Source organism: Oncorhynchus clarkii, chromosome 9, assembly GCF_045791955.1.
Source record: "Oncorhynchus clarkii lewisi isolate Uvic-CL-2024 chromosome 9, UVic_Ocla_1.0, whole genome shotgun sequence".
Classification (NCBI taxonomy): Eukaryota; Metazoa; Chordata; class Actinopteri; order Salmoniformes; family Salmonidae; genus Oncorhynchus; species Oncorhynchus clarkii.
The window spans coordinates 1747118-1891296 of NC_092155.1; the positions used below are offsets into that span (position 1 = coordinate 1747118).

At 43.3% G+C, this 144179-nt stretch overlaps 1 protein-coding gene across 1 annotated transcript; it reads left to right on the forward strand.

Annotated features, from left to right (window-relative positions):
• The first annotated feature begins 38944 nt into the window (after positions 1-38944).
• On the forward strand, positions 38945-96993 carry LOC139417002 (sialoadhesin-like). Its single transcript, XM_071166234.1, has 8 exons — positions 38945-39089; positions 41927-42202; positions 46105-46347; positions 47230-47508; positions 49512-49754; positions 63681-63683; positions 89683-89799; positions 96893-96993. Exons 1-8 carry the CDS (start codon positions 38945-38947, stop codon positions 96991-96993), a joined length of 1407 nt encoding a protein of 468 aa, XP_071022335.1.
• The last annotated feature ends 47186 nt before the right edge of the window (positions 96994-144179 follow it).

The following is a 144179-nucleotide window of genomic DNA, read 5'->3' on the forward strand; positions in this document are numbered from 1 at the left end:
TCTGCCCTTGACCAGCTCAAAAACATCCTGTGGCGTTCTGCATTAGCATTGAATAGACCCCGTGATATGCAACTTTTCAGGGAAGTTAGGAACAAATATACACAGGCAGTTAGGAAAGCTAAGGCGAGCTTTTCAAACAGAAATTTGCATCCTGTAGTGCTAACTCAAAAAAGTTCTGGGACACTGTAAAGTCCATGGAGAATAAGAGCACCTCCTCCCAGCTGCCCACTGCTCAAGGGTAGGAAACACTGTCACCACCGATAAATCCACTATAATTCAGAATTTCAATAAGCATTGCTCTACGGCTGGCCATGCTTTCCACTTGGCTACCCCTACCCCGGTCAACTGCCCGGCACCCTCCACAGTAACCCGCCAAAGCCCCCACCATTTCTCCTTTACCCAAATCCAGATAGCTGATGTTGTGAAAGAACTGCAAAATCTGGACCCCTACAAATCAGCCGGGCTAGACAATCTGGACCCTCTCTTTCTGAAAATGATCTGCCGAAATTGTTGCAACCCCTATTACTAGCCTGTTCAACCTCTCTTTCGTATCGTCTGAGATTCCCAAAGATTGGAAAGCTGCCGCGGTCATCCCCCTCTTCAAAGGGGGTGACACTCTAGACCCAAACTGCTACAGACCTATATCTATCCTACCCTGTCTTTCTAAGGTCTTCGAAAGCCAAGTTAACAAACAGATTTACTGACCATTTCGAATCCCACCATACCTTCTCCGCTATCCGCTATGCAATCTGGTTTCAGAGCTGGTCATGGGTGCACCTCAGCCACGCTCAAGGTTCTAAACGACATCATAACCACCATCGATGAGACATTACTGAGCAGCCGTATTCATCGACCTGGCCAAGCCTTTCGACTCTGTATATCACAACATTCTTATTGGCAGACTCGACAGCCTTGGTTTCTCAAATGATTGCCTCGCCTGGTTTACCAACTACTTCTCTGATAGAGTTCATTGTGTCAAATCGGAGGGCCTTTTGTCTGGACCTCTGACAGTCTCTATGGGGGTGCCCCATAGTTCAATCCTTGGGCCGACTCTTTTCTCTGTATACATCAATGACGTTGCTCTTGCTGCTGGTGATTCTCTGATCCACCTCTACACAGACGACACCATTCTGTATACTTCTGGCCCCTCCTTGGACACTGTGTTAACTAACCTCCAGACGAGCTTCAATGCCATACAACTCTCCTTCCGTTGCCTCCAACTGCTCTTAAACGCAAGTAAAACTAAATACAGGCTATTCAATCGATCATTGCCCGCACCTGCTCTCCCATCCAGCATCACTACTCTTGACGGCTCTGACTTAGAATACGTGGACAACTACAAATACCTGGGTGTTTGGTTAGACTGTAAACTCTCCTTCCAGACTCACATTAAGCATCTCCAATCCAAAATTAAATCTAGAATCGGCTTCCTATATCGCAACAAATCCTACCGATCTTCGACTTCGGTGATGTCATCTATAAAATAGCCTCCAACACTCTACTCAACAAACTGGATGCAGTCTATCACAGTGCCATCCGTTTTGTCACCAAAGCCCCATACACTATCCACCATTGCGACCTGTACGCTCTCGTTGGTTGGCCCTCGCTTCATACTCGTTGCCAAATCCACTGGCTACAGGTTATCTACAAGTCTCTGCTAGGTAAAGCCCCGCCTTATCTCAGCTAACTGGTCACCATAGCAGCACCCACTCGTAGCACTCACTCCAGCAGGTATATCTCACTGGTCACCCCCAAAGCCAATTTCCTTCCAGTTCTCTGCTGCCCATGACTGGAACGAATTGCAAAAATCTCTGAAGCTGGAGACTCAAATCTCCCTCACTAGCTTTAAGCACCAGCTGTCAGAGCAGCTTACAGATCACTGCACCTGTACATAGCCCATCTCTAAACAGCCAATCTATCTACCTACCTCATCCCCATACTGGTATTATTTTTTAGCTCCTTTGCACTCCAGTATCTCTACCTGCACATTCATCCTCTGCCGATCTACCATTCCAGTGTTTAATTGCTATATCGTAATTACTTCGCCACCATGGCCTATTTATTTCCTTAACTTACCTCATTTGCACTCACTGTATATAGACCTTTTGTTTTCTTTTGTTCTACTGTATTTTTGACTGTATGTTTTGTTTATTCTATGTGTAACTCTGTGTTGTTGTATGTGTCGAATTGCTAAGCTTTATCTTGGCCAGGTCACAGTTGCAAATGAGAACTTGTTCTCAACTAGCCTACCTGGTTAAATAAAGGTGAAATAAATAAACACATAAAATAGTGGACACATGGAGCACTGCCATCTAGTGGACAAATCAGGATACAACACATGGAACACTGCCATCTAGTGGACAGATCAGGATAAAACACAGAACCTCCAGGTCTCTGAAGCTTTATTTGGCAAGTTGGCACCCATAAACTGGTGCTGCTAAAGATAATTGGTTCCATAGAAAAATGGTTCCAGTCAGTGGTGTCTATGTTCTCATGATAAACTAACTTGAGGACTGCAGCGTCTAGAGAGAATGAAAAAATGCATGTTGTGGAAATTTCACACCTCTCAGTTGCTGATGCTGTTGATGGCGGCCGCAGAGCCTAAAGATAAGTCCGTTGGTGTGAAAAGGGAAGGAGGGAGAGAGAAGAGAAAGGAGAAGTACAGAGATGGACTGACAGGGTTGTGGTTCGTCTGATTCCAGTGTGGTTCAGTTGGTAGAGAATGGCCCTTGCAATGTAGGATTGTGGGTTTGATTCCCACGGGGGACCAGTACAGGACAAAGTACAATAATGTATAAACTCACTACTGTAAGTTGCTCTGGACAAGAGTTAAATGACCCAAAATGTATGTGAAATGTGTGACAGAGGAACAGAGGTGTTTAACAATGGGTGATGTTGTTCACAAACAGCTATAACCTCAAACAGACACAGATCTACTGCTCTGATACGTCTATGTGTGGGGTGGAGACAGCCTCTATTTTTAGTAATGCTATCAGTAAGGACATTTGGCATGATGGCTTTGGGTATTTTGAGCATCATGTTATACTGTTTAAATGTCAGCCACCAGAGCATCATGTTATACTGTTTAAATGTCAGCCACCAGATCAGAGCATCATGTTATACTGTTTAAATGTCAGCCACCATAACCACAGCCATACTCTGGACCTGGTTATTACCAAGGGGCTTTCTACTGGGCCCACCCATAACCACAGCCATACTCTGGACCTGGTTATTACCAAGGGGCTTTCTACTGGGCCCACCCATAACCACAGCCATACTCTGGACCTGGTTATTACCAAAGGGCTTTCTACTGGGCCCACCCATAACCACAGCCATACTCTGGACCTGGTTATTACCAAGGGGCTTTCTATTGACATATCCTCAATTGTTGATGTTGCTTTATCTGATCACCACTTTTTACTAACTTTTTGCCAGTACAAATGTTAATTAAATAAAAACATTGTAAATCAATGGCAAACATTGGTGCCATAGCTCCAGTAAAGTTGAACAAGGTCACATCCAAATGGAGAGTCCCTTAGATGAGTGAGGAAACTAATAAATTAAAGAAATTGCAGAAAGGCAGAGGGAAAGCGGAAGTCAAAGTTGCAGGTTCATTTTGATATTCTGAGAGAGCAACTTTGCATATATTACAAGGCCATTAGAAATGCCAGATGGGCTCATTTTACTAACATGATCACTAATAATCTGTCACTCCCTGACTGTAGAGAGCTTTTTATGTCTCTATTTTGGTTTGGTCAGGGTGTGATTTGGGTGGGCATTCTATGTTCTTTTCTATGTTTTGTATTTCTTTGTGTTTGGCCGGGCATGGTTCTCAATCAGAGGCAGCTGTCTATCGTTGTCTCTGATTGAGAACCATACTTAGGTAGCTTTTTCCCACCTGTGGTTTTGTGGGTAGTTGTTTTCTGTTTTGTGTTTGCACCAGACAGAACTGTTTTATTTTGTTCTACTTTGTTATTTTGTTTCAGTGTTTCAGGTTTAAAAAATTATTATGAACACGTACCACGCTGCACCTTGGACTCCTTCTTCATCAGACGAGCGTTACAGAACTACCCACCACAAATGGACCAAGCAGCGTGGTAACGAGGAGTAGAGGGTTCAGGACTCCTGGACTTGCGAGGAGATATTGGACGGACAGGGACCCTGGAGACAGGCTGGGGAATATTTCCGCTCGAAGGAAGAACTAGAGGCAGCGAAAGCTGAGGCGACGATAAGAGGTAAGGCAGCGCAGCAGGCACGAGAGGCAGCAGGGAGATTGGCGGAATCAGGCGATAGACCTGAGCCAACTCCCCGTGCTTACCGGTATCCAGTGTGCGCTCATAGCCCGGAGCGCTATATGCCAGCCCCCCGCAAGTGCCATGCGAGAGTGGGCATCCAGCCAGGGCGGAATGTGCCAGCTCAGCGTGTTTGGTCTCCGGTGCGCCGTTTCGGCCTAGGGTATCCTCCACCGGCTCTGCGTACTGTGTCTCCGGGGCATTGGGAGGGTTCAGTTTGTCCTATGCCTGCGCTCCGCCGGTGCTGGGCGAAAGTGGGCATTGAGCCTAATGGTGCGAGTGTTAAGCACCAGATCTCCAGTGCTCTCCCACAGCCCGGTTCGACCTGTGCCTGCACTCTGGAGGGGCCGGGCTAAAGTGGTCATTCAGCCTGGAGGAGTGGTGCCAAGGCTGCGCACCAGAGCTCCAGTGCTCCCCCACAGCCCTGTTCATCCGGTGCCTCCTCTACACACCAGGCCTCCTGTAGTTCTCCCCAGCCTGGTGGGCCCTGTGGCAGCCCCACGCTCCAGGCTGTCTCGACGTCTCCTCCCTCCAGAGTCTTCCTCCAGTTCGAACCCTCCAGAGTCGCCCTCCAGGAACCTCCAGCGGCGCCCTTCAGCCCGGAGCTTCCAGAGGCGCCCTTCAGTCCGGAGCTTCCAGAGGCGCCCTTCAGTCCGGAGCTTCCAGAGGCGCCCTTCAGTCCGGAGCTTCCAGAGGCGCCCTTCAGTCCGGAGCTTCCAGAGGCGCCCTTCAGCCCGGAGCTTCCAGAGGCGCCCTTCAGCCCGGAGCTTCCAGAGGCGCCCTTCAGCCCGGAGCTTCCAGAGGCGCCCTTCAGCCCGGAGCTTCCAGAGGCGCCCTTCAGCCCGGAGCTTCCAGAGGCGCCCTTCAGCCCGGAGCTTCCAGAGGCGCCCTTCAGCCCGGAGCTTCCAGAGGCGCCCTTCAGCCCGGAGCTTCCAGAGGCGCCCTTCAGCCCGGAGCTTCCAGAGGCGCCCTTCAGCCCGGAGCTTCCAGAGGCGCCCTTCAGCCCGGAGCTTCCAGAGGCGCCCTTCAGTCCGGAGCTTCCAGAGGCGCCCTTCAGTCCGGAGCTTCCAGAGGCGCCCTCCAGTCCGGGGCCCACTACAAGGGTCCCCAGTCCGGCTCCCGCAATGAGGGCCCCCAGTCCGATGCCCGCTACGAGGGTCCCAAGTCCGGGGTCGGCGGCGAGGATCCCTGCCACCTAAGTGGGCCGAGCCAGAGGTGGAGCGGGGTCTACGTACCTCACCAGAGCTGCCACCGCTGAGAAATGCCCTATGGGTTCTGGTTGTGCGGCCAGAATTTGACCATGCTGGTCATTTATAAACATTTGAACATCTTGGCCATGTTCTGTTATAATCTCCACCCGGCACAGCCAGAAGAGGACTGGCCACCCTACATAGCCTGGTTGCTCTCTAGGTTTCTTCCTAGGTTTTGGCCTTTCTAGGGAGTTTTTCCTAGCCACCGTGCTTCTACACCTGCATTGCTTGCTGTTTGGGGTTTAAGGCTGGATTTCTGTACTGATGTACGAAGGGCTATATAAATATATTTGATTTGATTTGAACATGCTACATCATTCACAACAAACACAACATGCTAAATAATTCATAACAACCTCAACATGCTATATCATTCATAAAACAACATGCTACGTCATTCACAACAAACACAACATGCTTCGTCATTCATAAAAAACACAACATGCTATCATTAATAACAAAATCTATGTGCTACATCATTCAAAACAAACATGCTACATAAATCATAACAAACACAACATTCTACATCATTCATAGAGTAACATGCTACTTCATTCATTACACAACATGTTACATCATTCATAACAAACATAACATGCTACATTGTTCATAACATGCTACATTATTCATAATATAACATACTACATTTCATAACATCTTACATCATAAAACAACATGCGTCATCATTCATAACAAACACAACATGTTACATCATTCATAACACAACATGTTACATCATTCATAACAAACACAACATGCTACATCATTCATAACACAACATGCTACATCATTCATAACACAACATGATACATCATTCATAACACAACATGTTACATCATTCATAACACAACAATCTACGTCATTCATAACACAACATGTTACATCATTCATAACAAACACAACTTGATACATCATTCATAACACAACATGCTACATCAATCATAACAATCACAACATGCTACATCATTCATAACAACATGCTACATATTTCATAACACAACATGCTACATCATTCATAACACATGCTACATCATTCATAACAAACACAACATGCAACATCATTCATAACACAACATGCTACATCATTCAAAACAAACACAAATTGCATGTTACATCATTCATAACAAACAAAACATGCTACATCATTCATAACAAACAAAACATGCTACATCATTCATAACAAACAAAACATGCTACATCATTCATAACACAACATGCTACATCATTCATAACACAACATGCTACATCATTCATAACACAACATGCTACATCATTCATAACACAACATGCTACATCATTCATAACAAACACAACATGCTACATCATTCATAACACACACAACATGCTACATCATTCATAACACAACATGCTACATCATTCATAACACAACATGCTACATCATTCATAACACAACATGCTACATCATTCATAACAACATGCTACATCATTCATAACAAACACAACATGCTACATCATTCATAACAAACAAAACATGCTACATCATTCATAACAAACAAAACATGCTACATCATTCATAACAAACAAAACACACTACATAATTCATAACACAACATGCCACATCACTCCTAATTAATTAACATTACAACATGCTATATCATTGATAACAATCTAAACATGCTACATCATTTATAACATACACAAAATTCTACATCAATTATAACAAACACAACATGCTACATCATTCATAGCAAACAGAACATGCCATATCATTCATAACAACAACAACTTGCTACATCATTAATGTTAAACATGTTACATCATGCATAACAAACACAACATGCTACATCAACATAACACCACATGCTACATCATTCATAGCATAATATGTTACATCGTTCATAACAAACACAACTTGCTACAATATTCTTAACCTAACTTGCTACATCATTAATATTACCACATGTTACATCATTCATAACGCAACATGCTACATCATTCATAACAAACACACCTTGCTACATCATTAATGTTAAAACATTTTACATCATGCATAATAAACACAACATGCTACATCATTGATAACACAACATGCTACATCAACATAACACCATATGCGACATCATTGATAACACAACATGCTACATCAACACAACATGGTACATCAATTCGTAACACAACATTCCACATCATTAATAACAACCACAACATGCTACATCATTCACAACACAACATAATACATCATTCATAAATAACATTGTACATCATTCACAACACAACATAATACATCATTCATAAATAACATTGTACATCATTCAAAACAAACAAAACACACTACACAATTCATAACAAGCACAACTTGCTACATCATTAATATTACAACACGCTACATCATTGATAACAAACGAAACATGCTAAATCATTCATAACATACACAAAATGCTACATCAATTGTAACAAACACACATGTTACATCCTTCATAACAAGCAACATGCTACATAATTCATAAAATAACATGTTAATTCATTCATAGCACAACATGCTACATCATTAAAACAAACACAACATGCTGCATCATTCTTAACACAACATGCTACATCATTCATAACACAACATGCTACATCATGCATAACAACCACAACATGCTACATCATGCATAACAACCACAACATGCTACATCATGCATAACAACCACAACATGCTACATCATGCATAACAACCACAACATGCTACATCATGCATAACAACCACAACATGCTACATCATGCATAACAACCACAACATGCTACGTCATTCATACCAAACACAGCATGCTATATTTCATAACAAACACAACGTTCTGTCATTCATAACATAACATGCTACATCATTCATAGCATAACTTGCAACATCGTTCACAGAAAAAAAAACATGTTACAATATTCTTAACCTAACTTGCTACATCATTAATATTACATCATTCATAACACAACATGCTACATCATTCATAGCATAACATGCTACGTCATTCACAACAAACACAACATGCTACATCATTCATAACAAACACATGCTACAATATTCTTAACCCAACTTGCTACATCATTAATTACCACATGTTACATCATTCATAACACAACATGCTACATCATGCATAACAAACACAACATGCGACGTCATTCATAACAAACACCAATGCTACATCATTCATAACACAGCATGCTACATCATCAATGTGTAAGCAGGTTGCTTAGGATTCAAACCTGCTCTGTTGCTGCTGATACCCACCAGACATGTCTAACCCAGAGGCACAATATCACAATGTGTAAGCAGGTTGCTTAGGATTCAAACCTGCTCTGTTGCTGCTGATACCCACCAGACATTTCTAAACCCAGAGGCACAATATCGCAAGACTTCGGGGAATGCTTGAGAAACAGACCAATCAGACCAGGCCGGGGTTTGGGATTAGAGAAGTCAAAAGAGAAGTGAAACATACTTCCTTAGTCGTTCATTTTCTAGAAATTTAAAGGCACAACCCAGATCTCCAGTAGTGGAACATGTTATTACTCCACTAGATTAGAGACAATGTCTTCAGTAGTGGAACATGTTATTTCTCCAAACTCATGAAAGTGACAAACTGACACATTTTCTAACACATTTTAGGAAGCTTTATTTGACAAGTTAGCAGCCATACAATGGTGTTGCTCAAGATAAACACCCACAACGACATTATAGAAAAATACACTTTCCAATTTCACATGAACAAACAGAATTTAACAGAGCAGCTCAATATAAAACACATTGAAGCCTTTACATCATTCATCATGGACAAAACACTACAACTGTCCTTCTGTTAGTAGTAATGAAGTCTTTACATCGTTCATCATGGACAAAACACTGCAACTGTCCTTTACAACTGATACTGTCAGCTGGTTCCAGTCATAAACCAACTCTTGTTGTTGATAGTTCCAGTCAGTGGTGTCTGTATTTCTCATGATAAACTGACTCTATCTCTGTTGATGGAGGTCAAGGCTGCAGTGTCTAAAGAGAAGTACATGGTAAACTGACTCTAACTCTGTTAGATAAGTGTGTTGGTCACGAAAAGGGAAGGATTGAGAGAGAAGAGAAGAGAAAGGAGAAGTACAGAGATGGACTGACAGGGTTGTGGTTATTCACCGCTGCTGAAGAGAGCATCTTTTTCCATCCACCATGATGTTCTGATGAACAGGGTCACTAGGTAAAGAGAGAGGAGAGAGAGATGAGTGAGGGACAGAGGAGCTGATCCTGTCTGCTACAGTGAAGACCTCCAACACCACAGGAACAGTTATAGACCCCAACATGTCTCAGTGTTTAATGTGTAGTTAGATACATTTATAGACCCCAACAGGTCTCAGTGTTTAATGTGTAGTTAGATACGTTTATACACCCCAACAGGTCTCAGTGTTTAATGTGTAGTTAGATACATTTATACACCCCAACAGGTCTCAGTGTTTAATGTGTAGTTAGATACATTTATACACCCCAACATACAGCCTAATTATAATGACTGATTCAACCAGGTGTTTGACTGGTGTTTTAAGTGTTTAGAACTCTGAATGTACATCAATCAGAATACGTAGGTTCCCATGGAGACTGAAATAGACCCTGTTGCTGCAGTAAACAAAGGGGGGGGAGGGGCAGACAGGAGGTACAGACTAAAATAGACTCTGCTGCAGCAGTAAACAAAGGGGGGGGGGGGGGGGGGGCAGACAGGAGGTACAGACTAAAATAGACCCTGTTGCAGCAGTAAACAAAGGGGGGGGGGGGGGGGGCAGACAGGAGGTACAGACTAAAATAGACCCTGTTGCAGCAGTAAACAAAGGGGGGGGGGGGGGGGGCAGACAGGAGGTACAGACTAAAATAGACTCTGCTGCAGCAGTAAACAAGGGGGGGGGGGGGGGGGGGGGCAGACAGGAGGTACAGACTAAAATAGACCCTGTTGCAGCAGTAAACAAAGGGGGGGGGGGGGGGGCAGACAGGAGGTACAGACTAAAATAGACCCTGTTGCAGCAGTAAACAAAGGGGGGGGGGGGGGGGCAGACAGGAGGTACAGACTAAAATAGACTCTGCTGCAGGAGTAAACAAAGGGGGGGGGGGGGGGGGCAGGAGGTACAGACTAAAATAGACTCTGTTGCAGCAGTAAACAAAGGGGGGGGGGGGGGGGGGGGGCAGACAGGAGGTACAGACTAAAATAGACTCTGCTGCAGCAGTAAACAAAGGGGGGGGGGGGGGGGCAGACAGAAGGAGGTACAGACTAAAATAGACCCTGCTGCAGGAGTCATCAGCAGACATCAAAGAGGAGGGGGAGGGGAGGCAGACAGAAGGAGGTACAGACTAAAATAGACCCTGCTGCAGGAGTCATCAAAGAGGAGGTGTGTCTGTGTCGCTGTCTGCATGTCTGGGTCTGTGTGTGTGTGTGTGTGTGTGTGTGTGTCTACCTGTGTGTCTGCCTGTGTGTTTGTGTCTGTTTGTTTGTTTCTCTGTCTGTGTATGTGTCTGTGTTTGTCTGTTTCCCATGTGGCTCAGTGGGTAGAGAATGACCCTTGCAGTGCCAGGGTTGTTGGTTTGATTCCTACGGGGGACCAGTACAGGAAAAAGTTCTATAATGTATCAACTCACTGCTGTAAGTTGCTCTGGACAAGAGTTAAATGACCAAAAAATATATGTGAAATGTGTGACAGAGGTGTTTAACAATGGGTGATGTTGTTCACATACAGCTACAACCTCAAACAGACACAGATCTACTGCTCTGATACGTCTATGTGTGGTGGAGACAACCTCTATTTTTACTAATGCTTTCAGTTGTAAGAATATTTGGCTTGGTGACTTTGGGTATTTTGAGCATGTTATACTGTTTAAATGTCAGCCACCAGTGCTGGCCATAACACTGTATAGCCCACGTTCTTTATTGATTTCTCTGAACTATTGTCTATTGTCCTTTAGATCTATGATAAAATCATTGTGTTGGGTGATTTTAATATTCATGTTGAAAAAGAGACTGACTGTTGAATTTATGAATCTTTTTAGCTATATGGACTTTATCCAACATGTTACTGGGCCCGCCCATAACCACAGCCATACTATGGACCTGGTTATTACCAAGGGGCTTTCTACAGGGCCCACCCATAACCACTGCCATACTATGGACCTGGTTATTACCAAGGGGCTTTCTACTGGTCCCACCCATAACCACAGCCATACTATGGACCTGGTTATTACCAAGGGGCTTTCTACTGGGCCCACCCATAACCACAGCCATTCCCTGGACCTGGTTATTACCTAGGGGCTTTCTACTGGGCCCACCCATAACCACAGCCATTCCCTGGACCTGGTTATTACCAAGGGGCATTCTACTGGGCCCACCCATAACCACAGCCATACTCTGGACCTGGTTATTACCAAGGGGCTTTCAACTGGGCCCACCCATAACCACAGCCATACTCTGGACCTGGTTATTACCAAGGGGCTTTCTACTGGGCCTGCGATAATTTATAGCCAATTCTGTCTGGCAAGGGGATATTCCTCTGAAGTCTTTCTTTGTGTAGTTTGTCGTGTCGACTAGGGGGGGTGGATCTTTTCTATAAAGGATCCCAGTTGCCATTATGTTGACCACTCTCAACTTTTCATTAGAGATACTGAACTGTTGAAAGTCAAAATGCTATTACAAAAGCTTAATTATTATTAAAGGTGAAGATTAAGCATAAGATTAAGCATAACTCTGACTGGTGTGTGATTTGCTCTCTCATCATTTGGTAATGAAGGAAATTTCCACGACACCACCCAGACCATTATGCAGTTCTGCTCTTCCAAGGATGTGTAACCGAAGAGAGATTCCACAAGTGGACACAGAATACCAACTGGGATGGATCCAGAGGAAAACGTGGCTTACCAGTGAACCTCTGGGTGTTCATCATTAATACTGTGTCACGGACTGAAGTTTCTGCCCATGACTTATGCAACCCAGAAAAATCAATGAAGACAGAGTTAATGAGTACTTGAGGTCACAGATAGAGTCTGGACATGGCCTGCTCTCCCTTATGTAAGGAATTAGCCAATTTATTATAAAGGCTATGTTTCCTACAGTATGTACTGTAGGCCACGTGTACTACAGTATGTACTGTAGGCCACGTGTACTACAGTATGTACTGTAGGCCATGTTTACTACAGTATGTCCTGTAGGCCATGTTTACTACAGTATGTACTGTAGGCCACGTGTACTACAGTATGTACTGTAGGCCATGTTTACCACAGTATGTACTGTAGGCCATGTTTACCACAGTATGTACTGTAGGCCATGTTTACTACAGTATGTACTGTAGGCCATGTTTACTATGTACTGTAGGCCATGTTTACTACAGTATGTACTGTAGGCCATGTTTACTACAGTATGTACTGTAGACTCTGTTTACTACAGTATGTACTGTAGGCCATGTTTACTATGTACTGTAGGCCATGTGTACTACAGTATGTACTGTAGGCCATGTGTACCACAGTATGTACTGTAGGCCATGTGTACCACAGTATGTACTGTAGGCCATGTGTACCACAGTATGTACTGTAGGCCATGTTTACCACAGTATGTACTGTAGGCCATGTGTACTACAGTATGTACTGTAGGCCATGTTTACTACAGTATGTACTGTAGGCCATGTTTACTATGTACTGCAGGCCATGTTTACTATGTACTGTAGGCCATGTTTACTACGTACTGTAGGCCATGTTTACTACAGTATGTACTGTAGGCCATGTTTACTACAGTATGTACTGTAGGCCATGTTTACTACAGTATGTCCTGTAGGCCATGTTTACTACAGCATGTCCTGTAGGCCATGTTTACTATAGTATGTCCTGTAGGCCATGTTTACTAGAGTATGTCCTGTAGGCCATGTTTACTACAGTATGTCCTGTGAGCCATGTTTACTACAGTATGTACTGTAGGCAATGTTTACTACAGTATGTACTGTAGGCCATGTTTACTAGAGTATGTCCTGTGGGCCATGTTTACTATGTACTGTAGGCCATGTTTACTATGTACTGTAGGCCATGTTTACTACAGTATCTACTGTAGGCCATGTTTACTACAGTATGTACAGTAGCCCATGTTTACTACAATATGTCCTGTAGGCCATGTTTACTACAGTATATACTGTAGGCCATGTTTACTACAGTATGTACTGTAGGCTATGTTTACTACAGTATGTACTGTAGGCTATGTTTACTACACTATGTACTGTAGGGCATGTTTACTATGTACTGTAGGCTATGTTTACTACAATATGTACTGTAGGCCATGTTTACTGTGTACTGTAGACTGTGTGTACTACAGTATGTACTGTAGGCCATGTTTACTACAGTATGTGCTGTAGGCTATGTTTTGAACCTCTGGGTGTTCATCATTAATACTGTGTCTCAGAAGTTTCTGTCCATGACTGATGGAGCCCAGAAAAATCAATGAAGACAGAGTTAATGAGTACTTGAGGTCAGAGATAAAGTCTGGACATGGCCTGCTCTCCCTTATGTAAGGAATTTAGCATGTCACCATGTTTACTACAGTATGTACTGTAGGCCATGTTTACTACAGTATGTACTGTAGGCCATGTTTACTACAGTATGTCCTGTAGGCCATGTTTACTACAGCATGTCCTGTAGGCCATGTTTACTATAGTATGTCCTGTAGGCCATGTTTACTAGAGTATGTCCTGTAGGCCATGTTTACTACAGTATGTCCTGTGAGCCATGTTTACTACAGTATGTACTGTAGGCAATGTTTACTACAGTATGTACTGTAGGCCATGTTTACTAGAGTATGTCCTGTGGGCCATGTTTACTACAGTATGTACTGTAGGCCATGTTTACTATGTACTGTAGGCCATGTTTACTATGTACTGTAGGCCATGTTTACTACAGTATCTACTGTAGGCCATGTTTACTACAGTATGTACAGTAGCCCATGTTTACTACAATATGTCCTGTAGGCCATGTTTACTACAGTATATACTGTAGGCCATGTTTACTACAGTATGTACTGTAGGCTATGTTTACTACAATATGTACTGTAGGCCATGTTTACTGTGTACTGTAGACTGTGTGTACTACAGTATGTACTGTAGGCCATGTTTACTACAGTATGTGCTGTAGGCTATGTTTTGAACCTCTGGGTGTTCATCATTAATACTGTGTCTCAGAAGTTTCTGTCCATGACTGATGGAGCCCAGAAAAATCAACGAAGACAGAGTTAATGAGTACTTGAGGTCAGAGAAAGTCTGGACATGGCCTGCTCTCCCTTATGTAAGGAATTAAGCACGTTACCATGTTTACTATGTACTGTAGGCTATGTTTACTATGTACTGTAGGCCATGTTTACTATGTACTGTTGGCTATGTTTACTATGTACTGTAGGCCATGTTTACTATGTACTGTAGGCCATGTTAACTTGTTTACATGTCAGACGGCACAGTAGCTCAATAAACATACTGCAGGCTTTATCTTCAATATGATTTAAATGCTTTATTATCACAATGTTTAAGGTGCGTGTGGGTGACCTCATGCAACCACTAAATGTTGGATAAAGCATATATACATACACAGTACAGTAAAGCAGTGTACAGTATTTCTTCAACAACATCTTTATGCCTTCATTAATAAAATAATTATAAAAATACTCTTTCAAAATACAGAATTATTATTTTGCTCTTAGTAACCAACCAGTCACGTACAGCGTCCATATTTTCCTAACAGAAACTCTGAGGGTTTTGTTTTAATTTTTCTTGGAATAGAAACACCATAATATGAATCAAATTAATTAAGCTAAATTTGGTGCAGTGGTCTATAACACTGCACCTCAGTGCTTGAGGCGTCACTACAGTTCATTTCCAGGCTGTATCACAACCGGCCGTGATTGGGAGCCCCATAGGGTGGCGCACAATTTTTAAAAATCGAATTCAATAATATAGTTGTCCTATTGTAAAGTGTAGCCTAACGGCCAAATGGGCCACGTATTTGATGCTTAATTAAGTACTCTAAAAGCAGATTTGCCCCAACAAAAAGATGCATCAACTAATATATTAATGTATTACTAACCCTTACTAACCCTGCATTATAATTGGGTATGAATTTAGAATCCTCTAAATGTAATTTGATCTAGCTGTCCATCACTACTGCAAATAAAAACACAGAATATCTAAGGGGATTTTATATAATTATAATTCAGGGTTAATAATAATAATAATAATAATAATAATAATAATAATAATAATAATAGTTGGGATAACAGATCACTATGACAATATTACAAACTTTAATAAAATCGCTTTAGTGCGGTTCATCTGATGGAGGAGCACATGGGCCTATTTATATAATAATATGAGATCGGAGGGCAGAAATTATTTAAATATTATTACATTTTAAACAGCCACCACTAACATTGAGTGGCTGCTGCCAACACACTGACTCAACTCCAGCCACTTTAATAATGGAAATTGATGTTTAAAAAAAGTATCACTACCTACTTTAAACAATGCCACTTAATATAATGTTTACATACCCTACATTACTCATCTCATATGTATATACTGTACTCGATACCATCTACTGTATCTTGCCTATGCCGTTCTGTACCATCACTCATTCATATATCTTTATGTACATATTCTTTATCCCTTTACACTTGTGTGTATAAGGTAGTAGTTTTGGAATTGTTAGCTAGATTACTCGTTGGTTAATACTGCATTGTCGGAACTAGAAGCACAAGCATTTCGCTACACTCGCATTAACATCTGCTAACCATGTGACCATTAACATCTGCTAACCATGTGACCATTAACATCTGCTAACCATGTGTATGTGACCAATACATTTGATATGATTTGATTTAAGTGTCAGCCATTGTTACTTTTAGTTAGTGCTAGTGTCACCACAAGAGGGCATCTTTGAGAAGCAGTAGATTTTTTTAAATATTGTCTGTACTAGAGAATTTAAAACCTTTTTTGTAAGACCATAGTATATGGGAATGATTTTAAGAAATGTAGCTTAATTCATTTGATTAATATTATGGTGATATTCTATTCCAAGAAAACAAAAATGAAACCTGCAGGGTTTCAAAACCCCTATGGCGCTGTACAACGTGACGGTCGGGAGTAGGCTACAGTACTAAGAGTAAAATAATCCTAACATTTCTACACCCTAATTGTGGACTAACCAATACCTAAACAGAGATTTAGTGACAAATAAAAATCTCATTTATTTATCAAGACCAGTCCCCATGCTTGTCTCAGAGCAGAGTGAAACGGTGGTGAAATAGTTGGCCACATGCCTTAAATGCCACAATGTCACTAATAATTGAACACAGACCATTCTTTAAACTCTGGGAAGGGTGGTGATCTGCATATTAAACTGCCATTCTTATTGCTACATTCCACACATTAGTGTGTGTTTTGATACTCTCTCAGCTCACATGCAGCTCTCTCTCTCTCTTTCACTCACTTGCTGTCTTGACCTCTGAATGCTCGGCTATGAAAAGCCAACTGACATTTACTCCTAAGGTGCTGACCGGTTGCAACCTCTACAACCACTGTTTATATTATTAGACCCTGCTGGTCATCTATAAATGTTTGAACAGCTTGAAAAATGAATCTGGCCTTTATGGCTATGTACTCTTATAATCTCCTTTATGGCCATGTACTCTTATAATCTCCAACCAGTTCGGATTTAAGTTTACCTTTTGTATGACTGAAGCCTTTAGTGTGAGGTCTAATGCTTTAATAGTCTGATGGCCTTGAGATAGAAGCTGTTTTTCAGTCTCTTGGTCCCTGCTTTGAAGCACCTGTACTGACCTCGCCTTCTGGATGATAGCGGGGTGAACAGGCAGTGGCTCGGGTGGTTGTTGTCCTTGATCTTTATGTCCTTCCTGTGACATCGGGTGCTGTAGGTGTCCTGGAGGGCAGGTAGTTTGCCCCCGGTGATACATTGTGCAGACCTCACTACCCTCTGGAGAGCCTTACGGTTGTGGGCGGAGCAGTTGCCGTGTAACGGCGTTCGTCTGTTGAAAGAGGAGCGGACCAAAATGCAGCGTGGTGGTTACTCATGTTCTTTAATGTAGAAGAACAAACAAACAAATACAAAACAACAACCGTACCGCGAAAACCTATACAGCCTATCTTGTGACACTAAGGACAATCACCCACGAAACACCCAAAGAATATGGCTGCCTAAATATGGTTCCCAATCAGAGACAACGATAAACACCTGCCTCTGATTGAGAACCACTTCAGAAAGCCATAGACTTCACTAGAATACCCCACTAAGCTACAATCCCAACACACCACATACAAAAACCCATGCCACACCCTGGCCTGACCAAAATAAATGAAGATAAACACAAAATACTTTGACCAGGGCGTGACATGCCATACCAGGCGGTGATACAGCCCGACAGGATGCTCTCGATTGTGCATCTGTAGAAGTTTGTGAGTGCTTTTGGTGACAAGCCAAATTTCTTCAGCCTCCTGAGGTTGAAGAGGCGCTGCTGCGCCTTCTTCACAATGCTGTCTGTGTGGGTGGACCAATTCAGTTTGTCTGTAATGTGTACGCAGAGGAACTTAAAACATACTAAATAATGAAATAACGTGCCATAGAATTCTGAGGCAGCCTGCAAGGTGTGCTGCAGTTCGACACAACGTTTACAGGAAGAACCACTGTAGCAAGCTTGGTAGCTGACCTAGCAAGCTTGGTAGCTGTCCTAGCAAGCTTGGTAGCTGACCTAGCAAGCTTGGTAGCTGACCTAGCAAGCTTGGTAGCCTTAACTTGGCACTCAGTCCTTATAAAGTAAAATATATCATTGTAATGTATTTTCTTTAAGATTTAATAGTAGCTTCAGACTAAACATGACTCACTCAGTTCCAGGTTGGACTTCAGACTAAACATGACTCACTCAGTTCCAGGTTGGACTTCAGACTAAACATGACTCACTCAGTTCCAGGTTGGACTTCAGACTAAACATGACTCACTCAGTTCCAGGTTGGACTTCAGACTAAACATGACTCACTCAGTTCCAGGTTGGACTTCAGACTAAACATGACTCACTCAGTTCCAGGTTGGACTTCAGACTAAACATGACTCACTCAGTTCCAGTATGGACTTCAGACTAAACATGACTCACTCAGTTCCAGGTTGGACTTCAGACTAAACATGACTCACTCAGTTCCAGGTTGGACTTCAGACTAAACATGACTCACTCAGTTCCAGGTTGGACTTCAGACTAAACATGACTCACTCAGTTCCAGGTTGGACTGCAGACTAAACATGACTCACTCAGTTCCAGGTTGGACTTCAGACTAAACATGACTCACTCAGTTCCAGGTTGGACTTCAGACTAAACATGACTCACTCAGTTCCAGGTTGGACTTCAGACTAAACATGACTCACTCAGTTCCAGGTTGGACTTCAGACTAAACATGACTCACTCAGTTCCAGGTTGGACTTCAGACTAAACATGACTCACTCAGTTCCAGGTTGGACTTCAGACTAAACATGACTCACTCAGTTCCAGGTTGGACTTCAGACTAAACATGACTCACTCAGTTCCAGGTTGGACTTCAGACTAAACATGACTCACTCAGTTCCAGGTTGGACTTCAGACTAAACATGACTCACTCAGTTCCAGGTTGGACTTCAGACTAAACATGACTCACTCAGTTCCAGGTTGGACTTCAGACTAAACATGACTCACTCAGTTCCAGGTTGGACTTCAGACTAAACATGACTCACTCAGTTCCAGGTTGGACTTCAGACTAAACATGACTCACTCAGTTCCAGGTTGGACTTCAGACTAAACATGACTCACTCAGTTCCAGGATGGACTTCAGACTAAACATGACTCACTCAGTTCCAGGTTGGACTTCAGACTAAACATGACTCACTCAGTTCCAGGTTGGACTTCAGACTAAACATGACTCACTCAGATCCAGGATGGACTTCAGACTAAACATGACTCACTCAGTTCCAGGATGGACTTCAGACTAAACATGACTCACTCAGTTCCAGGATGGACTTCAGACTAAACATGACTCACTCAGTTCCAGGATGGACTTCAGACTAAACATGACTCACTCAGTTCCAGGATGGACTTCAGACTAAACATGACTCACTCAGTTCCAGGATGGACTTCAGACTAAACATGACTCACTCAGTTCCAGGTTGGACTTCAGACTAAACATGACTCACTCAGTTCCAGGTTGGACTTCACACTAAAGATGACTCACTCAGTTCCAGGTTGGATGGTGTTTCAGGTTTCTGTTGGTTGTTTGCCAGACCATTTGCTTAAAACTTGGAAATAAGAATCTTTGGTTGTAGGAATACTTTCAGGTAGTTTTGTCCAAAATCAGGTTGTAGATTTGGAGTTTTGATTTGTAGTGAATGTTATATTATGGACGGTAGTATCCTATATATATCCTTGTGGAAAAATTAAAGTTTATCTAACTCTATTTTTTTGTTAAAAACATGCTGAAAATGTGTGAGCTCACATGCAGCTGTGTCTCTTTGTCTCCATCTCTTTCTCTATCTCTCTGTCGCGCTCTCTCTCTCTCTCTCTCTCTCTCTCTCTCTCTCTCTCTCTCTCTCTCTCTCTCTCTCTCTCTCCCTCCCCCCTCTCTCTGTATCTATCTATCAATTCAATGGGCTTTATTGGCATGGGAAAAACATGTTAACAAAGCAATTGAGGTAGATACAAAAGTGAAATAAACAATAAAGATGAACAGTAAACATTACACTCACAGAAGTTCCAAAATAATAAAGCCATCTCTCTCTCTCCTTCTCAAGAGGAAGTGTAGATGGGTAGAGAGGAGAGGTGGGTGGGGGGATGGACAGGCTACAAGTCACTAGAGTTTAGATACAGTTAGTGATCGACACATTGAGATGGAACGAGCCTGTCTTCAACTCTGTGAGTTGAATATTATCTAAATGGTTTGATATATATGGGGTTCAATGTCTAGATATAATTTTTATATCTGTGTGGTTTAATATCTATAATGTTTAACATCTGTATAGTTTAATATCTATATGGTTTAATATCTATATGGTTTAATATCTATATAGTTTAATATCTATATAGTTTAATATCTATATGGTTTAATATCTATATGGTTTAATATCTATATAGTTGAATATCTATATGGTTTAATATCTATATGGTTTAATATCTGTATAGTTTAATATCTATATGGTTTAATATCTATATAGTTTAATATCTATATGGTTTAATATCTATATGGTTTAATATCTATATAGTTTAATATCTAATATCTGTATGGTTTAATATATATATAGTTTAATATCTATATAGTTTAATATCTGTATGGTTTAATATCTATATAGTTTAATATCTACATAGTTTAATATCTATATGGTTTAATATCTATATAGTTTAATATCTGTATGGTTTAATATCTATATAGTTTAATATCTATATAGTTTAATATCTAATATCTGTATGGTTTAATATATATATATAGTTTAATTGTTACGGTGCGTGAATGAGGACCCAAAAGCGAATTAACGTAAACAGAGCTTCTTTAATAACAAAACAAAACGTAGGCTCAGATGGACCGGCAGGTTCCGACAGGACAGGACAAGGTTGCAGCAAACATGACGATAGTCTGGTTCAGGCATGAACAACACAAACAAGAATCCGACAAAGACAGGAGCAGAAACAGAGAGAGATATAGAGGACTAATCAGAGGGAAAAAGGGAACAGGTGGGAAAAGGGGTGACGAGGTAGTTAGGAGGAGACAAGGCACAGCTGGGGGAAAGAGGGGGAGAAAAGGTAACCTAACAACGACCAGCAGAGGGAGACAGGGTGAAGGGAAAGGACAGAAACAAGACACAACATGACAGTACATGACAGTACCCCCCCACTCACCGAGCGCCTCCTGGCGCACTCGAGGAGGAAACCTGGCGGCAACGGAGGAAATCATCGATCAGCGCACGGTCCAGCACGTCCCGAGAGGGAACCCAACTCCTCTCCTCAGGACCGTACCCCTCCCAATCTACTAGGTACTGATGACCACGGCCCCGAGGACGCATGTCCAAAATCCTACGGACCCTGTAGATGGGTGCGCCCTCGACAAGGATGGGGGGGGGGGGGGGGGGGGGGGAAGACGAGCGGGGGCGCGAAGAACGGGCTTGACACAGGAGACATGGAAGACCGGGTGGACGCGACGAAGATATCGCGGAAGAAGAAGTCGAACTGCGACATGATTAATGATCCGAGAAATACGGAACGGACCAATGAACCGCGGGGTCAACTTGCGAGAAGTGGTCTTAAGGGGAAGGTTCTGAGTGGAGAGCCAAACTCTCTGACCGCGACAATATCTAGGACTCTTAGTTCTACGCTTATTAGCAGCCCTCACAGTCTGCGCCCTATAACGGCAAAGTGCAGACCTGACCCTCTTCCAGGTGCGCTCGCAACGTTGGACAAAAGCCTGAGCGGAGGGGACGCTGGACTCGGCGAACTGAGATGAGAACAGCGGAGGCTGGTACCCGAGGCTACTCTGAAAAGGAGATAGCCCGGTCGCAGACGAAGGAAGCGAGTTGTGGGCGTATTCTGCCAAGGGGAGCTGTTCTGACCAAGACGCAGGGTTGCGAAAAGAAAGACTGCGTAAGATGCGACCAATAGTCTGATTGGCCCGTTCTGCTTGACCGTTAGACTGGGGGTGAAAGCCGGAAGAGAGACTGACGGAAGCCCCAATCAAACGGCAAAACTCCCTCCAAAATTGAGACGTGAATTGCGGACCTCTGTCCGAAACGACGTCTGACGGAAGGCCATGAATTCTGAAAACATTCTCGATGATGATTTGTGCCGTCTCTTTAGCAGAAGGAAGCTTAGCAAGAGGAATAAAATGAGCCGCCTTAGAGAACCTGTCGACAACCGTAAGAATAACAGTCTTCCCCGCTGACGAAGGCAGTCCGGTGACAAAATCTAAGGCGATGTGAGACCATGGTCGAGAGGGAATGGGAAGCGGCCTGAGACGGCCGGCAGGAGGAGAGTTACCGGACTTAGTCTGCGCGCAGACCGAACAAGCAGCCACGAAGCGACGCGTGTCATGCTCCCGGGTGGGCCACCAAAAGCGCTGGCGAATGGAAGCAAGCGTACCCCGAACGCCAGGGTGGCCGGCTAACTTGGCAGAGTGAGCCCACTGAAGAACGGCCAGACGAGTAGGAACGGGAACGAAAAGAAGGTTCCTGGGACAAGCGCGCGGCGACGGAGTTTGAGTGAGTGCTTGCTTTACCTGCCTCTCAATTCCCCAGACAGTCAACCCGACAACACGCCCCTCAGGGAGAATCCCCTCGGGGTCAGTGGAGGCTACTGAAGAACTGAAGAGACGAGATAAAGCATCAGGCTTGGTGTTCTTAGAGCCCGGACGATAAGAAATCACGAACTCGAAACGAGCGAAAAACAGCGCCCAGCGTGCCTGACGCGCATTAAGTCGTTTGGCAGAACGGATGTACTCAAGGTTCCTATGGTCAGTCCAAACGACAAAAGGAACGGTCGCCCCCTCCAACCACTGTCGCCATTCGCCTAGGGCTAAGCGGATGGCGAGCAGTTCGCGGTTTCCCACATCATAGTTACGTTCCGACGGCGACAGGCGATGAGAAAAATACGCGCAAGGGTGGACCTTGTCGTCAGAGAAGGAGCGCTGAGAAAGAATGGCTCCCACGCCCACCTCTGACGCGTCAACCTCGACAATGAACTGTCTAGAGACGTCAGGTGTAACAAGGATAGGTGCGGATGTAAAACGATTCTTGAGGAGATCAAAAGCTCCCTGGGCGGAAACGGACCACTTAAAGCACGTCTTGACAGAAGTAAGGGCTGTGAGAGGGGCTGCCACCTGACCGAAATTACGGATGAAACGACGATAGAAGTTCGCGAAGCCGAGAAAGCGCTGCAACTCGACGCGTGACTTAGGGACGGGCCAATCAATGACAGCTTGGACCTTAGCGGGATCCATCTTAATGCCTTCAGCGGAAATAACAGAACCGAGAAATGTGACGGAGGAGGCATGAAAAGAGCACTTCTCAGCCTTCACAAAAAGACAATTCTCTAAAAGGCGCTGGAGGACACGTCGAACGTGCTGAACATGAATCTGGAGTGACGGTGAAAAAATCAGGATATCGTCAAGGTAAACGAAAACAAAGATGTTCAGCATGTCTCTCAGGACATCATTGACTAATGCCTGAAAGACAGCTGGAGCGTTAGCGAGGCCGAAAGGAAGAACCCGGTATTCAAAGTGCCCTAACGGAGTGTTAAACGCCGTCTTCCACTCGTCCCCCTCCCTGATGCGCACGAGATGGTAAGCGTTACGAAGGTCCAACTTAGTGAAAAACCTGGCTCCCTGCAGGATCTCGAAGGCTGAAGACATAAGAGGAAGCGGATAACGATTCTTCACTGTTATGTCATTCAGCCCTCGATAATCTATGCAGGGGCGCAGGGACCCGTCCTTCTTCTTAACAAAAAAAAAACCCCGCTCCGGCGGGAGAGGAGGAGGGGACTATGGTACCGGCGGCAAGAGCTACAGACAAATAATCTTCGAGAGCCTTACGTTCGGGAGCCGACAGAGAGTATAGTCTACCCCGGGGGGGAGTGGTTCCCGGAAGGAGATCAATACTACAATCATACGACCGGTGTGGAGGAAGAGAGGTGGCCCTGGACCGACTGAACACCGTGCGCAGATCGTGATATTCCTCCGGCACCCCTGTCAAATCACCAGGCTCCTCCTGTGAAGAAGAGACAGAGGAAACAGGAGGGATAGCAGACATTAAACATTTCACATGACAAGAGACGTTCCAGGAGAGGATAGAATTACTAGACCAATTAATGGAAGGATTATGACAAACTAGCCAGAGATGGCCCAAAACAACAGGTGTAAAAGGTGAACGAAAAATTAAAAAAGAAATGGTTTCGCTATGATTACCAGAAACAGTGAGGGTTAAAGGTAGCGTCTCACGCTGAATCCTGGGGAGAGGACTACCATCCAGGGCGAACAAGGCCGTGGACTCCCTTAACTGTCTGAGAGGAATGTCATGTTCCCGAGCCCAGGTCTCGTCCATAAAACAGCCCTCCGCCCCAGAGTCTATTAAGGCACTGCAGGAAGCTGACGAACCGGTCCAGCGTAGATGGACCGACAAGGTAGTGCAGGATCTTGAAGGAGAGACAGGAGTAGTAGCGCTCACCAGTAGCCCTCCGCTTACTGATGAGCTCTGGCTTTTACTGGACATGAAGTGACAAAATGACCAGCAGAACCGCAATAGAGACAGAGGCGGTTGGTGATTCTCCGTTCCCTCTCCTTAGTCGAGATGCGGATACCTCCCAGCTGCATAGGCTCAGCACCCGAGCCGGCAGAGGAAGATGGTAGTGATGCGGAGAGGGGGGCAACGGAGAACGCGAGCTCCTTTCCACGAGCTCGGTGACGAAGATCAACCCGTCGCTCAATGCGAATAGCGAGTTCAATCAAGGAATCCACGCTGGAAGGAACCTCCCGGGAGAGAATCTCATCCTTTACCTCTGCGCGGAGACCCTCCAGAAAACGAGCGAGCAAAGCCGGCTCGTTCCAGCCACTGGAGGCAGCAAGAGTGCGAAACTCAATAGAGTAGTCTGTTATGGATCGATTACCCTGACATAGGGAAGACAGGGCCCTGGAAGCCTCCTCCCCAAAAACAGATCGATCAAAAACCCGTATCATCTCCTCCTTAAAGTCCTGATACTGGTTAGTACACTCAGCCCTTGCCTCCCAGATTGCCGTGCCCCACTCACGAGCCCGTCCAGTAAGGAGAGATATGACGTAGGCGACACGAGCAGTGCTCCTGGAGTAAGTGTTGGGCTGGAGAGAAAACACAATATCACACTGGGTGAGGGACGAGCGGCATTCAGTGGGCTCCCCAGAGTAACACGGCGGGTTATTGATTCTGGGCTCCGGAGATTCGAAAGCCCTGGAAGTGGCCGGTGGATCGAGGCGGAGATGGTGAACCTGTTCTGTGAGGTTGGAGACTTGGGTGGCCAGGGTCTCAACGGCATGTCGAGCAGCAGACAATTCCTGCTTGTGTCTGCCTAGCATCGCTCCCTGGATCTCGACGGCTGAGTGGAGAGGATCCGAAGTCGCTGGGTCCATTCTTGGTCGGATTCTTCTGTTACGGTGCGTGAATGAGGACCCAAAAGCGAATTAACGTAAACAGAGCTTCTTTAATAACAAAACAAAACGTAGGCTCAGATGGACCGGCAGGTTCCGACAGGACAGGACAAGGTTGCAGCAAACATGACGATAGTCTGGTTCAGGCATGAACAACACAAACAAGAATCCGACAAAGACAGGAGCAGAAACAGAGAGAGATATAGAGGACTAATCAGAGGGAAAAAGGGAACAGGTGGGAAAAGGGGTGACGAGGTAGTTAGGAGGAGACAAGGCACAGCTGGGGGAAAGAGGGGGAGAAAAGGTAACCTAACAACGACCAGCAGAGGGAGACAGGGTGAAGGGAAAGGACAGAAACAAGACACAACATGACAGTACATGACATTAATATCTATATAGTTTAATATCTATATGGTTTAATATCTATATAGTTTAATATCTAATATCTGTATGGTTTAATATCTATATAGTTTAATATCTACATAGTTTAATATCTATATGGTTTAATATCTATATAGTTTAATATCTATATAGTTTAATATCTACATAGTTTAATATCTATATGGTTTAATATCTATATGGTTTAATATCTATATGGTTTAATATCTATATGGTTTAATATCTATATAGTTTAATATCTATATAGTTTAATATCTATATAGTTTAATATCTACATAGTTTAATATCTATATGGTTTAATATCTACATAGTTTAATATCTACATAGTTTAATATCTACATAGTTTAATATCTATATGGTTTAATATCTATATAGTTTAATATCTACATAGTTTAATATCTATATGGTTTAATATCTATATGGTTTAATATCTATATGGTTTAATATCTATATGGTTTAATATCTATATAGTTTAATATCTAATATCTGTATGGTTTAATATCTATATAGTTTAATATCTACATAGTTTAATATCTATATGGTTTAATATCTATATAGTTTAATATCTATATAGTTTAATATCTACATAGTTTAATATCTATATGGTTTAATATCTATATGGTTTAATATCTATATGGTTTAATATCTATATGGTTTAATATCTATATGGTTTAATATCTATATAGTTTAATATCTATATAGTTTAATATCTACATAGTTTAATATCTATATGGTTTAATATCTATATGGTTTAATATCTATATGGTTTAATATCTATATAGTTTAATATCTATATAGTTTAATATCTATATAGTTTAATATCTATATAGTTTAATATCTATAACGTTCATTATCTATATGGTTTAATATCTACATAGTTTAATATCTATATAGTTTAATATCTACATAGTTTAATATCTATATAGTTTAATATCTATAACGTTCATTATCTATATGGTTTAATATCTACATAGTTTAATATCTATATAGTTTAATATCTACATAGTTTAATATCTATATAGTTTAATATCTATATAGTTTAATATCTATATAGTTTAATATCTATATGGTTTAATATCTATATAGTTTAATATCTATAACGTTCATTATCTATATGGTTTAATATCTGTATAGTTTAACATCTATATGGTTTAATATCTATATGGTTTAATATCTATATAGTTTAATATCTGTATGGTTTGATATCTATATAGTTTAATATCTATGTGATTTAATATCTACATGGTTTTGGAGAGTCTATCCTCTCCGAGTTATAAGAAAGCTAAGGAAATATAATAATTTACCTTCAGACGAGTCCCTTGACACTTGTAGTGGTCGCAGAGTCTCCTCTTTCCATAGTGTGGTCATATTAGTATGTATCTGAGGCTCCTCTTTCCATAGTGGGGTTATATTAGTTTGTATCTGGGAGTCTCCTCTTTCCATAGTGGGGTCATTGTAGTTTGTAGCTGAGTCTCCTCTTTCCATAGTGGGGTCATATTAGTTTGTAATGAGAGTCTCCTCTTTCCATAGTGAGGTCATATTAGTTTGTATCTGGGAGTCTCCTCTTTCCATAGTGGGGTCATTGTAGTTTGTAGCTGAGTCTCCTCTTTCCATAGTGGGGTCATATTAGTTTGTATCTGAGAGTCTCTCCTTTCCATACTGGGGTCATATTAGTTTGTAGCTGAGAGTCTCCTCTTTCCATAGTGGGGTCATTGTAGTTTGTAGCTGAGAGTCTCTCCTTTCCATAGTGGGGTAATATTAGTTTGTAGCTGAGTCTCCCCTTTCCATAGTGGGGTCATATTAGTTTGTAGCTGAGAGTCTCTCCTTTCCATAGTGGGGTCATATTAGTTTGTAGCTGAGAGTCTCCCCTTTCCATAGTGGGGTCATTGTAGTTTGTAGCTGAGTCTCCTCTTTCCATAGTGGGTCATATTAGTTTGTAGCTGAGTCTCCTCTTTCCATAGTGGGTCATATTAGTTTGTAGCTGAGAGTCTCTCCTTTCCATACTGGGGTCATATTAGTTTGTAGTTGAGAGTCTCTCCTTTCCATACTGGGGTCATATTAGTTTGTAGCTGAGAGTCTCCTCTTTCCATAGTGGGGTCATATTAGTTTGTAGCCCAATCAGTTCTGACTGAAGAGCTGACTGACTTCAGATGAATCCCTTGACACTTTGGGGGTCGTAGAGCAAAATGCACTTTCCACTGCAGATGGAGTCCAACAGATTCTTACTAACTCTGACTACTAAGGAAATTGATATCTGTGGTCCAGCCCTGTGTTTCAGTGTTTCCATCATGTACCATAGTGATAGTTCTCTCTGTGTGTTTCAGTGTTTACATCATGTACCATAGTGATAGTTCTCTCTGTGTTTCAGTGTTTCCATCATGTACCATAGTGATAGTTCTCTCTGTGTGTTTCAGTGTTAACATCATGTACCATAGTGATAGTTCTCTCTGTGTGTTTCAGTGTTTCCATCATGTACCATAGTGATAGTTCTCTTTGTGTGTTTCAGTGTTTCCATCATGTACCATAGTGATAGTTCTCTCTGTGTGTTTCAGTGTTTCCATCATGTACCATAGTGATAGTTCTCTCTGTGTGTTTCAGTTTTTACATCGTGTACCATAGTAATAGTTCTCTCTGTGTGTTTCAGTGCTGTTGAGTTCACTGGTATACTGTAGCCTCGGACAAGGTGGAGGTGAGTACATTTCTCTATATTCATCACCTGTTCTATAATAGTAACATTTCTCTATATTCATCACCTGTTCTATAATAGTAACATTTCTCTATATTCATCACCTGTTCTATAATAGTAACATTTCTCTATATTCATCACCTGTTCTATAATAGTAACATTTCTCTATATTCATCACCTGTTCTATAATAGTAACATTTCTCTATATTCATCACCTGTTCTATAATAGTAACATTTCTCTATATTCATCACCTGTTCTATAATAGTAACATTTCTCTATATTCATCACCTGTTCTATAATAGTAACATTTCTCTATATTCATCACCTGTTCTATAATAGTAACATTTCTCTATATTCATCACCTGTTCTATAATAGTAACATTTCTCTATATTCATCACCTGTTCTATAATAGTAACATTTCTCTATATTCATCACCTGTTCTATAATAGTAACATTTCTCTATATTCATCACCTGTTCTATAATAGTAACATTTCTCTATATTCATCACCTGTTCTATAATAGTAACATTTCTCTATATTCATCACCTGTTCTATAATAGTAACATTTCTCTATATTCATCACCTGTTCTATAATAGTAACATTTCTCTATATTCATCACCTGTTCTATAATAGTAACATTTCTCTATATTCATCACCTGTTCTATAATAGTTACATTTCTCTATACTCATCACCTGTTCTATAATAGTTACATTTCTCTATATTCATCACCTGTTCTATAATAGTAACATTTCTCTATATTCATCACCTGTTCTATAATAGTAACATTTCTCTATATTCATCACCTGTTCTATAATAGTAACATTTATCTATATTCATCACCTGTTCTATAATAGTAACATTTCTCTATATTCATCACCTGTTCTATAATAGTAACGTTTCTCTATATTCATCACCTGTTCTATAATAGTAACATTGATCTATATGACTTTATTCATAACCCTACCTACCCCACATTACCCTACCTACACCTACACTAACCCTACCTACCATACACTAACCCTACCTACCCCATACACTAACCCTACCTACCCCATACACTAAACCTACCTACCCCAACCTACCCTACACTAACCCTACCTACACCTACACTAACCCTACCTACCATACACTAACCCTACCTACCCCATACACTAACCCTACCTACCCCATACACTAACCCTACCTACCCCTACCTACCACATACTACCCCCACACTAACCCTACCTACCCCACAGTACCTCTACAGTAACCCTACCTACCCCTACCTACCCCACACTACCCCCACACTAACCCTACCTACCCCACAGTACCTCTACAGTAACCCTACCTACCCCACACTAAACCTACCTACCCCAACCTACCCCCACACTAACCCTTCCTACCCCATACACTAACACCACCTACCCCTACCTACCCCATAATACCACCACACTAACCCTACCTCCCCCACAGTACCTCTACAGTAACCCTACCTACCCCTACCTACCCCACACTACCCCCACACTAACCCTACCTACCCCACAGTACCTCTACAGTAACCCTACCTACCCCACACTAAACCCACCTACCCCACACTACCCCCACACTAACCCTACCTACCCCACAGTACCTCTACAGTAACCCTACCTACCCCACACTAACCCTACCTACCCCACACTACCCCCACACTAACCCTACCTACCCCACACTACCCCACACTAATCCACACTAACCCTACCTACCCCACACTACCCCTACACTAACCCTACCTATCCTACACTAACCCACACTAACCCTACCTATCCCACACTACCCCACACTACCCCCACACTACCCCACCTACTCCATGCACTAACCCTACCAACCCCTACCTACCCCATACTACCCCAAAACTAATCCTACCTACCCCACAGTACCTCTACAGTAACCCTACCTACCCCACACTAAACCTACCTACCCCACACTACCCCCACACAAACCCAACCTACCCAACAATAACCCTACCTACCCTACCTACCCCACACTACCCCCACACTAACCCTACATACCCCACACTACCCCACACTAACCCTACCTACCCCACACTACCCCCACACTAACCCTACCTACCCCACACTACCCCCACACTAACCCTACCTACCCCACACTACCCCACACTAATCCACACTAACCCTACCTATCCCACACTAACCCACACTAACCCTACCTATCCCACACTACCCCACACTAACCCACACTAACCCTACCTACCCCACTCTACCCCTACACTAACCCTACCTACCCCACACTACCCCAACACAAACCCTACCTACCCCACACTACCCCCACACTAACCCTACCTACCCCACACTAATCCTACCTACCCAATACACTAACCCTACCTACCCCATACACTAACCCTACCTACCCCTACCTACCCCATACTACCCCCACACTAACCCTACCTACCCCACAGTACCTCTACAGTAACCCTACCTACCCCTACCTACCCCACACTACCCCCACACTAACCCTACCTACCCCACAGTACCTCTACAGTAACCCTACCTACCCCACACTAAACCTACCTACCCCAACCTACCCCCACACTAACCCTTCCTACCCCATACACTAACACCACCTACCCCTACCTACCCCATAATACCACCACACTAACCCTACCTCCCCCACAGTACCTCTACAGTAACCCTACCTACCCCTACCTACCCCACACTACCCCCACACTAACCCTACCTACCCCACAGTACCTCTACAGTAACCCTACCTACCCCACACTAAACCCACCTACCCCACACTACCCCCACACTAACCCTACCTACCCCACAGTACCTCTACAGTAACCCTACCTACCCCACACTAACCCTACCTACCCCACACTACCCCCACACTAACCCTACCTACCCCACACTACCCCCACACTAACCCTACCTACCCCACACTACCCCACACTAATCCACACTAACCCTACCTACCCCACACTACCCCTACACTAACCCTACCTATCCTACACTAACCCACACTAACCCTACCTATCCCACACTACCCCACACTACCCCCACACTACCCCACCTACTCCATGCACTAACCCTACCAACCCCTACCTACCCCATACTACCCCAAAACTAATCCTACCTACCCCACAGTACCTCTACAGTAACCCTACCTACCCCACACTAAACCTACCTACCCCACACTACCCCCACACTAACCCTACCTACCCTACAATAACCCTACCTACCCTACCTACCCCACACTACCCCCACACTAACCCTACCTACCCCACACTACCCCACACTAACCCTACCTACCCCACACTACCCCCACACTAACCCTACCTACCCCACACTACCCCCACACTAACCCTACCTACCCCACACTACCCCACACTAATCCACAATAACCCTACCTATCCCACACTAACCCACACTAACCCTACCTATCCCACACTACCCCACACTAACCCACACTAACCCTACCTACCCCACTCTACCCCTACACTAACCCTACCTACCCCACACTACCCCAACACTAACCCTACCTACCCCACACTACCCCCACACTAACCCTACCTACCCCACACTAATCCTACCTACCCAATACACTAACCCTACCTACCCCATACACTAACCCTACCTACCCCTACCTACCCCATACTACCCCCACACTAACCCTACCTCCCCCAAAGTACCTCTACAGTAACCCTACCTACCCCACACTACCCCCACACTAACCCTACCTACCCCACATTACCTTTACAGTAACCCTACCTACCCCACACTAAACCTACCTACCCCACACTACCCCCACACTAACCCTATCTAGCCTACACTAACCCTACCTATCCTACCTACCCAAAAGTACCCCCACACTAACCCTACCTACCCCACACTACCCCACACTAATCCACACTAACCCTACCTCTCCCACACTACCCCACACTAACCCACACTAACACTACCTACCCCACACTACCCCCACAATAAACCTACCTACCCCACACAACCCCACACTAATCCACACTAACCCTACCTATCCCACACTAACCCACACTAACCCTACCTATCCCACACTATCCCACACTAACCCACACTAACCCACACTAACCCTACCTACCCCACACTACTCCCACACTAACCCTACCTACCCCACACTACCCCCACACTAACCCTACCTACGCCTATACTAACCCTACCTACCATACACTAACCCTACCTACCCAATACACTAACCCTACCTACCCCATACACTAACACTACCGACCCCTACCTACCCCATACTACCCCAACACTAACCCTACCTACCCCACAGTACCTCTACAGTAACCCTACCTACCCCTACCTACCCCACACTACCCCCACACTAACCCTAACTACCACACAGTACCTCTACAGTAACCCTACCTACCCCACACTAAACCAACCTACCCCACACAACCCCCACACTAACCCTACCTACCCCACACTACCCCACACTAACCCACACTAACCCTACCTACCCCACACTACCCCTACACTAACGCTACCTACCCTACACTAACCCTACCTACCCTACCTACCCGACACTACCCCCACACTAACCCCCTACCTACCCCACACTACCACACTAACCCTACCTAATCCACACTAACCCTACCTACCCCACACTAACCCTACCTACCCCACACTACCCCACACTAATCCACACTAACCCTACCTATCCCACACTAACCCACACTAACCCTACCTATCCCACACTACCCCACACTAACCCACACTAACCCTACCTACCCCACTCTACCCCTACACTAACCCTACCTACCCCACACTACCCCAACACTAAACCTACCTACCCCACACAACCCCCACACTAACCCTACTTACCCCACACTAACCCTACCTACCCCTACACTAACCCTACCTACCCCACACTAACCCTACCTACCCCACACTAACCCTACCTACCCCACACTACACCCACACTAACCCTACCTACCCCACACTACCCCCACACTAACCCTACCTACCCCACACTAACCCTACCTACCCTACACTAACCCTACCTACCCCACACTACCCCTACACTAACCCTACCTACCCAACACTAGCCCTACCTACCCGACACTAACCCTACCAAACACTACCTACCCCACACTAACCCTACCTACCCCACACTACACCCACACTAACCCTACCTACCCCACACTACCCCTACACTAACCCTACCTACCCAACACTAGCCCTACCTACCCGACACTAACCCTACCAAACACTACCTACCCCACACTAACCCTACCTACCCCACACTACACCCACACTAACCCTACCTACCCCACACTACCCCCACACTAACCCTACCTACCCCACACTAACCCTACCTACCCTACACTAACCCTACCTACCCCACACTACCCCCACACTAACCCTACCTACCCCACACTAATCCTACCTACCCAATACACTAACCCTACCTACCCCATACACTAACCCTACCTACCCCTACCTACCCCATACTACCCCCACACTAACCCTACCTCCCCCAAAGTACCTCTACAGTAACCCTACCTACCCCACACTACCCCCACACTAACCCTACCTACCCCACATTACCTTTACAGTAACCCTACCTACCCCACACTAAACCTACCTACCCCACACTACCCCCACACTAACCCTATCTAGCCTACACTAACCCTACCTATCCTACCTACCCAAAAGTACCCCCACACTAACCCTACCTACCCCACACTACCCCACACTAATCCACACTAACCCTACCTCTCCCACACTACCCCACACTAACACACACTAACACTACCTACCCCACACTACCCCCACAATAAACCTACCTACCCCACACAACCCCACACTAATCCACACTAACCCTACCTATCCCACACTAACCCACACTAACCCTACCTATCCCACACTATCCCACACTAACCCACACTAACCCACACTAACCCTACCTACCCCACACTACTCCCACACTAACCCTACCTACCCCACACTACCCCCACACTAACCCTACCTACGCCTATACTAACCCTACCTACCATACACTAACCCTACCTACCCAATACACTAACCCTACCTACCCCATACACTAACACTACCGACCCCTACCTACCCCATACTACCCCAACACTAACCCTACCTACCCCACAGTACCTCTACAGTAACCCTACCTACCCCTACCTACCCCACACTACCCCCACACTAACCCTAACTACCACACAGTACCTCTACAGTAACCCTACCTACCCCACACTAAACCTACCTACCCCACACTACCCCCACACTAACCCTACCTACCCCACACTACCCCACACTAATCCACACTAACCCTACCTACCCCACACTACCCCTACACTAACGCTACCTACCCTACACTAACCCTACCTACCCTACCTACCCGACACTACCCCCACACTAACCCTACCTACCCCACACTACCCCACACTAATCCACACTAACCCTACCTACCCCACACTACCCCCACACTAACCCTACCTACCCCACACTAACCCTACCTACCCCACACTACCCCACACTAATCCACACTAACCCTACCTATCCCACACTAACCCACACTAACCCTACCTATCCCACACTACCCCACACTAACCCACACTAACCCTACCTACCCCACTCTACCCCTACACTAACCCTACCTACCCCACACTACCCCAACACTAACCCTACCTACCCCACACTACCCCCACACTAACCCTACTTACCCCACACTAACCCTACCTACCCCTACACTAACCCTACCTACCCCACACTAACCCTACCTACCCCACACTAACCCTACCTACCCCACACTACACCCACACTAACCCTACCTACCCCACACTACCCCCACACTAACCCTACCTACCCCACACTAACCCTACCTACCCTACACTAACCCTACCTACCCCACACTACCCCTACACTAACCCTACCTACCCAACACTAGCCCTACCTACCCGACACTAACCCTACCAAACACTACCTACCCCACACTACCCCCACACTAACCCTACCTACCCCACACTACCCCCACACTAACCCTACCTACCCCACACTAACCCTACCTACCCCACACTACCCCTACACTAACCCTACCTACCCAACACTAACCCTACCTACGCCACACTAACCCTACCTAACCCACACTACCCCCACACTAAACCTACCTACCCCTACACTAACCCTACCTACCCAACACTAACCCTACCTACGCCACACTAACCCTACCTACCCCACACTACCCCCACACTAACTCTACCTAACCCACACTAACCCTACCTAACCCACACTACCCCCACACTAACTCACACCCACACTAACACTACACCCACACCTACCCCTACATCGTCCCAGTAATTACAGAGGGGCGGCTGGTAGCCTAGTGTTTAGGAGAGTAACCTACCCTCATCACTAGGTTAAACAGCTAGAGAATAGCCTCTCTGCTGTGTTTCAGCATCTCTTTTAGAATTTAAAGCCTTGTCTCTAGATCTCAGGATAGTATCCTCCCCTCATCACCAGGTTGAACAGCTAGAGAATAGCCTCTCTGCTGTGTTTCAGCATCTATGTTAGAATATAAAGCCTTGTCTCCAGATCTCAGGATAGTATCCTACCCTCATCACCAGGTTAAACAGCTAGAGAATAGCCTTGTCTCAGGATAGTATCCTCCCCTCATCACCAGGTTAAACAGTCTGTCTCTCTCTCTCTCTCTCTCTCTCGTCGGAGTGCATGCTGGGAGTGAGTCGTCAAGCAGAGTGTTTGCGAGAGCGAATGGAATTTCTTTTCACTCTATTGGGTTTTGGTATGTACATATATATATATATATTGATTAGTTTAGTTGTTTTAAGGGTATATTGTTTAACTATCACTAAGCACGTATAGGGGTGGTGGGATCTTTGAGGTTGGTTTTTCGCGAGGGCACAACCAGCGGGTGGGGCTGGTTGCAATGGCCACTCGCGGAAATGTAGAGTTTGAAAAACTTAGTCGGAGGCATGGAGTAAAAATTCCTGCTGCGGCTGGGTGTTCAGTGGAAGAATGTAGCTTGGCTGTGGGTGCTATCATTGGGTATGATAGCATCAAATCAGCCTCAAGGGTGAATAGCGCTGTAGTGATATTCTTAGATTCAATTGAAAAGGTGAATAAGATAGTTGAGAGGGGTGTTGTGTTGCGGGAGACACAGACGCCGGTATTTCCGCTTATGAATCCTGCGAAGAAAGTTATGCTTTCTAACGTGCCACCATTTGTTAGAGATGAAGTGTTAGAGCGAGAGTTATCTCGCCATGGTCAAATCGTATCTACAATAAAGAAGGTTCTTTTTGGATGCAAATCTCCGTTGTTGAAACATGTCGTGTCTCATAGGAGACAAGTGCATATGATTTTAAAGAAGGAAGGAGATGAACTGAATTTAGCGTTTAGTTTTAAGATTGATGGATTTGATTATGTCTTCTATGCATCTACTGAATCAATGAAATGTTTTGGATGTGGAAGAGAGGGGCATTTGGTGCGTAATTGTCCCGAGAATGAACGCGCTGAGCCTGGTAGTAGCTTTAGTGCGGATGCAACTAACGTACCACAGCGAAGGGATGAAAATACTACAGGTGTAGGGGAAGAGAGAAGGTGGGCAGATGTGGTTGGAAAAGTAGGAGAGGAAGGCATTGTGGATACGGGGGCAATTGTGGTAGATTGCGACTGCCGTCGCTGAGGTGGTGCTGGAAAATGAAATTGAAGGTCAAGAGGAGATTGAAATAACGGAAAAGGAAGCGGATGTTTTCAAAATACCGAGGAGTAAAAGGAATAATTTAAGGGGTGGTGAAGGGTCTAATTCTAAGAGAAAGGTAGAGATGGATAAATCAGGTGAAGATGACCAGGTTGTAGAGATGGGGTTTTCTTCTGGGGAGGATAGCGAGAGTGAGTCATCTGACACGTCACAACAATATAGTGAGATAGATGGGGTGGAAGGGAGGTATGGGATCGAGAAGATACGTCAATTTCTGAAGTTGACAAAAGGGAAGAAATATATGCAGGATTACAATGTAACTGATTTTTTTCCCTGAACGTGAATTGTTTATTGAATCAGCAAAGTTTCTGATGTCAAAAATTACAGGGGGAGGTTTGAAAAGCCCTGAAATTGCTAGACTCAAAAAAGTGGTCACGAGTGATGTAAATTCTAAAGAAAATGAAAGAGTTCAGTTGCAGTTTTAACTCTGTAAAGAGATGTGGTGGCTGTATCTTCCTCTGTTTTTTTTTCTTATCCATGAGCAGTTTTAAGATCTCTTCTTTAAACGTAAATGGGGCAAGAGATGTTAAAAAAAGAGCCATGGTGTATGAGTTAATGAGGGGAAAGGGAAGTGACATAATGTTTCTGCAAGAAACGCATAGTAATTTGGAAAATGAAGTTATGTGGCAACAGGAGTGGGGGGGGACAGTGGTGTGTAGTCATAAAAAATCAAAAAGTGGGGGTGTGGTTATCTTGTTCTCAAAAGGGTTTTTGCCTTTGTCATACGAGGTTGAAGAGGTAGTTGAGGGGAGGTTATTAAAAGTTAGAGCAAGGTATGAAAATATCAATATGTGTCTGATAAATGTATATGCCCCAGTGGTGACAGTTGAGAGGGTATGTTTTTTTAGAGACATTATCAAATACCATTGAGAAATGTAACAAAGAAGATTATTTGTTTATTGCTGGGGATTTTAACTGCACAGTTAGCGATTTAGATAGAAATCACCAAGAACCTCATATAGCCTCAAGGACGTTTTTAAAACGCCTTATTGTAACAAATGAACTGTGTGATATTTGGCGGAGTCAACATGAAGGAACAAGGCAGTACACCTGGGCGCATGTGAGAGAGAACATCATCTCTATGGCCAGGTTAGATAGGTTTTATGTTTTTGAGCATCAATCTCAGGTCTGTAAATCAAGTGTGATAACTCCAGTGGGATTTTCTGATCATTGTTTAATAACAGAGGTGGTGTTCATTAACGATGTAAAACCTAAAAGCGCATATTGGCATTTTAATATAACTTTATTGAGTGATGCTCACTTCAGGAACTGTTTCAGTTTTTTTTGGGAGAGGTGGAGGTCTCAAAAGGCCAGTTTTGTATCCCTTCAACAATGGTGGGATATAGGGAAAATCCAGATTCAACAATTTTGTAATCAATACACGAGGAATGTCACCAAGGATATCACCAGATCAATGAAAGCCCTAGAGATTGAAATAGTGGAACTCATGACGTTGGTTGAGACCACAGGAGATCGAGGCCATACTCAGGCCCTCAAGAGGAGAAAAGCTGCATTGGCAGATCTGCTGGGTATCAGAGCACAGGGGGCACTGGTGAGAAGTAAATTTCAGGGCATATCTGAAATGGATGCCTCATCCAAATTTTTCTTTGGTTTAGAGAAAAAGAATGGACAAAGAAAAATTATTCATTGTCTCAAATCAGCTGTTGGACAAGAGCTCACTAGCCCTAGTGAAATTAGAAAGAGGGCAGTAGAGTTCTATGCTGAGCTCTACAAGTGTGAGTACAAAGAGGACAAAACAGTGACACAGCAGTTCTTTGATGGGCTCCCAAAGGTGCCTGCAGAAGCTCAGGTTGAGCTTGAGCAACCATTGTCTTTGCAGGATTTATACACTGCATTAAAAGGCATGGAAAATGGAAGGGCACCAGGCATTGATGGGCTTCCCGTTGACTTTTTTAAGTCTTTTTGGGCTATGTTGGGAGAGGATTGGTTAGAAGTAGCTAATGATAATTTAACCGGAGGGTTACTACCAATAAGCTGCAGAAGGGCTGTCCTCACCCTACTGCCTAAAAAGGGTGACCTGAGGGAGGTGAAGAACTGGAGGCCGGTGGCTTTATTGTGTACTGATTATAAGATATTGTCAAAGGCTTTGTCCAACAGGCTGAGGGAGGTGATGGGGCAAATCATACATACGGATCAGTCCTACTGTGTTCCTGGCAGGCAGATAGGGGATAACATTTCTCTGATTTGTGATTTTTTGGACGTCTCTAGGGCTATTGGGTTGGATGCTGGTCTAATTTCAATTGATCAGGAAAAGGCATTTGACCGAGTTGAACATCAATATTTATGGCACACGTTTGAGGCGTTTGGGTTCAGCTCTGGTTTTATTGCCATGATAAAGGTGATATATGGTGACATTGAAAGTGTATTGAAAGTTAACGGTGGTTTGAGTGCTCCTTTTAAAGTGTGTAGAGGTATTAGGCTGGGATGTTATATGCTATTGCTATAGAGCCACTACTAAATAGCATTAGAAGTCGCATTGCAGGGGTGTGCCTTTCAGAGGATATTCCTCCTATTCGTCTTTCAGCCTATGCTGATGATGTAGTTGTGCTAGTGAAAAATCAAGCGGAGGTGGATAGCTTGAGTCTAATGGTTGATCGTTTTAGGGGAATATCCTCTGCAAAGGTAAATTGGGAAAAGAGTTGTGCTTTACAGATTGGAGAATGGTCTGGAGGGATCATGGCTTTGCCAGGGGGGCTAGAATGGTGTAAGGGAGGTTTTAAGTATCTTGGAGTGTATCTAGGAGATGAGGGGACTATGGAAAAAAATTGGAGTGGGGTGGTTGAAATGGTGGAAGGGAGGATGAGGAGATGGCGTTGGTTACTATCTCGTATGTCATATAGAGGGCGCACTATTATAGTTAACAATGTGATTGCCTCTGCACTGTGGCATCGGTTGTCAGTTTTAGAACCACCATCTGGCCTTCTGGCTAAGATACAGGCAATTATTGTGGATTTCTTTTGGGATAAATATCACTGGGTTCCACAAAGTGTTTTGTATTTGTCAAAAGAGGAGGGGGGACAAGGTCTTGTACATCTTGCTAGTAGGGCTGCTGCTTTCCGGTTTCAGTTTATTCAAAGGCTGCTTTATGGACCGGAAAATGTGGTGTGGAGAGGGGTGGCAGGTCTTATATTACAGCGGGTTGGAGGATTAGGTTTAAAGAAGGCTTTATTTCTGGTTGATAGTAGCCAGATTTCTAGGGAGGTAGTACCTCCGTTTTATAGAGGCCTTCTCAGAGTGTGGAGCATAATGAAGGTGTCCAGAAGAACTTCAGCGGAGTCAGTGCATTGGCTGTTGGAGGAACCTCTGGTGTATGGGGCAAGACTGGACTGTACAACTGCAGCTGTTCCACATTTCTCCAAGATTCTGGTGAAGGGGAAAATCATCACCTTAAGACAGTTAATGGCCATGGCTGGGCCCGCCTTAATGGATGGAAGAAGGGTGGCAGAACATTTGGGGATGAGGTCGGAAACGATTGTCGGACAAATGCTGGGGAGCTGTAGGAAGGCTCTGTCAGCGGAGGAGGAGGTGGGTTTGGATGAGGTGAATGGGAAGGAATTGTATAGGGGGTGTGTCAAGGTGTTGAATAAAGATAAATTGAAAAATAGAAAAGATACTCCATGGAGGGTAAAATTGGGCATTGATGACAAGGTAAAGCCAGCATGGAGAGCACTGTACAAACCACCGTTACAAAAGGGTACTGGTGATATGCAATGGAGGGTTTTACATGGCATCCTTGCAGTTAATGCTTTTGTATCTGTTATTAACTCAGATGTTAGAGATGGATGTCCTTTTTGTAATATAAGAGAAACCATTGTTCACTGTTTTATGGAGTGTGAGAGGATAAAACCGCTATTGGAAATGCTGGAATCTTTGTTTAAAGCTGTAGGGGAGTTTTTCAATAACACTGTTTTTATTTTGGGGTTTCATTATAGTAAACAACAGAAAAGAAAATGTCAAATGTTAAATTTTGTTTTGGGACAAGCTAAGATGTCAATTTTTCTGAGTAGGAAACATAAGATAGAAACGGGATATGGGCAGGATGTAAGATGTGTTTTTAAAGGTTTAGTGAAAGCAAGAATAAAAGTAGATTTTGAGTTCTTTTCAGCTGTAAAAGATCTCCTATTATTTGAGGAGAAGTGGGCCTACGAAGGAGCGCTTTGTTTTGTAGAGGAGGGGAAATTATTTTTTGCTGATGAAATAAGTTGAATGTATATGTTATGTATTTATTTTTGTTTAGGAATTACATTTGTTATTTCATTTCTGAAAAGGCAGTGTGTCATTATTTATGTTAACACTTGAGTAAAAAATAAAGGTTTTATAAAAACTCAAACTCTCTCTCCAGTTCTCTCTAATCCAGCCTCTCTATTTCTCTCAGATCTCTCTCTTCCTGCCTCTCTGAGAGTCAGTCCTGACAGATCTCAGTTCTTTAAATATGAGTCTGTCTCTCTGAGCTGTGAGGTTCAGGGGAACTCTGCTGGATGGAGAGTGGTGAGGAACACAGAGAGAGGAATCCTTTCAGAGTGTAATACTGACTGGGGAAAACAACAAGGGTCTTCATGCATCGCGTCACTAAAACCATCAGACAGTGGAGTGTACTGGTGTGAGTCTGGGTCTGGAGAACACAGCAATGCTGTCAACATCACAGTACATGGTATGTCCACAAACACCATCTACTGACATTATAGTGTTTAGTGGTTCATCTGGTTTCAGATAGCTGATGTTATGTTTATATATGATGTTTATATATTATATACAGCTGGAGCTGTGATCCTGGAGAGACCTGTTTATATATTATATACAGCTGGTGCTGTGATCCTGGAGAGACCTGTTTATATATGATGTTTATATATTATATACAGCTGGAGCTGTGATCCTGGAGAGACCTGTTTATATATTATATACAGCTGGATCTGTGATCCTGTAGAGACCTGTTTATATATGATGTTTATATATTATATACAGCTGGAGCTGTGATCCTGGAGAGACCTGTTTATATATTATATACAGCTGGATCTGTGATCCTGGAGAGACCTGTTTATATATGATGTTTATATATTATATAAAGCTGGAGCCGTGATCCTGGGGGGTCCTGTTAATATATTATATACAGCTGGAGCTGTGATCCTGGAGAGACCTGTTTATATTTGATGTTTATATATTATATACAGCTGGAGCTGTGATCCTGGAGAGCCCTGTTTATATATAATATACAGCTGGAGCTGTGATCCTGGAGAGACCTGTTTATATATTATATACAGCTGGAGCTGTGATCCTGGAGAGACCTGTTTATATATTATAATCAGCTGGAGCTGTGATCCTGGAGAGACCTGTTTATATATTATAATCAGCTGGAGCTGTGATCCTGGAGAGACCTGTTTATATATTATATACAGCTGGTGCTGTGATCCTGGAGAGACCTGGTTATATTTGATGTTTATATATTATATACAGCTGGAGCTGTGATCCTGGAGAGACCTGTTTATATATTATATACAGCTGGTGCTGTGATCCTGGAGAGACCTGTTTATATTTGATGTTTATATATTATATACAGCTGGAGCTGTGATCCTGGAGAGACCTGTTAATATATAATATACAGCTGGTGCTGTGATCCTGGAGAGACCTGTTTATATATGATGTTTATATATTATATACAGCTGGAGCTGTGATCCTGGAGAGACCTGTTTATATATGATGTTTACATATTATATACAGCTGGTGCTGTGATCCTGGAGAGACCTGTTTATATATTATATACAGCTGGTGCTGTGATCCTGGAGAGACCTGTTTATATATTATATACAGCTGGAGCTGTGATCCTGGAGAGACCTGTTTATATATTATATACAGCTGGAGCTGTGATCCTGGAGAGACCTGTTTATATATGATGTTTATATATTATATAAAGCTGGAGCCGTGATCCTGGGGGGTCCTGTTAATATATTATATACAGCTGGAGCTGTGATCCTGGAGAGACCTGTTTATATATTATAATCAGCTGGAGCTGTGATCCTGGAGATACCTGTTTATATATTATATACAGCTGGTGCTGTGATCCTGGAGAGACCTGGTTATATTTGATGTTTATATATTATATACAGCTGGAGTTGTGATCCTGGAGAGACCTGTTTATATATGATGTTTATATATTATATACAGCTGGAGCTGTGATCCTGGAGAGACCTGTTTATATATTATATACAGCTGGTGCTGTGATCCTGGAGAGACCTGGTTATATTTGATGTTTATATATTATATACAGCTGGAGCTGTGATCCTGGAGAGACCTGTTTATATATTATATACAGCTGGTGCTGTGATCCTGGAGAGACCTGTTTATATTTGATGTTTATATATTATATACAGCTGGAGCTGTGATCCTGGAGAGACCTGTTAATATATAATATACAGCTGGTGCTGTGATCCTGGAGAGACCTGTTTATATATGATGTTTATATATTATATACAGCTGGAGCTGTGATCCTGGAGAGACCTGTTTATATATGATGTTTACATATTATATACAGCTGGTGCTGTGATCCTGGAGAGACCTGTTTATATATTATATACAGCTGGTGCTGTGATCCTGGAGAGACCTGTTTATATATTATATACAGCTGGTGCTGTGATCCTGGAGAGACCTGTTTATATATGATGTTTATATATTATATACAGCTGGAGCTGTGATCCTGGAGAGACCTGTTTATATATGATGTTTACATATTATATACAGCTGGAGCTGTGATCCTGGAGAGACCTGTTTATATATTATATACAGCTGAATCTGTGATCCTTGAGAGACCTGTTTATATATTATATACAGCTGGTGCTGTGATCCTGGAGAGACCTGTTTATATATTATATACAGCTGGTGCTGTGATCCTGGAGAGTCCTGTTTATATATTATATACAGCTGGTGCTGTGATCCTGGAGAGACCTGTTTATATATTATATACAGCTGGTGCTGTGATCCTGGAGAGACCTGTTTATATATTATATACAGCTGGTGCTGTGATCCTGGAGAGTCCTGTTTATATATTATATACAGCTGGTGCTGTGATCCTGGAGAGACCTGTTTATATATTATATACAGCTGGTGCTGTGATCCTGGAGAGACCTGTTTATATATGATGTTTATATATTATATACAGCTGGAGCTGTGATCCTGGAGAGACCTGTTTATATATTATATACAGCTGGAGCTGTGATCCTGTAGAGACCTGTTTATATATTATAATCAGCTGGAGCTGTGATCCTGGAGAGACCTGTTTATATATTATATACAGCTGGAGCTGTGATCCTGTAGAGACCTGTTTATATATTATATACAGCTGGTGCTGTGATCCTGGAGAGACCTGGTTATATTTGATGTTTATATATTATATACAGCTGGAGCTGTGATCCTGGAGAGACCTGTTTATATATTATATACAGCTGGTGCTGTGATCCTGGAGAGACCTGTTTATATTTGATGTTTATATATTATATACAGCTGGAGCTGTGATCCTGGAGAGACCTGTTAATATATAATATACAGCTGGTGCTGTGATCCTGGAGAGACCTGTTTATATATGATGTTTATATATTATATACAGCTGGAGCTGTGATCCTGGAGAGACCTGTTTATATATGATGTTTACATATTATATACAGCTGGTGCTGTGATCCTGGAGAGACCTGTTTATATATTATATACAGCTGGTGCTGTGATCCTGGAGAGACCTGTTTATATATTATATACAGCTGGTGCTGTGATCCTGGAGAGACCTGTTTATATATGATGTTTATATATTATATACAGCTGGAGCTGTGATCCTGGAGAGACCTGTTTATATATGATGTTTACATATTATATACAGCTGGAGCTGTGATCCTGGAGAGACCTGTTTATATATTATATACAGCTGAATCTGTGATCCTTGAGAGACCTGTTTATATATTATATACAGCTGGTGCTGTGATCCTGGAGAGTCCTGTTTATATATTATATACAGCTGGTGCTGTGATCCTGGAGAGACCTGTTTATATATTATATACAGCTGGTGCTGTGATCCTGGAGAGACCTGTTTATATATGATGTTTATATATTATATACAGCTGGAGCTGTGATACTGGAGAGACCTGTTTATATATGATGTTTACATATTATATACAGCTGGAGCTGTGATACTGGAGAGACCTGTTTATATATGATGTTTATATATGATATACAGCTGGTGCTGTGATCCTGGAGAGAACTGTTAATATATAATATACAGCTGGAGCTGTGATCCTGGAGACACCTGTTTATATATTATATACAGCTGGTGCTGTGATCCTGGAGAGACCTGTTTATATATTATATACAGCTGGTGCTGTGATCCTGGAGAGACCTGTTTATATATTATATACAGCTGGAGCTGTGATCCTGGAGAGACCTGTTTATATATTATATACAGCTGGAGCTGTGATCCTGGAGAGACCTGTTTATATATGATGTTTATATATTATATACAGCTGGAGCTGTGATCCTGGAGAGACCTGTTTATATATGATGTTTATATATTATATACAGCTGGAGCTGTGATCCTGGAGAGCCCTGCCCTTCCTGTGACTGAGGGAGATTCTGTGACTCTGCGCTGCAGATATCTGGGAACTCTCTCTAACCTCACAGCTGATTTCTACAAAGATGGATCCCCCATCAGGACTGAGTCTACAGGAGAGATGACCATCCCTGCAGTATCCGAGTCAGATGAAGGACTCTACAAGTGTACCAACTCTGAAAGAGAATCACCAGAGAGCTGGATGACTGTGACAGGTGAGAAGATGAGAAACCTTGACATTCAGATGATCTGGTTCTTCTTGACACTGTTAAGAGATGCTGAAACCTGCATTATAAACTGGGTGGTTCTTCTTTACACTGTTAAGAGGTGCTGAAACCTGCATTATAAACTGGGTGGTTCTTCTTTACACTGTTAAGAGGTGCTGAAACCTGCATTATAAACTGAGTGGTTCTTCTTTACACTGTTAAGAGATGCTGAAACCTGCATTATAAACTGGGTGGTTCTTCTTTACACTGTTAAGATGTGCTGAAACCTGCATTATAAACTGGGTGGTTCTTCTTTACACTGTTAAGAGGTGCTGAAACCTGCATTATAAACTGGGTGGTTCTTCTTTACACTGTTAAGAGGTGCTGAAACCTGCATTATAAACTGGGTGGTTCTTCTTTACACTGTTAAGAGGTGCTGAAACCTGCATTATAAACTGGGTGGTTCTTCTTTACACTGTTAAGAGGTGCTGAAACCTGCATTATAAACTGGGTGGTTCTTCTTTACACTGTTAAGAGGTGCTGAAACCTGCATTATAAACTGGGTGGTTCTTCTTTACACTGTTAAGAGGTGCTGAAACCTGCATTATAAACTGGGTGGTTCCAGCCCTGAATGCTGATTGGCTGGAAGCAATGGTATATGAGAAACTTATACCACGGGTATGACAAAGCATTTATTTTTATGCTAAACGGAGCTCTTCTTCTCATGATCTCTCTCTCTCTCTCCTCCTTCCAACTTCCCCTCTCTTTCTTCCTCTCTACCTTCCTCTCTCTCTCTCTCTCTCTCTCTCTCTCTCTCTCGCTCCCTCTCTCCTCCAGCCTCTCTCTCTCCTCCAGCTTCTCTCTCTCCTCCAGCCTCTCTCTCTCCTCCAGCCTCTCTCTCTCCTCCAGTATCTCTGAGTGTCAGTCCTGACAGATCTCAGTTCTTTGAATTTGAGCGTGTCTCTCTGAGCTGTGAGGTTCAGGGGAACTCTGCTGGATGGAGAGTGGTGAGGAACACATTGAGAGGAAACCTTTCAGAGTGTAATATTGACTGGGGAAATCCACAAGGGTCTTCATGCATCATGTCACTAATACCATCAGACAGTGGAGTGTACTGGTGTGAGTCTGGGTCTGGAGAACACAGCAATGCTGTCAACATCACAGTACATGGTATGTCCACAAACACCATCTACTGACATTATAGTGTTTAGTGGTTCATCTGGTTTCAGATAGCTGATGTTATGTTTATATATTATATACAGCTGGAGCTGTGATCCTGGAGAGCCCTGTTTATATATTATATACAGATGGAGCTGTGATCCTGGAGAGACCTGTTTATATATTATATACAGCTGGAGCTGTGATCCTGGAGAGACCTGTTTATATATTATATACAGCTGGTGCTGTGATCCTGGAGAGACCTGTTTATATATTATATACAGCTGGTGCTGTGATCCTGGAGAGACCTGTTTATATATTATATACAGTTGGAGCTGTGATCCTGGAGAGACCTGTTTATATATGATGTTTATATATTATATACAGCTGGAGCTGTGATCCTGGAGAGACCTGTTTATATATGATGTTTATATATTATATACAGCTGGAGCTGTGATCCTGGAGAGACCTGTTTATATATTATATACAGCTGGAGCTGTGATCCTGGAGAGACCTGTTTATATATGATGTTTATATATTATATACAGCTGGAGCTGTGATCCTTGAGATACCTGTTTATATATTATATACAGCTGGTGCTGTGATCCTGGAGAGACCTGTTTATATATGATGTTTATATATTATATACAGCTGGAGCTGTGATCCTGGAGAGACCTGTTTATATATGATGTTTATATATTATATACAGCTGGAGCTGTGATCCTGGAGAGACCTGTTTATATATGATGTTTATATATTATATACAGCTGGAGCTGTGATCCTGGAGAGACCTGTTTATATATTATATACAGCTGGAGCTGTGATCCTGGAGAGACCTGTTTATATATTATATACAGCTGGAGCTGTGATCCTGGAGAGACCCGTTTATATATTATATACAGCTGGAGCTGTGATCCTGGAGAGACCTGTTTATATATTATATACAGCTGGAGCTGTGATCCTGGAGAGACCTGTTTATATATTATATACAGCTGGTGCTGTGATCCTGGAGAGACCTGTTTATATATGATGTTTATATATTATATACAGCTGGAGCTGTGATCCTGGAGAGACCTGTTTATATATTATGTACAGCTGGTGCTGTGATCCTGGAGAGACCTGTTTATATATTATATACAGCTGGTGCTGTGATCCTGGAGAGACCTGTTTATATATTATATACAGCTGGTGCTGTGATCCTGGAGAGACCTGTTTATATATTATATACAGCTGGTGCTGTGATCCTGGAGAGACCTGTTTATATATTATATACAGCTGGTGCTGTGATCCTGGAGAGTCCTGTTTATATATTATATACAGCTGGTGCTGTGATCCTGGAGAGACCTGTTTATATATTATATACAGCTGGTGCTGTGATCCTGGAGAGACCTGTTTATATATTATATACAGCTGGTGCTGTGATCCTGGAGAGACCTGTTTATATATGATGTTTATATATTATATACAGCTGGAGCTGTGATCCTGGAGAGACCTGTTTATATATTATATACAGCTGGAGCTGTGATCCTGGAGAGACCTGTTTATATATTATATACAGCTGGAGCTGTGATCCTGGAGAGTCCTGTTTATATATTATATACAGCTGGAGCTGTGATCCTGGAGAGACCTGTTTATATATTATATACAGCTGGAGCTGTGATCCTGGAGAGACCTGTTTATATATGATGTTTATATATTATATACAGCTGGAGCTGTGATCCTGGAGAGACCTGTTTATATATGATGTTTATATATTATATACAGCTGGAGCTGTGATCCTGGAGAGACCTGTTTATATATTATATACAGCTGGAGCTGTGATCCTGGAGAGACCTGTTTATATATTATATACAGCTGGAGCTGTGATCCTGGAGAGACCTGTTTATATATGATGTTTACATATTATATACAGCTGGAGCTGTGATCCTTGAGATACCTGTTTATATATTATATACAGCTGGAGCTGTGATCCTGGAGAGACCTGTTTATATATGATGTTTATATATTATATACAGTTGGAGCTGTGATCCTGGAGAGCCCTGCCCTTCCTGTGACTGAGGGAGATTCTGTGACTCTGCGCTGCAGATATCAGGGAACTCCCTCTGACCTCACAGCTGATTTCTACAAAGATGGATCCCTCATCAGGACTGAGACTACAGGAGAGATGACCATCCCTGCAGTATCCGAGTCAGATGAAGGACTCTACAAGTGTACCAACTCTGAAAGAGAATCACCAGAGAGCTGGATGACTGTGACAGGTGAGAAGATGAGAAACCTTGACATTCAGATTATCTGGTTCTTCTTGACACTGTTAAGAGATGCTGAAACCTGCATTATAAACTGGGTGGTTCTTCTTTACACTGTTAAGAGGTGCTGAAACCTGCATTATAAACTGGGTGGTTCTTCTTTACACTGTTAAGAGGTGCTGAAACCTGCATTATAAACTGGGTGGTTCTTCTTGACACTGTTAAGAGGTGCTGAAACCTGCATTATAAACTGGGTGGTTCTTCTTTACACTGTTAAGAGGTGCTGAAACCTGCATTATAAACTGGGTGGTTCTTCTTTACACTGTTAAGAGGTGCTGAAACCTGCATTATAAACTGGGTGGTTCTTCTTTACACTGTTAAGAGGTGCTGAAACCTGCATTATAAACTGGGGGGGTTCCAGTCCTGAAAGCTGATTGGCTGGAAGCCGTGGTAGACCTCACAGTGAAATGCTGAATAAAACAGGTGTAGACCTCACAGTGAAATGCTGACTGACCAGCCCTTAACCAACAGGTGTAGACCTCACAGTGAAATGCTGAATGACCAGCCCTTAACCAGCAATGCATTTAAATAAATTACTAAAAATAATAAGAAATAAAAGGAACAATTAAAGAGCAGCAGTAAAATAACAATAACGGACTATATACAGGGTATTACGGTACAAAGTCAATGTGGAGGCTATATACAGGGTATTACGGTACAAAGTCAATGTGGAGGCTATATACAGAGTATTACGGTACAAAGTCAATGTGGAGGCTATATACAGAGTATTACGGTACAAAGTCAATGTGGAGGCTATATACAGGTTATTACGGTATAGAGTCAATGTGGAGGCTGTATACAGGGGGTACCGGTACAGAGTCAATGTGGAGGCTATATACAGGGTATTACGGTACAGAGTCAATGTGGAGGCTATATACAGGGGGTACCTGTACAGAGTCAATGTGGAGGCTATATACAGGGGGTACCGGTACAGAGTCAATGTGGAGGCTATATACAGGGGGTACCAGTACAGAGTCAATGTGGAGGCTATATACAGGGGGTACCAGTACAGAGTCAATGTGGAGGCTATATACAGGTTATTACGGTACAGAGTCAATGTTAAGGCTATATACAGGGGGTACCAGTACAGAGTCAATGTGGAGGCTATATACAGGGGGTACCAGTACAGAGTCAATGTGGAGGATATATACAGGGGGTACCAGTACAGAGTCAATGTGGAGGCTATATACAGGTTATTATGGTACAGAGTCAATGTGGAGGCTATATACAGAGGGTACCGGTACAGAGTCAATGTGGAGGCTATATACAGGGGGTACCGGTACAGAGTCAATGTGGAGGCTAAATACAGGGGGTACCGGTACAGAGTCAATGTGGAGGCTATATACAGGGGGTATCGGTACAGAGTCAATAAGGAGGCTATATACAGGGGGTACCGGTACAGAGTCAATGTGGAGGCTATATACAGGGGGTACCTGTACAGAGTCAATGTGGAGGCTATATACAGGGGGTACCGGTACAGAGTCAATGTGGAGGCTATATACAGGGGGTACCAGTACAGAGTCAATGTGGAGGCTATATACAGGGGGTACCGGTACAGAGTCAATGTGGAGGCTATATACAGGGGGTACCGGTACAGAGTCAATGTGGAGGCTATATACAGGGGGTACCGGTTCAGAGTCAATGTGGAGGCTATATACAGAGGGTACTGGTACAGAGTCAATTTGGAGGCTATATACAGGTTATTACGGTACAGAGTCAATGTGGAGGCTATATACAGGGGGTACCAGTACAGAGTCAATGTGGAGGCTATATACAGGGGGTACCAGTACAGAGTCAATGTGGAGGATATATACAGGGGGTACCAGTACAGAGTCAATGTGGAGGCTATATACAGGTTATTATGGTACAGAGTCAATGTGGAGGCTATATACAGAGGGTACCGGTACAGAGTCAATGTGGAGGCTATATACAGGGGGTACCGGTACAGAGTCAATGTGGAGGCTAAATACAGGGGGTACCGGTACAGAGTCAATGTGGAGGCTATATACAGGGGGTATCGGTACAGAGTCAATGTGGAGGCTATATACAGGGGGTACCGGTACAGAGTCAATGTGGAGGCTATATACAGGGGGTACCGGTACAGAGTCAATGTGGAGGCTATATACAGGTTATTATGGTACAGAGTCAATGTGGAGGCTATATACAGGGGGTACCGGTACAGAGTCAATGTGGAGGCTATATACAGGGGGGTACCAGTACAGAGTCAATGTGGAGGCTATATACAGGGGGAACCGGTACAGAGTCATTGTGGAGGCTATATACAGGGACTACCAGTACAGAGTCAATGTGGAGACTATATACAGGGGGTACCGGTACAGAGTCAATGTGGAGGCTATATACAGGTTATTATGGTACAGAGTCAATGTGGAGGCTATATACAGGGGTTACCGGTACAGAGTCATTGTGGAGGCTATATACAGGGGCGTACCAGTACAGAGTCAATGTGGATACTATAAACAGGGGGAACCAGTATAGAGTCAATGTGGAGGCTATATACAGGGGGCACCGGTACAGAGTCAATGTGGAGGCTATATACAGGGGGTACCGGTACAGAGTCAATGTCAAGGCTATATACAGGGGGTACCGGTACAGAGTCAATGTGAAGGCTATATACAGGTTAATATGGTACAGAGTCAATGTGTAGGCTATATACAGGGGGTACCGGTACAGAGTCAATGTGGAGGCTATATACAGGTTATTATGTTACAGAGTCAATGTGGAGGCTATATACAAGGGTTACCGGTACAGAGTCAATGTGGAGACTATATACAGGGGGTACCGGTACAGAGTCAATGTGGAGGCTATATACAGGGGGTACCGGTACAGAGTCAATGTGGAGGCTATATACAGGGGTTACCGGTACAGAGTCATTGTGGAGGCTATATACAGGGGCGTACCAGTACAGAGTCAATGTGGAGGCTATATACAGGGGGTACCAGTACAGAGTCAATGTGGAGGCTATATACAGGGAGGACCAGTACAGAGTCAATGTGGAGACTATATACAGGGGGTACCGGTACAGAGTCAATGTGGAGGCTATATACAGGGTATTACGGTACAGAGTCAATGTGGAGGCTATATACAGAGGGTACCGGTACAGAGTCAATGTGGAGGCTATATACAGGGGGTACCGGTACAGAGTCAATGTGGAGGCTAAATACAGGGGGTACCGGTACAGAGTCAATGTGGAGGCTATATACAGGGGGTATCGGTACAGAGTCAATGTGGAGGCTATATACAGGGGGTACCGGTACAGAGTCAATGTGGAGGCTATATACAGGGGGTACCGGTACAGAGTCAATGTGGAGGCTATATACAGGGGGTACCGGTACAGAGTCAATGTGGAGGCTATATACAGGGGGTACCAGTACAGAGTCAATGTGGAGGCTATATACAGGGGGTACCGGTACAGAGTCAATGTGGAGGCTATATACAGGGGGTACCGGTACAGAGTCAATGTGGAGGCTATATACAGGGGGTACCGGTACAGAGTCAATGTGGAGGCTATATACAGGGACTACCAGTACAGAGTCAATGTGGAGGCTATATACAGGGGGTACCGGTACAGAGTCAATGTGGAGGCTATATACAGGTTATTATGGTACAGAGTCAATGTGGAGGCTATATACAGGGGGTACCGGTACAGAGTCAATGTGGAGGCTATATACAGGGGGGTACCAGTACAGAGTCAATGTGGAGGCTATATACAGGGGGAACCGGTACAGAGTCATTGTGGAGGCTATATACAGGGGGTACCAGTACAGAGTCAATGTGGAGGCTATATACAGGGACTACCAGTACAGAGTCAATGTGGAGACTATATACAGGGGGTACCGGTACAGAGTCAATGTGGAGGCTATATACAGGTTATTATGGTACAGAGTCAATGTGGAGGCTATATACAGGGGTTACCGGTACAGAGTCATTGTGGAGGCTATATACAGGGGCGTACCAGTACAGAGTCAATGTGGATACTATAAACAGGGGGAACCAGTATAGAGTCAATGTGGAGGCTATATACAGGGGGCACCGGTACAGAGTCAATGTGGAGGCTTTATACAGGGGGTACCGGTACAGAGTCAATGTCAAGGCTATATACAGGGGGTACCGGTACAGAGTCAATGTGAAGGCTATATACAGGTTAATATGGTACAGAGTCAATGTGTAGGCTATATACAGGGGGTACCGGTACAGAGTCAATGTGGAGGCTATATACAGGTTATTATGTTACAGAGTCAATGTGGAGGCTATATACAAGGGTTACCGGTACAGAGTCAATGTGGAGACTATATACAGGGGGTACCGGTACAGAGTCAATGTGGAGGCTATATACAGGGGGTACCGGTACAGAGTCAATGTGGAGGCTATATACAGGGGTTACCGGTACAGAGTCATTGTGGAGGCTATATACAGGGGCGTACCAGTACAGAGTCAATGTGGAGGCTATATACAGGGGGTACCAGTACAGAGTCAATGTGGAGGCTATATACAGGGAGTACCAGTACAGAGTCAATGTGGAGACTATATACAGGGGGTACCGGTACAGAGTCAATGTGGAGGCTATATACAGGGTATTACGGTACAGAGTCAATGTGGAGGCTATATACAGAGGGTACCGGTACAGAGTCAATGTGGAGGCTATATACAGGGGGTACCGGTACAGAGTCAATGTGGAGGCTAAATACAGGGGGTACCGGTACAGAGTCAATGTGGAGGCTATATACAGGGGGTATCGGTACAGAGTCAATGTGGAGGCTATATACAGGGGGTACCGGTACAGAGTCAATGTGGAGGCTATATACAGGGGGTACCGGTACAGAGTCAATGTGGAGGCTATATACAGGGGGTACCGGTACAGAGTCAATGTGGAGGCTATATACAGGGGGTACCAGTACAGAGTCAATGTGGAGGCTATATACAGGGGGTACCGGTACAGAGTCAATGTGGAGGCTATATACAGGGGGTACCGGTACAGAGTCAATGTGGAGGCTATATAGAGGGGGTACCGGTTCAGAGTCAATGTGGAGGCTATATACAGAGGGTACTGGTACAGAGTCAATTTGGAGGCTATATACAGGTTATTACGGTACAGAGTCAATGTGGAGGCTATATACAGGGGGTACCAGTACAGAGTCAATGTGGAGGCTATATACAGGGGGTACCAGTACAGAGTCAATGTGGAGGATATATACAGGGGGTACCAGTACAGAGTCAATGTGGAGGCTATATACAGGTTATTATGGTACAGATTCAATGTGGAGGCTATATACAGAGGGTACCGGTACAGAGTCAATGTGGAGGCTATATACAGGGGGTACCGGTACAGAGTCAATGTGGAGGCTATATACAGGTTATTATGGTACAGAGTCAATGTGGAGGCTATATACAGGGGGTACCGGTACAGAGTCAATGTGGAGGCTATATACAGGGGGTATCGGTACAGAGTCAATGTGGAGGCTATATACAGGGGGTACCGGTACAGAGTCAATGTGGAGGCTATATACAGGGGGTACCGGTACAGAGTCAATGTGGAGGCTATATACAGGTTATTATGGTACAGAGTCAATGTGGAGGCTATATACAGGGGGTACCGGTACAGAGTCAATGTGGAGGCTATATACAGGGGGGTACCAGTACAGAGTCAATGTGGAGGCTATATACAGGGGGAACCGGTACAGAGTCATTGTGGAGGCTATATACAGGGGGTACCAGTACAGAGTCAATGTGGAGGCTATATACAGGGACTACCAGTACAGAGTCAATGTGGAGACTATATACAGGGGGTACCGGTACAGAGTCAATGTGGAGGCTATATACAGGTTATTATGGTACAGAGTCAATGTGGAGGCTATATACAGGGGTTACCGGTACAGAGTCATTGTGGAGGCTATATACAGGGGCGTACCAGTACAGAGTCAATGTGGATACTATAAACAGGGGGAACCAGTATAGAGTCAATGTGGAGGCTATATACAGGGGGCACCGGTACAGAGTCAATGTGGAGGCTATATACAGGGGGTACCGGTACAGAGTCAATGTGGAGGCTATATACAGGGGGTACCGGTACAGAGTCAATGTGGAGGCTATATACAGGGGGTACCGGTTCAGAGTCAATGTGGAGGCTATATACAGAGGGTACTGGTACAGAGTCAATTTGGAGGCTATATACAGGTTATTACGGTACAGAGTCAATGTGTAGGCTATATACAGGGGGTACCAGTACAGAGTCAATGTGGAGGCTATATACAAGGGGTACCGGTACAGAGTCAATGTGGAGGCTATATACAGGGGGTACCGGTACAGAGTCAATGTGGAGGCTATATACAGGGGTTACCGGTACAGAGTCATTGTGGAGGCTATATACAGGGGCGTACCAGTACAGAGTCAATGTGGAGGCTATATACAGGGGGTACCAGTACAGAGTCAATGTGGAGGCTATATACAGGGAGTACCAGTACAGAGTCAATGTGGAGACTATATACAGGGGGTACCGGTACAGAGTCAATGTGGAGGCTATATACAGGGTATTACGGTACAGAGTCAATGTGGAGGCTATATACAGAGGGTACCGGTACAGAGTCAATGTGGAGGCTATATACAGGGGGTACCAGTACAGAGTCAATGTGGAGGCTATATACAGGGGGAACCGGTACAGAGTCATTGTGGAGGCTATATACAGGGGGTACCAGTACAGAGTCAATGTGGAGGCTATATACAGGGACTACCAGTACAGAGTCAATGTGGAGACTATATACAGGAGGTACCGTTACAGAGTCAATGTGGAGGCTATATACAGGTTATTATGGTACAGAGTCAATGTGGAGGCTATATACAGGGGGTACCAGTACAGAGTCAATGTGGAGGCTATATACAGGTTATTATGGTACAGAGTCAATGTGGAGGCTATATACAGAGGGTACCGGTACAGAGTCAATGTGGAGGCTATATACAGGGGGTACCGGTACAGAGTCAATGTGGAGGCTAAATACAGGGGGTACCGGTACAGAGTCAATGTGGAGGCTATATACAGGGGGTATCGGTACAGAGTCAATAAGGAGGCTATATACAGGGGGTACCGGTACAGAGTCAATGTGGAGGCTATATACAGGGGGTACCGGTACAGAGTCAATGTGGAGGCTATATACAGGGGGTATCGGTACAGAGTCAATAAGGAGGCTATATACAGGGGGTACCGGTACAGAGTCAATGTGGAGGCTATATACAGGGGGTACCGGTTCAGAGTCAATGTGGAGGCTATATACAGAGGGTACTGGTACAGAGTCAATTTGGAGGCTATATACAGGTTATTACGGTACAGAGTCAATGTGGAGGCTATATACAGGGGGTACCAGTACAGAGTCAATGTGGAGGCTATATACAGGGGGTACCAGTACAGAGTCAATGTGGAGGATATATACAGGGGGTACCAGTACAGAGTCAATGTGGAGTCTATATACAGGTTATTATGGTACAGAGTCAATGTGGAGGCTATATACAGGGGTTACCGGTACAGAGTCAATGTGGAGGCTATATACAGGGGGAACCGGTACAGAGTCATTGTGGAGGCTATATTCAGGGGGTACCAGTACAGAGTCAATGTGGAGGCTATATACAGGGACTACCAGTACAGAGTCAATGTGGAGACTATATACAGGAGGTACCGTTACAGAGTCAATGTGGAGGCTATATACAGGTTATTATGGTACAGAGTCAATGTGGAGGCTATATACAGGGGGTACCAGTACAGAGTCAATGTGGAGGCTATATACAGGTTATTATGGTACAGAGTCAATGTGGAGGCTATATACAGAGGTTACCGGTACAGAGTCAATGTGGAGGCTATATACAGGGGGTACCGGTACAGAGTCAATGTGGAGGCTAAATACAGGGGGTACCGGTACAGAGTCAATGTGGAGGCTATATACAGGGGGTATCGGTACAGAGTCAATAAGGAGGCTATATACAGGGGGTACCGGTACAGAGTCAATGTGGAGGCTATATACAGGGGGTACCGGTACAGAGTCAATGTGGAGGCTATATACAGGGGGTATCGGTACAGAGTCAATAAGGAGGCTATATACAGGGGGTACCGGTACAGAGTCAATGTGGAGGCTATATACAGGGGGTACCGGTTCAGAGTCAATGTGGAGGCTATATACAGAGGGTACTGGTACAGAGTCAATTTGGAGGCTATATACAGGTTATTACGGTACAGAGTCAATGTGGAGGCTATATACAGGGGGTACCAGTACAGAGTCAATGTGGAGGCTATATACAGGGGGTACCAGTACAGAGTCAATGTGGAGGATATATACAGGGGGTACCAGTACAGAGTCAATGTGGAGGCTATATACAGGTTATTATGGTACAGAGTCAATGTGGAGGCTATATACAGGGGTTACCGGTACAGAGTCAATGTGGAGGCTATATACAGGGGGAACCGGTACAGAGTCATTGTGGAGGCTATATACAGGGGGTACCAGTACAGAGTCAATGTGGAGGCTATATACAGGGACTACCAGTACAGAGTCAATGTGGAGACTATATACAGGAGGTACCGTTACAGAGTCAATGTGGAGGCTATATACAGGTTATTATGGTACAGAGTCAATGTGGAGGCTATATACAGGGGGTACCAGTACAGAGTCAATGTGGAGGCTATATACAGGTTATTATGGTACAGAGTCAATGTGGAGGCTATATACAGAGGGTACCGGTACAGAGTCAATGTGGAGGCTATATACAGGGGGTACCGGTACAGAGTCAATGTGGAGGCTAAATACAGGGGGTACCGGTACAATGTGGAGGCTATATACAGGGGGTATCGGTACAGAGTCAATAAGGAGGCTATATACAGGGGGTACCGGTACAGAGTCAATGTGGAGGCTATATACAGGGGGTACCGGTACAGAGTCAATGTGGAGGCTATATACAGGGGGTATCGGTACAGAGTCAATAAGGAGGCTATATACAGGGGGTACCGGTACAGAGTCAATGTGGAGGCTATATACAGGGGGTACCGGTTCAGAGTCAATGTGGAGGCTATATACAGAGGGTACTGGTACAGAGTCAATTTGGAGGCTATATACAGGTTATTACGGTACAGAGTCAATGTGGAGGCTATATACAGGGGGTACCAGTACAGAGTCAATGTGGAGGCTATATACAGGGGGTACCAGTACAGAGTCAATGTGGAGGATATATACAGGGGGTACCAGTACAGAGTCAATGTGGAGGCTATATACAGGTTATTATGGTACAGAGTCAATGTGGAGGCTATATACAAAGGGTACCGGTACAGAGTCAATGTGGAGGCTATATACAGGGGGTACCGGTACAGAGTCAATGTGGAGGCTAAATACAGTGGGTACCGGTACAGAGTCAATGTGGAGGCTATATACAAGGGGTATCGGTACAGAGTCAATGTGGAGGCTATATACAGGGGGTACCGGTACAGAGTCAATGTGGAGGCTATATACAGGGGGTACCGGTACAGAGTCAATGTGGAGGCTATATACAGGTTATTATGGTACAGAGTCAATGTGGAGGCTATATACAGGGGGTACCGGTACAGAGTCAATGTGGAGGCTATATACAGGGGGGTACCAGTACAGAGTCAATGTGGAGGCTATATACAGGGGGAACCGGTACAGAGTCATTGTGGAGGCTATATACAGGGGGTACCAGTACAGAGTCAATGTGGAGGCTATATACAGGGACTACCAGTACAGAGTCAATGTGGAGACTATATACAGGGGGTACCGGTACAGAGTCAATGTGGAGGCTATATACAGGTTATTATGGTACAGAGTCAATGTGGAGGCTATATACAGGGGTTACCGGTACAGAGTCATTGTGGAGGCTATATACAGGGGCGTACCAGTACAGAGTCAATGTGGATACTATAAACAGGGGGAACCAGTATAGAGTCAATGTGGAGGCTATATACAGGGGGCACCGGTACAGAGTCAATGTGGAGGCTATATACAGGGGGTACCGGTACAGAGTCAATGTGGAGGCTATATACAGGTTATTATGGTACAGAGTCAATGTGGAGGCTATATACAGGGGTTACCGGTACAGAGTCATTGTGGAGGCTATATACAGGGGCGTACCAGTACAGAGTCAATGTGGATACTATAAACAGGGGAAACCAGTATAGAGTCAATGTGGAGGCTATATACAGGGGGTACCGGTACAGAGTCAATGTGGAGGCTATATACAGGGGGTACCTGTACAGAGTCAATGTGGAGGCTATATACAGGGGGCACCGGTACAGAGTCAATGTGGAGGCTATATACAGGGGGTACCGGTACAGAGTCAATGTCAAGGCTATATACAGGGGGTACCGGTACAGAGTCAATGTGAAGGCTATATACAGGTTAATATGGTACAGAGTCAATGTGTAGGCTATATACAGGGGGTACCGGTACAGAGTCAATGTGGAGGCTATATACAGGTTAATATGTTACAGAGTCAATGTGGAGGCTATATACAGGGGTTACCGGTACAGAGTCAATGTGGAGACTATATACAGGGGGTACCGGTACAGAGTCAATGTGGAGGCTATATACAGGGGGTACCGGTACAGAGTCAATGTGGAGGCTATATACAGGGGTTACCGGTACAGAGTCATTGTGGAGGCTATATACAGGGGCGTACCAGTACAGAGTCAATGTGTAGGCTATATACAGGGGGTACCAGTACAGAGTCAATGTGGAGGCTATATACAGGGAGTACCAGAACAGAGTCAATGTGGAGACTATATACAGGGGGTACCGGTACAGAGTCAATGTGGAGGCTATATACAGGGTATTACGGTACAGAGTCAATGTGGAGGCTATATACAGAGGGTACCGGTACAGAGTCAATGTGGAGGCTATATACAGGGGGTACCGGTACAGAGTCAATGTGGAGGCTAAATACAGGGGGTACCGGTACAGAGTCAATGTGGAGGCTATATACAGGGGGTATCGGTACAGAGTCAATGTGGAGGCTATATACAGGGGGTACCGGTACAGAGTCAATGTGGAGGCTATATACAGGGGGTACCGGTACAGAGTCAATGTGGAGGCTATATACAGGTTATTATGGTACAGAGTCAATGTGGAGGCTATATACAGGGGGTACCGGTACAGAGTCAATGTGGAGGCTATATACAGGGGGGTACCAGTACAGAGTCAATGTGGAGGCTATATACAGGGGGAACCGGTACAGAGTCATTGTGGAGGCTATATACAGGGGGTACCAGTACAGAGTCAATGTGGAGGCTATATACAGGGACTACCAGTACAGAGTCAATGTGGAGACTATATACAGGGGGTTCCGGTACAGAGTCAATGTGGAGGCTATATACAGGTTATTATGGTACAGAGTCAATGTGGAGGCTATATACAGGGGTTACCGGTACAGAGTCATTGTGGAGGCTATATACAGGGGCGTACCAGTACAGAGTCAATGTGGATACTATAAACAGGGGGAACCAGTATAGAGTCAATGTGGAGGCTATATACAGGGGGTACCGGTACAGAGTCAATGTGGAGGCTATATACAGGGGGTACCTGTACAGAGTCAATGTGGAGGCTATATACAGGGGGCACCGGTACAGAGTCAATGTGGAGGCTATATACAGGGGGTACCGGTACAGAGTCAATGTGGAGGCTATATACAGGTTATTATGGTACAGAGTCAATGTGGAGGCTATATACAGGGGTTACCGGTACAGAGTCATTGTGGAGGCTATATACAGGGGCGTACCAGTACAGAGTCAATGTGGATACTATAAACAGGGGGAACCAGTATAGAGTCAATGTGGAGGCTATATACAGGGGGTACCGGTACAGAGTCAATGTGGAGGCTATATACAGGGGGTACCTGTACAGAGTCAATGTGGAGGCTATATACAGGGGGCACCGGTACAGAGTCAATGTGGAGGCTATATACAGGGGTACCGGTACAGAGTCAATGTCAAGGCTATATACAGGGGGTACCGGTACAGAGTCAATGTGAAGGCTATATACAGGTTAATATGGTACAGAGTCAATGTGTAGGCTATATACAGGGGGTACCGGTACAGAGTCAATGTGGAGGCTATATACAGGTTATTATGTTACAGAGTCAATGTGGAGGCTATATACAGGGGTTACCGGTACAGAGGCAATGTGGAGACTATATACAGGGGGTACCGGTACAGAGTCAATGTGGAGGCTATATACAGGGGGTACCGGTACAGAGTCAATGTGGAGGCTATATACAGGGGTTACCGGTACAGAGTCATTGTGGAGGCTATATACAGGGGCGTACCAGTACAGAGTCAATGTGGAGGCTATATACAGGGGGTACCAGTACAGAGTCAATGTGGAGGCTATATACAGGGAGTACCAGTACAGAGTCAATGTGGAGACTATATACAGGGGGTACCGGTACAGAGTCAATGTGGAGGCTATATACAGGATATTACGGTACAGAGTCAATGTGGAGGCTATATACAGAGGGTACCGGTACAGAGTCAATGTGGAGGCTATATACAGGGTATTACGGTACAGAGTCAATGTGGAGGCTATATACAGGGTATTACGGTACAGAGTCAATGTGGAGGCTATATACAGGGGGTACCAGTACAGAGTCAATGTGGAGGCTATATACAGAGGGTACCGGTACAGACTCAATGTGGAGGCTATATACAGGGGGTACCGGTACAGAGTCAATGTGGAGGCTATATACAGGGAGTACCAGTACAGAGTCAATGTGGAGACTATATACAGGGGGTACCAGTACAGAGTCAATGAGGAGGCTATATACAGGGTATTACGGTACAGAGTCAATGTGGAGGCTATATACAGGGGGTACCGGTACAGAGTCTATGTGGAGGCTATATACAGGGGGTATTGGTACAGAGTCAATAAGGAGGCTATATACAGGGGGTACCGGTACAGAGTCAATGTGGAGGCTATATACAGGGTGTACCGGTACAGAGTCATTGTGGAGGCTATATACAGGTTATTATGGTACAGAGTCAATGTGGAGGCTATATACAGGGGTTACCGGTACAGAGTCATTGTGGAGGCTATATACAGGGGCATACAAGTACAGAGTCAATGTGGATACTATAAACAGGGGGAACCAGTATAGAGTCAATGTGGAGGCTATATACAGGGGGTACCGGTACAGAGTCAATGTGAAGGCTATATACAGGTTAATATGGTACAGAGTCAATGTGGAGGCTATATACAGGGGGTACCTGTACAGAGTCAATGTGGAGGCTATATACAGGGGGCACCGGTACAGAGTCAATGTGGAGGCTATATACAGGGGGTACCGGTACAGAGTCAATGTCAAGGCTATATACAGGGGGTACCGGTACAGAGTCAATGTGGAGGCTATATACAGGGAGTACCAGTACAGAGTCAATGTGGAGGCTATATACAGGGAGTACCAGTACAGAGTCAATGTGGAGACTATATACAGGGGGTACCGGTACAGAGTCAATGTGGAGGCTATATACAGGGTATTACGGTACAGAGTCAATGTGGAGGCTATATACAGGGGGTACCGGTACAGAGTCTATGTGGAGGCTATATACAGGGTATTACGGTACAGAGTCAATGTGGAGGCTATATACAGGGGGTACCGGTACAGAGTCAATGTGGAGGCTATATACAGGGGGTACCGGTACAGAGTCAATGTGGAGGCTATATACAGGGGGTACCGGTACAGAGTCAATGTGGAGGCTATATACAGGGGGTACCGGTACAGAGTCAATGTGGAGGCAAAATACAGAGGGTATCGGTACAGAGTCAATAAGGAGGCTATATACAGGGGGTATCGGTACAGAGTCAATAAGGAGGCTATATACAGGGCGTACCGGTACAGAGTCAATGTGGAGGCTATATACAGGGGGTATCGGTACAGAGTCAATAAGGAGGCTATATACAGGGGGTACCGGTACAGAGTCAATGTGGAGGCTATATACAGGGGGTACCGGTACAGAGTCAATGTGGAGGCTATATACAGAGGGTACCGGTACAGAGTCAATGTGGAGGCTATATACAGGGGGTACCGGTACAGAGTCAATGTGGAGGCTATATACAGGGGGTACCGGTACAGAGTCAATGTGGAGGCTATATACAGAGGGTATCGGTACAGAGTCAATAAGGAGGCTATATACAGGGGGTATCGGTACAGAGTCAATAAGGAGGCTATATACAGGGGGTACCGGTACAGAGTCAATGTGGAGGCTATATACAGGGGGTATCGGTACAGAGTCAATAAGGAGGCTATATACAGGGGGTACCGGTACAGAGTCAGTGTGGAGGCTATATACAGGGGGTACCGGTACAGAGTCAATGTGGAGGCTATATACATGGGGTACCGGTACAGAGTCAATGTGGAGGCTATATACAGGGGTTACCGGTACAGAGTCATTGTGGAGGCTATATACAGGGGCGTACCAGTACAGAGTCAATGTGGAGGCTATATACAGGGGGTACCAGTACAGAGTCAATGTGGAGGCTATATACAGGGAGTACCAGTACAGAGTCAATGTGGAGACTATATACAGGGGGTACCGGTACAGAGTCAATGTGGAGGCTATATACAGGGTATTACGGTACAGAGTCAATGTGGAGGCTATATACAGGGGGTACCGGTACAGAGTCTATGTGGAGGCTATATACAGGGGGTATCGGTACAGAGTCAATAAGGAGGCTATATACAGGGGGTATCGGTACAGAGTCAATAAGGAGGCTATATACAGGGGGTACCGGTACAGAGTCAATGTGGAGGCTATATACAGGGTGTACCGGTACAGAGTCAATGTGGAGGCTATATACAGGGGCTACCGGTACAGAGTCATTGTGGAGGCTATATACAGGGGCGTACCAGTACAGAGTCAATGTAGATACTATAAACAGGGGGAACCAGTATAGAGTCAATGTGGAGGCTATATACAGGGGGTACCGGTATAGAGTCAATGTGAAGGCTATATACAGGTTAATATGGTACAGAGTCAATGTGGAGGCTATATACAGGGGGTACCGGTACAGAGTCAATGTGGAGGCTATATACAGGGGGTACCTGTACAGAGTCAATGTGGAGGCTATATACAGGGGGCACCGGTACAGAGTCAATGTGGAGGCTATATACAAGGGGTACCGGTACAGAGTCAATGTGTAGGCTATATACAGGGGGTACCGGTACAGAGTCAATGTGGAGGCTATATACAGGTTATTATGGTACAGAGTCAATGTGGAGGCTATACACAGGGGGTACCGGTACAGAGTCAATGTCAAGGCTATATACAGGGGGTACCGGTACAGAGTCAATGTGAAGGCTATATACAGGTTTATATGGTACAGAGTCAATGTGTAGGCTATATACAGGGGTTACCGGTACAGATTCATTGTGGAGGCTATATACAGGGGGTACCAGTACAGAGTCAATGTGGAGGCTATATACAGGGGGGTACCAGTACAGAGTCAATGTGGAGGCTATATACAGGGGGGTACCAGTACAGAGTCAATGTGGAGGCTATATACAGGAGGTATCGGTACAGAGTCAATGTGGAGTCTATATACAGGGTATTACGGTACAGAGTCAATGTGGAGGCTATATACAGGTTATTATGGTACAGAGTCAATGTGGAGGCTATATACAGAGGGTACCGGTACAGAGTCAATGTGGAGGCTATATACAGGGGGTACCGGTACAGAGTCAATGTGGAGGCTAAATACAGGGGGTACCGGTACAGAGTCAATGTGGAGGCTATATACAGGGGGTATCGGTACAGAGTCAATAAGGAGGCTATATACAGGGGGTACCGGTACAGAGTCAATGTGGAGGCTATATACCGGGGGTTACCGGTACAGAGTCAATGTGGAGGCTATATACAGGGGGTACCGGTACAGATTCATTGTGGAGGCTATATACAGGGGCGTACCAGTACAGAGTCAATGTGGAGGCTATATACAGGGGGTACCAGTACAGAGTCAATGTGGAGGTAATATACAGGGAGTACCAGTACAGAGTCAATGTGGAGACTATATACAGGGGGTACCGGTACAGAGTCAATGTGGAGGCTATATACAGGGTATTACGGTACAGAGTCAATGTGGAGGCTATATACAGGGGGTACCGGTACAGAGTCAATGTGGAGGCTATATACAGGGGGTACCAGTACAGAGTCAATGTGGAGGCTATATACAGGGGGGTACCAGTACAGAGTCAATGTGGAGGCTATATACAGGGGGGTACCAGTACAGAGTCAATGTGGAGGCTATATACAGGAGGTATCGGTACAGAGTCAATGTGGAGTCTATATACAGGGTATTACGGTACAGAGTCAATGTGGAGGCTATATACAGGTTATTATGGTACAGAGTCAATGTGGAGGCTATATACAGAGGGTACCGGTACAGAGTCAATGTGGAGGCTATATACAGGGGGTACCGGTACAGAGTCAATGTGGAGGCTAAATACAGGGGGTACCGGTACAGAGTCAATGTGGAGGCTATATACAGGGGGTATCGGTACAGAGTCAATAAGAAGGCTATATACAGGGGGTACCGGTACAGAGTCAATGTGGAGGCTATATACAGGGGGTACCGGTACAGAGTCAATGTGGAGGCTATATACAGGGGGTACCGGTACAGATTCATTGTGGAGGCTATATACAGGGGCGTACCAGTACAGAGTCAATGTGGAGGCTATATACAGGGGGTACCAGTACAGAGTCAATGTGGAGGTAATATACAGGGAGTACCAGTACAGAGTCAATGTGGAGACTATATACAGGGGGTACCGGTACAGAGTCAATGTGGAGGCTATATACAGGGTATTACGGTACAGAGTCAATGTGGAGGCTATATACAGGGGGTACCGGTACAGAGTCAATGTGGAGGCTATATACAGGGGGTACCAGTACAGAGTCAATGTGGAGGCTATATACAGGGGGGTACCAGTACAGAGTCAATGTGGAGGCTATATACAGGGGGGTACCAGTACAGAGTCAATGAGGAGGCTATATACAGGGTATTACGGTACAGAGTCAATGTGGAGGCTATATACAGGGGGTACCGGTACAGAGTCTATGTGGAGGCTATATACAGGGGGTATTGGTACAGAGTCAATAAGGAGGCTATATACAGGGGGTACCGGTACAGAGTCAATGTGGAGGCTATATACAGGGTGTACCGGTACAGAGTCAATGTGGAGGCTATATACAGGTTATTATGATACAGAGTCAATGTGGAGGCTATATACAGGGGTTACCGGTACAGAGTCATTGTGGAGGCTATATACAGGGGCATACAAGTACAGAGTCAATGTGGATACTATAAACAGGGGGAACCAGTATAGAGTCAATGTGGAGGCTATATACAGGGGGTACCGGTACAGAGTCAATGTGAAGGCTATATACAGGTTAATATGGTACAGAGTCAATGTGGAGGCTATATACAGGGGGTACCGGTACAGAGTCAATGTGGAGGCTATATACAGGGGGTACCTGTACAGAGTCAATGTGGAGGCTATATACAGGGGGCACCGGTACAGAGTCAATGTGGAGGCTATATACAGGGGGTACCGGTACAGAGTCAATGTCAAGGCTATATACAGGGGGTACCGGTACAGAGTCAATGTGGAGGCTATATACAGGGGGTACCGGTACAGAGTCTATGTGGAGGCTATATACAGGGGGTATTGGTACAGAGTCAATAAGGAGGCTATATACAGGGGGTACCGGTACAGAGTCATTGTGGAGGCTATATACAGGGGCATACAAGTACAGAGTCAATGTGGATACTATAAACAGGGGGAACCAGTATAGAGTCAATGTGGAGGCTATATACAGGGGGTACCGGTACAGAGTCAATGTGAAGGCTATATACAGGTTAATATGGTACAGAGTCAATGTGGAGGCTATATACAGGGGGTACCGGTACAGAGTCAATGTGGAGGCTATATACAGGGGGTACCTGTACAGAGTCAATGTGGAGGCTATATACAGGGGGCACCGGTACAGAGTCAATGTGGAGGCTATATACAGGGGGTACCGGTACAGAGTCAATGTCAAGGCTATATACAGGGGGTACCGGTACAGAGTCAATGTGGAGGCTATATACAGGGAGTACCAGTACAGAGTCAATGTGGAGGCTATATACAGGGAGTACCAGTACAGAGTCAATGTGGAGACTATATACAGGGGGTACCGGTACAGAGTCAATGTGGAGGCTATATACAGGGTATTACGGTACAGAGTCAATGTGGAGGCTATATACAGGGGGTACCGGTACAGAGTCTATGTGGAGGCTATATACAGGGTATTACGGTACAGAGTCAATGTGGAGGCTATATACAGGGGTACCGGTACAGAGTCAATGTGGAGGCTATATACAGGGGGTACCGGTACAGAGTCAATGTGGAGGCTATATACAGGGGGTACCGGTACAGAGTCAATGTGGAGGCTATATACAGGGGGTACCGGTACAGAGTCAATGTGGAGGCTATATACAGAGGGTATCGGTACAGAGTCAATAAGGAGGCTATATACAGGGGGTATCGGTACAGAGTCAATAAGGAGGCTATATACAGGGCGTACCGGTACAGAGTCAATGTGGAGGCTATATACAGGGGGTATCGGTACAGAGTCAATAAGGAGGCTATATACAGGGGGTACCGGTACAGAGTCAATGTGGAGGCTATATACAGGGGGTACCGGTACAGAGTCAATGTGGAGGCTATATACAGAGGGTACCGGTACAGAGTCAATGTGGAGGCTATATACAGGGGGTACCGGTACAGAGTCAATGTGGAGGCTATATACAGGGGGTACCGGTACAGAGTCAATGTGGAGGCTATATACAGAGGGTATCGGTACAGAGTCAATAAGGAGGCTATATACAGGGGGTATCGGTACAGAGTCAATGTGGAGGCTAAATACAGGGGGCATCGGTACAGAGTCAATGTGGAGGCTATATACAGGGGGTACCGGTACAGAGTCAATGTGGAGGCTATATACAGGGGGTACCGGTACAGAGTCAATGTGGAGGCTATATACAGAGGGTATCGGTACAGAGTCAATAAGGAGGCTATATACAGGGGGTACCGGTACAGAGTCAATGTGGAGGCTATATACAGGGGGCATCGGTACAGAGTCAATAAGGAGGCTATATACAGGGGGTACCGGTACAGAGTCAGTGTGGAGGCTATATACAGGGGGTACCGGTACAGAGTCAATGTGGAGGCTATATACAGGGGGTACCGGTACAGAGTCAATGTGGAGGCTATATACAGGGGTTACCGGTACAGAGTCATTGTGGAGGCTATATACAGGGGCGTACCAGTACAGAGTCAATGTGGAGGCTATATACAGGGGGTACCAGTACAGAGTCAATGTGGAGGCTATATACAGGGAGTACCAGTACAGAGTCAATGTGGAGACTATATACAGGGGGTACCGGTACAGAGTCAATGTGGAGGCTATATACAGGGTATTACGGTACAGAGTCAATGTGGAGGCTATATACAGGGGGTACCGGTACAGAGTCTATGTGGAGGCTATATACAGGGGGTATCGGTACAGAGTCAATAAGGAGGCTATATACAGGGGGTATCGGTACAGAGTCAATAAGGAGGCTATATACATGGGGTACCGGTACAGAGTCAATGTGGAGGCTATATACAGGGTGTACCGGTACAGAGTCAATGTGGAGGCTATATACAGGGGTTACCGGTACAGAGTCATTGTGGAGGCTATATACAGGGGCGTACCAGTACAGAGTCAATGTAGATACTATAAACAGGGGGAACCAGTATAGAGTCAATGTGGAGGCTATATACAGGGGGTACCGGTATAGAGTCAATGTGAAGGCTATATACAGGTTAATATGGTACAGAGTCAATGTGGAGGCTATATACAGGGGGTACCGGTACAGAGTCAATGTGGAGGCTATATACAGGGGGTACCTGTACAGAGTCAATGTGGAGGCTATATACAGGGGGCACCGGTACAGAGTCAATGTGGAGGCTATATACAGGGGGTACCGGTACAGAGTCAATGTGTAGGCTATATAAAGGGGGTACCGGTACAGAGTCAATGTGGAGGCTATATACAGGTTATTATGGTACAGAGTCAATGTGGAGGCTATACACAGGGGGTACCGGTACAGAGTCAATGTCAAGGCTATATACAGGGGGTACCGGTACAGAGTCAATGTGAAGGCTATATACAGGTTAATATGGTACAGAGTCAATGTGTAGGCTATATACAGGGGTTACCGGTACAGATTCATTGTGGAGGCTATATACAGGGGCGTACCAGTACAGAGTCAATGTGGAGGCTATATACAGGGGGTACCAGTACAGAGTCAATGTGGAGGTAATATACAGGGAGTACCAGTACAGAGTCAATGTGGAGACTATATACAGGGGGTACCGGTACAGAGTCAATGTGGAGGCTATATACAGGGTATTACGGTACAGAGTCAATGTGGAGGCTATATACAGGGGGTACCGGTACAGAGTCAATGTGGAGGCTATATACAGGGGGTACCGGTACGGAGTCAATGTGGAGGCTATATACAGGTTATTATGGTACAGAGTCAATGTGGAGGCTATATACAGGGGGTACCGGTACAGAGTCAATGTGGAGGCTATATACAGGGGGTACCAGTACAGAGTCAATGTGGAGGCTATATACAGGGGGGTACCAGTACAGAGTCAATGTGGAGGCTATATACAGGGGGGTACCAGTACAGAGTCAATGTGGAGGCTATATACAGGAGGTATCGGTACAGAGTCAATGTGGAGTCTATATACAGGGTATTACGGTACAGAGTCAATGTGGAGGCTATATACAGGTTATTATGGTACAGAGTCAATGTGGAGGCTATATACAGAGGGTACCGGTACAGAGTCAATGTGGAGGCTATATACAGGGGGTACCGGTACAGAGTCAATGTGGAGGCTATATACAGGGGGTACCGGTACAGAGTCAATGTGGAGGCTATATACAGGGGGTACCGGTACAGAGTCAATGTGGAGGCTATATACAGGGGGTACCGGTACAGATTCATTGTGGAGGCTATATACAGGGGCGTACCAGTACAGAGTCAATGTGGAGGCTATATACAGGGGGTACCAGTACAGAGTCAATGTGGAGGTAATATACAGGGAGTACCAGTACAGAGTCAATGTGGAGACTATATACAGGGGGTACCGGTACAGAGTCAATGTGGAGGCTATATACAGGGTATTACGGTACAGAGTCAATGTGGAGGCTATATACAGGGGGTACCGGTACAGAGTCAATGTGGAGGCTATATACAGGGGGTACCAGTACAGAGTCAATGTGGAGGCTATATACAGGGGGGTACCAGTACAGAGTCAATGTGGAGGCTATATACAGGGGGGTACCAGTACAGAGTCAATGTGGAGGCTATATACAGGGTATTACGGTACAGAGTCAATGTGGAGGCTATATACAGGGGGTACCGGTACAGAGTCAATGTGGAGGCTATATACAGGGGGTACCGGTACGGAGTCAATGTGGAGGCTATATACAGGTTATTATGGTACAGAGTCAATGTGGAGGCTATATACAGGGGGTACCGGTACAGAGTCAATGTGGAGGCTATATACAGGGGGTACCAGTACAGAGTCAATGTGGAGGCTATATACAGGGGGGTACCAGTACAGAGTCAATGTGGAGGCTATATACAGGGGGGTACCAGTACAGAGTCAATGTGGAGGCTATATACAGGAGGTATCGGTACAGAGTCAATGTGGAGTCTATATACAGGGTATTACGGTACAGAGTCAATGTGGAGGCTATATACAGAGGGTACCGGTACAGAGTCAATGTGGAGGCTATATACAGGGGGTACCGGTACAGAGTCAATGTGGAGGCTAAATACAGGGGGTACCGGTACAGAGTCAATGTGGAGGCTATATACAGGGGGTATCGGTACAGAGTCAATAAGGAGGCTATATACAGGGGGTACCGGTACAGAGTCAATGTGGAGGCTATATACAGGGGGTACCGGTACAGAGTCAATGTGGAGGCTATATACAGGGGGTACCGGTACAGATTCATTGTGGAGGCTATATACAGGGGCGTACCAGAACAGAGTCAATGTGGAGGCTATATACAGGGGGTACCAGTACAGAGTCAATGTGGAGGTAATATACAGGGAGTACCAGTACAGAGTCAATGTGGAGACTATATACAGGGGGTACCGGTACAGAGTCAATGTGGAGGCTATATACAGGGTATTACGGTACAGAGTCAATGTGGAGGCTATATACAGGGGGTACCGGTACAGAGTCAATGTGGAGGCTATATACAGGGGGTACCAGTACAGAGTCAATGTGGAGGCTATATACAGGGGGGTACCAGTACAGAGTCAATGTGGAGGCTATATACAGGGGGGTACCAGTACAGAGTCAATGTGGAGGCTATATACAGGAGGTATCGGTACAGAGTCAATGTGGAGTCTATATACAGGGTATTACGGTACAGAGTCAATGTGGAGGCTATATACAGGTTATTATGGTACAGAGTCAATGTGGAGGCTATATACAGAGGGTACCGGTACAGAGTCAATGTGGAGGCTAAATACAGGGGGTACCGGTACAGAGTCAATGTGGAGGCTATATACAGGGGGTATCGGTACAGAGTCAATAAGGAGGCTATATACAGGGGGTACCGGTACAGAGTCAATGTGGAGGCTATATACAGGGGTTACCGGTACAGAGTCATTGTGGAGGCTATATACAGGGGCGTACCAGTACAGAGTCAATGTGGAGGCTATATACAGGGGGTACCAGTAAAGAGTCAATGTGGAGGCTATATACAGGGAGTACCGGTACAGAGTCAATGTGGAGGCTATATACAGGGTATTACGGTACAGAGTCAATGTGGAGGCTATATACAGGGGGTACCGGTACAGAGTCTATGTGGAGGCTATATACAGGTTATTATGGTACAGAGTCAATGTGTAGACTATATACAGGGGGTACCGGTACAGAGTCAATGTGGAGGCTATATACAGGGGGTACCGGTACAGAGTCAATGTGGAGGCTATATACAGGGGGTACCGATACAGAGTCAATGTGGAGGCTATATACAGGGGGTACCGGTACGGAGTCAATGTGGAGGCTATATACAGGTTATTATGGTACAGAGTCAATGTGAAGGCTATATACAGGTTAATATGGTACAGAGTCAATGTGTAGGCTATATACAGGGGTTACCGGTACAGATTCATTGTGGAGGCTATATACAGGGGCGTACCAGTACAGAGTCAATGTGGAGGCTATATACAGGGGGTACCAGTACAGAGTCAATGTGGAGGTAATATACAGGGAGTACCAGTACAGAGTCAATGTGGAGACTATATACAGGGGGTACCGGTACAGAGTCAATGTGGAGGCTATATACAGGGGGTACCGGTACGGAGTCAATGTGGAGGCTATATACAGGGGGTACCGGTACAGAGTCAATGTGGAGGCTATATACAGGGGGTACCGGTACGGAGTCAATGTGGAGGCTATATACAGGTTATTATGGTACAGAGTCAATGTGAAGGCTATATACAGGTTAATATGGTACAGAGTCAATGTGTAGGCTATATACAGGGGTTACCGGTACAGATTCATTGTGGAGGCTATATACAGGGGCGTACCAGTACAGAGTCAATGTGGAGGCTATATACAGGGGGTACCAGTACAGAGTCAATGTGGAGGTAATATACAGGGAGTACCAGTACAGAGTCAATGTGGAGACTATATACAGGGGGTACCGGTACAGAGTCAATGTGGAGGCTATATACAGGGGGTACCGGTACGGAGTCAATGTGGAGGCTATATACAGGGGGTACCGGTACAGAGTCAATGTGGAGGCTATATACAGGGGGTACCGGTACGGAGTCAATGTGGAGGCTATATACAGGGGGTACCAGTACAGAGTCAATGTGGAGGCTATATACAGGGGGGTACCAGTACAGAGTCAATGTGGAGGCTATATACAGGGGGGTACCAGTACAGAGTCAATGTGGAGGTAATATACAGGGAGTACCAGTACAGAGTCAATGTGGAGACTATATACAGGGGGTACCGGTACAGAGTCAATGTGGAGGCTATATACAGGGGGTACCGGTACGGAGTCAATGTGGAGGCTATATACAGGGGGTACCGGTACAGAGTCAATGTGGAGGCTATATACAGGGGGTACCGGTACGGAGTCAATGTGGAGGCTATATACAGGTTATTATGGTACAGAGTCAATGTGGAGGCTATATACAGGGGGTACCGGTACAGAGTCAATGTGGAGGCTATATACAGGGGGTACCAGTACAGAGTCAATGTGGAGGCTATATACAGGGGGGTACCAGTACAGAGTCAATGTGGAGGCTATATACAGGGGGGTACCAGTACAGAGTCAATGTGGAGGCTATATACAGGAGGTATCGGTACAGAGTCAATGTGGAGTCTATATACAGGGTATTACGGTACAGAGTCAATGTGGAGGCTATATACAGGTTATTATGGTACAGAGTCAATGTGGAGGCTATATACAGAGGGTACCGGTACAGAGTCAATGTGGAGGCTATATACAGGGGGTACCGGTACAGAGTCAATGTGGAGGCTAAATACAGGGGGTACCGGTACAGAGTGAATGTGGAGGCTATATACAGGGGGTATCGGTACAGAGTCAATAAGGAGGCTATATACAGGGGGTACCGGTACAGAGTCAATGTGGAGGCTATATACAGGGGGTACCGGTACAGAGTCAATGTGGAGGCTATATACAGGGGGTACCGGTACAGAGTCAATGTGGAGGCTATATACAGGGGGTACCGGTACGGAGTCAATGTGGAGGCTATATACAGGTTATTATGGTACAGAGTCAATGTGGAGGCTATATACAGGGGGTACCGGTACAGAGTCAATGTGGAGGCTATATACAGGGGGTACCAGTACAGAGTCAATGTGGAGGCTATATACAGGGGGTACCAGTACAGAGTCAATGTGGAGGTAATATACAGGGAGTACCAGTACAGAGTCAATGTGGAGACTATATACAGGGGGTACCGGTACAGAGTCAATTTGGAGGCTATATACAGGGTATTACGGTACAGAGTCAATGTGGAGGCTATATACAGGGGGTACCGGTACAGAGTCAATGTGGAGGCTATATACAGGGGGTACCAGTACAGAGTCAATGTGGAGGCTATATACAGAGGGGTACCAGTACAGAGTCAATGTGGAGGCTATATACAGGGGGGTACCAGTACAGAGTCAATGTGGAGGCTATATACAGGAGGTATCGGTACAGAGTCAATGTGGAGTCTATATACAGGGTATTACGGTACAGAGTCAATGTGGAGGCTATATACAGGTTATTATGGTACAGAGTCAATGTGGAGGCTATATACAGAGGGTACCGGTACAGAGTCAATGTGGAGGCTATATACAGGGGGTACCGGTACAGAGTCAATGTGGAGGCTAAATACAGGGGGTACCGGTACAGAGTCAATGTGGAGGCTATATACAGGGGGTACCGGTACAGATTCATTGTGGAGGCTATATACAGGGGCGTACCAGTACAGAGTCAATGTGGAGGCTATATACAGGGGGTACCAGTACAGAGTCAATGTGGAGGTAATATACAGGGAGTACCAGTACAGAGTCAATGTGGAGACTATATACAGGGGGTACCGGTACAGAGTCAATTTGGAGGCTATATACAGGGTATTACGGTACAGAGTCAATGTGGAGGCTATATACAGGGGGTACCGGTACAGAGTCAATGTGGAGGCTATATACAGGGGGTACCAGTACAGAGTCAATGTGGAGGCTATATACAGGGGGGTACCAGTACAGAGTCAATGTGGAGGCTATATACAGGGGGGTACCAGTACAGAGTCAATGTGGAGGCTATATACAGGAGGTATCGGTACAGAGTCAATGTGGAGTCTATATACAGGGTATTACGGTACAGAGTCAATGTGGAGGCTATATACAGGTTATTATGGTACAGAGTCAATGTGGAGGCTATATACAGAGGGTACCGGTACAGAGTCAATGTGGAGGCTATATACAGGGGGTACCGGTACAGAGTCAATGTGGAGGCTAAATACAGGGGGTACCGGTACAGAGTCAATGTGGAGGCTATATACAGGGGGTATCGGTACAGAGTCAATAAGGAGGCTATATACAGGGGGTACCGGTACAGAGTCAATGTGGAGGCTATATACAGGGGGTACCGGTACAGAGTCAATGTGGAGGCTATATACAGGGGGTACCGGTACAGATTCATTGTGGAGGCTATATACAGGGGCGTACCAGTACAGAGTCAATGTGGAGGCTATATACAGGGGGTACCAGTACAGAGTCAATGTGGAGGTAATATACAGGGAGTACCAGTACAGAGTCAATGTGGAGACTATATACAGGGGGTACCGGTACAGAGTCAATGTGGAGGCTATATACAGGGTATTACGGTACAGAGTCAATGTGGAGGCTATATACAGGGGGTACCGGTACAGAGTCAATGTGGAGGCTATATACAGGGGGTACCAGTACAGAGTCAATGTGGAGGCTATATACAGGGGGGTACCAGTACAGAGTCAATGTGGAGGCTATATACAGGGGGGTACCAGTACAGAGTCAATGTGGAGGCTATATACAGGAGGTATCGGTACAGAGTCAATGTGGAGTCTATATACAGGGTATTACGGTACAGAGTCAATGTGGAGGCTATATACAGGTTATTATGGTACAGAGTCAATGTGGAGGCTATATACAGAGGGTACCGGTACAGAGTCAATGTGGAGGCTATATACAGGGGGTACCGGTACAGAGTCAATGTGGAGGCTAAATACAGGGGGTACCGGTACAGAGTCAATGTGGAGGCTATATACAGGGGGTATCGGTACAGAGTCAATAAGGAGGCTATATACAGGGGGTACCGGTACAGAGTCAATGTGGAGGCTATATACAGGGGGTACCGGTACAGAGTCAATGTGGAGGCTATATACAGGGGGTACCGTTACAGAGTCAATGTGGAGGCGATATACAAGTTATTATGGTACAGAGTCAATGTGGAGGCTATATACAGGGGTTACCGGTACAGAGTCATTGTGGAGGCTATATACAGGGGCGTACCAGTACAGAGTCAATGTGGAGGCTATATACAGGGGGTACCAGTAAAGAGTCAATGTGGAGGCTATATACAGGGAGTACCGGTACAGAGTCAATGTGGAGGCTATATACAGGGTATTACGGTACAGAGTCAATGTGGAGGCTATATACAGGTTATTATGGTACAGAGTCAATGTGGAGGCTATATACAGAGGGTACCGGTACAGAGTCAATGTGGAGGCTATATACAGGGGGTACCGGTACAGAGTCAATGTGGAGGCTAAATACAGGGGGTACCGGTACAGAGTCAATGTGGAGGCTATATACAGGGGGTATCGGTACAGAGTCAATAAGGAGGCTATATACAGGGGGTACCGGTACAGAGTCAATGTGGAGGCTATATACAGGGGGTACCGGTACAGAGTCAATGTGGAGGCTATATACAGGGGGTACCGTTACAGAGTCAATGTGGAGGCGATATACAAGTTATTATGGTACAGAGTCAATGTGGAGGCTATATACAGGGGTTACCGGTACAGAGTCATTGTGGAGGCTATATACAGGGGCGTACCAGTACAGAGTCAATGTGGAGGCTATATACAGGGGGTACCAGTAAAGAGTCAATGTGGAGGCTATATACAGGGAGTACCGGTACAGAGTCAATGTGGAGGCTATATACAGGGTATTACGGTACAGAGTCAATGTGGAGGCTATATACAGGGGGTACCGGTACAGAGTCTATGTGGAGGCTATATACAGGTTATTATGGTACAGAGTCAATGTGTAGACTATATACAGGGGGTACCGGTACAGAGTCAATGTGGAGGCTATATACAGGGGGTACCGGTACAGAGTCAATGTGGAGGCTATATACAGGGGGTACCGGTACAGAGTCAATGTGGAGGCTATATACAGGGGGTACCGGTACAGAGTCAATGTGGAGGCTATATACAGGTTATTATGGTACAGAGTCAATGTGGAGGCTATATACAGGGGGTACCGGTACAGAGTCAATGTGGAGGCTATATACAGGGGGTACCAGTACAGAGTCAATGTGGAGGCTATATACAGGGGGGTACCAGTACAGAGTCAATGTGGAGGCTATATACAGGGGGGTACCAGTAAAGAGTCAATGTGGAGGCTATATACAGGGAGTACCGGTACAGAGTCAATGTGGAGGCTATATACAGGGTATTACGGTACAGAGTCAATGTGGAGGCTATATACAGGTTATTATGGTACAGAGTCAATGTGGAGGCTATATACAGAGGGTACCGGTACAGAGTCAATGTGGAGGCTATATACAGGGGGTACCGGTACAGAGTCAATGTGGAGGCTAAATACAGGGGGTACCGGTACAGAGTCAATGTGGAGGCTATATACAGGGGGTATCGGTACAGAGTCAATAAGGAGGCTATATACAGGGGGTACCGGTACAGAGTCAATGTGGAGGCTATATACAGGGGGTACCGGTACAGAGTCAATGTGGAGGCTATATACAGGGGGTACCGTTACAGAGTCAATGTGGAGGCGATATACAAGTTATTATGGTACAGAGTCAATGTGGAGGCTATATACAGGGGTTACCGGTACAGAGTCATTGTGGAGGCTATATACAGGGGCGTACCAGTACAGAGTCAATGTGGAGGCTATATACAGGGGGTACCAGTAAAGAGTCAATGTGGAGGCTATATACAGGGAGTACCGGTACAGAGTCAATGTGGAGGCTATATACAGGGTATTACGGTACAGAGTCAATGTGGAGGCTATATACAGGGGGTACCGGTACAGAGTCTATGTGGAGGCTATATACAGGTTATTATGGTACAGAGTCAATGTGTAGACTATATACAGGGGGTACCGGTACAGAGTCAATGTGGAGGCTATATACAGGGGGTACCGGTACAGAGTCAATGTGGAGGCTATATACAGGGGGTACCGGTACAGAGTCAATGTGGAGGCTATATACAGGGGGTACCGGTACGGAGTCAATGTGGAGGCTATATACAGGTTATTATGGTACAGAGTCAATGTGGAGGCTATATACAGGGGGTACCGGTACAGAGTCAATGTGGAGGCTATATACAGGGGGTACCAGTACAGAGTCAATGTGGAGGCTATATACAGGGGGGTACCAGTACAGAGTCAATGTGGAGGCTATATACAGGGGGGTACCAGTACAGAGTCAATGTGGAGGTTATATACAGGAGGTATCGGTACAGAGTCAATGTGGAGTCTATATACAGGGTATTACGGTACAGAGTCAATGTGGAGGCTATATACAGGTTATTATGGTACAGAGTCAATGTGGAGGCTATATACAGAGGGTACCGGTACAGAGTCAATGTGGAGGCTATATACAGGGGGTACCGGTACAGAGTCAATGTGGAGGCTAAATACAGGGGGTACCGGTACAGAGTCAATGTGGAGGCTATATACAGGGGGTATCGGTACAGAGTCAATAAGGAGGCTATATACAGGGGGTACCGGTACAGAGTCAATGTGGAGGCTATATACAGGGGGTACCGGTACAGAGTCAATGTGGAGGCTATATACAGGGGGTACCGGTACAGATTCATTGTGGAGGCTATATACAGGGGCGTACCAGTACAGAGTCAATGTGGAGGCTATATACAGGGGGTACCAGTACAGAGTCAATGTGGAGGTAATATACAGGGAGTACCAGTACAGAGTCAATGTGGAGACTATATACAGGGGGTACCGGTACAGAGTCAATGTGGAGGCTATATACAGGGTATTACGGTACAGAGTCAATGTGGAGGCTATATACAGGGGGTACCGGTACAGAGTCAATGTGGAGGCTATATACAGGGGGTACCAGTACAGAGTCAATGTGGAGGCTATATACAGGGGGGTACCAGTACAGAGTCAATGTGGAGGCTATATACAGGAGGTATCGGTACAGAGTCAATGTGGAGTCTATATACAGGGTATTACGGTACAGAGTCAATGTGGAGGCTATATACAGGTTATTATGGTACAGAGTCAATGTGGAGGCTATATACAGAGGGTACCGGTACAGAGTCAATGTGGAGGCTATATACAGGGGGTACCGGTACAGAGTCAATGTGGAGGCTAAATACAGGGGGTACCGGTACAGAGTCAATGTGGAGGCTATATACAGGGGGTATCGGTACAGAGTCAATAAGGAGGCTATATACAGGGGGTACCGGTACAGAGTCAATGTGGAGGCTATATACAGGGGGTACCGGTACAGAGTCAATGTGGAGGCTATATACAGGGGGTACCGGTACAGATTCATTGTGGAGGCTATATACAGGGGCGTACCAGTACAGAGTCAATGTGGAGGCTATATACAGGGGGTACCAGTACAGAGTCAATGTGGAGGTAATATACAGGGAGTACCAGTACAGAGTCAATGTGGAGACTATATACAGGGGGTACCGGTACAGAGTCAATGTGGAGGCTATATACAGGGTATTACGGTACAGAGTCAATGTGGAGGCTATATACAGGGGGTACCGGTACAGAGTCAATGTGGAGGCTATATACAGGGGGTACCAGTACAGAGTCAATGTGGAGGCTATATACAGGGGGGTACCAGTACAGAGTCAATGTGGAGGCTATATACAGGGGGGTACCAGTACAGAGTCAATGTGGAGGCTATATACAGGAGGTATCGGTACAGAGTCAATGTGGAGTCTATATACAGGGTATTACGGTACAGAGTCAATGTGGAGGCTATATACAGGTTATTATGGTACAGAGTCAATGTGGAGGCTATATACAGAGGGTACCGGTACAGAGTCAATGTGGAGGCTATATACAGGGGGTACCGGTACAGAGTCAATGTGGAGGCTAAATACAGGGGGTACCGGTACAGAGTCAATGTGGAGGCTATATACAGGGGGTATCGGTACAGAGTCAATAAGGAGGCTATATACAGGGGGTACCGGTACAGAGTCAATGTGGAGGCTATATACAGGGGGTACCGGTACAGAGTCAATGTGGAGGCTATATACAGGGGGTACCGTTACAGAGTCAATGTGGAGGCGATATACAAGTTATTATGGTACAGAGTCAATGTGGAGGCTATATACAGAGGTTACCGGTACAGAGTCATTGTGGAGGCTATATACAGGGGCGTACCAGTACAGAGTCAATGTGGAGGCTATATACAGGGGGTATCAGTAAAGAGTCAATGTGGAGGCTATATACAGGGAGTACCGGTACAGAGTCAATGTGGAGGCTATATACAGGGTATTACGGTACAGAGTCAATGTGGAGGCTATATACAGGGGGTACCGGTACAGAGTCTATGTGGAGGCTATATACAGGTTATTATGGTACAGAGTCAATGTGGAGACTATATACAGGGGGTACCGGTACAGAGTCAATGTGGAGGCTATATACAGGGGGTACCGGTACAGAGTCAATGTGGAGGCTATATACAGGGGGTATCGGTACAGAGTCAATAAGGAGGCTATATACAGGGTGTTACGGTACAGAGTCAATAAGGAGGCTATATACAGGGGGTACCGGTACAGAGTCAATGTGGAGGCTATATACAGGTTATTATGGTACAGAGTCAATGTGGAGGCTATATACAGGGGTTACTGGTACAGAGTCATTGTGGAGGCTATATACAGGGGCTTACCAGTACAGAGTCAATGTGGATAATATAAACAGGGGGAACCAGTATAGAGTCAATGTGGAGGCTATATACAGGGCGTACCGGTACAGAGTCAATGTGAAGGCTATATACAGGTTAATATGGTACAGAGTCAATGTGGAGGCTATATACAGGGGGTACCGGTACAGAGTCAATGTGGAGGCTATATACAGGGGGTATCGGTACAGAGTCAATAAGGAGGCTATATACAGGGGGTACCGGTACAGAGTCAATGTGGAGGCTATATACAGGGGGTACCGGTACAGAGTCAATGTGGAGGCTATATACAGGGTGTACCGGTACAGAGTCAATGTGGAGGCTATATACAGGGGGTACCGGTACAGAGTCAATGTTGAGGCTATATACAGGGGGTACCGGTACGGAGTCAATGTGGAGGCTATATACAGGTTATTATGGTACAGAGTCAATGTGGAGGCTATATACAGGGGGTACTGGTACAGAGTCAATGTGGAGGCTATATACAGAGGGTACCGGTACAGAGTCAATGTGGAGGCTATATACAAGGGGTACCGGTACAGAGTCAATGTGGAGGCTATATACAGAGGGTACCGGTACAGAGTCAATGTGGAGGCCATATACACAAGGGTACCGGTACAGAGTCAATATGGAGGCTATCTACAGGGGGTACCGGTACAGAGACAAAGTGCAGGGGCACCGGTTAGTCGAGGTAATTGAGGTAATATGTACATGTAGGTAGAGTTATTCAAGTATCTATGCATAGATAATAACAGAGACTAGCAGCAGCGTAGAAGATGGGTGGGGGGTGCAATGCAAATAGTCTGGGTAGCCATTTTATTAGATGTCCAGTAGTCTTATGGCTTGGGGGTATAAGCTGTTTTTAAGCGTCTTGGACCTAGTCTTGGCATTCCGGTACCACTTGCGGTAGCAGAGAGAACGCTCTATGCCTAGGGTGGCTGGAGTCTTTGATTATTTTTAGGGCCTCCCTCTGACACCGCCTGGTACAGAGGTCCTGGATGGCAGGAAGCTTGGCCCTGGGCCGTACCCACTACCCTCTGTAGTGCCTTACGGTCAGATGCCGAGCAGATGTCGTACCAGGCAGTGATGCAACCAGTCAGGATGCTCTCGATGGTGAAGCTGTAGAACCTTTTTAGGATCTTAGGACCCATGCCAAATCTTTTCAGTCACCTGAGGGGGAATAGGTTTTGTCGGGCACTCTTCATGACTGTCTTGGTGTGCTTGGACCATGTTATTTTGTTGAAGTCCTTAGCTTATTGATGAGCTTTGAGGACACTATGGTGTTGAACGCGGAGCTGTAGTTAATGAATAGCATTCTGGCATAGGTGTTCCTTTTGTTCAGGTGGGAAAGGGCAGTGTGGAGTGCAAAAGAGATTACGTCATCTGTTGATCTGTTTGGGTGGTATGCAAATTGGAGTGGGTCTAGAGTTTCTGGGATAATGGTGTTGATGTGAGCCACTAGCCTTTCAAAGCACTCCATGGCTACAGACGTGAGTGCTACAGGTCTGTAGTCATTTAGGCAGGTTACATTAGTGATCTTGGGCACAGGGACTACGGTGGTCTGCTTAAAACATGTTGGTATTACAGACTCGGACAGGGAGAGTGTCACGTTCTGACCTCTATTTCTGTTGTTTTGTATTTATTTAGTATGGTCAGGGCGTGAGTTGGGTGGGCAGTCTATGTTTGTTTTTCTATGTTTTGGGGCATTTCTATGTTTTCGGCCTAGTATGGTTCTCAATCAGAGGCAGGTGTCATTAGTTGTCTCTGATTGAGAATCATACTTAGGTAGCCTGGGTTTCACTGTGTGTTTGGGGGTGATTGTTCCTGTCACTGTGTTTGTCGTCACAGGATAGGACTGGTTTGCGTTCTCACTTTTCTTGTTTTCGTTAGTTTGTTCATGTGTAGTGATTTATTAAAATATGAATAACCACCACGCTGCGCTTTGGTCCGCTTCTCTTCCTCCTACAGACGAACGCCCTTACAGAATCACCCACCGCAACAGGACCAAGCGGCGTGGTAACGGGCAACAGCGGCACAAGGAGGAATGGACTTGGGATGATGTGTTGGACGGCAAGGGTTGCTACACATGGGAGGAGATCCTGGCGGGAAAGGATCGCCTTCCATGGGAACAGGTGGAGGCAGCGAGGAGAGCAGAGGCAGCCGGAGAGAGGAGCCGGCGATATGAGGGAACACGGTTGGCAAGGAAGCCCGGGAGTCAGCCCCAAAAATTTCTTGGGGGGGGGCTAACAGGGAGTATGGCTACGCCAGGTAGGAGACCTGAGCCAACTTCCTGTGGTTACCGGGGGGCTAGAGAGACCGGGCAGGCACCGTGTTATGCTGTGGAGCGCACGGTGTCCCCAGTGCGGGTGCACAGCCCGGTGCGGTACATTCCAGCTCCGCGTATCGGCCGGGCTAGAGTGGGCATCGAGCCAAGTGCCATGAAGCCGGCTCTACGCATCTGGTCTCCAGTGCGTCTCCTTGGGCCGGCTTACATGGCACCTGCCTTGCGCACGGTGTCCCCGGTTCGCCTGCATAGCCCAGTGCGGGCTATTCCACCTCGCCGCACTGGCAGGGCGACCGGGACCATTCAACCGGGTAAGGTTGGGCAGGCTCGGTGCTCAAGAGCTCCAGTGCGCCTGTACGGCCCGGTCTATCCGTCACCACCTCCACGCACCAGCCCTCCGGTGGCAGCTCCCCGTACCAGGCTGTCTCTCCGGCCCATCCTTGCAGGGGCTCTCTCCTCTCCAGCGCTGCCGGAGTCTCCCGCCTCTCCGGCGCTACCAGAGCCTTCCTCCTCTCCAGCGCTGCCGGAGTCTCCCGCCTGTTCGGCGCTACGAGAGCTACTCAGTCCGGCGCTTCCAGAGCCTTCCTCCTCTCCAGCGCCGCCAGTGCCGCTCGTCAGCCCAGCGCCGCCAACGCCGCCCGTCTGCCCAGCGCCGCCAGTGCCGCCCGTCAGTCCGGCGGTTCCAGAGCCTTCCTCCTCTCCAGCACCGCCAGTGCCGCCCGTCTGCCCAGCGCCGCCAGTGCCGCCCGTCTGCCCAGCGCCGCCCGTCTGCCAGGGGCCGCCAGTGCCGCCCGTCAGCCAGGGGCCGCCAGTGCCGCCCGTCAGCCAGGGGCCGCCAGTGCCGCCCGTCAGCCAGGGGCCGCCAGTGCCGCCCGTCAGCCAGGGGCCGCCAGTGCCGCCCGTCAGCCAGGGGCCGCCAGTAAGCCAGGGGCCGCCAGTAAGCCAGGGGCCGCCAGTGCCGCCAGTCAGCCAGGGGCCGCCAGTAAGTGCCGCTGTCCAGAGCAGCTGTCGCCCCTCTGTCCCAAGCTGCTGCCGCCCCTCTGTCCCGAGCAGCTGTCCCTCTGTCCCGAGCAGCTGTCCCTCTGTCCCGAGCAGCTGTCCCTCTGTCCCGAGCAGCTGTCCCTCTGTCCCGAGCAGCTGCCGCCCCTCTGTCCCAAGCTGCTGCCGCCCCTCTGTCCCGAGCAGCTGTCCCTCTGTCCCGAGCAGCTGTCCCTCTGTCCCGAGCAGCTGTCCCTCTGTCCCGAGCAGCTGTCCCTCTGTCCCGAGCAGCTGCCGCCCCTCTGTCCCGAGCAGCTGCCGCCCCTCTGTCCCGAGCAGCTGCCGCCCCTCTGTCCCGAGCAGCTGCCGCCCCTCTGTCCCGAGCAGCTGCCGCCCCTCTGTCCCGAGCTGCTATCGCCCCTCTGTCCCGAGCTGCTGTCGCCCCTCTGTCCCGAGCAGTTGCCCCTCTGTCCCGAGCAGCTGCTTCACCTCTGTCCCGAGCTGCCCCTCTGTCCCGAGCAGCCCCTCTGTCCAGTGGGGTCATTGAGAGGGGTGGCCATGGTGAGTAAGCCAGGGAGGCGGACAATAAGGCGGACTAAGACAATGGTGAAGTGGGGTCCGCGTCCCGCGCCAGAGCCGCCACCGCGGACAGACGCCCACCCAGACCCTCCCCTATAGGTCAAGGTTTTGCGGCCGGAGTCCGCACCTTTGGGGGGGGGTACTGTCACGTTCTGACCTCTATTTCTGTTGTTTTGTATTTATTTAGTATGGTCAGGGCGTGAGTTGGGTGGGCAGTCTATGTTTGTTTTTCTATGTTTTGGGGCATTTCTATGTTTTCGGCCTAGTATGGTTCTCAATCAGAGGCAGGTGTCATTAGTTGTCTCTGATTGAGAATCATACTTAGGTAGCCTGGGTTTCACTGTGTGTTTGGGGGTGATTGTTCCTGTCACTGTGTTTGTCGTCACAGGATAGGACTGGTTTGCGTTCTCACTTTTCTTGTTTTCGTTAGTTTGTTCATGTGTAGTGATTTATTAAAATATGAATAACCACCACGCTGCGCTTTGGTCCGCTTCTCTTCCTCCTACAGACGAACGCCCTTACAGAGAGGTTGAAAATGTCAGTGAAGACACTTGCCAGTTGGTCAGCGCGGCTTTGTGAATGTTGACCTGTTTGAAGGTCTTACTCACATCGGCTAAGGAGAGTGTGATCACACAGTCATCCGGAACGGCTGGTGCTCTCATGTGTGTTTCAGTGCTATTTGCCTTGAAGTGAGCATAGAAGTGATTTAGCTCGTCTGGTTGGCTCGTGTCACTGGGCAGCTCTCGGCAGTGCTGCCCTTTGTAGTCTGTAATGGTTATCAAGCCCTGCCACATCCTACGAGCGTAGAAGATGGTGTAGTACAGATTCGATCTTTGTCCTGTATTGATGCTTTGCCTGTTTGATGGTTTGTCGGAGGGCATAGCGGGAGTTCTTATAAGCTTCCGGGTTAGAGTCCCGCTCCTTGAAAGCGGCAGCTCTACCCTTTAGCTGAGTGCGAATGTTGCCTGTAATATATGGCTTCTGGTTGGGTTAGGTATGTACAGTCACTGTGACGACGACGTCCTCGATGCACTTATTGATGAAGCCAATGAGTGATGTGGTGTACTCCTCAATGCCATCGGAAGAATCCCGGGAACACATTCCAGTCTGTGCTAGCAAAAGGGTCCTGTGGCTTAGCATCTGCTTCATCTGACCACTTTTGTATTGAGCGTGTCACTGGTGCTTCCTGCTTTAATTTTTGCTTGTAAGCAGGAGTCAGGAGGATAGAATTATGGTCAGATTTGCCAAATGGAGGGCGAGGGAGAGCTTTATACGCGTCTCTGTGTGTGGAATAAAGGTGGTCTAGAGTTTTTTCCCCTCTGGTTGCACATTTAACATGCTGATAGAAATTAGGTAAAACAGATTTAAGTTTCCCTGCATTAAAGTCCCCGGCCACTAGGAGTGCCGCCTCTGGATGAGCATATTCTTTGCTTATGTTGTAATACAAGTCATTGAGTGTGGTCTTAGTGCATCGGTCTGTGCTGGTATGTAGACAGATACAGATGTAAACTCTCTAGGTAGATAGTGTGGGCTACAGATTATCATGAGATACTCTACCTCAGGCGAGCAAAACCTCGAGATTTCCTTAGATATCGTACACCAGCTGTTGTTTACAAATATACATAGTCCGACCCCTCCCCCCTTGTCTTACCAGACTCTGCTGTTCTATCCAGCTGATATAGCGTATAACCATCCCGCTGTATGTTGGTAATGTCGTCGTTCAGCCACGACTCAATGAAGGATGAGATATTACAGTTTTAATGTCCCGTTGGTAGTTTCATCTTCCTCGTAGGTCGTCAATTTTATTTTCCATTGATTGCATGTTAGCTGATTGCACTGGGGGTTTATTCAATCTTCCTCCAACTGCAGTTCCAACTCCCATTCCATCTCCAGCAGTCCCAGTGTTGTCCATGTCTCTACCCAGCACCATCCCAGTGTTGTCCATCTCTCTGCCCAGCACCATCCCAGTGTTGTCCATCTCTCTGCCCAGCACCATCCCAGTGTTGTCCATCTCTCTGCCCAGCACCATCCCAGTGTTGTCCATCTCTCTGCCCAGCACCATCCCAGTGTTGACCATCTCTCTGCCCAGCACCATCTCCAGTTTTGTCCATGTCTCTGCCCAGCACCATCCCAGTGTTGTCCATGTCTCTACCCAGCACCTTCCCAGTGTTGTCCATGTCTCTACCCAGCACCATCTCCAGTGTTGTCCATCTCTCTGCCCAGCACCATCCCAGTGTTGTCCATGTCTCCCCCCAGCACCTTCTCCAGTGTTTTCCATCTCTCAGCCCAGCACCATCCCAGTGTTGTCCATCTCTCTGCCCAGCACCATCCCAGTGTTGTCCATGTCTCTGCCCAGCACCATCCCAGTGTTGTCCATGTCTCTGCCCAGCACCATCCCAGTATTGTCCATCTCTCTGCCCAGCACCATCCCAGTGTTGTCCATCTCTCTGCCAAGCACCATCTCCAGTGTTGTCCATGTCTCTGCCCAGCACCATCCCAGTGTTGTCCATGCCTCTGCCCAGCACCATCCCAGTGTTGTCCATGTCTCTGCCCAGCACCATCCCAGTGTTGTCCATGTCTCTGCCCAGCACCATCCCAGTGTTGTCCATGTCTCTGCCCAGCACCATCTCCAGTTTTGTCCATGTCTCTACCCAGCACCATCTCCAGTGTTGTCCATGTCTCTACCAGCACCATCCCAGTGTTGTCCATGTGTTTGCCCATGACCATCTCCAGTGTTGTCCATGTCTCTCTCCAGCACCATCTCCAGTGTTGTCCATCTCTCTCTCCAGCACCATCCCAGTGTTGTCCATGTCTCTCTCCAGCACCATCTCCAGTGTTGTCCATGTCTCTACCAGCACCATCTCCAGTGTTGTCCATGTCTCTCTCCAGCACCATCTCCAGTGTTGTCCATGTCTCTCTCCAGCACCATCTCCAGTGTTGTCCATGTCTCTCTCCAGCACCATCTCCAGTGTTGTCCATGTCTCTCTCCAGCACCATCTCCAGTGTTGTCCATGTCTCTCTCCAGCACCATCTCCAGTGTTGTCCATGTCTCTCTCCAGCACCATCTCCAGTGTTGTCCATGTCTCTCTCCAGCACCATCTCCAGTGTTGTCCATCTCTCTCTCCAGCACCATCCCAGTGTTGTCCATGTCTCTCTCCAGCACCATCTCCAGTGTTGTCCATGTCTCTACCAGCACCATCTCCAGTGTTGTCCATGTCTCTCTCCAGCACCATCCCAGTGTTGTCCATGTCTCTACCAGCACCATCTCCAGTGTTGTCCATGTCTCTCTCCAGCACCATCTCCAGTGTTGTCCATGTCTCTACCAGCACCATCTCCAGTGTTGTCCATGTCTCTACCAGCACCATCTCCAGTGTTGTCCATGTCTCTACCCAGCACCATCCCAGTGTTGTCCATCTCTCTCTCCAGCACCATCTCCAGTGTTGTCCATGTCTCTCTCCAGCACCATCTCCAGTGTTGTCCATATCTCTCTCCAGCACCATCTCCAGTGTTGTCCATGTCTCTACCCAGCACCATCCCAGTGTTGTCCATGTCTCTCCCAGCACCATCTCCAGTGTTGTCCATGTCTCTCCCAGCACCATCTCCAGTGATGTCCATGTCTCTCTCCAGCACCATCTCCAGTGTTGTCCATGTCTCTACCCAGCACCATCCCAGTGTTGTCCATGTCTCTCTCCAGCACCATCTCCAGTGTTGTCCATGTCTCTACCAGCACCATCTCCAGTGTTGTCCATGTCTCTCTCCAGCACCATCCCAGTGTTGTCCATGTCTCTCTCCAGCACCATCTCCAGTGTTGTCCATGTCTCTCTCCAGCACCATCTCCAGTGTTGTCCATGTCTCTCTCCAGCACCATCTCCAGTGTTGTCCATGTCTCTCTCCAGCACCATCTCCAGTGTTGTCCATGTCTCTCTCCAGCACCATCTCCAGTGTTGTCCATGTCTCTCTCCAGCACCATCCCAGTGTTGTCCATGTCTCTCTCCAGCACCATCTCCAGTGTTGTCCATGTCTATGCCCAGCACCATCTCCAGTGTTGTCCATGTCTCTGCCCAGCACCATCTCCAGTGTTGTCCATGTCTCTCTCCAGCACCATCTCCAGTGTTGTCCATGTCTCTCTCCAGCACCATCTCCAGTGTTGTCCATGTCTCTCTCCAGCACCATCTCAAGTGTTTTTTAACATTGTTTTCTTTCTCCAGCTGCAGTTCCATCTCCAGCAGTCCCAGTGTTGTCCATGTCTCTACCCAGGCTGCTGTGTAGTTTACTGGTGGGGTCTCCCTACCTGCTGGTGACCATCATACTGCTGGTGAAATGCTGCAGGAGCAAGGCTCAAGGTGAGAACCTGAGTTCATACAGGATCGCCTCATATCCTTTTGTGACTAGGGGGCAGTATTTTCATTTATGGAAAAATAACGTTCCCGTAGCAAACGGGATATTTTGTCAGGACAAGATGCTAGAATATGCATATAATTGACAGCTTAGGATTGAAAACACTCTAAAGTTTCAAAACTGTAAAAATATTGTCTGTGAGTATAACATCACTGGCGAAAGCCTGAGAAAAATCCAATCCGGAAGTGACTCATCTTTTGGAAGCTCTGCGTTCCAATGCGTCCCTATTGAGCAGTGAATGGGCTATCACCCAGATTACTTTTTCTCCGTATTCCCCAAGGTGTCTACAGTATTGTGACGGAGTTTTACGCATTTATGTTGAAGAATACCCGTAAGCGGCTACATTGCGCAACTGGTCACCTGATGGCTCCAAGAGTGATTCTCGCGTAAAATACAAAGGTAGTCATTATTCCAATGGGTCCTACTGAAAAACCAATTGTCCCGGTGGATATATTATCGAATAGATATTTGAAAAACACCTTGAGGGTTGATTGTAAACAACGTTTGCCATGTTTCTGTCGATATTATAGAGCTAATTTGGAATATTTTTCGGAGTTTTTGTGACTGCAATTTCCGGGCGAATTCTAAGCCAAACGTGAAGAACAAACGGAGCTATTTCGCCTACAAAAATAATATTTTTGGAAAAAAGGAACATTGGCTATCTAACTGGGAGTCTAGTTAGTGAAAACATCCGAAGCTCATCAAAGGTAAACGATTTAATTTGATTGCTTTTCTGATTTCCGTGACCAAGTTACCTGCTGCTAACTGGACAAAATGCTATACTAGGCTATCGATTAAACTTACACAAATGCTTGTCTAGCTTTGGCTGTAAAGCATATTTTGAAAATCTGAGATGACAGGGTGATTAACAAAAGGCTAAGCTGCGTCTCAATATATTTCACTTGTGATTTTCATGAATAGGAATATTTTCTAGGAATATGTATGTCCGTTGCGTTATGCTAATTCGTGTCAGTCGATGATTACACTCCCGCACGCGGGATGGGGAGACACTAGAGGATATCAGAATTATATTATTATGGCCATTGAAATGCTGGCTATTAAAATTAGATCCAACAAGAACATCAAGGGAAATCCAGGGGAAAAAAACAAAAGTGGCAATGTATGACGATGACTCTTGTCCGCAATCTGGATCCCTGCACAGTCTCAATGTATGTTAATGAGTCTAGTCTGGATCCCTGCACAGTCTCAATTTATGTTGATGAGTCTAGTCTGCAATCTGGATCCCTGCACAGTCTCAATTTATGTTGATGAGTCTAGTCTGGATCCCTGCACAGTCTCAATGTATGTTGATGAGTCTAGTCTGCAATCTGGATCCCTGCACAGTCTCAATGTATGTTGATGAGTCTAGTCTGCAATCTGGATCCCTGCACAGTCTCAATTTATGTTGATGAGTCTAGTCTGGATCCCTGCACAGTCTCAATGTATGTTGATGAGTCTAGTCCCCAATCTGGATCCCTACACAGTCTCAATGTATGACGATGACTCTTGTCCGCAATCTGGATCCCTGTACAGACTCAATGTATGTTGATGACTCTAGTCTGGATCCCTGTACAGACTCAATGTATGTTGATGACTCTAGTCTGGATCCCTGTACAGACTCAATGTATGTTGATGACTCTTGTCCGCAATCTGAATCCCTGCACAGACTCATTGAAGATCTTGGTCACTTTTCTAGCCTCTCTGGACTAAAACCTACGTATTGTATTGTATGTATTGGATCGTATTACGTATTGGATCATTAAAATACAGTGTTTACACCACCTTGTAGTTTACCATTAAAATGGGCGGAGGGTGAAGTAGACATCCTTTTGTATTCACATCTACAAAAATATAAATGAACTGACCACAATTCATTTCAATCGATAGTTAACAAAAATAAATAGAATTCTGCAACCATGGAGAGGTAAATACTTGTCTATTTATGGAAAAATCACATTGATTAACTCTTTGGTCCCATCAATGTTGACTTACTCATGGTCCTATCACAGTTGACTTGACGTGTTCAGACTAATCCGTTAAGGTGGGTTTTGGAGCTCTGCGAGATTTCGTTGATTTTCTGAAATAACACACACTCATTCAACCCTCTGTAAATAAGTCAATTCTTAACGTAAAGACTTAAAACTAAATATTCTATAAGAGTCTATCCCAAGGAGGATGTGTTAACTTTCAGCTTCCTGTGTCAACCGGAAGTGCCTTAAATGGCGTCATAGGGCTGTTTTGAAGGGTTAAAAGGTCAGATCATTCTAAAATTTCATATGTGCAAGCCTCATGAACTGTAAATCAGTCATTTCTCCCAACAGATGTCAAAGAAAAAACTCTCTCACACACACACACACACAGCAAGGATGGAGTGAAACGGTGCGGTGCTTAAAGACACACAGAGCCTGCAATGGCATTACCATAATCTCTAGGCTGTGCCGAGTTCAACGAGATGCCCCGCTTGACCGTAGCTCGCTCAGTCTGAGCGCAGCAACCGTGATAAAAAGTAGGCCAATAATGAAGCCTGGCCCTAAATTTCAAGTGCTTTTGGGTGACAGCGAGATAACCGTTAGGGTTAAAAGCACAATTCCTGAGGTCCTCTCGATCTGTGCAAACCTAACCTTGACTGAGTGGCATTAACCCTTAACCCAGTGAAAAGAAGTTTACTTCAAACAGTTTGCATTGACTTCTCTCCCCGTAGGAATACATTGCCTTCTCCAATAAATTCAACCTGAAGCCGATGTGGGTTATTTATGCCTTATGAACCTGTCTTCAATGACAATTCATCAGACCACTATGAGGTCTACCTGTGTTGATTCTAAGCTTCTGGAGCAACCGGAAGTGATTAAAACCAGCCTAAAGGTGTTTTGATATACCAAACCTGAAGTTTGTGAAAATCACTGCATTCAACCCTGTGTAGATCAGTTAATTCTTAACGTAAAGACTTAAAGTCAGGATTCTCTAAGTGTCACGGCTTTCTTCCTGCGAAGGAGAGGCGGACCAAGTTCATGGTTCTTTAATAAGAAAACTCAAACATGAACAAACTACAAAACAATAAATGTGAAAACCGTAACAGTCCTAACTGGTGCATAAAACACAAAGACAGGAAACAATCACCCACAAAATACCCAAAGAGTATGGCTGCCTAAATATGGTTCCCAATCAGAGACAACGATAAACACCTGCCTCTGATTGAGAACCACTCTAGGCAACCATAGACTGACCTAGACAACTAAACTGAACACCAACCCATAAATCTAATAAACCCCTAGACAAGACAAACACAATAAATCACCCATGTCACACCCTGACCTAACCAAAATAATAAAGAAAACAAAGATAATTAAGGCCAGGGCGTGACACTAAGACCATACCCCAATCAGGATATGTGTGATTAGGCAACCCTCATGAACTGTTAATCAGTAATTTCTCCCATCAGATTTCCAAGAAAAACTCACCCACACACAGGGTTGAGTGACAAAGTGTGGGGCATATGTTATAATCTCCACCCGGCACAGCCAGAAGAGGACTGGCTACCCCCATAGCCTAGTTCCTCTCTAGGTTTCTTCCTAGGTTTTGGCCTTTCTAGAGAGTTTTTCCTTGCCAAATTGCTTCAATACCTGCATTGCTTGCTGTTTGGGGTTTTATGCTGGGTTTCTGTACAGCATTTTGAGATATCAGCTGATGTTCGAAGGGCTATATAAATAAATTTGATTTGATTTGCATACAGCAACACAGAGCCTGCAATAATTACCTTCGTTCGAACTATCAAAGAACTGTCAGACCTAGAGCTCTGAAACTTTGGAAACCTGTTCTAGAGCTCAATTTGATAGTGTGTGGTGTGTTATGTGGCTCTAGAAGGTTCTCAGACTGAGAAATAGCCTTGTACATTTGCAATAACTTCAATTCATTTTGACCATCACGAAAATGATGACATTTAGAAAAGTCCCAGAGTCACAAGACTAAGTGCATTGAAACCTCCTTGGCCCATAGAGACATTTCTGTCCGATAGCTCATTCAAGGACCCCGTAGTAACACCATGAAAATGTAGATTTTTAGCACCAATTAAGGTCGCTGCTTGGGCTCCAAATGACCTATTGAGCCGAAACTTGGGATTCGGGGTCGTTTCAGCTAGGCCTACACATAATGTCAGAACTGGACCCGCAGCTAGAATGTAACTACGTGATTTATGTTTTTATTATGGTTTAAACAGAAGGTGCTGTGAATTTTGGGCCTGCTCTGAAATATGTGATAGCTTGCTTCTAAACGAGTTGGAAAAAGTGGGTTTTGTGTCAGTTTATATCAATTTGGTGTCAGAATGATATCTAATTGACTGATTGAAGATGACTTGCTGGCTGACTTTTGTCCATTTGCAATACGTTTAAACAGTGATAGACCATCACTAAATTGACATTCTGAAATCAACACCAACGAGCGATGGAGAGGAATCAAAATCACTGCCCGGCCATCCCGAGTTCATCGGGCCAGTCAATTTGGCATTTGTTCAGTTTTTTTGAGCATGTCAAATTCGTAATGGTAAATGCCAATTGAAACATATTGCAAATGGACATCAGGGCGCCTGGTGATTGGAACGGGTTACCAGTAGCACATTTTTAAAATGTTTTTTAATGCCTTTAGGGGGGTGCAAGGGGTCCACGGTTGGGTAATGGAGCACCCCCCCCCCACCCGTGCCCCTGGTCATTTTGGACATTTAAAAAAAAAATCACTTCTCTCATGTCAACGGGCAAGTCAATTTTGCATTTCTGCAAGTTGACTTACTAATGGTCTGTAACGCTCTGGGTGTAGTGGGTGCAAAGTCAGGCGCAGGAAGCAGAGAGTACAGGGTAGTTGCTATTTATTGCACACACGGCGAACAAAAGCCACACCACGAAATACAGGGTACAAAAAACAAATGCCTCAAACACGGGGACTCAAACAGTCCGGAGAAAAACCCAAGAACGAAACACATCGAACTCTGAGCAACACAAAACAATCCCGCACAAAGAGCAGGCGGGCCGACTGGCTAACATAGCCCGACTAATCAGCCTACACACAAAACAGGTGAAACCAATAAATAGAAAGGGGGAAAGGGATCAGTGGCAGCTAGTAGGCCGGTGACGATGACCGCCGAGCGCCACCCGAACAGGAAGGGGAGCCACCTTCGGTAGGAGTTGTGACATCCTATCACAGTTAACTGACTTAATAATGTCACTGCCTACTCCAGATGACTCATTTTTTAAATGACATGAGCGAAAAATATTTCATATTATTTGGAATGCAAAGCCAGACAAAATTAAACGTGCCTATTTATATAATGATTAAGAGTTTATACAGATTACAACTTCTCATTTCCGACTAATTGAAAATGAAATGTTGCTTAATAAAGTATCGCCCTTCCTTAAACAAGCTATACAAAGCTGGTTACAATTTCAGTTTTATCCTCCAGAAAAGATAGAACAAATATTACATCAAATGTAATGGTTAAACTCAAATATATTGATGAATAAAAAAAACATTCTTTACGGAAAAAATGAGAAAAAAAACATATAATATTTATTAATGATATGAGTTATGTCACATATGCAGTTATTGAAAATATATGCGCAAATCTGCTCCATCCAAACTTACAACCGACTGATTGCAGCCCTACCACAGAAATGGAGGAGACAAGAGGAAAAGGGAGTAGGTAGGGAACTTGTTTGCCTGGTTTATCAACTGGTACAAAAAGGGAGGAGACAAGAGGAAGAGGGAGTAGGTAGGGAACTTGTTTGCCTGGTTTATCAACTGGTACAAAAAGGGAGGAGACAAGAGGAAGAGGGAGTAGGTAGGGAACTTGTCTGCTTGGTTTATCAACTGGTACAAAAAGGGAGGAGACAAGAGGAAGAGGGAGTAGGTAGGGAACTTGTTTACCTGGTTTATCAACTGGTACAAAAAGGGAGGAGACAAGAGGAAGAGGGAGTAGGTAGGGAACTTGTTTACCTGGTTTATCAACTGGTACAAAAAGGGAGGAGGCAAGAGGAAGAGGGAGTAGGTAGGGAACTTGTTTGCTTGGTTTATCAACTGGTACAAAAAACTACACTTGATTCAACACTTAGAGCCACCAACAGAATGTTATATAATATTATATTATATATGTAGTTGAAAAGGGGTGGTGGAGGGGTTAAAATATAAAATCAGAGTTATATTACAAGGACTGACAAAACTGCAGTAGCTCTGACCGAGTCATGTCTTAAAGTGTTGATAAACACCTCTGACCAAGAGTGTTGATAACTAGCCCTGAACGAGTCATGTCCTTAAAGTGTTGATAACTAGCTCTGACCAAGAGTGTTGATAACTAGCTCTGACCAAGTCATGTCTTAAAGTGTTGATAACTAGCTCCGAACGAGTCATGTCTTAAAGTGTTGATAACTAGCTCTGAACGAGTCATGTCTTAAAGTGTTGATAACTAGCTCTGACCAAGAGTGTTGATAACTATCTCTGAACGAGTCATGTCTTATAGTGTTGATAACTAGCTCTGACCAATGATGTTGATAACTAGCTCTGACTGAGTCGTGTCTTACTGGTATTGATAAAAGGTTAATAGCCCTGGTATTGATAAATAGTTAATAGCCCTGGTATTGATAAATAGTAAATAGTCCTGGTATTCATCAATAGTAAATGGCCATGGTATTGATAAATGGTAAATAGCCCTGGTATTGATAATTAGTAAATTGCCCTGGTATTGATGAGTAAATAACCCAGGTATTGATAAATGGTAAAAAGCCCTGGTATTGATAATTACTAATTTACCTTGGTATTGATAAGGAGTAAATAACCCAGGTATTGATAAGTAGTACATTTCCCTGGTATTGATAAATAGTATATAGCTCCGGTATTGATAAATGGTAAATTGCCCTGGTATTGATCATTTGTAAATTGCCCTGGTATTGATAAGGCAGAACTGTACATAAGCAGGAGCCCCATTGGAAGTAATATGAAAGGATTCTAAGTAGCACAGTATTGACTCGTAAATCATCTGATATGATTTACATTTCTTAGTGGTTCTGTATTGGATAAGTAAATACATGGCCACACTGATGAACTACTTCTGTGTTGAACAGGTGATCGTGTTGAAGAAGAGTGAGGCTGAGATCACCTGATCACCATAACAACCATCAGAATGGAACTCATGGAATTCTAATATAGAACTGTGAGTCACAATGCTGTATGTTGTTACATTGTAGCTCCACCTGCTGGAACAATAGTGGCATTTGATCAAATGTGATCTATTAACTGATACATGTATTATTCTGATTGGAATGTGTTTTAATATAATGTGTGTTGTATTATTCATTCAGCAGCTGTCCTTTAACATCAGTCATATACTGGTCATATATTGTATAGCATTATGGTTGATACATTGTTTTGTGCAAAACCATTATTCTAGTAACCATCCTGGTAAGATATTGATTTAGTCTTTGTAGCATATAGAATGAAATAAATGATTTTCCTCAATCATGTAGCCTGTTTTTTAATCAGTTCTGAATGACATCACAACCACTTTATTTTTCATTTCATTCACTTCCTTTATTTATCTTCTAAATGCTCCATTCCAGGTTTCCCCTACAGCCCCCAGGGCCTTGAGTATCTTCTAAATGCTCCATTCCAGGTTTCCCCTACAGCCCCCAGGGCCTTGAGTATCTTCTAAATGCTCCATTCCAGGTTTCCCCTACAGCCCCCAGGGTCTTGAGTATCTTCTAAATGCTCCATTCCAGGTTTCCCTACAGCCCCCAGGGCCATGAGTATCTTCTAAATACTCCATTCCAGGTTTCCCCTACAGCCCCCAGGGCCTTGAGTATCTTCTAAATGCTCCATTCCAGGTTCCCCTACAGCCCCCAGGGTCTTGAGTATCTTCTAAATGCTCCATTCCAGGTTCCCACTACAGCCCCCAGTCATTTCTGCTCACAACTCTTTGGAGCAATTGCGTGCCCATAGTAAACTGAAAAGAAATCTGTCAAAAATGTCTAATATATGCATATAATAATTATTATTGGATAGAAAACACTCTGACGTTTCTAAAACCGTTTGAATTATGTCTGTGAGTATAACAGAACTCACAGGGCAGACAATCTTGCAAACTAGTTTTGAAATCCTGAAAGTTGGGGCAACTTTGACGTCATCGCCCCCACCCTTCCCAACCAGCTATGGATCTGGGGACACTTTCTATGTCTTCCACTAGATGTCCTCATTCAGTAGAGCGTTTAATCGTTCAAATCCCGCGAGAATTGGCCCTATGGAGTGAATTGAGTGAGTGCCGCGAGAAAATACCTTGTGCGTTGGGGCGCGAATTGGTCCCGGCCAATCCTTAGTTCCAGTACTTCGGGGAAGAGCTAACGATGACCGGTTGAATAGAAATTTGTTTCGTATGTTTAAAACATCATAAAGCTTGATTCTGCACTTAGTTTGACCTGTTTAATCGACATATAATATGTAATTTTGAAGTTTTGATGTGCAACTTTTCCGGACCAGAGGACATTTTGGGTGCATTTCAGCTGATGTTATTAGCAGTAGCTAATACAAAGACGCAAGAATTGAAACCAAACGATTCTTTGGGTAAGTATGAACCCTTCCAGAACATTCTGAACGAAGACCATCAAAGGTAAGGGAATATTTATGCTGAAATCTGTGTTTCTGTTGACTCCAACATAGCGGAGAAATATAGCTTATATCTGAGCGCCGTCTCAGAATATTGAATAGTGGGCGATTTCTGTAACGTTAAAAATAAATGTAACAAAGCGATTGCATAAAGAAGCAGTGTATCTTTCTAACTATATGTAGAACATGTATATTTAGTCAAAGTTTATGATGTCTATTTACGTTATCTTGCCGCGCTACATAGATTTCCTGCGGACATTTTTGAGTATTTTCTGTACATGAATTCAATGTAAATGGACATTTATGGATATAAATTGCATATTATTGAGAAAAAAAAATGTACTGTGTAACATGTCCTATTACTGTCATCTGATGAAGATTTTCAAAAGGTTAGTGAATGATTTATTTTTTAATCCTGCGTTTGTTGATTGCATGTTTTGGCTATTCAAATGAGCTGTGTCTGGTGGTGGTTTGACATATATATGTGCTATGTTTTCGCCGTAAAACATTTTAGAAATCTGACTTGCTGGCTAGATGAACAAGGTGTTTATCTTTCATTTGAGCTATTGGACTTGTTAATGTGTGGAGGTTAAATATTTCTAAGAATATTTTTGCGTTCCATGCGCCACCAGTCCAGCTGAACGGGGGAGGGGATGTTCCCAAAGGGGATCCCCACCCGTCATCAGGCTAACCTGTACCACTGTTTATTATCTATACCATAGTCACTTTATCCCTACCTACATGTACAAATTACCTGGTCTAACCTGTTCTACTGTTTATTATCTATATATCATAGTCTCTTTATCCCTACCTACAGTATAAATTACCTGGTCTAACCTGTATCCCCACATATTGACTTGGTACCGGCACCCCCATACCTTAAGGGCACATTTTTACGCTTGCCATATGGTTAGTGAGAAAGTCCATATTGCAAATGTACGGTCCCTTACTAGACGTCCGAAAACGTTTCTAAAATTCGTGGACGGTGTTGGGCCGTGCGGCAGGGCCGGATCTTCCAGGAAGTCATCAAACGAACTCTCTCGGACATTCGGTTTCCGTTTTATAAAATATTCAAATTTTGGTTAGGGTTAGGGTTAGGGTTAACCCTAACCCTAACCCTAACCCATTTTTCCGCTGTCCCGGTAAATCCCACAAGAGGGCGAATGGAATCATATTGCAAATGTACAAATCATCACCAATCACGACGTGGCCTTATCTCCTAAACTAAAAATATTTTGAAGACAAAACTTGGTGAGCATAGGTTTGGCATAATGGGCAGTTGGCCCCAAAACAGATGGCGTCTAGGCCTCAACGGTTTTTGAGTTAAGGCAATTTTTCTGGGATTAAAGGTCAAAAATGAAAATTGAAAAATAATTTGACTGCTTCACGTCAAAGTAAGTGAACCTACGGTGTCAATAAAAAAAGAACCAGCCATTTATCTATCGTAATTTAAGAGAAATCGTACAATGTCAAATTGGTGATGTTCAAAAATTGTTTATTTTTGTTTTTTGGAAAAGTTACAGATCCAGTTGCAGTGTGTTCATACGAATCTTTTTAAAGTGTGCTTCGGAGCTCTGCGAGATTTCTGTGATTTTCTGTGGTTTTCTGAAATAACACACACTCATTCAACCCTATGTAAATAAGTCAGTTAGAGACTTAAAGACTTAAAACTCAATATTCTACAAGTGCCTACCCCAAGGAGGATATGTGTTCACTTTCAGCTCCCTGTGTAAACCGGAAGTAACTTAAAATGGTGTCATAGTTGCTGTTTCGAAGGGTTAAAAAGGTCAGATCGTATTCTTTCGCAGAAAATCATTTTTTAAATTTGAAAACGTAGTTGGATTAGCAAGATTCTAGGCTTTCGATACATGTGAGACACTTGTATTTTCATGAATGTTTAATATGACTATTTATGTAGCGATCACCGTATGTTGTGGAATTTCAGCCCGCTAGCGGGTTCTGTGCACAGAGAGGTTAACATAAAGACTTAAAACCCAGGATCCTGTAAGAGCATACCCCAATCAAGATATGTGTTTACTTATAGCTTCCTGTGCCAACCGGAAGTGCCTTAAAATGGTGTCATAGGTGCTGTTTCGAAGGGTTAAAAAGGTCAGATCTTTCCAAAACTTCATATGTGCGATTAGGCAACCCTCATGAACTGTAAATCAGTCATTTCTCCCATAAAATTTAGAAGAAAAAATAAATCACACACACACACAGCTTGGAAGGAGGGACACATTGGGGTGCGTAGAGACAGACAGTGCCTGCAATAGTTACCTTTGTTCGAGCTAAAAAAACGTAAGACCTAGAGTTCTGCAAGTTTAGAAACCTGTTCTAGAGCTCAGGTCGATAGCTCAGGTCGATAGTGTCGATAGTGCGTGGTGAGTTATGTGGCTCTTTGCAATGACTTCAATTCATTTTTACACCACGAAAATTACGACATTTAGAAATGTCCCAGAGTTGCAAGACTAGGTGCATTGCAACCATCTCGGTACACCCCAACAGGTCTCAGTGTTTAATGTATAGACGGACCCCAACGTTTCTGTCCGATAGCTCATTCAAGGACCCCGTAGCAAGTCATGGAAAAAAGTGGATTTTCAGCACCAATTAGGATCTTGCTCGGGCACCAAATGTCCTATCGAGCCGAAACTTGGGATTCAGGGCCTACACACAATGTCAGAACTGAACCCGCAGCTGGAACATAACTACGTGTTTTACGTTTTTAATATGGTGTGAACAGAAGGCGCTGTGAATTTTGGGCCTGCTCTGAGGTATGTGATAGTTGGCTTCTAAACGAGTGGGAAAAAGGGGTTGTGGTGTCAGTTTGTATCAGTTTGGTGTCAGAATGATATCTAATTGACTGATGGACGGTGACTTGCTGGTGACTTTTGTTTATTTGCAATATGTTTAAAGAGTGAGGTACCATCACCAAAGTGACATTCTGAAATCAACCCCAATGAGCGATGGAGAAGAACCAGAAACACTGCCCAGCCATCCCGAGTTCATCTGGCCAGTTAATTTTGCATTCCTGCAGTATTTTTGAGCATGCCAAATTCGTGATGGTAAATGCCCATTGAAACATATTGCAAATGCACGTGCATTTGCAATATGATTCAACAGTGAAAAAACATCACCAAATGGACATGTTTTAAACAACACAACGAGCGATGGCGAGGAACCACTATCACTGCCCGGCCATCCCGAGTTCATCAGGCCAGTCAATTTAGCATTTTTGAGCATGCCAAATTCGTGATGGTAAATGACCATTGAAACATATTGCAAATGCACGTGCATTTGCAACAGTGAAAAAACCTCACCAAATGGACATTATGAAATCAACACAACGAGTGATAGAGAGGAACCACTATCACTGCCCAGCCATCCCGTGTTCATCAGGCCAGTCAATTTTGCATTTCTGCAGGATATTTGAGCATGACAGATTCGTGATGGTAAATGCACATTGAAACAGACTGCAAATGCACAGCCATGCACCTGGTGATTGGAACGGGTTACCAGGAGCACATTTTTCAAATGGTTTTTTGACTTTTGACTTCCTATGAAATCATATTGCAAATGGACAAAACATATGCCTTATGCACCAGTAAAAAAAATACGATAATACATTTTGACAAAAGTATATTCATACAGTTCTTACACATGTGTAATTGACAAAAATATCGAAAGAATTTTGAAAAACAGGCCAGAAAGCTTTTTCAAAATGTTTGCTATTTTTGACTTTTGACTTCCTATGAAATCATATTGCAAATGGAGAAAACATATGACACAAAAATCTAAAGAATTTCAAAAAAACGGTCCAGAGAGCACTTTTTTAAGGGGGTGAGAAGTTTTTGAATTTAAAAAAAAATTAATGAAATTTTACTCTTGGGTCTTGACTTGTGTATGAAAAATCACATGGAGCGCTGACCATCGGTTGGATTTTTAAAGTGTCACACCTGAATTGGGTGTAACGACGCCGAATTGGGTGGTATTGGACACCGTGTATTTGGTTCGTACGGTGCCAATGACTTCCCATTCATTTTTGTATATTTGAGGGGGGAGTTCCGTTACACCATTACAACACATGTAACACTGTCATCTAGTGGACACACGGAACACTGCCATCTAGCGGACAGATCAGGATACAACACATGGAGCACTGCCATCTAGTGGACAAGTCAGGATACAACACATGGAGCACTGCCATCTAGTGGACAAGTCAGGATACAACACATGGAGCACTGCCATCTAGTGGACACATGGAGCACTGCCATCTAGCGGACAGATCAGGATACAACACATGGAGCACTGTCATCTAGTGGACATATCAGGATAAAACACATGGAGCACTGCCATCTAGTGGACAGATCAGGATACAACACATGGAGCACTGCCATCTAGTGGACAGATCAGGATACAACACATGGAGCACTGCCATCTAGTGGACAGATCAGGAAACAACACATGGAGCACTGCCATCTAGGGGACATATGGAGCACTGCCATCTACTGGACAGATCAGGATACAACACATGGAGCACTGCCATCTAGTGGACATATGGAGCACTGCCATCTACTGGACAGATCAGGATGCAACACATGGAGCACTGCCATCTAGTGGACAGATCAGGATGCAACACATGGAGCACTGCCATCTAGTGGACAAGTCAGGATACAACACATGGAGCACTGCCATCCTAGTGGACATATGGAGCACTGCCATCTACTGGACAGATCAGGATACACATGGAATACTGCCATCTAGTGGACACATGGAGCACTGCCATCTAGTGGACACATGGAACACTGCCATCTAGTGGTTAAATCAGGATAAAACAAATGGAGCACTGCCATCTAGTGGACATATCAGGAAACAACACATGGAGCACTGCCATCTAGTGGACAAATCAGGAAACAACAAATGGAGCACTGCCATCTAGTGGGCATATGGAGCACTGCCATCCAGTGGACACAAGAAAGACTGCCATCTAGTGTACACATGGAGCACTGCCATCTAGTGGACACATGGAGCACTGCCATCTAGTGGACACATGGAGCACTGCCATCTAGTGGACAAATCAGGAAACAACACATGGAGCACTGCCATCTAGTGGACAAATCAGGACACAACACATGGAGCACTGCCATCTAGTGGACAGATCAGGATACAACACATGGAGCACTGCCATCTAGTGGACAAATCAGGAAACAACACATGGAGCACTGCAATCTAGTGGACATATCAGGATACAACACATGGAACCTCCAGGTCTTGGAAGCTTTATTTGGCAAGTTGGCACCATAACCTGGTGATGCACAAGATCAACACACAATGACATTATAGTAAAATGCAATTTAGAATTTTACATTAACAATTAGAATATCAAACACATTGAAGCCTTTACAACATTCATCATGGACAAAACACTACAACGTTCCTTCTGTTAGTAGTAATGAAGTCTTTACAACATTCATCATGGACAAAACACTACAACGTTCCTTCTGTTAGTAGTAATGAAGTCTTTACATCATTCATCATGGACAAAACACTACAACTTTCCTTCTGTTAGTAGTAATGAAGACTTTTCAACTGATACTGTCAGCTGGTTCCAGTCAGTGGTGTCTGTATGTTCTCATGATAAACTAACTATTGTTGTTGATAGTTCCAGTTAGTGGTTTATGTATGTTCTCATGATAAACTAACTCCAACTCTGTTGATGGAGGTCAAGGCTGCAGCGTCTAAAGAGAAGTACATGGTAAACTGACTCTCTCTGTTGTGGAAACTTCACACCTCTCTGTTGCTGAAGCTGTTGGAGGTCAAGCCCGCAGTTGGTTACGAAAAGGGAAGGAGGGAGAGAGAATTTAAGAGAAAAGAGAAGAGAGAGATGGACTGACAGGGTTGTGGTTATTCACCGCTGCTGAAGAGAGCATCTTTTTCCATCCACCATGACGTTCTGATGAACAGGGTCACTAGGTAAAGAGAGAGGAGAGAGAGATGAGTGAGGGACAGAGGAGCTGATCCAGCCAACTACAATAAAAACTTCCAACACCACAGGAACAGTTATAGACCCCAACAGGTCTCAGTGTTTAATGTGTAGTTAGATATATTTATACACCCCAACAGGTCTCAGTGTTTAATGTGTAGTTAGATACATTTATAGACCCCAACATGTCTCAGTGTTTAATGTGTAGTTAGATACAGTTATACACCCCAACAGGTCTCAGTGTTTAATGTGTAGTTAGATATATTTATACACCCCAACATACAGCCCAATTATAATGACTGATTCAACCAGGTGTTTGACTGGTGTTTTAAGTGTTTAGAACTCTGAATGTACATCACACAGAATACGTCGGTTCCCATGGAGACTAAAATAGACCCTGTTGCTGCAGTAAACAAAGAGGGGGGGGGGGGGGGGCAGACAGGAAGGTACATGTGCATCTTTTTGTGTTTGTGTGTGTCTCTGTGGGTCTGTGTGGGTCTCTGTGTCTGTGGGTCTGTGTGGGTCTCTGTGGGTGTGTCCGCTCTCTACTGTAAGTAGAAAAGCGTCTGCTACATGACTCACTACTACTGTAAGTCGCTAAATGACTAAAACATATAAAAATACATGTAAAATGTGTGACAGAGGTCTGGGTGATGTTGTTCACATAGAGACGTATCAGAGCAGAAGATCTATGGCTGATTGAGGTTGTAGCTATATGTATATATGTGCAGAGGGGATGTGGGTGATGTTGTTCACAAATAGCTCTAACCTCAAACAGCCACAGATCTCCTGCTCTGAACAGCCTCTATTTTTACTAATGCTGTCAGTTGTAAAGAAGTTTCATATGGTGACTTTGGGTCTTTTGAGTATCATGCTATGCTGTTTAAATGTCAGCCACCAGACCAGAGCATCATGTTATACTGTTTAAATGTCAGTCATTAGAGCATCATGTTATACTGTTTAAATGTCAGTCATTAGAGCATCATGTTATACTGTTTAAATGTCAGCCACCAGACCAGAGCATCATGTTATACTGTTTAAATGTCAGTCATTAGAGCATCATGTTATACTGTTTAAATGTCAGCCACCAGACCAGAGCATCATGTTATACTGTTTAAATGTCAGGCACCAGTGCTGGCCATAATCTTGTATAGCCCACCCATAACCACAGCCATACTCTGGACCTGGTTATTACCAAGGGGCTTTCTACTGGGCCCACCCATAACCACAGCCATACTCTAGACCTGGTTATTACCAAGGGGCTTTCTACTGGGCCCACCCATAACCACAGCCATACTCTAGACCTGGTTATTACCAAGGGGCTTTCTACTGGGCCCTCCCATAACCACAGCCATACTCTGGACCTGGTTATTACCAAGGGGCTTTCTACTGGGCCCACCCATAACCACAGCCATACTCTGGACCTGGTTATTACCAAGGGGCTTTCTACTGGGCCCACCCATAACCACAGCCATACTCTGGACCTGGTTTTTACCAAGGGGCTTTCTACTGGGCCCACCCATAACCACAGCCATACTCTGGACCTGGTTATTACCAATAGGCTTTCTACTGGGCCCACCCATAACCACAGCCATACTCTGGACCTGGTTATTACCAAGGGGCTTTCTACTGGGCCCACCCATAACCACAGCCATACTCTGGACCTGGTTATTACCAATAGGCTTTCTACTGGGCCCACCCATAACCACAGCCATACTCTGGACCTGGTTATTACCAAGGGGCTTTCTACTGGGCCCACCCATAACCACAGACATACTCTGGACCTGGTTATTACCAAGGGGCTTTCTACTGGGCCCACCCATAACCACAGCCATACTCTGGACCTGGTTTTTACCAAGGGGCTTTCTACTGGGCCCACCCATAACCACAGCCATACTCTGGACCTGGTTATTACCAATAGGCTTTCTACTGGGCCCACCCATAACCACAGCCATACTCTGGACCTGGTTATTACCAAGGGGCTTTCTACTGGGCCCACCCATAACCACAGACATACTCTGGACCTGGTTATTACCAAGGGGCTTTCTACTGGGCCCACCCATAACCACAGCCATACTCTGGACCTGGTTTTTACCAAGGGGCTTTCTACTGGGCCCACCCATAACCACAGCCATACTCTGGACCTGGTTATTACCAATAGGCTTTCTACTGGGCCCACCCATAACCACAGCCATACTCTGGACCTGGTTATTACCAAGGGGCTTTCTACTGGGCCCACCCATAACCACAGCCATACTCTGGACCTGGTTATTACCAATAGGCTTTCTACTGGGCCCACCCATAACCACAGCCATACTCTGGACCTGGTTATTACCAAGGGGCTTTCTACTGGGCCCACCCATAACCACAGCCATACTCTGGACCTAGTTATTACCAAGGGGCTTTCTACTGGGCCCACCCATAACCACAGACATACTCTGGACCTGGTTATTACCAAGGGGCTTTCTACTGGGCCCACCCATAACCACAGACATACTCTGGACCTGGTTATTACCAAGGGGCTTTCTACTGGGCCCACCCATAACCACAGCCATACTCTGGACCTGGTTATAACCAAGGGGCTTTCTATTGACATATCCTCTATTGTTGATGATGCTTTATCTGATCATCACTGTGGATTTATACTATCCACCACCTATTCTGCCTTCCTCTTGTGGTGATTTAGTTGATAACTTGTGGATGAAGTCAAAGTTGCAGGTCCATTATGATATTCTGAGAGAGCATCATATATAACAAGGCCATTAGATATGAGAGAGCATCATATATAACAAGTTCATTAGAAAGGAGAGAGCATCATATATAACAAGTTCATTAGAAAGGAGAGAGCATCATATATAACAAGGCCATTAGAAATGCCAGATGTTCTCTGTTTTTGTACTATTGGATTTAAGTGCTGCATTCAACACTTTCGACTATGATATCACATGTGGCGTTCCACAAGGTTCGATTTTGGTTATGAGAGCATCTCATTAGAAATGAGAGCATCATATATAACAAGTCCATTAGAAATGAGAGAGCATCATATATAACAAGACCATTAGAAATGAGAGAGCATCATATACAACAAGGTCATTAGAAATGAGAGAGCATCATATACAACAAGGCCATTAGAAATGAGAGAGCATCATATATAACAAGGCCATTAGAAATGAGAGAGCATCTTATATAACAAGACCATTAGAAATGAGAGAGCATCATATACAACAAGGTCATTAGAAATGAGAGAGCATCATATATAACAAGGCCATTAGAAATGAGAGAGCATCATATATGACAAGGCCATTAGAAATGAGAGAGCATCATATACAACAAGGCCATTAGAAATGAGAGAGCATCATATATAACAAGGCCATTAGAAATGAGAGAGCATCTTATATAACAAGGCCATTAGAAATGAGAGAGCATCATATACAACAAGGCCATTAGTTATTACTATGCCCCCAGCCATTAGTTATTATTATGCCCCCAGCCATTAGTTGTTATTATGCCCCCAGCCTTTAGTAATTATTATGCCCCCAGACATTAGTTATTATTATGTCCCCAGCCTTTAGTTATTATTATGTCCCCAGCCATTAGTTATTATTATGTCACCAGCCTTTAGTTATTATTATGTCCCCAGCCATTAGTTATTATTATGCCCCCAGCCTTTAGTTACTATTATGTCCCGAGCCATTAGTTATTATTATGTCCCCAGCCTTTAGTTATTATTATGCCCCCAGCCATTAGTTACCATTATGTCCCCAGTCTTTAGTTATTATTATGCCCCCAGCCATTAGTTATTATTATGTCCCGAGCCATTAGTTATTATTATGCCCCCAGCATTTGGTTACTATGCCCCCAGCCATTAGTTCTTATTATGTCCCCAGTCTTTAGTTATTATTATGTCCCCAGCCATTAGTTATTATTATGTCCCGAGCCATTAGTTATTATTATGCCCCCAGCATTTGGTTACTATGCCCCCAGCCATTAGTTCTTATTATGTCCCCAGCCTTTAGTTATTATTATGTCCCCAGCCATTAGTTATTATTATGTCACCAGCCTTTAGTTATTATTATGTCCCCAGCCATTAGTTATTATTATGCCCCCAGCCTTTAGTTACTATTATGTCCCGAGCCATTAGTTATTATTATGTCCCCAGCCTTTAGTTATTATTATGCCCCCAGCCATTAGTTACCATTATGTCCCCAGTCTTTAGTTATTATTATGCCCCCAGCCATTAGTTACCATTATGTCCCCAGCCTTTAGTTATTATTATGCCCCCAGCCAGTAGTTATTATTATGTCCCCAGCCTTTAGTTATTATTATGCACCCAGACATTAGTTATTATTTTGTCCCCAGCCATTAGTTATTATTATGCCCTCAGCCTTTAGTTACTATTATGTCCCGAGCCATTAGTTATTATTATGTCCCCAGACTTTAGTTATTATTATGCCCCCAGCCATTAGTTATTATTATGTCCCGAGCCATTAGTTATTATTATGCCCCCAGCCTTTGGTTACTATGCCCCCAGCCATTAGTTCTTATTATGTCCCCAGTCTTTAGTTATTATAATATACCCAGCCATTAGTTATTATTATGTCCCCAGCAATGAGTTATTATTATGTCCCCAGCCTTTAGTTATTATTATGCCCATAGACATTAGTTATTATTATGTCCCCAGCCATTAGTTATTGTTATGCCCCCAGCCTTTAGTTACTATTATGTCCCGAGCCATTAGTTATTATTATGTCCCCAGCCTTTAGTTATTATTATGCTCCCAGCCTTTAGTTATTATTATGCTCCCAGCCATTAGTTATTATTATGTCCCCAGCCTTTAGTTATTATTATGTCCCCAGCCTTTAGTTATTATTATGTCCCCAGCCTTTAGTTATTATTATGTCCCCAGCCATTAGTTATTATTATGCCCCCAGCCATTAGTTATTATTATGTCCCCAGCCTTTAGTTATTATTATGTCCCCAGCCATTAGTTATTATTATGCCCCCAGCAATGAGTTATTATTATGTTCCCAGCCTTTAGGTATTATTATGTCCCCAGCCTTTGGTTACTTTGCCCCCAGCCATTAGTTATTATTATGTCCCCAGCCATTAGTTATTATTATGCCCCCAGCCATTAGTTATTACTATGTGCCCAGCCTTTAGTTACTATTTCCCCAGCCATTAGTTATTAAAATGTCCCCAGCCATTAGTTATTATTATGTCCCCAGCCATTAGTTATTATTATGTCCCCAGCCATTAGTTATTATTATGTCCCCAGATTTAGTTATTATTATGTCACCAGCCTTTAGTTACTATGCCCCCAGCCTTTAGTTATTATTATGTCCCGAGCCTTTAGTTATTATTATGTCCCCAGCCTTTAGTTATTATTATGTCCCCAGCCATTAGTTATTATTATGCCCCCAGCCATTAGTTATTATTATGTCCCCAGCCTTTAGTTATTATTATGTCCCCATCCATTAGTTATTATTATGTCCCAGCAATGAGTTATTATTATGTTCCCAGAATTTAGGTATTATTATGTCCCCAGCCTTTAGTTACTTTGCCCCCAGCCATTAGTTATTATTATGTCCCCAGCCATTAGTTATTATTATGTCCCCAGCAATGAGTTATTATTATGTCCCCAGCCTTTAGTTATTATTATGCCCCCAGACATTAGTTATTATTATGTCCCCAGCCATTAGTTATTGTTATGCCCCCAGCCTTTAGTTACTATTATGTCCCGAGCCATTAGTTATTATTATGTCCCCAGCCTATAGTTATTATTATGCCCCCAGCCATTAGTTATTATTATGTCCCCAGCCTTTTGTTATTATTATGTCCCCAGCCTTTAGTTATTATTATGTCCCCAGCCTTTAGTTATTATTATGTCCCCAGCCTTTAGTTATTATTATGTCCCCAGCCATTAGTTATTATTATGCCCCCAGCCATTAGTTATTATTATGTCCCCAGCCTTTAGTTATTATTATGTCCCCAGCCATTAGTTATTATTATGCCCCCAGCAATGAGTTATTATTATGTCCCCAGCCTTTAGGTATTATTATGTCCCCAGCCTTTGGTTACTTTGCCCCCAGCCATTAGTTATTATTATGTCCCCAGCCATTAGTTATTATTATGTCCCCAGCCATTAGTTATTATTATGCCCCCAGCCATTAGTTATTACTATGTGCCCAGCCTTTAGTTACTATGTCCCCAGCCATTAGTTATTAAAATGTCCCCAGCCATTAGTTATTATTATGTCCCCAGCCATTAGTTATTATTATGTCCCCAGCCATTAGTTATTATTATGTCCCCAGATTTAGTTATTATTATGTCACCAGCCTTTAGTTACTATGCCCCCAGCCTTTAGTTATTATTATGTCCCGAGCCTTTAGTTATTATTATGTCCCCAGCCTTTAGTTATTATTATGTCCCCAGCCATTAGTTATCATTATGCCCCCAGCCATTAGTTATTATTATGTCCCCAGCCTTTAGTTATTATTATGGCCCCAGCCATTAGTTATTATTATGTCCCAGCAATGAGATATTCATATGTTCCCAGAATTTAGGTATTATTATGTCCCCAGCCTTTAGTTACTTTGCCCCCAGCCATTAGTTATTATTATGTCCCCAGCCATTAGTTATTATTATGTCCCCAGCCATTAGTTATTATTATGTTCCCAGCCTTTAGTTATTATTATGTCCCCAGCCTTTAGTTACTTTGCCCCCAGCCATTAGTTATTATTATGCCCCCAGCCATTAGTTATTATTATGCCCCCAGCCATTAGTTATTATTATGCCCCCAGCCATTAGTTACTATGTCCCCAGACATTAGTTATTATTATGTCCCCAGCCATTAGTTATTACTATGCTCCCAGCCATTAGTTATTATTATGCCCCCAGCCATTAGTTATTACTATGCCCCCAGCCATTAGTTATAATTATGCCCCCAGCCATTAGTTATTATTATGTCCCCAGCCATTAGTTATTATTATGTCCCCAGCCTTTAGTTACTATGCCCCCAGCCATTAGTTATTACTATGTCCCCAGCCTTTATTTACTATGTCCCCAACCATTAGTTATTATTATGTCCCCAGCCAATAGTTATTATTATGTCCCCAGCCATTAGTTATTATTATACCCCCAGCCTTTAGTTACTATTATGTCCCGAGCCATTAGTTATTATTATGCCCCCAGCCATTAGTTATTATTATGACCCCAGCCATTAGTTATTATGTCCCCAGCCATTAGTTATTATTATGTCCCGAGCCTTTAGTTACTATGTCCCCAACCATTAGTTATTTTTATGTCCCCAGCCATTAGTTATTATTTTGTCCCCAGCCATTAGTTATTATTATGTCCCCAGATTTAGTTATTATTATGTCACCAGCCTCTAGTTACTATGCCCCCAGCCTTTAGTTATTATTATATCCCGAGCCATTAGTTATTATTATGCCCCCAGCAATGAGTTATTATTATGTTCCCAGCCATTAGTTATTATTATGTCCCCAGCCTTTAGTTACTTTGCCCCCAGCCATTAGTTATTATTATGCCCCCAGCCACTAGTTATTATTATGTCCCCAGCCATTAGTTATTATTATGTCCCGAGCCATTAGTTATTATTATGTCCCCAGCCTTTATTTTTCATTATGTCACCAGACATTAGTTACTATGCCCCCAGCCTTTAGTTATTATTATGTCCCCAGCCATTGGCTACTATTATGTCCCCAGTCTTTAGTTATTATCATGCCCCCAGCCTTTGGTTACTATTCCCCCAGCCTTTAGTTACTATGCCCCCAGCCATTAGTTCGTATTATGTCCCCAGTCTTTAGTTATTGTTATGTCCCCAGCCATTAGTTACTATTATGTCCCCAGCCTTTAGTTATTATTATGCCCCCAGCCTTTAGTTACTATGCCCCAGGCCATTAGTTATTATGTCCCCAGCCATTAGTTATTATTATGTCCCCAGACATTAGTTATTATTATGTCCACAGCCATTAGTTATTATTATGTCCCCTCCCATTAGTAATTATTATGTCCCCAGCCATTAGTTATTACTATGTCCCAGCCGTTAGTTATTATTATGTCCCCAGCCATTAGTTATTATTATGTCCCCAGCCTTTAGTTACTATTATGCCACCAGCCTTTAGTTACTATGCCCCCAGCCATTAGTTATTATTATGCCCCCAGCCTTTAGTTATTATTATGCCCCCAGCCTTTAGTTATTATTATGCCCCCAGCCTTTAGTTATTATTATGTCCCCAGCCATTAGTTATTATTATGCCCCCAGCATTTAGTTATTAGTATGTCCCCAGGCTTTAGTTATTATGTCCCCAGCGTTTAGTTATTATTATGTCCCCAGACTTTAGTTACTATGCCCCCAGCCTTTAGTTACTTTTTCCCCAGCCTTTAGTTACTATGTCCCCAGCCTTTAGTTACTATGTCCCCAGCCATTAGTTATTATTATGTCCTCAGCCTTTAGTTAGTATTATGTCCCCAGCCGTTAGTTATTATTTCCCCAGCCATTAGTTATTATTATGTCCCCAGCCTGTAGTTATTATGTCCCCAGCCTTTAGTTACTATGTCCCCAGCCTTTAGTTATTATGTCCCCAGCCTTTAGTTATTATTATGCCCCCAGCTATTAGTTATTATTATGTCCCCAGCCATTAGTTATTATTATGTCCCCAGCCTTGTGTTATAATTATGTCCCCAGCCATTAGTTATTATTATGCCCCCAGCCATTAGTTATTACTTTGCACCCAGCCATTAGTTATTATTATGTCCCCAGCATTTAGTTACTATGCCCCCAGCCATTCGTTATTACTATGTCCCCAGCCTTTAGTTACTATGTCCCCAACCATTAGTTATTATTATGTCCCCACCATTAGTTATTATTTTGTCCCCAGCCATTAGTTATTATTATGTCCCGAAATTTAGTTATTATTATGTCACCAGCCTCTAGTTACTATGCCCCCAGCATTTAGTTATTATTATGTCCCGAGCCATTAGTTATTATTATGCCCCCAGCAATGAGTTATTATTATGTTCCCAGCCTTTAGTTATTATTATGTCCCCAGCCTTTAGTTACTTTGCCCCCAGCCATTAGTTATTATAATGCCCCCAGCCATTAGTTATTATTATGCCCCCAGCCATTAGTTATTATTATGCCCCCAGCCATTAGTTACTATGCCCCCAGCCATTAGTTATTACTATATCCCCAGCCATTAGTCATTATTATGTCCCCAGCCATTAGTTATTACTATGCCCCCAGCCATTAGTTATTATTATGCCCCCAGTCATTAGTTATTATTTTGCCCCCAGCCATTAGTTATTATTATGTCCCCAGCCTTTAGTTATTATTATGTCCCCAGCCATTAGTTACTATCATGCCCCCAGCCTTTGGTTACTATCCCCCCAGCCTTTAGTTACTATGCCCCCAGCCATTAGTTCTTATTATGTCCCCAGTCTTTAGTTATTGTTATGTCCCCAGCCATTAGTTACTAATATGTCCCCAGCCTTTAGTTATTATTATGCCCCCAGCCTTTAGTTACTATGCCCCCAGCCATTAGTTATTATAATGTCCCCAGCCATTAGTTATTATTATGTCCCCAGCCATTAGATATTATTATGTCCCCAGCCTTTAGTTATTATTATGCCCCCAGCCATTAGTTATTATTATGTCCCCAGCCATTAGTTATTATTATGTCCCCAGCCTTTAGTTATTATTATGTCCCCAGCCATTAGTTATTATTATGTCCACAGCCATTAGTTATTATTATGCCCCAAGCCATTAGTTATTATTATGCCCCCAGCCATTAGTTATTATTATGCCCCCAGCTATTAGTTATTATTATGTCCCCAGCCATTAGTTATTATTATGTCCACAGCCATTAGTTATTATTATGTCCCCAGCCATTAGTAATTATTATGTCCCCAGCCATTAGTTATTACTATGTCCCAGCCGTTAGTTATTATTATGTCCCCAGCCATTAGTTACTATTATGTCATCAGCCATTAGTTATTATTATGTCCCCAGCCTTTAGTTACTATTATGCCACCAGACTTTAGTTACTATGCCCCCAGCCATTAGTTATTATTATGCCCCCAGCCTTTAGTTATTATTATGCCCCCAGCCTTTAGTTATTATTATGCCCCCAGCCTTTAGTTATTATTATGTCCCCAGCCATTAGTTATTATTATGCCCCCAGCATTTAGTTATTAGTATGTCCCCAGCCTTTAGTTATTATGTCCCCAGCGTTTAGTTATTATTATGTCCCCAGACTTTAGTTACTATGCCCCCAGCCTTTAGTTACTTTTTCCCCAGCCTTTAGTTACTATGTTCCCAGCCTTTAGTTACTATGTAGCCAGCCATTAGTTAATATTATGTCCCCAGCCTTTAGTTAGTATTATGTCCCCAGCCGTTAGTTATTATTTCCCCAGCCATTAGTTATTATTATGTCCCCAGCCTGTAGTTATTATGTCCCCAGCCTTTAGTTACTATGTCCCCAGCCTTTAGTTATTATGTCCCCAGCCATGAGTTATTATTATGTCCCAAGCCTTTAGTTATTATGTCCCCAGCCTTTAGTTATTATTATGCCCCCAGCTATTAGTTATAATTATGTCCCCAGCCATTAGTTATTATTATGTCCCCAGCCATTAGTTATAATTATGTCCCCAGCCATTAGTTATTATTATGTCCCCAGCCATTAGTTATAATTATGCCCCCAGCCATTAGTTATTATTATGTCCCCAGCCATTAGTTATTATTATGCCCCCAGCCATTAGTTATTACTATGCTCCCAGCCATTAGTTATTATTATGTTCCCAGCCTTTAGGTATTATTATGCCCCCAGCCATTAGTTATTATTATGTCCCCAGCCATTAGTTATTATTATGTCCCCAGCCATTAGTTATTATTATGTCCCCAACCATTAGTTATTATAATGTCCCCAGCCATTAGTTATTATTATGTCCCCAGCCATTAGTTATTATTATGTCCCCAGCCATTAGTTATTATTATGCCCCCAGCCTTTAGGTATTATTATGCCCCCAGCCATTAGTTATTATTATGCCCCCAGCCTTTAGGTATTATTATGTCCTCAGCCATTAGTTATAATTATGTCCCCAGCCATTAGTTAGTATTATGTCCCCAGCCGTTAGTTATTATTATGTCCCCAGCCTTTAGTTACTATGCCACCAGCCTTTAGTTACTTTTTCCACAGCCTTTAGTTACTATGTCCCCAGCCTTTAGTTACTATGTCCCCAGCCATTAGTTATTATTATGTCCCCAGCCTTTAGTTAGTATTATGTCCCCAGCCGTTAGTTATTATTTCCCCAGCCTTTAGTTATTATGTCCCCAGCCATGAGTTATTATTATGTCCCCAGCCTTTAGTTATTATTATGCCCCCAGCTATTAGTTATTATTATGTCCCCAGCCTTTAGTTATTATTATGGCCCCAGCTATTAGTTATTATTATGTCCCCAGCCATTAGTTATTATTATGTCCCCAGCCTTGTGTGATAATTATGTCCCCAGCCAGTAGTTATAATTATGTCCCCAGCCATTAGTTATTATTATGTCCCCAGCCATTAGTTATAATTATGTCCCCAGCCATTAGTTATTATTATGTCCTCAGCCATTAGTTATAATTATGCCCCCAGCCATTAGTTATTATTATGTCCCCAGCCATTAGTTATTATTATGCCCCCAGCCATTAGTTATTACTATGCTCCCAGCCATTAGTTATTATTATGTTCCCAGCCTTTAGGTATTATTATGCCCCCAGCCATTAGTTATTATTATGCCCCCAGCCATTAGTTATTATTATGTCCCCAGCCATTAGTTATTATTATGTCCCCAGCCATTAGTTATTATTATGTCCCCAACCATTAGTTATTATAATGTCCCCAGCCATTAGTTATTATTATGTCCCCAGCCATTAGTTATTATTATGTTCCCAGCCTTTAGGTATTATTATGCCCCCAGCCATTAGTTATTATTATGCCCCCAGCCATTAGTTATTATTATTTTCCCAGCCTTTAGGTATTATTATGCCCCCAGCCATTAGTTATTATTATGCCCCCAGCCATTAGTTATTATTATGTCCCCAGCCATTAGTTATTATTATGCCCCCAGCCATTAGTTGTTATTATGTCCCCAGCCATTAGTTATTATTATGTCCCCAGCCATTAGTTATTATGTCCCCAGCCGTTAGTTATTATGTCCCCAGCCATTAGTTATTATTATGTCCCCAGCCTTTAGTTATTATGTCCCCAGCCTTTAGTTATTATGTCCCCAGCCTTTAGTTATTATTATGCCCCCAGCCCTTAGTTACTATTATGTCCCCAGCCTTTAGTTATAATTATGTCCTCAGCCATTAGTTATAATTATGTCCCCAGCCATTAGTTAGTATTATGTCCCCAGCCGTTAGTTATTATGTCCCCAGCCATTAGTTATTATTATGTCCCCAGCCTTTCGTTATTATGTCCCCAGCCTTTAGTTACTATTTCCCCAGCCTTTAGCTACTATGTCCCCAGCCATTTGTTATTATTATGTCCCCAGCCTTTAGTTAGTATTATGTCCCCAGCCGTTAGTTATTATGTCCCCAGCCATGAGTTATTATTATGTCCCCAGCCTTTAGTTATTATGTCCCCAGCCTTTAGTTATTATGTCCCCAGCCTTTAGTTATTATGTCCCCAGCCTTTAGTTATTATTATGTCCCCAGCCTTTAGTTAGTATTATGTCCCCAGCCGTTAGTTATTATGTCCCCAGCCATTAGTTATTATTATGTCCCCATCCTTTAGTTATTATGTCCCCAGCCTTTAGTTATTATGTCCCCAGCCTTTAGTTATTATTATGCCCCCAGCCATTAGTTATTATTATGTCCCCAGCCATTAGTTATTATTATGTCCCCAGCCTTGTGTTATAATTATGTCCCCAGCCATTAGTTATAATTATGTCCCCAGCCATTAGTTATTATTATGTCCCCAGCCATTAGTTATAATTATGTCCCCAGCCATTAGTTATTATTATGCCCCCAGCCATTAGTTATTATTATGCCCCCAGCCATTAGTTATTACTATGCCCCCAGCCATTAGTTATTATTATGTTCCCAGCCTTTAGGTTTTATTATGCCCCCAGCCATTAGTTATTAATATTTCCCCAGACATTAGTTATTATTATGTCCCCAGCCATTAGGTATTGTTATGTCCCCAGCCATTAGTTATTATTATGTCCCCAGCCATTCGTTATTATTATGTCCCCAGCCATTAGTTATTATTATGTCCCCAGCCATTAGTTATTATGCCCCCAGCCATTAGTTATTATTATGCCCCCAGCCTTTAGTTACTATTATGTCCCCAGCCATTAGTTATTATTATGTCCCCAGCCATTCGTTATTATTATGTCCCCAGCCATTAGTTATTATTATGTCCCCAGCCATTAGTTATTATGCCCCCAGCCATTAGTTATTATTATGCCCCCAGCCTTTAGTTACTATTATGTCCCCAGCCATTAGTTATTATTATGTCCCCAGCCATTAGTTTTTATGCCCCCAGCTATTAGTTATTATTATGTCCCCAGCCATTAGTTATTATTATGCCCCCAGCAATTAGTTATTATTATGTCCCCAGCCTTTAGTTAGTATTATGTCCCCAGCCGTTAGTTATTATGTCCCCAGCCTTTAGTTATTATGTCCCCAGCCATTAGTTATTATTATGCCCCCAGCCATTAGTTATTATTATGTCCCCAGCCTTTAGTTGCTATGTCCCCAGCCATCAGTTATTATTATGTCCCCAGCCTTTAGTTGCTATGTCCCCAGCCATTAGTTATTATTATGCCCCCAGCCTCTGGAATAACTTGCCAGAGAACCTGAGGGGAAACTGTGGACATATTTTTAAAAATATATAAGTTTGTTTTTTATCCTATTGTGTTTGTTATGGAGTAAATATTTTAGTTGACATTTTCATAGTTTTTTTTCTTCGTGTGAAGCACATTGTGTTGCATTTTCCATGTCTGAAATATTCTGTACAAATAACACTTGATTTTATTAGATATGATCTCAGTCTCTCTCTATCTCTCACACTGTAATACAACCTCACAATGATACATGCTACATTCTACATACTGTCAGATACAAGGCCTCTGGGTGTAGTGAGTTGGGTGGTATACTGATAGATACAAGGCCTCTGGGTGTAGTGGGCTGGGTGTTTGACTGTCAGATACAAGACCTCTGGGTGTAGTGGGTTGGGTGTTTGACTGAAAGATACAAGGCCTCTGGGTGTAGTGGGTTGGGTGTTTGACTGTCAGATACAAGGCCTCTGGGTGTAGTGGGTTGGGTGTTATACTGACAGATACTAGACCTCTGGGTGTAGTGGGTTGGGTGTTTGACTGTCAGATACAAGGCCTCTGGGTGTAGTGGGTTGGGTGTTATACTGACAGATACTAGACCTCTGGGTGTAGTGGGTTGGGTGTTTGACTGTCAGATACAAGGCCTCTGGGTGTAAAAGGGAGACAGACAGACTATTTCAGAAGAGATGGTACAACATGCTACATCATTCATAACAAACACAACATGCTACATCATTCATAACAAACACAACATGCTACATCATTCATAACAAACACAACATGCTACATCATTCATAACAAACACAACATGCTACATTTATTTTATTTTTTATTTTACCGTTATTTTAACATGTAAGTTTACTGAGAACACATTCTTATTTACAGCAACGACCTGGGGAATAGTTACAGGGGAGAGGAGGGGGATGAATGAGCCAATAACACAACATGCTACATCATTCATAACAAACACAACATGCTACATCATTCATAACAAACACAACATGCTACATCATTCATAACACAACATGCTACATCATTCATAACACAACATGCTACAACATTCATAACGCAACATGCTACATCATTCATAACACAACATGCTACATCATTCATAACGTGCCACATCATTCATAACACAACATGCTACATCATTCATAACACAACATTTTACATCATTCATAACACAACATGCTACATCATTCATAACACAACATGCTACATCATTCATAAAACAACATGCTACATCATTCATAACACAACATGCTACATCATTCATAACAAACACAACATGCTACATCATTCATAACACAACATGCTACATCATTCATAACACAACATGATACATCATTCATAACAAACACAACATGCTACATCATTCATAACAAACACAACATGCTACATCATTCATAACAAACACAACATGCTACATCATTCATAACAAACACAACATGCTACATCATTCATAACAAACACAACATGCTACATCATTCATAACAAACACAACATGCTACATCATTCATAACACAACATGCTACATCATTCATAACAAACACAACATGCTACATTTATTTTATTTTTTATTTTACCGTTATTTTAACATGTAAGTTTACTGAGAACACATTCTTATTTACAGCAACGACCTGGGGAATAGTTACAGGGGAGAGGAGGGGGATGAATGAGCCAATAACACAACATGCTACATCATTCATAACAAACACAACATGCTACATCATTCATAACACAACATGCTACATCATTCATAACATGCCACATCATTCATAACACAACATGCTACATCATTCATAACACAACATGCTACATCATTCATAACGCAACATGCTACATCATTCATAACACAACATGCTACATCATTCATAACGTGCCACATCATTCATAACACAACATGCTACATCATTCATAACACAACATTTTACATCATTCATAACACAACATGCTACATCATTCATAACACAACATGCTACATCATTCATAAAACAACATGCTACATCATTCATAACAAACACAACATGCTACATCATTCATAACACAACATGCTACATCATTCATAACACAACATGCTACATCATTCATAACACAACATGCTACATCATACATAACAAATGCAAAATGCAACATCATTCATCATTGGGGGGGCAGGTAGCCTAGTGGTTAGAGTGTTGGACTAGTAACTGAAAGGTTGCAAGATCGAGTCCACAAGGTAAAAATCTGATGTTCTGCCCCTGAACAAGCAATTAACCCACTGTTCCTAGCCCTTTTAGCCTAACGGACAAGCTAAACTACTTCTATGCTCGCTTCGAGGCAAAAAACACTGAAACATGCATGAGAGCACCAGCTGTACCAGAAGACCGTGTCATCACACTCTCCGCAGCTGATGTGAGACCTTTAGACAAGTCAACATTCACAAGACCGCAGGGCCAGACGGATTACCAGGACGTGTACTGCGAGCAGGCTGACCAACTGGCAAGTATCTTCACTGACATTTTCAACCTCTCCCTGTCTTAGTCTGTAATACCAACGTGTTTAAAGCAGATGCCCATAGTCCCTGTGCCCAAGAATACTAAGGTAACGTGCCTAAATGACTTCCGACCCGTAGCACTCACATCTGTAGCCATGAAGTGCTTTGAAAGGCTGGTCATGGCTCACATCAACACCATCATCCCAGAAACATTAGACCCATTCAAATTTGCATACCACCCCAACAGATCCACAGATGATGCAGTCTCTATTTCGCTCCACACTGCCCTTTCCATCTGGACAAAAGGAACACCTATGTGAGAATGCTATTCATTGACTACAGCTCAGCGTTCAACACCATAGTGCCCTCAAAGCTCATCACTAAGCTAAGGACCCTGGAACTGAACACCTCCCTCTGCAACTGGATTCTGGACTTCCTGATGGGACACCCACAGGTGGTAAAGGTAGGTAACAACACATCCACCACACTGATCCTCAAGACAGGGGCCCCTCAGCGGTGCATGCTCAGACCCCTCCTGTGCTCCCTGTTCACTCATGAATGTATGTCCAGGCACAACTCCAACACTCATTAAATAGGCAGATGACACAACAGTGGGGGGCCTGATCACCGACAACAATGAGACCTATAGGTCTGAGACCTGACCTTGTGGTGCCAGGACAACAACCTCTCCCTCAACATGATCAAGACAAAATATATGATTGTGGATTACAGGAAAAAGAGGACAGAGCACGCCCCCATGAACTTCAGGCGTTTGGAAATTACCCCCATGGATGAACCAGACTTGTGTAAGTATACAATTTCTTCTGAGGTCTTGTCTGATTTCTTTTGAATTTCCCATGATGTCAAGCAAAGAGGCACTGATTCTGAAGGTAAGCCTTGAAATAAATCCACAGGTACACCTCCAATTGACTCAATTGATGTCAATTAGCCTATCAGAAGCTTCTAAAGCCATGACATAATTTTCTGGAATTTTCCAAGCTGTTTAAAGGCACAGTTAACTTAGTTTATGTAAACTTCTGACCCACTGGAATTGTGATCAAGTGAATTATAAGTGAAATAATATGTCTGTAAACAATTATTGGAAGAATTACTTGTGTCATGCACACAGTAGATTTCCTAACTGACTGCCAAAACTATAGTTTTGAAATCTGTTGAGTGGTGAATGAATCCAGCCTAAGTGTATGTAAACTTCCGATTTCAACTGTACATACTACCTCAACTAACCGGTGCCCCGCACATTGACTCTGTACAGGCACACCCCTGTATTGTAATATTTTTTACTACTGCTCTTTAATTACTTTTATCTCTTATTCTCTCCGTATTTTCTTAAAACTGCACCTTCGGATAGTAAGTAAGCTGTAAGTGTGACTAATACAATTGTATTTGACCTCAGTCTGTACATTAGGGTTAGCTATAGTGTGATCTGGAGATACCTCAGTCTGTACATTAGGGTTAGTGATACAGTAATCTGGACCTACCTCAGTCTGTACATTAGGGTTAGTGATACAGTGATCTTGACCTACCTCAGTCTGTACATTAGGGTTAGTGATACAGTGATCTGGATCTACTTCAGTCTGTACATTAGGGTTAGTGATACAGTGATCTGGAGATACCTCAGTCTGTACATTAGGGTTAGCTATAGTGTGATCTGGAGATACCTCAGTCTGTACATTAGGGTTAGTGATACAGTGATCTGGATCTACTTCAGTCTGTACATTAGGGTTAGTGATACAGTGATCTGGAGATACCTCAGTCTGTACATTAGGGTTAGTGATACAGTAATCTGGACCTACCTCAGTCTGTACATTAGGGTTAGTGATACAGTGATCTGGACCTACCTCAGTCTGTACATTAGGGTTAGTGATACAGTGATCTGAATCTACCTCAGTCTGTACATTAGGGTTAGTGATACAGTGATCTGGACCTACCTCAGTCTGTACAATAGGGTTAGTGATACAAATCAAATCAAATTTTATTTGTCACATACACATGGTTAGCAGATGTTAATGCGAGTGTAGTGAAATGCTTGTGTGCTTGTACATTAGGGTTAGTGATACAGTGATCTGGACATACCTCAGTCTGTACATTAGGGTTAGTGATACAGTGATCTGGACCTACCTCAGTCTGTACATTAGGGTTAGTGATACAGTGATCTGGAGATACCTCAGTCTGTACATTAGGGTTAGCTATAGTGTGATCTGGAGATACCTCAGTCTGTACATTAGGGTTAGTGATACAGTGATCTGGACCTACCTCAGTCTGTACATTAGGCTTAGGGTTAGTGATACAGTGATCTGGACCTACCTCAGTCTGTATATTAGGGTTAGTGATACAGTGATCTGGACCTACCTCAGTCTGTACATTAGGGTTAGTGATACAGTGATCTGGATCTACTTCAGTCTGTACATTAGGGTTAGTGATACAGTGATCTGGAGATACCTCAGTCTGTACATTAGGGTTTGTGATACAGTGATCTGAATCTACCTCAGTCTGTACATTAGGGTTAGTGATACAGTGATCTGGACCTACCTCAGTCTGTACATTAGGGTTAGTGATACAGTGATCTGGAGATACCTCAGTCTGTACATTAGGGTTTGTGATACAGTGATCTGGATCTACCTCAGTCTGTACATTAGGGTTAGTGATACAGTGATCTGGAGATACCTCAGTCTGTACATTAGGGTTAGTGATACAGTAATCTGGACCTACCTCAGTCTGTACATTAGGGTTAGTGATACAGTGATCTGGACCTACCTCAGTCTGTACATTAGGGTTTGTGATACAGTGATCTGAATCTACCTCAGTCTGTACATTAGGGTTAGTGATACAGTGATCTGGACCTTCCTCAGTCTGTACATTAGGGTTAGTGATACAGTGATCTGGAGATACCTCAGTCTGTACATTAGGGTTAGTGATACAGTGATCTGGACCTACCTCAGTCTGTACATTAGGGTTAGTGATACAGTGATCTGGACCTACCTCAGTTTGTACATTAGGGTTAGTGATACAGTGATCTGGACCTACCTCAGTCTGTACATTAGGGATAGGGTTAGTGATACAGTGATCTGGACCTACCTCAGTCTGTACATTAGGGTTAGTGATACAGTGATCTGGACCTACCTCAGTCTGTACATTAGGGTTAGGGTTAGTGATACAGTGATCTGGACATACCTCAGTCTGTACATTAGGGTTAGTGATACAGTGATCTGGACCTACCTCAGTCTGTACATTAGGGTTAGGGTTAGTGATACAGTGATCTGGACCTACCTCAGTCTGTACATTAGGGTTAGTGATACAGTGATCTGGACCTACCTCAGTCTGTACATTAGGGTTAGTGATACAGTGATCTGGACCTACCTCAGTCTGTACATTAGGGTTAGTGATCCAGTGATCTGGATCTACCTCAGTCTGTACATTAGGGTTAGTGATACAGTGATCTGGACCTACCTCAGTCTGTACATTAGGGTTAGTGACACAGTGATCTGGACCTTCCTCTCTGTACATTGGGTTAGTGATACGGTGATCTGGACCTACCTCAGTCTGTAAATTAGGGTTAGTGATACAGTGATCTGGACCTACCTCAGTTTGTACATTAGGGTTAGGGTTAGTGATACAGTGATCTGGACCTACCTCAGTCTGTACATTAGGGTTAGTGATACAGTGATCTGGACCTACCTCAGTCTGTACATTAGGGTTAGTGATACAGTGATCTGGACCTACCTCAGTCTGTACATTAGGGTTAGTGATACAGTGATCTGGACCTACCTCAGTCTGTACATTAGGGTTAGTGATACAGTGATCTGGACCTACCTCAGTCTGTACATTAGGGTTAGTGATACAGTGATCTGGACCTACCTCAGTCTGTACATTAGGGTTAGTGATACAGTGATCTGGACCTACCTCAGTCTGTACATTAGGGTTAGTGATACAGTGATCTGGACCTACCTCAGTCTGTACATTAGGGTTAGTGAATATGTGATCTGGACCTACCTCAGTCTGTACATTAGCGTTAGTGATACAGTGTTCTGGACCTACCTCAGTCTGTACATTAGGGTTAGTGATACAGTGATCTGGACCTACCTCAGTCTGTACATTAGGGTTATGCTACAGTGATCTGGACCTACTCAGTCTGTACTTCCCCGGATCCAGATACAGCTCTACCTATAGGACGCATAGATTTAATTTGTTAAACTGGCAGCAATATGTCATTTTAGGGGCGACAAAATGCACATAGAAATGTGTGTTATAGATCTGTAATTCTACTGTAAAGCATGTCTAAGTAGCAGTAGATCTGTTCTATGTCTGCAATGTTATTCGTTCCGTTATGTTTTTGCATCTTTGAGAAACAGCTGAAACAACAATATTTTTGGTTATAGAAAATATATTTCACAGTGGTTTTGATGGTACAGAGATTCTCAGCACTTTGCACAGAAACTGATGGGTGGTGAATAACCCTCTGGCACAAAATGGCTGCCATGATCTCTACTTTTCATCATCATCATTGAGCCTGACCTGTCTGTCTGTCTGTCTGTCTGACTGTCTGTCTGTCTGTCTGTCTGTCTGTCTGTCTGTCTGTCTGTCTGTCTTCACTGCTGAGTAGACAGGGTCTGGAACGACCTTTTGACCTGTATCTCTCTGTCTGTCTGTCTGTCTGTCTGTCTGTCAGTCTGTCTTCACTGCTGAGTAGACAGGGTCTGGAACGACCTACTGACCTGTATCTCTGTCTGTCTGTCTTCACTGCTGAGTAGACAGGGTCTGGAACGACGTTCTCTGAAAGAAACACATAAACAGTTTACAACTAGTGACATGTTAAAACACTAAAAACATATTAGTTACTCCAGAAAGATGAGGGGAGTGTTGTTGGTCTCTCCCTTCTTCCAACCTCTCCTCCTGTTGTGTTGTCTCTTCTCTGTGTGGTTGATGTCAGCATAGGTCACATCACCTGGACCAGATCCACCTGGAACTAAACACAGGAGAGAGAGAGGATATTAACACAGACTGGACCAGATCCACCTGGAACTAAACACAGGAGAGAGAGAGGATATTAACACAGACTGGACCAGATCCACCTGGAACTAAACACAGGAGAGAGAGAGGATATTAACACAGACTGGACCAGATCCACCTGGAACTAAACACAGGAGAGAGAGAGGGGATATTAACACAGACTGGACCAGATCTACCTGGAACTAAACACAGGAGAGAGAGAGGATATTAACACAGACTGGGCCAGCTGGAACTAAACACAGGAGAGAGAGAGGACATTAAAACAGACTGGACCAGATCCACCTGGAACTAAACACAGGAGAGAGGATATTAACACAGACTGGACCAGATCCACCTGGAACTAAACACAGGAGAGAGAGAGGATATTAACACAGACTGGAACAGATCCACCTTTAACTAAACACAGGAGAGAGAGAGAGGATATTAACACAGACTGGACCAGATCCACCTGGAACTAAACCAAATCAAATCAAATCAAATCAAATCAAATGTATTTATATAGCCCTTCGTACATCAGCTGATATCTCAAAGTGCTGTACAGAAACCCAGCCTAAAACCCCAAACAGCAAGCAATGCAGGTGTAGAAGCACGGTGGCTAGGAAAAACTCCCTAGAAAGGCCAAAACCTAGGAAGAAACCTAGAGAGGAACCAGGCTATGTGGGGTGGCCAGTCCTCTTCTGGCTGTGCCGGGTGGAGATTATAACAGAACATGGTCAAGATGTTCAAATGTTCATAAATGACCAGCATGGTCGAATAATAATAAGGCAGAACAGTTGAAACTGGAGCAGCAGCACAGTCAGGTGGACTGGGGACAGCAAGGAGTCATCATGTCAGGTATTCCTGGGGCATGGTCCTAGGGCTCAGGACCTCCGAGAGAGAGAAAGAAAGAGAGAATTAGAGAGAGCATATGTGGGGTGGCCAGTCCTCTTCTGGCTGTGCCGGGTGGAGATTATAACAGAACATGGCCAAGATGTTCAAATGTTCATAAATGACCAGCATGGTCGAATAATAATAAGGCAGAACAGTTGAAACTGGAGCAGCAGCACGGCCAGGTGGACTGGGGACAGCAAGGAGTCATCATGTCAGGTAGTCCTGGGGCATGGTCCTAGGGCTCAGGTCCTCCGAGAGAGAGAAAGAGAGAATTTGAGAACGCACACTTAGATTCACACAGGACACCGAATAGGACAGGAGAAGTACTCCAGATATAACAAACTGACCCTAGCCCCCCGACACATAAACTACTGCAGCATAAATACTGGAGGCTGAGACAGGAGGGGTCAGGAGACACTGTGGCCCCATCCGAGGACACCCCCGGACAGGGCCAAACAGGAAGGATATAACCCCACCCACTTTGCCAAAGCACAGCCCCCACACCACTAGAGGGATATCTTAAACACAGGAGAGAGAGAGAGAGAGAGAGAGAGAGAGAGAGAGAGAGAGAGAGAGAGAGAGAGAGAGAGAGAGAGAGGATTAACACAGACTGGAACAGATCCACCTGGAACTAAACACAGGAGAGAGAGAGGATATTAACACAGACTGGACCAGATCCACCTGGAACTAAACACAGGAGAGAGAGAGGATATTAACACAGACTGGAACAGATCCACCTGGAACTAAACACAGGAGAGAGAGAGGATATTAACACAGACTGGACCAGATCCACCTGGAACTAAACACCTGGACCAGCTGAGAGAGGATATTAACACAGACTGGACCAGCTGAGAGAGGATAGTCACACAGACTGGACCAGCTGAGAGAGGATAGTCACATTAACACAGACTGGACCAGCTGAGAGAGGATAGTCACATTAACACAGACTGGACCAGCTGAGAGAGGACAGTCACATTAACACAGACTGGCCCAGCTGAGAGAGGACAGTCACATTAACACAGACTGGCCCAGCTGAAGGAGGACAGTCAAATTAACACAGACTGGCCCAGCTGTGTGATGGAGTGTTATGCAGTATTACAGTACCTGTGCTGTTATACAGTACTACAGTACCTGTGGTGGTATTGTGTTATACAGTACTACAGTACCTGTGGTGTTATAGTGTTATACATTATTACAGTACCTGTGGTGTTAGTGTTGTACAGTGTTACAGTACCTGTGGTGGTATAGTGTTATACAGTACTACAGTACCTGTGGTGTTATAGTGTTATACAGTATTACAGTACCTGTGGTGTTATAGTGTTATACAGTATTACAGTACCTGTGGTGTTATACAGTATTACAGAACCTGTGGTGTTATAGTGTTATACAGTATTACAGGAGCTGTGGTGTTATAGTGTTATACAGTATTACAGTACCTGTGGTGTTATAGTGTTATACAGTATTACAGTACCTGTGGTGTTATAGTGTTATACAGTATTACAGTACCTGTTGTGTTATAGTGTTATACAGTATTACAGTACCTGTGGTGTTATACAGTATTACAGTACCTGTGGTGTTATAGTGTTATACAGTACCTGTGATGTTATAGTGTTATACAGTATTACAGGAGCTGTGGTGTTATAGTGTTATACAGTATTACAGTACCTGTGGTGTTATAGTGTTCAACAGTATTACAGGAGCTGTGGTGTTATAGTGTTATACAGTATTACAGTACCTGTGGTGTTATAGTGTTATACAGTACTACAGTACCTGTGGTGTTATAGTGTTATACAGTACTATAGTATCTGGTGTTATAGTGTTATACAGTACTACAGTACCTGTGGTGTTATACAGTATTACAGTAACTGTGGTGTTATAGTGTTATACAGTACTACAGTACCTGTGGTGTTATAGTGTAATACAGTACTACAGTACCTGTGGTGTTATAGTGTTATACAGTACTACAGTACCTGTGGTGTTATAGCGTTATACAGTACTACAGTACCTGTGGTGTTATAGTGTTATACAGTACTACAGTACCTGTGGTGGTATAGTGTTTTACAGTATTACAGTACCTGTGGTGTTATAGTGTTACACAGTACTACAGTACCTGTGGTGTTATAGTGTTATACAGTATTACAGTACCTGTGGTGTTATATTGTTATACAGTATTACAGTACCTGTGGTGTTATAGTGTTATACAGTATTACAGTACCTGTGATGTTATACAGTATTACAGTACCTGTGGTGTTATAGTGTTCAACAGTATTACAGGAGCTGTGGTGTTATAATGTTATACAGTATTACAGTACCTGTGGTGTTATAGTGTTATACAGTATTATAGTACATGTGGTGTTATAGTGTTATGCAGTATTACAGTACCCGTGGTGTTATAGTGTTATACAGTATTATAGTACCTGTGGTGTTATAGTGTTATACAGTATTACAGTACCTGTGGTTTTATAGTGTTATACAGTATTACAGTACCTGTGGTGTTATACAGTATTACAGTACCTGTGGTGTTATAGTGTTATACAGTATTACATTACCTGTGGTGTTATAGTGTTATACAGTACTACAGTACCTGTGGTGTTATAGTGTTATAGAGTACTACAGTATCTGTGGTGTTATAGTGTTATACAGTACTACAGTACCTGTGGTGTTATACAGTATTACAGTACCTGTGGTGTTATAGTGTTATACAGTACTACAGTACCTGTGGTGTTATAGTGTTATACAGTACTACAGTACCTGTGGTGTTATAGTGTTATACAGTACTACAGTACCTGTGGTGTTATAGTGTTATACAGTACTATAGTACCTGTGGTGTTATAGTGTTATACAGTACTACAGTACCTGTGGTGTTATAGTGTTATACAGTACTACAGTACCTGTGGTGTTATAGTGTTGTACAGTACTACAGTACCTGTGGTGGTATAGTGTTTTACAGTATTACAGTACCTGTGGTGTTATAGTGTTACACAGTACTACAGTACCTGTGGTGTTATAGTGTTATACAGTATTACAGTACCTGTGGTGTTATAGTGTTATACAGTATTACAGTACCTGTGGTGTTATAGTGTTATACAGTATTACAGTACCTGTGGTGTTATAGTGTTATACAGTATTACAGTACCTGTGATGTTATACAGTATTACAGTACCTGTGGTGTTATAGTGTTCAACAGTATTACAGGAGCTGTGGTGTTATAGTGTTATACAGTATTACAGTACCTGTGGTGTTATAGTGTTATACAGTATTATAGTACCTGTGGTGTTATAGTGTTATACAGTTTTACAGTACCTGTGGTTTTATAGTGTTACACAGTATTACAGTACCTGTGGTGTTATAGTGTTATACAGTATTATAGTACCTGTGGTGTTATAGTGTTATACAGTTTTACAGTACCTGTGGTTTTATAGTGTTACACAGTATTACAGTACCTGTGGTGTTATACAGTATTACAGTACCTGTGGTGTTATAGTGTTATACAGTATTACAGTACCTGTGGTGTTATACAGTACTACAATACCTGTGGTGTTATAGTGGTATACAGTACTACAGTACCTGTGGTGTTATAGTGTTATACAGTACTACAGTACCTGTGGTGTTATAGTGTTATACAGTACTATAGTACCTGTGGTGTTATAGTGTTATACAGTACTACAGTACCTGTGGTGTTATAGTGTTATACAGTACTACAGTACCTGTGGTGTTATAGTGTTATACAGTACTACAGTACCTGTGGTGGTATAGTGTTTTACAGTATTACAGTACCTGTGGTGTTATAGTGTTACACAGTACTACAGTACCTGTGGTGTTATAGTGTTATACAGTATTACAGTACCTGTCGTGTTATAGTGTTATACAGTATTACAGTACCTGTGGTGTTATAGTGTTATACAGTATTACAGTACCTGTGATGTTATACAGTATTACAGTACCTGTGGTGTTATAGTGTTCAACAGTATTACAGGAGCTGTGGTGTTATAGTGTTATACAGTATTACAGTACCTGTGGTGTTATAGTGTTATACAGTATTATAGTACCTGTGGTGTTATAGTGTTATACAGTTTTACAGTACCTGTGGTTTTATAGTGTTACACAGTATTACAGTACCTGTGGTGTTATAGTGTTATACAGTATTATAGTACCTGTGGTGTTATAGTGTTATACAGTATTATAGTACCTGTGGTTTTATAGTGTTACACAGTATTACAGTACCTGTGGTGTTATACAGTATTACAGTACCTGTGGTGTTATAGTGTTATACAGTATTACAGTACCTGTGGTGTTATAGTGGTATACAGTACTACAGTACCTGTGGTGTTATACAGTACTACAGTACCTGTGGTGTTATAGTGGTATACAGTACTACAGTACCTGTGGTGTTATAGTGTTATACAGTATTACAGTACCTGTGGTGTTAGTGTTATACAGTATTACAGTACCTGTGGTGTTAGTGTTATACAGTATTACAGTACCTGTGGTGTTATAGTGTTATACAGTATTACAGTACCTGTGGTGTTATAGTGTTATACAGTATTACAGTACCTGTGGTGTTATAGTGTTATACATTATTACAGTACCTGTGGTGTTATACAGTATTACAGTACCTGTGGTGTTGGAGTGTTATACAGTATTACAGTACCTGTGGTGTTACAGTGTTATATAGTATTACAGTACCTGTGGTGTTATAGTTTTATACAGTATTACAGTACCTGTGGTGGTATTGTGTTATACAGTATTACAGTACCTGTGGTGTTATAGTGTTATACAGTATTACAGTACCTGTGGTGGTATAGTGTTATACAGTATTACAGTACCTGTGGTGTTGTACAGTATTACAGTACCTGTGGTGTTATAGTGTTATACAGAACTACAGTACATGTGGTGGTATAGTGTTTTACAGTATTACAGTACCTGTGGTGTTATAGTGTTACACAGTACTACAGTACCTGTGGTGTTATAGTGTTATACAGTATTACAGTGCCTGTGGTGTTATAGTGTTATACAGTATTACAGTACCTGTGGTGTTATAGTGTTATACAGTATTACAGTACCTGTGATGTTATACAGTATTACAGTACCTGTGGTGTTATAGTGTTATACAGTATTATAGTACCTGTGGTGTTATAGTGTTATACAGTATTACAGTACCTGTGGTGTTATAGTGTTATACAGTATTACAGTACCTGTGATGTTATACAGTATTACAGTACCTGTGGTGTTATAGTGTTATACAGTATTATAGTACCTGTGGTGTTATAGTGTTATACAGTATTACAGTACCTGTGGTTTTATAGTGTTATACAGTATTACAGTGCCTGTGGTGTTATACAGTATTACAGTACCTGTGGTGTTATAGTGTTATACAGTACTACAGTACCTGTGGTGTTATAGTGTTATACAGTACTACAGTGCCTGTGGTGTTATAGTGTTATACAGTACTACAGTATCTGTGGTGTTATAGTGTTATACAGTACTACAGTACCTGTGGTGTTATATTGTTATACAGTACTACAGTACCTGTGGTGTTATAGTGTTATACAGTATTACAGTACCTGTGGTGTTATAGTGGTATACAGTATTACAGTACCTGTGGTGTTATAGTGTTATACAGTATTACAGTGCCTGTGGTGTTATACAGTATTACAGTACCTGTGGTGTTATAGTGTTATACAGTACTACAGTATCTGTGGTGTTATAGTGGTATACAGTACTACAGTACCTGTGGTGTTATAGTGTTATACAGTACTACAGTATCTGTGGTGTTATAGTGTTATACAGTACTACAGTACCTGTGGTGTTATACAGTACTACAGTACCTGTGGTGTTATAGTGTTATACAGTACTACAGTACCTGTGGTGTTATAGTGTTTTACAGTACTACAGTACCTGTGATGTTATAGTGTTATACAGTACTACAGTACCTGTGGTGGTATAGTTTTTTACAGTATTACAGTACCTGTGGTGTGATAGTGTTACACAGTACTACAGTACCTGTGGTGTTATAGTGTTATACAGTATTACAGTACCTGTGGTGTTATAGTGTTATACAGTATTACAGTACCTGTGGTGTTAGTGTTATACAGTATTACAGTACCTGTGGTGTTAGTGTTATACAGTATTACAGTACCTGTGGTGTTATAGTGTTATACAGTATTACAGTACCTGTGGTGTTATAGTGTTATACAGTATTACAGTACCTGTGGTGTTATAGTGTTATACAGTATTACAGTACCTGTGGTGTTATACAGTATTACAGTACCTGTGGTGTTGGAGTGTTATACAGTATTACAGTACCCGTGGTGTTACAGTGTTATACAGTATTACAGTACCTGTGGTGTTATAGTTTTATACAGTATTACAGTACCTGTGGTGGTATTGTGTTATACAGTATTACAGTACCTGTGGTGTTATAGTGTTATACAGTATTACAGTACCTGTGGTGGTATAGTGTTATACAGTATTACAGTACCTGTGGTGTTGTACAGTATTACAGTACCTGTGGTGTTATAGTGTTATACAGAACTACAGTACATGTGGTGGTATAGTGTTTTACAGTATTACAGTACCTGTGGTGTTATAGTGTTACACAGTACTACAGTACCTGTGGTGTTATAGTGTTATACAGTATTACAGTGCCTGTGTTGTTATAGTGTTATACAGTATTACAGTACCTGTGGTGTTATAGTGTTATACAGTATTACAGTACCTGTGATGTTATACAGTATTACACTACCTGTGGTGTTATAGTGTTATACAGTATTATAGTACCTGTGGTGTTATAGTGTTATACAGTATTACAGTACCTGTGGTTTTATAGTGTTATACAGTATTACAGTGCCTGTGGTGTTATACAGTATTACAGTACCTGTGGTGTTATAGTGTTATACAGTACTACAGTACCTGTGGTGTTATAGTGTTATACAGTACTACAGTACCTGTGGTGTTATAGTGTTATACAGTACTACAGTACCTGTGGTGGTATAGTGTTATACAGTACTACAGTACCTGTTGTGGTATAGTTTTTTACAGTATTACAGTACCTGTGGTGTGATAGTGTTACACAGTACTACAGTACCTGTGGTGTTATAGTGTTATACAGTATTACAGTACCTGTGGTGTTATAGTGTTATACAGTATTACAGTACCTGTGGTGTTAGTGTTATACAGTATTACAGTACCTGTGGTGTTAGTGTTAGACAGTATTACAGTACCTGTGGTGTTATAGTGTTATACAGTATTACAGTACCTGTGGTGTTATAGTGTTATACAGTATTAGAGTACCTGTGGTGTTATAGTGTTATACAGTATTACAGTACCTGTGGTGGTATAGTGGTATACAGTACTACAGTACCTGTGGTGTTATAGTGTTATACAGTACTACATTATCTGTGGTGTTATAGTGTTATACAGTACTACAGTACATGTGGTGTTATACAGTACTACAGTACCTGTGGTGTTATAGTGTTATACTGTACTACAGTACCTGTGGTGTTATAGTGTTATACAGTACTACAGTACCTGTCGTGTTATAGTGTTATACAGTACTACAGTACCTGTGGTGTTATAGTTTTATACAGTACTACAGTACCTGTGGTTGTATAGTTTTTTACAGTATTACAGTACCTGTGGTGTGATAGTGTTACACAGTACTACAGTACCTGTGGTGTTATAGTGTTATACAGTATTACAGTACCTGTGGTGTTATAGTGTTATACAGTATTACAGTACCTGTGGTGTTAGTGTTATACAGTATTACAGTACCTGTGGTGTTAGTGTTACACAGTATTACAGTACCTGTGGTGTTATAGTGTTATACAGTATTACAGTACCTGTGGTGTTATACAGTATTACAGTACCTGTGGTGTTGGAGTGTTATACAGTATTACAGTACCAGTGGTGTTACAGTGTTATACAGTATTACAGTACCTGTGGTGTTATAGTTTTATACAGTATTACAGTACCTGTGGTGGTATTGTGTTATACAGTATTACAGTACCTGTGGTGTTATAGTGTTATACAGTATTACAGTACCTGTGGTGGTATAGTGTTATACAGTATTACAGTACCTGTGGTGTTATACAGTATTACAGTACCTGTGGTGTTATAGTGTTATACAGTACTACAGTACATGTGGTGTTATAGTGTTATACAGTATTACAGTACCTGTGGTGTTATAGTGTTATACAGTATTACAGTACCTGTGGTGTTAGTGTTATACAGTATTACAGTACCTGTGGTGTTATAGTGTTTTACAGTATTACAGTACCTGTGGTGTTATAGTGTTATACAGTATTATAGTACCTGTGGTGTTATAGTGTTATACAGTATTACAGTACCTGTGGTGTTATAGTGTTTTACAGTATTACAGTACCTGTAGTGTTATAGTGTTATACAGTACTTCAGTACATGTGGTGTTATAGTGTTATACAGTATTACAGTACCTGTGGTGTTATAGTATTATACAGTATTACAGTACCTGTGGTGTTAGTGTTATACAGTATTACAGTACCTGTGGTGTTAGTGTTATACAGTATTACAGTACCTGTGGTGTTATACAGTATTACAGTACCTGTGGTGTTATAGTGTTATACAGTATTACAGTACCTGTGGTGGTATAGTGTTATACAGTATTACAGTACCTGTGGTGTTATAGTGTTATACAGTATTACAGTACCTGTGGTGTTATAGTGTTATACAGTACCTGTGATGTTATAGTGTTATACAGTATTACAGTACCTGTGGTGTTATAGTGTTATACAGTACTACAGTACCTGTGGTGTTATAATGTTATACAGTACTATAGTATCTGTGGTGTTATAGTGTTATACAGTACTACAGTACCTGTGTTGTTATACAGTATTACAGTACCTGTGTTGTTATAGTGTTATACAGTATTACAGTACCTGTGGTGGTATAGTGTTATACAGTACTACAGTACCTGTGGTGTTATAGTGGTATACAGTATTACAGTACCTGTGGTGGTATAGTGTTATACAGTACTACAGTACCTGTGGTGTTATAGTGGTATACAGTATTACAGTACCTGTGGTGGTATAGTGTTATACAGTATTACAGTACCTGTGGTGGTATAGTGTTTTACAGTATTACAGTACCTGTGGTGTGATAGTGTTACACAGTACTACTGTACCTGTGGTGTTATAGTGTTATACAGTATTACAGTACCTGTGGTGTTATAGTGGTATACAGTACTACAGTACCTGTGGTGTTATAGTGTTATACAGTACTACAGTATCTGTGGTGTTATAGTGTTATACAGTACTACAGTACCTGTGGTGTTATACAGTACTACAGTACCTGTGGTGTTATAGTGTTATACAGTACTACAGTACCTGTGGTGTTATAGTGTTTTACAGTACTACAGTACCTGTGATGTTATAGTGTTATACAGTACTACAGTACCTGTGGTGGTATAGTTTTTTACAGTATTACAGTACCTGTGGTGTGATAGTGTTACACAGTACTACAGTACCTGTGGTGTTATAGTGTTATACAGTATTACAGTACCTGTGGTGTTATAGTGTTATACAGTATTACAGTACCTGTGGTGTTAGTGTTATACAGTATTACAGTACCTGTGGTGTTATAGTGTTATACAGTATTACAGTACCTGTGGTGTTATAGTGTTATACAGTATTACAGTACCTGTGGTGTTATACAGTATTACAGTACCTGTGGTGTTGGAGTGTTATACAGTATTACAGTACCCGTGGTGTTACAGTGTTATACAGTATTACAGTACCTGTGGTGTTATAGTTTTATACAGTATTACAGTACCTGTGGTGGTATTGTGTTATACAGTATTACAGTACCTGTGGTGTTATAGTGTTATACAGTATTACAGTACCTGTGGTGGTATAGTGTTATACAGTATTACAGTACCTGTGGTGTTGTACAGTATTACAGTACCTGTGGTGTTATAGTGTTATACAGAACTACAGTACATGTGGTGGTATAGTGTTTTACAGTATTACAGTACCTGTGGTGTTATAGTGTTACACAGTACTACAGTACCTGTGGTGTTATAGTGTTATACAGTATTACAGTGCCTGTGTTGTTATAGTGTTATACAGTATTACAGTACCTGTGGTGTTATAGTGTTATACAGTATTACAGTACCTGTGATGTTATACAGTATTACAGTACCTGTGGTGTTATAGTGTTATACAGTATTATAGTACCTGTGGTGTTATAGTGTTATACAGTATTACAGTACCTGTGGTTTTATAGTGTTATACAGTATTACAGTGCCTGTGGTGTTATACAGTATTACAGTACCTGTGGTGTTATAATGTTATACAGTACTACAGTACCTGTGGTGTTATAGTGTTATACAGTATTACAGTACCTGTGGTGTTATAGTGTTATACAGTATTACAGTACCTGTGGTGGTATAGTGTTATACAGTATTACAGTACCTGTGGTGTTATAGTGTTATACAGTATTACAGTACCTGTGGTGTTATAGTGTTATACAGTACCTGTGATGTTATAGTGTTATACAGTATTACAGTACCTGTGGTGTTATAGTGTTATACAGTACTACAGTACCTGTGGTGTTATAGTGTTATACAGTACTATAGTATCTGTGGTGTTATAGTGTTATACAGTACTACAGTACCTGTGTTGTTATACAGTATTACAGTACCTGTGTTGTTATAGTGTTATACAGTATTACAGTACCTGTGGTGGTATAGTGTTATACAGTACTACAGTACCTGTGGTGTTATAGTGGTATACAGTATTACAGTACCTGTGGTGGTATAGTGTTATACAGTACTACAGTACCTGTGGTGTTATAGTGGTATACAGTATTACAGTACCTGTGGTGGTATAGTGTTATACAGTATTACAGTACCTGTGGTGGTATAGTGTTTTACAGTATTACAGTACCTGTGGTGTGATAGTGTTACACAGTACTACTGTACCTGTGGTGTTATAGTGTTATACAGTATTACAGTACCTGTGGTGTTATAGTGGTATACAGTACTACAGTACCTGTGGTGTTATAGTGTTATACAGTACTACAGTATCTGTGGTGTTATAGTGTTATACAGTACTACAGTACCTGTGGTGTTATACAGTACTACAGTACCTGTGGTGTTATAGTGTTATACAGTACTACAGTACCTGTGGTGTTATAGTGTTTTACAGTACTACAGTACCTGTGATGTTATAGTGTTATACAGTACTACAGTACCTGTGGTGGTATAGTTTTTTACAGTATTACAGTACCTGTGGTGTGATAGTGTTACACAGTACTACAGTACCTGTGGTGTTATAGTGTTATACAGTATTACAGTACCTGTGGTGTTATAGTGTTATACAGTATTACAGTACCTGTGGTGTTAGTGTTATACAGTATTACAGTACCTGTGGTGTTATAGTGTTATACAGTATTACAGTACCTGTGGTGTTATAGTGTTATACAGTATTACAGTACCTGTGGTGTTATACAGTATTACAGTACCTGTGGTGTTGGAGTGTTATACAGTATTACAGTACCCGTGGTGTTACAGTGTTATACAGTATTACAGTACCTGTGGTGTTATAGTTTTATACAGTATTACAGTACCTGTGGTGGTATTGTGTTATACAGTATTACAGTACCTGTGGTGTTATAGTGTTATACAGTATTACAGTACCTGTGGTGGTATAGTGTTATACAGTATTACAGTACCTGTGGTGTTGTACAGTATTACAGTACCTGTGGTGTTATAGTGTTATACAGAACTACAGTACATGTGGTGGTATAGTGTTTTACAGTATTACAGTACCTGTGGTGTTATAGTGTTACACAGTACTACAGTACCTGTGGTGTTATAGTGTTATACAGTATTACAGTGCCTGTGTTGTTATAGTGTTATACAGTATTACAGTACCTGTGGTGTTATAGTGTTATACAGTATTACAGTACCTGTGATGTTATACAGTATTACAGTACCTGTGGTGTTATAGTGTTATACAGTATTATAGTACCTGTGGTGTTATAGTGTTATACAGTATTACAGTACCTGTGGTTTTATAGTGTTATACAGTATTACAGTGCCTGTGGTGTTATACAGTATTACAGTACCTGTGGTGTTATAATGTTATACAGTACTACAGTACCTGTGGTGTTATAGTGTTATACAGTACTACAGTACCTGTGGTGTTATAGTGTTATACAGTACTACAGTACCTGTGGTGGTATAGTGTTATACAGTACTACAGTACCTGTTGTGGTATAGTTTTTTACAGTATTACAGTACCTGTGGTGTGATAGTGTTACACAGTACTACAGTACCTGTGGTGTTATAGTGTTATACAGTATTACAGTACCTGTGGTGTTATAGTGTTATACAGTATTACAGTACCTGTGGTGTTAGTGTTATACAGTATTACAGTACCTGTGGTGTTAGTGTTAGACAGTATTACAGTACCTGTGGTGTTATAGTGTTATACAGTATTACAGTACCTGTGGTGTTATAGTGTTATACAGTATTAGAGTACCTGTGGTGTTATAGTGTTATACAGTATTACAGTACCTGTGGTGGTATAGTGGTATACAGTACTACAGTACCTGTGGTGTTATAGTGTTATACAGTACTACATTATCTGTGGTGTTATAGTGTTATACAGTACTACAGTACATGTGGTGTTATACAGTACTACAGTACCTGTGGTGTTATAGTGTTATACTGTACTACAGTACCTGTGGTGTTATAGTTTTATACAGTACTACAGTACCTGTGGTTGTATAGTTTTTTACAGTATTACAGTACCTGTGGTGTGATAGTGTTACACAGTACTACAGTACCTGTGGTGTTATAGTGTTATACAGTATTACAGTACCTGTGGTGTTATAGTGTTATACAGTATTACAGTACCTGTGGTGTTAGTGTTATACAGTATTACAGTACCTGTGGTGTTAGTGTTACACAGTATTACAGTACCTGTGGTGTTAGTGTTACACAGTATTACAGTACCTGTGGTGTTATAGTGTTATACAGTATTACAGTACCTGTGGTGTTATACAGTATTACAGTACCTGTGGTGTTGGAGTGTTATACAGTATTACAGTACCAGTGGTGTTACAGTGTTATACAGTATTACAGTACCTGTGGTGTTATAGTTTTATACAGTATTACAGTACCTGTGGTGGTATTGTGTTATACAGTATTACAGTACCTGTGGTGGTATAGTGTTATACAGTATTACAGTACCTGTGGTGGTATAGTGTTATACAGTATTACAGTACCTGTGGTGGTATAGTGTTATACAGTATTACAGTACCTGTGGTGTTGTACAGTATTACAGTACCTGTGGTGTTATAGTGTTATACAGAACTACAGTACATGTGGTGGTATAGTGTTTTACAGTATTACAGTACCTGTGGTGTTATAGTGTTACACAGTACTACAGTACCTGTGGTGTTATAGTGTTATACAGTATTACAGTGCCTGTGTTGTTATAGTGTTATACAGTATTACAGTACCTGTGGTGTTATAGTGTTATACAGTATTACAGTACCTGTGATGTTATACAGTATTACAGTACCTGTGGTGTTATAGTGTTATACAGTATTATAGTACCTGTGGTGTTATAGTGTTATACAGTATTACAGTACCTGTGGTTTTATAGTGTTATACAGTATTACAGTGCCTGTGGTGTTATACAGTATTACAGTACCTGTGGTGTTATAATGTTATACAGTACTACAGTACCTGTGGTGTTATAGTGTTATACAGTACTACAGTACCTGTGGTGTTATAGTGTTATACAGTACTACAGTACCTGTGGTGGTATAGTGTTATACAGTACTACAGTACCTGTTGTGGTATAGTTTTTTACAGTATTACAGTACCTGTGGTGTGATAGTGTTACACAGTACTACAGTACCTGTGGTGTTATAGTGTTATACAGTATTACAGTACCTGTGGTGTTATAGTGTTATACAGTATTACAGTACCTGTGGTGTTAGTGTTATACAGTATTACAGTACCTGTGGTGTTAGTGTTAGACAGTATTACAGTACCTGTGGTGTTATAGTGTTATACAGTATTACAGTACCTGTGGTGTTATAGTGTTATACAGTATTAGAGTACCTGTGGTGTTATAGTGTTATACAGTATTACAGTACCTGTGGTGGTATAGTGGTATACAGTACTACAGTACCTGTGGTGTTATAGTGTTATACAGTACTACATTATCTGTGGTGTTATAGTGTTATACAGTACTACAGTACATGTGGTGTTATACAGTACTACAGTACCTGTGGTGTTATAGTGTTATACTGTACTACAGTACCTGTGGTGTTATAGTTTTATACAGTACTACAGTACCTGTGGTTGTATAGTTTTTTACAGTATTACAGTACCTGTGGTGTGATAGTGTTACACAGTACTACAGTACCTGTGGTGTTATAGTGTTATACAGTATTACAGTACCTGTGGTGTTATAGTGTTATACAGTATTACAGTACCTGTGGTGTTAGTGTTATACAGTATTACAGTACCTGTGGTGTTAGTGTTACACAGTATTACAGTACCTGTGGTGTTAGTGTTACACAGTATTACAGTACCTGTGGTGTTATAGTGTTATACAGTATTACAGTACCTGTGGTGTTATACAGTATTACAGTACCTGTGGTGTTGGAGTGTTATACAGTATTACAGTACCAGTGGTGTTACAGTGTTATACAGTATTACAGTACCTGTGGTGTTATAGTTTTATACAGTATTACAGTACCTGTGGTGGTATTGTGTTATACAGTATTACAGTACCTGTGGTTTTATAGTGTTATACAGTATTACAGTACCTGTGGTGGTATAGTGTTATACAGTATTACAGTACCTGTGGTGTTATACAGTATTACAGTACCTGTGGTGTTATAGTGTTATACAGTACTACAGTACATGTGGTGTTATAGTGTTATACAGTATTACAGTACCTGTGGTGTTATAGTGTTATACAGTATTACAGTACCTGTGGTGTTAGTGTTATACAGTATTACAGTACCTGTGGTGTTATAGTGTTTTACAGTATTACAGTACCTGTGGTGTTATAGTGTTATACAGTATTATAGTACCTGTGGTGTTATAGTGTTATACAGTATTACAGTACCTGTGGTGTTATAGTGTTTTACAGTATTACAGTACCTGTAGTGTTATAGTGTTATACAGTACTTCAGTACATGTGGTGTTATAGTGTTATACAGTATTACAGTACCTGTGGTGTTATAGTATTATACAGTATTACAGTACCTGTGGTGTTAGTGTTATACAGTATTACAGTACCTGTGGTGTTAGTGTTATACAGTATTACAGTACCTGTGGTGTTATACAGTATTACAGTACCTGTGGTGTTATAGTGTTATACAGTATTACAGTACCTGTGGTGGTATAGTGTTATACAGTATTACAGTACCTGTGGTGTTATAGTGTTATACAGTATTACAGTACCTGTGGTGTTATAGTGTTATACAGTACCTGTGATGTTATAGTGTTATACAGTATTACAGTACCTGTGGTGTTATAGTGTTATACAGTACTACAGTACCTGTGGTGTTATAGTGTTATACAGTACTATAGTATCTGTGGTGTTATAGTGTTATACAGTACTACAGTACCTGTGTTGTTATACAGTATTACAGTACCTGTGTTGTTATAGTGTTATACAGTATTACAGTACCTGTGGTGGTATAGTGTTATACAGTACTACAGTACCTGTGGTGTTATAGTGGTATACAGTATTACAGTACCTGTGGTGGTATAGTGTTATACAGTACTACAGTACCTGTGGTGTTATAGTGGTATACAGTATTACAGTACCTGTGGTGGTATAGTGTTATACAGTATTACAGTACCTGTGGTGGTATAGTGTTTTACAGTATTACAGTACCTGTGGTGTGATAGTGTTACACAGTACTACTGTACCTGTGGTGTTATAGTGTTATACAGTATTACAGTACCTGTGGTGTTATAGTGTTATACAGTATTACAGTACCTGTGGTGTTAGTGTTATACAGTATTACAGTACCTGTGGTGTTAGTGTTATACGGTATTACAGTACCTGTGGTGTTATAGTGTTATACAGTATTACAGTACCTGTGGTGTTATAGTGTTATACAGTATTGCAGTACCGGTGGTGTTATAGTGTTATACAGTATTACAGTACCTGTGGTGTTATACAGTATTACAGTACCTGTGGTGTTGGAGTGTTATACAGTATTACAGTACCTGTGGTGTTATAGTGTTATACAGTATTACAGTACCTGTGGTGTTATATTGTTATACAGTATTACAGGAGCTGTGGTGTTATAGTGTTATACAGTATTACAGTACCTGTGGTGTTATAGTGTTCAACAGTATTACAGGAGCTGTGGTGTTATAGTGTTATACAGTATTACAGTACCTGTGGTGTTATAGTGTTATACAGTACTACAGTACCTGTGGTGTTATAGTGTTATACAGTACTATAGTATCTGTGGTGTTATAGTGTTATACAGTACAAGAGTACCTGTGGTGTTATACAGTACTACAGTACCTGTGGTGTTATAGTGTTATACAGTACTACAGTACCTTTGGTGTTATAGTGTTATACTGTACTACAGTACCTGTGGTGGTATAGTGTTTTACAGTATTACAGTACCTGTGGTGTTATAGTGTTACACAGTACTACAGTACCTGTGGTGTTATAGTGTTATACAGTATTACAGTGACTGTGGTGTTATAGTGTTATACAGTATTACAGTACCTGTGGTGTTATAGTGTTATACAGTATTACAGTACCTGTGATGTTATACAGTATTACAGTACCTGTGGTGTTATAGTGTTCAACAGTATTACAGGAGCTGTGGTGTTATAGTGTTATACAGTATTACAGTACCTGTGGTGTTATAGTGTTATACAGTATTATAGTACATGTGGTGTTATAGTGTTATACAGTATTACAGTACCTGTGGTGTTATAGTGTTATACAGTATAATAGTACCTGTGGTTTTATAGTGTTATACAGTATTACAGTACCTGTGGTTTTATAGTGTTATACAGTATTACAGTGCCTGTGGTGTTATACAGTATTACAGTACCTGTGGTGTTATAGTGTTATACAGTATTACAGTACCTGTGGTGTTATAGTGGTATACAGTACTACAGTACCTGTGGTGTTATAGTGTTATACAGTACTACAGTATCTGTGGTGTTATAGTGTTATACAGTACTACAGTACCTGTGGTGTTATACAGTACTACAGTACCTGTGGTGTTATAGTGTTATACAGTACTACAGTACCTGTGGTGTTATAGTGTTATACAGTACTACAGTACCTGTGGTGGTATAGTTTTTTACAGTATTACAGTTCCTGTGGTGTGATAGTGTTACACAGTACTACAGTACCTGTGGTGTTATAGTGTTCAACAGTATTACAGGAGCTGTGGTGTTATAGTGTTATACAGTATTACAGTACCTGTGGTGTTATAGTGTT

Coding starts and splice junctions, on each gene's coding strand:
- LOC139417002 (XM_071166234.1), top strand. CDS start 38,945: ATGAAAGCCCTAGAGATTGAAATAGTGGAACTCATGACGTTGGTTGAG. Junction 42,203..46,104: donor TGTCAACATCACAGTACATG/GTATGTCCACAA, acceptor TATTATATACAG/CTGGAGCTGTGATCCTGGAG. Junction 89,800..96,892: donor CTGCAGGAGCAAGGCTCAAG/GTGAGAACCTGA, acceptor TACATTTCTTAG/TGGTTCTGTATTGGATAAGT.